The following is a 128,596-nucleotide window of genomic DNA, read 5'->3' as shown; positions in this document are numbered from 1 at the left end:
CTATTCTGAATTTGATCTTGCTACATTTCCCAGCACTGCCAAAGAGGATTTTCCAAGATCGCTGCTACTTTGTATCATAAGCTTCCAGTTGGTGTGAGCACATGATAGTTGAAGCCTAAATCAAGCTCTCTTGACATTTTCCCATTTCCCTGATCAGTTTATTTTAGTCACCTTTTAAAGCTCATCTTTCCTGTCCCACCCCTTAATTCATAACAAAATTAATCATGGTGAGAAAAACCAAAGATGGGATTACCTTTGGATGTGGGACAAGGAATGATGGGAGAGAAGCCTAAAAAATGCTTCCAGGGTGTTTGGGTATTAACAATGTGGGAGGGTTTTTTGTTTGTTTGTTTTTGGGTGTTTGTTTTGTTTCTTTTAGTAATTTTTTTAAGATTATGAATTTATTGGGGCACCTGGGTGGCTCAGTGGGTTAAAGCCTCTGCCTTTGGCTCAGGTCGTGATCCCGGGGTCCTGGGATTGATCCCCGCATCAGGCTCTTTGCTCGGTGGGGAGCCTGCTTCCCTTCCTCTCTCTCTGCCTGCCTCTCTGTCTACTTGTGATTTCTGTCAGATAAATAAATCTTAAAAAAAAAAATTGTTAATGTATTTGACAGAGACACAGAGAGAGAGGGAGCATAAGTGGGGAGAGTGGGAGAGGGAGAAGCAGGCTTCCTGCTGAGAAGGGAGGCCAACAGGGTCCCAGGACCCTGGGATCATGACCTGAGTCAAAGGCAGATGCTTAATGATTGAGCCACCCAGGCACCCATTTTACTAGTGTTCTGTTTCTTGATCTGGATGGTGGTTATTACACTGGTGTGTTCACATTTAAAATTTTCAATGGGGGCGCCTGGGTGGCTCAGTGGGTTAAGCCGCTGCCTTCGGCTCAGGTCATGATCTCAGGGTCCTGGGATCGAGCCCCGCATCGGACTCTCTGCTCAGTGGGGAGCCTGCTTCCTCCTCTCTCTCTGCCTGCCTCTCTGCATGCTTGTGATCTCCGTCTGTCAAATAAATTTAAAAAATAAATAAAATAAAATAAAATAAAATTTTCATTGAACTGTACACTTGTAAGTTGTCCATAACATTCAATGTACATAATACCTTAATTTTCTAAAAGATTGACTTATTGGGGTGCCTGGGTGGCTCAGTGGGTTAAAGCCTCTGCCTTCGGCTCAGGTCATGATCCCAGGGTCCTGGGATCCAGCCCCACATCAGGCTCTCTGCTCATCAGGGAGCCTGCTTCCTCCTCTCTCTCTGCTGCCTCTCTGCCTGCTTATGATCTCTGTCTGCCAAATAAATAAAATCTTTTTTAAAAATTACAAATATTGGGGCACCTGGGTGGCTCAGTGGGTTAAGCCTGTAATTTTTAAAGATTACAAATATTGGGGGATGCGTGGGTGGCTCAGTTGGTTGGACGACTGCCTTCGGCTCAGGTCATGATCCCGGAGTCCCAGGATCGAATCCCACATCCGGCTCCCAGCTCCATGGGGAGTCTGCTTCTCCCTCTGACCTTCTCCTCGCTCATGCTCTCTCTCACTGTCTCTCTCTCTCTCAAATAAATAAATAAAATCTGTAAAAAAAAAATTACAAATATTGGGGCACCTGGGTGGCTCAGTGGGTTAAGCCTATGCCCTCGGCTCCGGTCATGATCCCAGGGTCTGGGGATCGAGCCCCACATAGGGTTCTCTGCTCAGTGGGGAGCCAGCTCCCCCCCCCCCCGCCTGCCTCTCTGCCTACTTGTGATCTCTGTCTGTCAAATAAATAAATAGAATTTTTAATTACAAAATTAATTTTTTAAAAGATTTTATTTATTTGAGAGAGAGGTGCACAGAGCTAGTGAGAGAGAGAGAGCATGAGCAAGGGGGTGGGGCAGAGGTTGAGAAGCAGACTCCTCAGTGAGCAGGGAGCCCAACTGGATCCCAGCCCTCTGGGATCATGACCTGAGTCCAAGGCAGACACTCAACCGATTGAGCCACCCAGGTGTCCCCAAAATTAATTTTTAACTTAAAAAATACTTAACTGAAAATATGTTGCTGTCCTCATGGTGCTCTGTCTTTTGGGCTCTTCTCTCCTTCTACAAACTCTCCTTAGGTGTTTCTGATTTCATAAGTCACTAGCAGTATGACCTGGGGCAAGTTACTTAACTTCTCTAATCCTCGATTATAACTAAAATTGGAACAGTACTTCCCTTTCTTAGTTATGAGAGCTGAATGAGATAATGCAGGTAAAGTACTAAGAAGTCAAATTGGCATGTATTAAGTGCTCCGTAAATGTTAGCTCAGAATGGATGATGATGGTGGTGGTAAGAATACAAAGCACTTAACATAAAGCCTGAAACAAGAGCTCAAAACACTTACACTCTCAAGCTTCACTCATGTGCACCTGATGACACCCATTCTGTACTCCAGCATAATCTTCTCCCCTGTGTTCAGACCCAAACATCCACCCATCTCTGGATCCCTCCCCTGGATTCCTACGAGCACCTAAAACCCACCCACGTGCCCAATAGAGAACGAATGTATTTGCCCCACAAACGAGCTACACCTCTTAGGTTTTGCATCTGAGTACCTGGGGAGGTCATCCACCCGGTCGCCTGAGCCAGAGGCCCATGTGTAACTAGGGACTTCTTGCTGCAGTCCATGACCTCACTCCGTACAGAGTTCCACAAACAAGTGTTCCACAAGTGCCTAGATTTGTTTACATGTCCATCTTCCTCCATTAGAAAAATCTCTCAAAGGTCTCACTTCACTCCTATTGATACTATCATTGAGGAATGTGTTCTGTTACCAGAAGTAGAAAACCCTAGCAACAGCGCCTTAAATAAATACAAGGGTTTTTTCCTCATGTGTAGTAAGAAGTCTGAAGGGAGGTATTTAATGGTATTAGCTCAATGCTCAACAAAGTCACCAAAGAAAAAGGCTACTTTCATCTTTATCTATATTTCACAACCTGGTTTTGGCCCTCAGAGGTGTGCTCCTCATGGTGGTAAGGGGACTGCTGAAGCTCCAGACATCCCATCCTCATTCATGGGGATAAGGAGGAAAGGGACGGTGTCAGCAGCAACTACACCTCCTATCAGACCCAGCAAAAAGTTTCCTGAAATGGGGCACCTGACTGGCTTAGTTGGTGAAGCATCTGATCTCAAGGTCATGAGTTCAAGACCCATGTAGAGTTTATTTTAAGAGGAAAAAAAGTTAACTACATTTATTTAAGATTTATTTAGTTATTTGAGAGAGTGTGTGAGCATGCAGAGGAGAGGGGCAGAGGCAGAGAAATAATGTAAGTGGACTTCATACTGAGCGCCAAGCCCATGCAGGCTCAATCTCATGCAGGGCTAGCTTGGGACCTAAGCCAAGACCAAGAGTTGGATGCTTAACTGACTGTGCCACGCACACGCCCCTAAAATTAAGTACATTTATTGAGCACTTATTATATTCCAGACACTATATTAAGTGCTTTATATATACACAAATTGTTTATACTCTCATTGACATTTTTCTTTTTATAAAAACAAATTTATTGAGGCATAATTTATATAACATAAAATCTGCCCATTTTAAGGGTATAATTGAATGATTTTCAATTAAATTAATTAAGTTGTGCAACCATCAACCAGTCCAGTTTTAGTACATTTCCATCACCTCAATAAGACCCTTGTGCCCAGTTACAATCACTGTCTTTACTACCAGCCCCAGGCAACCATTCATGTACTTCCTGTCTGTATAAATCTGCATTTTTAAAAAAATTTTTCAATTTATTTATTTTCAGAAAAATGCATTCTTTAGACATATAAATAGAATTATACAAATAGAACTATACAATGTTTGAACATACAGTGTTTGTTAGAACTATATTATATAGTTAGAACTATACAGTGTTTGTAACAGACTTTTTTTTTTTTAAGTAATCTCTGCACCCAACCTGTGCCTTGAACTCACAACCCCGAGAACAAGAGCCCCATGCTCTATCTACTATGCCAAACAGGTGCCCTCCTGTTGTACCATTATTGGCTAGGGTGCCATGGGAAGTTACTCGGCAGAAAGGAGGAGGGGAAGGGACAAAAGCAGGGAAGGAATGTGTTTTGTTTTGCAAAACCAACAGTTTCAGCCAAGGAGACACCCAACTCAGTTTTTTACCTGATCACCCCTTACATGCGCCAGTTTGAGATGGATTGGAGCTCCGGACTTACAGAGAATCGCCCCCTCTCCCCGTCCCACCCTTGTTGTCCTGAGGTTACCTTTAGTTCATTATTATTATTGAAGATTTTATGTATTTATTTGTCAAAGAGAGAGAGTGAACGCGCACAAGCAGGGGGAGCTGCAGGCAGAGGGAGAAGCAAGTTCCCGCTCAGCAGGGAGCCCAATGCAGGACTCAATCCAGAACCCTGGGGTCAGGACTCAAGCTAATGGCAGATGCTTAACCCACTGAGCCACTCAGGCGTCCCGCCTTTAGGTCTTCTTAATACTAAGATCTTCTCCTTTGTGTGGAGTTTTCTGCCATTTTTTTGTTTTGTTTTCCTCCATTTTTTTTTTTAAGATTTTATTTATTTGTCAGACAGAGAGAGAGCACAAGCAGAGGGAATGACAGGCAGAGGAAAAAGCAGGCTCCCTGCTGAGCAGGGACCCCCCCCCCCGCCCCCAGTGTGGGACTGGATCCCAGGGCCCTAGGATCATGTCCTGAACTGAAAGTGGACGCTTAACCAACTGAGCCACCCAGGCACCCCTGCTTTCCTCCATTTTTCGAACATAGGATGGATGCAACAGTGTGTTGACGTATTAGGAACGCACAATTGAACGGAATTGAATTGCACAATTGAAAATGCTTGTACAACCTCCCAGACCCCGCCCCCTATTAAACTGAATAAAAAGGTCCTCTGCCAGCCCAATGGGGAGACAGTGCTTTAAGCACTATCTCTCCCTCTCCGTACTTGTAGCAAGTAATAAAAAGTTATTTGCTTTCAACTGTTTCTTGAGTTGTGTTCAATTTGATAAGCTCTCCAAGGGGCGAACCCTCTGAGTTAAGTTTACAGTACTGATTGACAATTGGGCGGTTTCCACATTTTGGCTATTATGAATAGAGCTTCTATAACTATTTATGTGCAAATCTTTGTGTTGACCATGTGTTTTCATTTCTCTTGGGTAGATAATTAAGGGTGGAATTTCTGGTTGCAAAGTAAATCTATGTTTATCTTTTAAGAAACCACCAAACTGTTTTCCAAAATGGTTGTACCACTTCACATTTCCATGAACAATAGACAAGGGTCCCCATTTCTCCACATCCTTGTCAACATTTGTTATTGTCTGTCTTTCTGATTATAGCCATTCTAATGAATGTTAAGTGGTACCCATTAGGGATTTGATTTGCATTTCTCTAATGATTAATGATGTTGAACATCTTTTCATATGCTTATTAGCCATTCATTCATCTTCTCTAGTGAAATGTCCTTTTAAATCTTTTGTCCATTTTTAAATTGAATTGTCTTAACATTGAGTTGTAAGAGTTCTTTATATATTCTGGATACAAGTCCTTTATCAGATATTGGCTTTGTAAATATTTTCTCTCATTCTGTGGTCTGTCTTTTCATTTTAATAGTGTCTTTTTTTTTTTTGGGCGCCTGGGTGGCTCAGTGGATTAAAGCCTTCTTTAATTGAAGCCTCTGCCTTCAGCTCAGGTCATGATCCCAGGGTCCTGGGATCGAGCCCCACATTGGGCTCTCTGTTCAGCAGGGAGCCTCCTTCCTCCTTTCTCTGCCTGCCTCTCTGCCTTCTTGTGATCTCTGTCTGTCAAATAAATAAAATCTTTTAAAAAAATTTTAAAAATAGTGTCTTTTTTTTTAAAGATTTTTTCCGTTCTTTTTTTTTTTTTTAAGATTTTATGTATTTATTTGACAGAGAGAGACAGAGCAAGAGAGGGTGCACAAGCAGGGGAAGTGGGAGAGGGACAAGCAGGCCTCCCACTGAGCAGGGAGCCCAATGCAGGGCAAGATCCCAGAACTCTGCGATCATGACCTGAGCTGAGGGCAGGCAATGACTGAGCCACCCAGGCACCCCAATAGTGTCTTTTTTTTTTTTTAAGATTTTATTTATTTATTTGTTAGGGAGAGAGAGAGAGGGTGAGAGAGAGCACGAGCACAGGCAGACAAAGTGATAGGCAGAGGCAGAGGGAGAAGCAGACTCCCCGTGGAGCAAGGAGCCCGATGTGGGTCTCCATCCCTGGACGCTGAGATCATGACCTGAGCCGAAGCAGCCGTTTAACCAACTGAGCCACCCAGGCGTCCCCCTAATAGTGTCTTGAAGCACAAACGTTTTTAATTTTGATAAAGTCTAATTTATTGGAAAAAATGTTTAATGAATTGTGCATTGACATTAACATGTATATAGTTCTGCTCTGCTTGCAAAATACATCCTGAATCCAACACTTCCTTCCACTTCTGGGCCAAGCTACCATCACCTTTAGCATGATCGGGATTCCTCTCTCTGCTACTGCCTGTGCCCATCACAGTCTCCCCAGCACAGCCAGCTGAGTGATTCTTTAATACCAGAAGCCAGATCATGTTGCTCTTTCTCTTAAAAACATCAAACGATAGCCTGTCTCATTCTGGAGAGAAGCCAAGTCCTCTGATGGCCTATAATTTTCCCCTACCCCCATTCCTGTCTAACTGCCTCAGTTCATTGTCCATTCTCCCAGGTGTTAATGGCTGGCTCCTTCACTTCCTTCAGAGCCTTGCTGACCTGTCACCTCCTCAGTGAAGGCTTCCCTGACCACAACTCTGTGCTTTATTTTTCTATAAACTCTCCCCATTAGAATGTCTGTTTCTGTTCTGTGAGAGCAAGGATCTATGTTTTGTTCATCACTATCCTGAGCACTTAAGACACACCCAGCCTTTTATGCTAAATATTTGTTGAGTGAATGAATGATATTCCCTAATTTCATTGTCCTAATGAGCTTTTGAAGAAGGCATTATGACTGTCCCCATTTTATAGCGGAGGGGATTAGGTGTTGGGAGTTTCCTAACTTGAACATGAACTGGAGGGTATTTGTTGAATAAGTCATTGAGTGATGACCTGAATGAGGAAAGGAGCAGGAAGGGCTGTTTGTATGCTAACGATGCTTTTGGTCTTCACCTCTGGGTCGGTCTTTTTTTTTTTTTTTAGATTTTATTTCTTTATTTGACAGAGAGATCACAAGTAGGCAGAGCAGCAGGCAGAGAGAGAGAGGGGGAAGCAGGCTCCCTGCTGAGCAGAAAGCCTGATGGGATGCGGGGCTCAATCCCAGGACCCTGAGATCATGACCTGAGCAGAAGGCAGAGGCTTAACCCACTGAGCCACCCAGGCGCTCCATGGGTAGGTCTTATTCCAACCTTTGCCAGTGGGCACTATCTACCTTTCTCTCTGGAGCTTTGGAGGCTCTGGGAAAGCACCTGACATCAGCAGCTCCAAAAGGCAGCCGAGCTCCACAAGCAACAGGAACTTGCAGGGACTCCGCCTGACCTGCATGTCCAGTCCGCTGAGGCCGGGGCTTGAGGTCCTGCAGCCAGGTCAGTCCATACAAATAGAAAGAGAATTCGGCCTTGCAGACAAGGTCAAGTTGGAAAGACCAGGGCCTTGTAGCCTATGAAATATAAAAATACAAACATGAAATACACCCTGGATCCCTCCATTAATAAAAACATAATTTTTCTTCCTCGCCCTGACTTATTTTCCAGCTCTGCAGAGGATGGATCAGGGTCAGGAGCAAAAGCACAAAAAGCTTTGGTGAGCGGCAACAACAGGTGCCCTATGGGCTACTTCTCCATCACATTCAGCCCTTTAAGTCTTTGCTTCCACCAGCTGTTCTATTGGGGTTTGGTTTGGTTTGGTTTTGGTATCAGGCACCAACATGTCTTCATCTCAAAGCCAAATCCCATCCATTCTTCAAGATGTAAACTCAAATTCCAACCATTTGGGCCTTCTTTTATTTATAGATTTTTTTTTTTAAGATTTTATTTATTTATTTATTTATTTTAAAGATTTTATTTATTTTATTTGACAGACAGAGATCACAAGTAGGCAGAGAGGCAGGCAGAGAGAGAGAGAGAGAGGAGGAAGCAGGCTCCCCGCTAAGCAGAGAGCCTGATGCGGGACTCGATCCCAGGACCCTGAGATCATGACCTGAGCCGAAGGCAGTGGCTTAACCCACTGAGCCACCCAGGCACCCCTAGATTTTTTTTATTTATTTGACAGAGAGAGATCACAAGTAGGCAGAGAGGCAGGCAGAGAGAGAGGAGGAAGCAGGCTCCCTGCTGAGCAGAGAGCCCGATGCGGGGCTCAATCCCAGGACCCTGAGATCATGACCTGAGCCGAAGGCAGCGGCTTAACCCACTGAGCCACCCAGGTGCCCCTATAGATATTTTAAATAAGCATCAATACTGTGCTGATTTCAGGGACCCAAAAATGAAGACAACTCTAATTGCCCATCGGACTATTCCAGGCATCTCAAACGCAACCAAAGTAAACTCTTGGTTCTCCCCTCAGCCTGCTTCTCCCTCAGTGTTCTCCATCTCAGAAAAGCCACTATATCCATCTAAGTGTCCAGGTGCTCTAGAACCTTCTCTTGAAATACACATTCAATCTGGGGCGCCTGGGTGGCTCAGTGAGTTAAGCCGCTGCCTTCAGCTCGGGTCGTGATCTCGGGGTCCTGGGATCGAGTCCCGCATCGGGCTCTCTGCTCAGCGGGGAGCCTGCTTCCTCCTCTCTCTCTGCCTGCCTCTCTGCCTACTTGTGATCTCTGTCAAATAAATAAATAAAATCTTTAAAAAAAAAAGGAAATACACATTCAATCTTACTGGACTTCCTTTCAAAACCCTATCCCACATACCCCTTCCTCCTCTCCCCTCGCTTGTCACTAACAGCCCACATCAAGCCACATCACCATTTCCCTGGACCGCTGTAACCATTGCCCCTTCCAGTCTGTTCTCCAAACAGCAGCCAGAGTGATCTTTCCAGAAAGCAAGTGTGAATTCACCACTCTATTGAAAACCCTTTCAATCTTTCCAACTCCCTTGCTTTGGCCGACCAGACCCTGAGGGATTTGGCCTTGACCCTCTCTTCCCTAATCCTGCACCACTTTCTGATGCTCTCTGGGATCTAGACGTGCCGGCCTTTGTCCCGTTTTTCTAATGCACTCCTTCAAGGAGCTGTGTTCCCCCCCAGATCTGGGCCTTTACTAAAGACCACTTTGTCATAGAAGCCTTTCTGAACCCCAAGCCAGTCCTGTGCTACTCTCATCGCCTTTGGTGCTTTGCCCACAGAGCATCCAGGAGAGCTTGTAAGTATGTGTGTACATGAGATTTCCGGGACACCAGATTATGCGTCTAAGGGGAGGGACTTTGTTTTCCACCATTGAATCCCATCACTTTGTGCAAGGCCTGGCTCAGGTAACACGCTTGGAATATTACTGGTGGAAGGAAGGGATAAATGAAGCAACACGGATTGCAGTGTGTATAGTAGTTAAGCATTCGGGTTCTGGAGTCACACAGATCTAGGTTTGCATCTAGGTTCTGCTCCCTTCCTGTGTGACTTAGGGTAAGTTGCTCAACCTCTCTGGATCTGAGTCTTCAGCTGCAAAAGGAGATTGTATGCAATCACCTACACAGGGCTGTTGAGGGAATTAAAGTTTAGCAACACATAGGTTGGCTGGCTGGCTCAGTCGGTGGAGCATGGACGACGCTTGATCTTAGGGTTGTGAGCTTAAGCCCCATGTTGGGCATGGAGCCTACTTGAAAAAATAAACAAAAACATAAATGTTAACAGCCCCTTTAGAGTGCTTTTCAATTTAAGTGATTAGCAAAGTAGCAGGTATCACTAAAGCATGTAATAAGGGTGTTCTATGTTTGCTGGATTGAAGACTTCAGGACCACACAGAAGCTCAGATGGGAGTCTCTGCAGAGACTGCCCTGAAATGAGGCTGGGAAAGGCCATCCCTACAAAGGGGTTTGGGCCACAAGGTGATTGAGAGGGACCCCAGTACTGGAACCAAAAGCCTCTCAGCAGGTCAAAGTCCAGTCCAGGTCCTAGGTGACCCTTATTTATTTATTAAAAAAGAAAATACTGGGGGCGCCTGGGTGGCTCAGTTGGTTAAGCACCTGCCTTCGGTTCAGGTCTGGTCTCTGGGTCCCGGGATCGAGCCCCGCCTCAGGCTTCGACTGCAGGGAGCCTGCTTCTCCCCCTGCCTCTGCCTGCTGCTTCCCCTGCTTGTGCAGGCACGCACACTCTTTCTCTCTCTGACAAATAAATATATGAAAAAAAAAATACTGTTGGGGTCCCTGGGTGACTCAGTTGGTTAAGCATCTGACCTGATACTGGTTTAGGTCATGATCTCAGGGTCTTGAGATAGAGCCCGCCGTTGGGCTCCGCACTCAGGGAAAAGTCCGTGTGAGGTTCTCTCCCTCTCCCTCTGCGCATGTGCTCTCTCTCTCTCTTTCTAAAAATAAATAAATTAATCTTAAAAAATACATACTGTTGCTTGGTGACTCTCCATCTGAGCCATTCCTGCCATTGGTGTGGGGGAAGGGAAGAAAAGCAGCTCATGGTGGGGGGTGGGGGGCGAGTCTGGTGTGGGGGGTGCAGGTCTTCTCTCAGCTGAAGTGGTTGGGGGATGAGATGTCCTTCTAAGAGCCCCCTAGGGCATGTGCTCAGGGTGGAAGCAAAGGGAAAGCCTCAGAGGAGGTGGGAGAGGAGGGCTTAGCGAGCTGACAGCCCCCGCCAGAATTCTTCCTGACAAATCAGATTTTGCCTCAGGGCCTGGGCAAAAAACACCTTCTCTTTCATCCACTTTGCAAACATCTATTGAGTCTTTGCTTTGGGTGGGTCGAAGCTGGGAGGCAAGAGAGACCTGGTCCTCTGAAGTTCACAGTCCACTGGAAGAGACAGATGAATCAAACCATAATTATAATGTCAATTTGCATTTCCTTTCTGCACTGCAGCCTGGATAATTTCTTTGGTATTTTTTTTCCTATTTTAGTTTGTGAACAGCTGAAGAAGCAAGAATAATAATTTCGGCCCAGTGCTATGGTTACTGGACCAACAACACAGCTGGATGGGAGGCTGTCTGGTTGAGGGAGGAGGAGGAAGGGGCTAAGACTGGGATTTTGCGGAGGAGATTTCCTGGGTCTTGGCTGAGGTGTGCCAGAAAGGGTTTCCAGGCCAGTTCAGCCACAGCGTGGACTATCCTACGACTGACACATTCTTATGGAAATGATGTAGGTCAGAGGTAGACAAACTAGCAAATGCATTTATTTATTTATTTATTTGACAGAGAGAGAGATCACAAGTAGGCAGAGAGGCAGGCAGACAGAGAGGGAAAAGCAGGCGTCCCGTTGAGCAGAGAGCCCAATGTGGGGCTCAATCCCAGGACCCTGAGACCATGACCCCAGCCAAAGGCAGAGGCTTTAACCCACTGAGCCACCGAGGCACCCCACAAATGCATTTAAAACAAGGAACATCACTACCCAGAAAATCACCACGAACATTGTGGTGTATGTTCTTGCCAGAGCTTCCTCTAATCTTAACACTCATACAGATACCCTAAGAAACTCTCAGAATGAAAACTGTTTCAGTAGGTCTGGGGTGGGACCTGAGATTGTTTCTAAAACATCCCCAGATGATAGGGCTACTAAGTGGTCTCCAAATTCATTTGAGCAAGATTGAAGACCATGTTACGAGTTGGTGTGGGTATGGGTGTGTGTATTGTGGCTTATTTCTAACTTTCTACTGTTACAAATGAAGCTGTAGTAAATCTTTGCCCATAGATTAAAAAAAATGTATATTTTATTTTTTTTTAAAGATTTTATTTATTTATTTGACAGAGAGAAATCACAAGTAGATGGAGAGGCAGGCAGAGAGAGAGAGAGGGAAGCAGGCTCCCTGCTGAGCAGAGAGCCCGATGTGGGGCTCGATCCCAGGACCCCGAGATCATGACCTGAGCCGAAGGCAGCGGCTTAACCCACTGAGCCACCCAGGCGCCCCAAAAAATGTATATTTTAAAGATTTTATTTATTTATTGGTCATAGAGCAAGCAAGCACAAGCAAGGGGGAGTGGCAGGCAGAGAGAGAAGCAGGATCCCCACTGAGCAGGGAGCCCAATGTAGGGCTCACAGGCTGGGACCCTGGGATCACAACCCTGGGATCACCACCTGAGCGGAAGGAAGGTAGATGCTTTATGACTGAGCCCTCCCCAACCCCCAGGCTGCAGCATTCTGGAGCCACATTATAGCACTTGTTCTAGAAACTGGGATGACTGCGGATATCATACAGCGTTCCCTCCCTTTCATTAGTGCTGGAGGCGCATAGCTTGCTTTTGACCCCAAATTCTAGGTTTCATTGAGACTTCAGTTTTTCTTTGTTTTATTTTAACACACACTCTTCAGATGTGTTGCTGTCAATTTCATTCATTGAGGTACAATCAAATCTGCAACCAACACTGAGGGAGGGGAATTTTCCAAAAATAATCTAGAATCCGGTTGGAAGAAAAACAGGAGAATAGCTCTACTTTTGAAAAAAAAAAAAAAGAAAGAAAGAAAAGAAAAGAAAAGATAATCATGGAGGGGACCAGCTGTGTCAGGTAACAAAACAAAGCTACAACAGTTAAATGAGTAATTTTGGCTTTGACTAGATAGATGAAGGAAATAGACTTGAGACTTAGAAGTAGACACTGTATTTATAATGATTTTATGGGTGATAAAAAGGAGGCATTACAAATCAGTGCAGAGAGAAAGATCATCTAACAAATAATTATTTGGGTGAAAACAATTTAGGGGAGGAACCCAACTCTCATTAACCCTACACCAAAGTATCTTTTTTTTTTTTTTTTTTTTTTTAAGTAAACTCTACCCCCCACTGTGGGGCTTGACCTCAGGATCCTGAGATCAAAAAATCACACATTCTACAGGCTGAGCCAGCCAGGTATCTCCAACCAGAGTATTTTTATTTATTTATTTATTTATTTATTTTAAGATTTTATTTATTTATCAGAGAGAGGGGGGGGGAGAGAGCGAGCACAGGCAGACAGAATGGCAGGCAGAGGCAGAGGGAGAAGCAGGCTCCCTGCCGAGCAAGGAGCCTGATGTGGGACTTGATCCCAGGACGCTGGGATCATGACCTGAGCCAAAGGCAGCTGCTTAACCAACTGAGCCACCCAGGCGTCCCCAACCAGAGTATTTTTAAAAGTAAGAATTCTCTCTCTGACAAATAAAATAAAATCTTTTTTTTTTTTTAAGATTTTATTTATTTATTTGACAGACAGAGATTGCAAGGAGGCAGAGAGGCAGGCAGAGAGAGAGAGGAAAGCAGGGTCCCTGCTGAGCAGAGAGCCCAATGTGGTGCTCGATTCCAGGACCCTGGGATCATGACCCGAGCTGAAGGCAGAGGCTTTAACCCACTGAGCCACCCAGGTGCCCCATAAAATAAAATCTTAAAAAAAAGAGAGAGAGGGCGCCTGGGTGGCTCAGTGGGTTAAGCCGCTGCCTTCGGCTCAGGTCATGATCTCAGGGTCCTGGGATCGAGTCCCGCATCGGGCTCTCTGCTCAGCAGGGAGCCTGCTTCCTCCTCTCTCTCTGCCTGCCTCTCTGCCTACTTGTGTTCTGTCAAATAAATAAAAATAAAAATAAATCTTTAAAAAAAAAAAAAAAGAGAGAGAGAGAAAGAATTCCAAACAATAGTCAGCCGATTGATGGAGAAATGGGAGCCTAGAAAACCATGTTTTCTTAAACACATTAAAAAAACCACCACTTCTTCTTTTTTTTTAAAAGATTATTTACTTATTTATTTGACAGACAGATCACAAGTAGGTAGAGCAGCAGGCAGAGAGAGGGGGTGGGAAGCAGGCTCCCCGCTGGGCAGAGAGCCTGATGCCCGGCTCCATCCCAGGACCCTGAGACCATGACTTGAGCCAAAGGCAGAGGCTTAACCGACTGCGCCACCCAGGCACCCCCACCACGTTCTTCTTAAAGCCAAAATACTTGAGTCAAAGGTTGTTTTTCCCATGAGAAGCTTGGATAGCTCTTAAGTTCAGAGTTGACAAATAAAAATCAAAGTTGGGGCGCCTGGGTGGCTCACTGGGTTAAGCTTCTGCCTTCAGCTCAGGTCATGATCTCAGGATCCTGGGATTGAGCCCTGCATTGGCCTCTCTGCTCAGCGGGGAGCCTGCTTCCCTTCCTCTCTCTCTGCCTGCTTCTCTGCCTACCTGTGATCTCTGCCTGTTAAATAAATAAATAAAATATTTAAAAAAAATAAATAAAAAATCAAAGTGGTCTACAGGGCAAATATCAGGGTAATTTGATAAGGAAACCCATTAGCAAACCGTCTACAGTCGCCATACAACACCTCCTCCTTCAACAACTGGTTAATACAGAACTAGGAAAAATATCTTCAGGTTTCTGCAGAAAACAATTTTTTTTTTTTGATAAAGAAGCCCATGCTTCTCTCTATCAAACTCGAAGTTAAAACTTCGAGTGAGTGTAAAAGAAAGATAGTTTCAGACAGACAAGAATCAGAAAGTGTCTAACCCTGTGTACGAACACCTCACAAGGGAATACTCACCAAAGAAAAAGATTAACGTGTTCTACGAGAAACAGTGGCAGCGAAGTGTGACCCACAAGTGGAGGAAAAAAAAAAAGGCAGGAAAAGACTTATTGGAAATTGGTGCTTGAAAGATTTTTTTGTAAACATACAATTTAAATGTTTATTGTTTTCACTTTCTAGAAAGGCTTAATTGTACTAATAGAACAGAAAACACTGTAAATCTTCACAACGTGAAGTAACAAAAAATGGTAGGGGGAAGAGGGAAGAGGGAGTTGTTCAGGGAAGTGAGCCCCTGTCCTCGTTCTTCTTAGAGGGCAATCGATAGGCACTGCTGAAGGCGATAAATCCAGACATAGATGTTTAATAAGGGAGTTCCAGAAAAATGAAAAGTAATAATATAGCTAACCAAATCAGGAGGTATAAGTGGAAGGTCATATAATTCATTAAACTCCCAACCCTGGGGGTGCCGGGGTGGCTCAGTGGGTTAAAGCCTCTGCCTTCAGCTCAGGTCATGATCTCAGGGTCCCGGGATCTAGCCCTGAATCTGGTTCCCTGCTCAGTGGGGAGCCTGCTGCCCCCCCTGCCCCTGCCTGCCTCTCTGCCTACTTGTGATCTCTGTCTGTCAAATAAATAAATAAAATCTTAAAAAAAGAAAAAAACCTTACAGGAAACAAAAAAAAAAAAAAAAACAAAAACCCAATCCTGGAGTCACCAGGTGCTGTCTACTAAAGGTACAACTCATCCTTCAGTGCTTATCCCACCAGAAACTACACCAGGAAGCTTTACAGAATCAGAAGAGCTGAGGAGAGGAGGGAGGAGAGCTGACCGTTTGTTTTACATCCTTCAAGACTTTACCTATAACATGCTCCCTTTTTTCTTTAATTAAAAAAAAACTGTATAAAAAATATAAAATATAGGGGCGCCTGGGTGGCTCAGTGGGTTAATTCTCTGCCTTCGGCTCAGGTCATGATCTCAGGGTCCTGGGATCGAGTCCCACATCGGGCTCTCTGCTTAATGGGGAGCCTACTTCCTCCTCTTTCTCTGCCTGCCTCTCTGCCTACTTGTGATCTCTGTCAAATAAACAAATAAAATCTTTAAAAATATACATATACATAATATAAAATTAAAAAATAACCATTTTACAAACTTCTGTAACATTCGAGCGAGTGGCAGTTTAAAAGATGAAGTACTGGGGCGCCTGGGTGGCTCAGTGGGTTAAGCCTCTGCCTTCGGCTCAGGTCATGATCCCAGAGTCCTGATGGAGCCCTGCATCGGGCTCTCTGCTCGGCAGGGAGCCTGCTTCCTCCTCTCTCTCTGCCTGCCTCTTTGCCTGCTTGTGATCTCTGTCTGTCAAATAAATAAACAAAATCTAAAAAAAAAAAAAAAAAAAAAGATGAAGTACTGACATAGAAAGAGGTCCACAATGTATTGAAATGAAAAAGCACAATCTGCAGTAAGATAGAACTAGTTTTATTAAAAAAGAGTTTAGATACATGTTTGTATATTCATAGAAAATGCCGGAAAGGATGTAGACTAAATCATGACTCCCTCTGGGGATTTCAGGGGCAGGGAAAAGAATGGGGACTTTAACATTTTCTGATTCTATCCAATTTAGAAGACTTTTTTTTTTTTTTAACAAAGAATTCGTTATATAATTTTAAGTTTGTCTTTTTTTTTCTTTTTAAGATTTTATTTATTTACTTGACAGAGATCAGAAGTAGGCAGAGAGATAGGCAGAGAGAGAGAGGAGGAAGCAGGCTCCCCGCTGAGCAGAGAGCCTGATGTGGGGCTCGATCCCAGGACCCCGAGATCATGACCTGAGCTGAAGGCAGAGGCTTAACCCACTGAGCCACCCAGGCGCCCCTTAAGTTTGTCTTTTAAAAAATTAAAGAAAGGGGCTCAAGGGTGGCTCAGTGCGTTAAGCCTCTGCCTTCAGCTCAGGTCATGATCTCAGGGGCCTGGGATGGAGCCCTGCATCGGGCTCTCTGCTCAGCGGGGAGCCTGCTTCTCCCTCTCCCTCTGCCTGCCTCTCTGCCTACTTGTGATCTCTCTATCAAATAAATAAATAAAATCTTTAAAAAAAATTAAAGAGATATTGGGGTGCCTGGATGGCTCAGTTGGTTAAGTGTCTGCCTTCAGCTGGGGTTGTGATCCCAGAGTCCTGGGATCCAGCCCCTCATTGGGCTCCTTGCTCAGCAGGGAGCCTGCTTCTCCCTCTGCCTAAACTGCCCATTCTTCCCTGTGCTCTCTTGCTCTCTATCAAATGAATAACATTTCTTAAAAATTAAAGCAATAGTAATTCTTTGCAGTAAATTTGAAAAATTATGAAGAACATTACCTAACCTCACACCTCTTGGTATCTTTCCAGATATTTCTTTCCCAGTGTGTCTGTGTTCCTAGCTATGGCCGGGTAGCAGTGTGGAAAGAGCCCTGGAGTCGGTGGACCCGGCAGTGCTGTCAACCCCACCATGTCCCAGTTGGGGTCCCTCGGGGTGGTTACTCAACACTTATGTTCAGCCTTCCCCATCTCAATAAACAACAACTTCATCCTTCCAGTGGCTCAAGGCAAGGCTAAGGGGTCATCCTGACTTTTTCGTCTGGTCCGTAAGCAAATTATCTTAATGCCACCTCCAAGATGAACCAGTATCTGGTCCCTTCTCACCACCCCTGGGTTTCTGCCAAGGGCCTAGACCTGGCTCCCATTTCCTCTCTGACCTCATCGTCCACTACTCTCTCACCCCTGGCTCACAGTGTCACAAGCCTCACAGCCACACCAGCCTCAACAATCAGGCATATTCCTGCCCAGGACCTTTGCTCTGGGTGTTCTTTCTGCCTGGATGCCTGTGTTTGGTGGAGGCAAAAACCCCTCACCAGCTTGTCTTCTTGACATGCCATCTTTTCAGTGAGGCTTCGTCTGCCACATTCCCCATGTGCCTGGTCCCTCCTTTTCTAATTCCCTCCCACAGCACTTATCAGTAACAGACTACATAGACATTTGTCATTTTTCATAGGCTCCATGTTTTCTCCTATGGTATAAATACTACAAGGCCAGAAGTCTTTGTTCAGGTCACTGGTGTAACTGGCACATAGCCAATGCTCATTAAGTATGTGTTGAATTAAGTGGATGAAACCTAATTTTCTCATCTACAAAATGGGCGTAATAGGACCCACACTGTACGTATTGTGAGGATCACATGGAAAAAATTTCAAAATTACTTGCAGAGGAGGGCCACTTAAGCCTCATTTAGGATGATTAAGGATAGCTTCTGAAGGAAATATTTCAGTGGAGACATAATGAGCAGAATTTAGCCAGCTAGAGAGGTGGGAGAGAATGTTCCAGAACAGCTTATGGGAAGGTACGGAGCGGAGAGGCAGAATGGTGAGGCAGGTACAAAGCTGACAGAGTGGACCGCGTCATGGCTAGAGGGCAGGGGGTAAGGGGAGAAGGCACAAGGAAGCTGCAGAGGCCGGGTTTTGCCACCTTGAAAACCCATGCAGTTTGGGCCGACTGTGAGGGCTTGGCAGGGTCCGGTCAAGACAGTGACATGGTCACGTCTGTCCTCAGGAAGAATCCTTCTGGCTGCTGTGCTGAGAATGGGTTGGCCAGGATGAGGCTAGGCACAGGCAGACCAGGCAGAAGGCGTGGTAGCCGTCCCCGCAAGAGAGAGTCGTGTGGGGACACCAGCAGGGGAAATGCAGAGAATCCAACAGGTGAGGGAGAAGACCCAATGCTTGGGGTTTGCCGATCAGCTAAATGTGGGGTGAGGGAGGAAGCTGAGTGGATGGGGCGCTGCACAGTGTGCTGGGGGGCCCGGAGTATAGGAGGCAGGGCAGGGGAGGAGGGGAGAGGGGAAGGGCAGTCTGGTGCGGGCATGACCACGTGTGGGTCCCTGCTCTGGTGCTCACCTGCCCTGTGGTCTCGGACAAATGAGTCCATGTAAGCCTCAGTCCCGTCTGTGCAGACGAGAGGGTCTGCTCAGCTGGCTGGTTCGGAGGCCTAGTGATCAGGACCTAAAGGACTCTGTGCAAAGCCTGCCCTGCAGGACCCACACTCTTGTTCAAGTGACAATCTGATATTTACCCCTCACTTGGAGATGTCTGCCCATTCCTTCTTTTATTTAGTAAACAATCACTCAAATTTAACACTATCAAGAGCAATGTGATGATGATGTCCTTTTTCTAAACAGGGAGAATTAGGCCAGGCACTGACCGAGGTGCTGGGGAGCCCAAATCCCAGGTCTTGGTCACTCACGGCCCCCAAGGAGACTGCTGCCCACAGTGGAGGGCGGCGAGGCCTGAGGTGGGGGTGGCAGGATGTGACAGAGGGACCTCGCCTCCCAGGGACTGCATCCCTTCCGTCACCTGGAGCCCCTCAGCCGTGCGTCTGGCGGCTTCTAGCCTGCCTTCCTTGCTGCGTCTCACTTCCTCCCCGAAACTGCCCTCCTCGCATCTGTCCGTCTGTCTCACAATTCCAAGCCTTTGCACAAGCTGTTCTGTTGGAAATGCTTTCCCCACTTTTTAAAAAGTGATCCCTGCTCACCCCCATGAAACACGCAAAATCCTGCTGATGTCCCCTCCTCGGGGAAGCCTGCATCCACTCCACCACGGGGGTCCGGTGCTGCCTCAGTGTACCCACATCTCAGGGGGAGGAATGCGTCAGGGCACTAACAGCCTGGTCACTGCTGACTTATTGCTCTCTACCGCCTGTCCCGTGTCCCGGGGAAGTTCCACGGCTCAACAGGCTGGCAGGACTGCTTGGATCACTGGTGGAGAGGCTGCCAGGCTCCACGAACCCACGCTGCTGTGTGTCTGGGAGTCCAGGAGCCACATCGCAGGGATTTCCACCCCTACAAGCCTCCACCAGCATGTGCCATCTCTGTCCTCACAGTGGGGGGTGGGGGGTGTGTGAAGAGGGAAGGGGAGGGGCGGGTGGTGTGAGGAGAGGGGAAGCGTCCACTCTTTGCCTGGGGAGCCGGGGTCCCTGGTACGTTGCTCTGGACTCATGCTGGCAGCTGGCTTTCAGAGTTCCTGGTGATGCTCCTTTCTGAAAGTCAGCAGCCACGCTGGGAGCCCCACATACCACACTCAAACCATCCTCACTGTCTCCCTTGGAGCAGGAAATCTCCAGAATCTACCCCTATGTACTGAACTGACAGAGCCCCCTCTCTGGTTCCAGAAAGAGCTGAGACAGAGGCCCAGTTTGTAAGAAATCTGATTATTCAAATTTATTACCATCAAGAATTATGCAACGATGCTGTAGTTCTCTTAACAAATAGAAAACAGACTGTGTACAACAGTGGACTCTACAGCACTAGCATCCACAAGGTAAAAATGAATGTTTCATCCAACATTACCAACCCTGGATTGTTGATCTTGACTGAGCCTAGCTAGATCTGGGGACGCCTGCTCCGCGTCCCTCGGCTAAAACAGCTATGCACCCTTCCCCGCCCCCACTTACCTACCTAGATAGTGCTGCCCAGAGGCCCTCTCCCTGCCCCTCAGCGAGCCGAGAGAGTAAGGATTGATTATAGTACCATTGAGAGAAGTCCAGTAGTCTTGCCACATTGGTTTGTGAGGGCATCCTGAAGGAGTGGAAAAGAGCGATTCTCAGGGGCTTTGAAGACAGCTGCAAACCAGGGAGGGAAATCACCCGGCCCCGGCTCTGAGGACAGACATGTGCTCCCAGGCCCACTGACCTGAACCTGAAGGGCCAGCTGTGCCCCTGCTTGGCCCTGAGGTGTGCGGGGTGTGATACACACCCTGACTTGTGTCAGTCACCAAGGCCACACGGCCGGATCCACAGCTTACCAACACCACGCCAAACCGCAATGCCGGGGACAAAAGCGAGGCTCTGTGGGCCCAGAGGTCAGCCTGGCAGCTTCCCCGGGAAGCCCAGGCACAAGGGGCCACCTCCCCTCTTGAGGGCTGGAAGCAGAGGCCAGGGGGATGACTCTGTTTTTTCTTGGTGGTTTTTGTTTTTTTTTGGATTTTTTTTTGTTTTTTGTTTTTTGTCTTTGCGTTTTTTTAACCTTTGCAAACACGATGGTGAAGAGGAACGCCTTGCCAGGCTCCCCGAGACACGTCTGTGGTTCTGGGCTGTGAATGTTCACACACACACACGGGAATAGACAACTGGAGATGAGTGTTTCCTATCTCCTCCCCGCCCACCACTGTCTGTGCGGCCTCAAATAAGGCTCTGAAGGAAAAACAAAACTAAACTAAAAAAAAAAAAAAAACCAAAAGACCTAAAAAACAAAAAACAAACAAACAAAAAAAAGAGTTGAGTTTCCCCGCATTTGGCTGAAACAGGATCTCGTCTGCAGGGCTGGAAGAGCAGCTAGATCAGGGGTGCCTCCCGGGCCCACGGCTGGGCCTCCACTCAGCCTGGTGGCCCCAGCTCCACACAGAGGAAGGCAGGTTCTGTCCTTCAGCAGCAAAAGTCATACAAAAAAAAGGATCAAAGTGAACTCAAAAAAGAAAACAACTGAACCCCAACCCCCACAGAGGCCCATTCTGCAGTTAAGGATTTGCAAAAGGAAAATCAGAAGAAGAGGCTAGAATCCCTCAGTCTACCCCACTTAATGTATAAAAAAGGAGACTTTGTCCCCATCCCCACCCCATGAGAAGAAGCATGAGAAACGCGGCAGCGAAACAGAGAGCTCGAAGCAGGCTCTGGGCGGGCCTGGTGGACAGAGACGGGCCACGGCACTGGCCTGCCAGCCCACCCACTTGCCCAGGGGTGTTCTGGGCTCTCCGTTTGAAGTGGCGATGTTCCTGAAACGCTGTGGGCCCAGTGGGCTGTGCTCTGCCAGCAACAGCATCCGTGCAGGAGGGCTAGACGACGGTCGGTATGGCTCAGAGGAGCTGGGTCCCCTCCGGAGCCCCAGGCAGGGGCAGCGGAGGAGAGGGGAGCGGTAGTTACGTTGCATAGTGGTCAAAGCTGCCAAGGTACTCCAGGGCCGCACGATAGCACAGCTGGTACTGGTCCTGCCAGGACAGGGGGTTGGTCAGCCGCAGGCAGGGGGAGTGGGTTCTCCCACCACACTGGCCAAGGGCACTCCCGCAGCAGCTGGTGGGCCCCGAGCAGGTGCGAGCCACAGAGGTCTGCTGTGGGGGGTGTCCAGGAGCCTGGAGGGGCCTCTGAAGGCTCAGCTGTCCCCCTTTCCCGCTGCCCTGCACCTACTTCTCCCGCCACTTCCATCATGTCTCTCTGCTCCTAGACCTAGCACCCCATGAGGGCTGCTATCCAGCCCTAGCCGGGCATCAGGCACACTGCTGGTGCTCAGTGTAGAGCTGTGGGAGGGGGAGCCCTTTCTACTCACCCTACCCTAGTGTCTCAGGCAGGGCAGGGAACAATAAGCCAGGCGTGCAGGTGAAGGGCTGCCCTGTTGTGTCAGGCAGCGGGCCCGCGTACCTCCGTCTGCACCATGGCTGGGCGCTGCGTGCGCAGGGTCTTCACGGTCTGGAACATGTCGACCACGCCCTCGTAGCGCATCCGCTCCAGGACGATACTCAGGGTGATGAACACGCCGGTGCGGCCCACGCCGGCACTGCTCAGGGACAGCACTGGATCAGGGGTCCTGCCCACCAAGCCCACAGGCCTCCCTAACCCCCGCCCTGCCCCAGCCCTCCATGGGGTCAGCCCTACCTGCAGTGCACCGTGATGGGCCCGTCCTGCCCGAACTGCTCCTTGGTCTTGTGCACCTGCCCGATGAAGTCGATGAAGCCCTCGCCCGTCTTGGGCACACCTTGCTCAGGCCAGTCTGTGAACTGGAACTGCCGGATCGTCCTCGATTGCCCGTCCTGGGAGAGGCGGGTGGGGAACAGGGTCAGCACCCGTGCCTCACCCCACAGCCCTGCTGGGCTGGATAGGCAATACAGTGCCCCCGTCCACACCCATGAGATGCTGACCCCCGAGGCTCCCAGGAGAGGTGCTCACGCCCCCACACCAGCACCCTCACATCAGACTCCTGCAGTCCGAGCCAGGGCCCCATCCCACAGGTACTCAGGCCACTAGAGACACACTTTCACGCAGGCACATGCGCTCCCCTCTCGGCACTCACCCGGGCGTCCGTGACCTTGAACTCACGCAGGATGTACTGGGGCATGTTGTACTCGGCCATCGGGTCAACGACAAAGTACTGGTAGCGAGCAGAGCGCTCTGCTGGCCAGTACTGGTGGCATTTCTCCTGTGGACAAAGGCCCCGCCCCATGAGCAGGTAGGGAAGGATGGGGGAGGGGAGCTCCGGGACTTAGAGGTGTGCTGGGACGCCTCAGCTGCTGAGGAGGGGTCTGAGGCTCTGCTGAGGGGAGTCTGGGTATGAAAGGAGAGAGCAGTGCAGAGGCCCTGGGTGCGCTCCCAGGTATGGGAGGGGCCCGGGGCGGGGTTGTGGGCTCACCCTGCCCATCTCCCGGAGCCTGGTCAGCATGACGATGATGGTAGAGTTGTGCTCCCATAACATGCGCCAGAAGTCCTCGGTGCTCTCTGCCAAAGGCCCCTGTGTGGCTATGTAGGCCTTCTGTTGTCTGGGGTGGACAGAAGACTGGACATGCTGGAGGTGCCACTGGCCCGAGTCTCCCCAAGACTGCCTAGTTCCTTGGAGTCCCGCTCAGATGGCCTACCCCTCCTCCGGGAAAGCCCACTCTGATCTTCTGGGCTGGCCCTACTCTGCCAGGCCCCCAGTTAGCCAGCTGCAGGCCTAGGCCCCCGTAGAGTGTGCTGGGCAGTCACAGGCATGCTGACCTATAGCCGTCCAAGAAGCTGGCATTGATGTAGTCCGAGCCCTCCACGCCACGGATGGGCTGCAGACACACGCGGGTCAGCTCGTAGGGCATGATGTTCACCAGGCGGTTCTTGAACTTGTTGCAGGGCAGGTTGGCGCTAATGAAGCGGGATGTGTGGGCCTTGGAGCTGGCCAGCAACTAGACAGAGGGATGGGCTGGTCAGGCCTGGCTTCTCGGCGGGTGGCAGGGGGGTATCATCCCCGTGACCCAGTCCAAGCCCCCGAGCCCACCTTGAACTCGAGTTCCATGGCGGTCACACTCTCCCCAGGAGGCACTTGGCCCAGCTTCTGGATATGGGCATACAGGCTGCGGGCAGGCACCTCTGTGTGTCCACACGTGGCGGCCTCCAGCAGGGCCTCGTGGATGAACACGTACTGGTCCTCTGTCTGCACCATGTAGTTCCGCTGTGAGCGCATGCACGTCACGTGCCCATAGACGTCGACCGTCTTCTCGTGCTTCATCCGCTCCAGCATGGCCTCGATGACGATGAAACAGCCCGTGCGGCCCACGCCCGCGCTGCATGACATGGGCATGGCTTGGCGCAGAGCTCCAGCCCACCTCCCAACCCCCCTTGCTGGCGCTGCACCCCCTGCTCACCTGCAGTGCACCACCATGGGCCCTGCATCCGGCGGGTTGCAGGCCTTGACCCGCCGCAGGAAGGCCAGGATGGGTGTGGGGTACTCGGGAACCCCATGGTCTGGCCAAGCCATGAACTGGAACTGACGCAGCTCTCGCTTCTCACTGGAGCCGCTCTGGGGAGAAGCGTGAGAAGACATGATGCGACAGGGAAGCGTGTCTGCTAGAGGCTCCGGGAGGGGACGCCTGACCCGACTCAGAAGCCACGGAATGTGGCCTGAAGGAGCTGGAGGCACCGTTTCCAGTCATCCCGCCCATGACACTGGTTGCCAGAAGGTGCTCACACGCCTCTGAGCCCCAGGTTCTGGCACCAAGTTCTCGCTCATCCATCCCCAGTGCACTGTGCTCAGATCGCTTCGGGGTAGGGCCCGGGTGGGGGACAAGCTCTGGGGGTGCTGTACCTTGTGGAGTGCAAAGGTGCGCACGGTGTATGTGGCTAGCTCCACCGTGTCCAGCAGGGTCACCTGAATGAGGCCGTACGTCTCTGTGCCCCGGGCCGGCCAGTACTGATCACACTTCACCTACAGGGCAACAAGGGAGGCAAGTGTAAGGGTGCTCAGAGGTACTCAAATGCTCAGATAGGCGGGGGCACTGGGGCAGAAGAAGGCTGAAGGTCTAGCTTACCTGGCTGCAAGGTTCCCGGCCCTGAACCCTCAGACCGGTAGTGCCACCCCCTCACCAAACCACACAGGTTCTCATGCTACGCTGCCATCCCTGCCCTAGCTGCGAGAACGAGGGCCATAATTGAAAATTATTTATTCATGACCAGATCGCACCAGGCACATTTTCTGCCAAATTTACCCATAACGTTTATGCGCCATTTTTAAGCTCTGTAAATTTTACGTTCCAGTCGATGCTTTGCGGTGCAAAAGCAGATAACGGCAGCTCTTTCCACTAATTAACTTAGGAGATGTGCTAATGCCCCAGGAACACTCCAGCATCTGGGGAACATGTGAACATCCCGGGAACATGCTAGCAACTGGGAAACATATTAACATTCCCGGAAAATGACAGCATCTGGTACAACATATTAATATCCGAAGAATGTGCCGGCATCTAGGGAATGGGCCACATCCCGGGAATACCTAGCGGCCGGGGAGCATGAGAACACCCCAAGAAGACAAGAGCATCCCTTGGAGGAACTTGTGACAGACACAGAAAAGAGGGCCTGGAAGTCACCTGGTGACAGTCTCTCCCACCCCACCTCCCAGGGAAGGCCCCCCGCACAGTCCTACCCGGGACTTCTCCTCCAGCCGTGTCATCATGACCACAGTGGCTGTGCGCTGCTCCCACACCATCCGCCAGAAATCTCCCATGGTCTCGGGCAGAGGGCCCTGCGTGGCAATGTAGGCATTCTGCTTGCGGTAGCCGTCGATGTAGTTGGCGTTGATATAGTCACTCCCTGGGACACCTGTGAGCAGGAAGGAACACAGGAGAGCATTATCCCCAAGCCCCCGCCCAGCCCACCGCACCTCGGAGCACCCCTGGGGTTCCTGGGATGGAATGTCACCCCCGCCAGCAAGGAGGAGAGCAAGGGATGGGAGGGTGCATGGCCCTTGGCTCACCGTCGATGGAGGTAAGAATGACTCGGGAGTGGTCGTAGGCAATGACATTTGCGTAGCGGTTCTTGGGCTTGTTCACTTCCAGGTTGGAATTCTCCCACGTGAACTGCTGTCCAGGATCAATGGACTATAGAAAATGGAGGAGGCAGATAGAGCAGGGTAAGAGCTGGGGTCTCCCTCCTGCCCCCAAGACCCAGCCTGCCAGGCGGTGTCCACATGCTGCCTTTATGCCTGGGCCACCACCAGCTCCAACCCCCAGCTGTGGAGTTGAGGCTGCTGTATCAGCTCCTGCTGGGGAGGTCCCTCCAGCCCTACCCCAACTAATGACATGAGTACAGACCAAGATGGAGCCATGGCAGCCAGCCGTGCCGCACCCAAAACCACTGAAGGCTCTGGGCACCTACTGCATCACTCTGTCCAGCTCTCCTCCTATCTCCCTGGTCATTCCCTCTTCTTCCCCCTGCCCCTCCCACAGGCAGAACACAGCACTCCTCTGGGGTTCATTCTTGGGCCTTCTTTGCACTCTACAACCTTTCTGGGGCCTCATTTCCTTGTAGAATCTTGCACTCACTTGCTGGAGCTGCCCACAACTCCAGCCGCAGCCCGGCCTCCCTGAGCTCCGAAGCTGAATGGCCAGCCACCTCCTGGGCAACCCCACCTGGGGGGCACCTTCACCCATTTACCTCCAAACCCCAGCCAGAACCCTCAAGTCATCCTCAAAAACCCCTCTATGTTCCTGTCCCCTTGGTCACCATGTCCTGGTGCTTCCCCACTCCCTTGGCCAGGCTGCCCCATTTTGGACTTGGCCATCTCCCTGTCTCTCTGCTTTCGCACCACTCTGACCCTCTCTGTCCTGTAGCCAGAGCAATCCTCAGATAAAACAGATCTGATTGTCATTCTCCTGCTCCATTGCCTTCCAGGGGTCCTCAGGGCCCCAGGTCATAATAGCAGAGTCTCCATGCAGACCCACTGTGTGCGTGGCACCGTTCTAAGCACTATGCACTTATTCCCTCACCTCATCCTCCGAAGAAGCAGGCTATGTTACTACCTCCTTTTACAGAAGGACAGAACCCAATGCCCTCCGTACTTTGACACCAGCCTGTTACTCTCCACAGGACGGCAGGCTCTGCTTCTGTGAGATCCTCCAGCACACCCCACCCCTCAGCCTGCCATGGTGCTGCAGCCTGCTCTCTCTGCACGTTCTGTCACATCTAATACGATGGTATACTGTCGGATTCAGTGTTGGTTATCTGCCTGAGCTGGCCTCCCCACCAGCAGAGTGACCTGACGTTGCCAGGTCCCCAGCATTCAGCACGGTGTGTGCTCCATAGTGTGACGACCGACTGACCGTTAAAGGTGACAGAGCTGTGGGATCCTGGTTGAAAGAAAGCCCACAGCAGGCCCTGGCAGGCAGAGAAGGCTTCTTGGAAGAGGAGGGAAAGCTCACTCTGGAGGAGAGGAGTGGGCAGAACGTGGGAGGGGGAGCACCATGAGCCTGGACAGAGGTGCAGGGTCCCGTGGGAAGATGCAGGACGTGGGACTGGGTGGGTGTGGGTAGAGACCATGGAAGGCCCTCCGGGCCTGCGAGAGAACTGAAAGCAGCAAATGTAATTCACAAACTTTGTTAACCTTCACAGCAGGGTCTTAATACAAAGCAGGCCCCCCGTGAGGTTCTATAGGTAGAGGCGGCATGCTTTCCTCATGGCAGACACATTCATCAATTTGCCTGCCAAGCTCAATTTCCTCTGCAGAAACCTGGCCCACAGCCCTCAGAACCTACCTGGCCCACAGCCCTTGGAAGGGGAATCACCAAGTACCAAGTACGGCCAGCAGTGGACATCCAACTAGAGGGAGCAGACTCACAGGTTGGGCTACGCAAGCCCATCAATCACCTATCTATCCATTATTGATTGACGGTGAGTGCTGGGCCAGGCCTGGATGGGAGCAGGGGGCTGCAGGAGAGGAGCCGGGGCAGAACACCACCTCTGGGGGTGCGCCTTACAGAAGCCAGGGTTCTCCTTCATCACCTCCTTCTCCAGCAGAGCCCTCCCCAGCTGGGTGGCCTGGAAACCCTTAGACCCCCGGAGCTGGCATGTGGGAGCCCCCAGCAGGGAGCAGGTAGGAGTCAAGACCAGAGTGCAGACAGCGCATGGAGGGCTGAGAGCAGGAAGGCTTGTGCAGCCTGAGCAGCGGGCCTTGAGTCCCCCGACTCCCTGCTCTGTGGCCCGTGTGGCTCTGAGAACGCACGTGAGGCTGTGTGAGTACAGGCCACACGCTGTCAGGCAGGCCTGGGTTTGACTCTTGGTTCCAATACACACTGGCTGTTTGACTGGGGCAAGTCGCTTCCCCTCTCTGAGCCTGTTTCCTCATCTGTAAGATGGGGTAATAACTGTACCAAGTCGTACCGCGAGGAGGACACAATGAAGGGATGCGTGCAAATGGCCTAGTCTGGTCTTGCCTGCAATAAGTTCTTGATAAAGAAGCCGTTCCTACTGATCCACGTGAGTATAGGGGTGAACTTTTGTCTGCCTCTGTTAGCATGTGGGCAGGCATCCGAGTATCCAGACTTGGGGTGCTTGAAAGGGCCTCGGCCAGGCCTAGTACCTGAGAAGCTGAGTTCCCCAGCTGCCACAGCCTGGAGTCCCTCACCCCTAGCTGGGGCCCGAGGCAGGGCAAGAGCAGGCATGGGGCTAGGCCTGGGCCCTGCCCAAGGCAGGGGGTGAAGACATCTTACCTCATACTCCTGGGAAAACTTGAGGCCATCATTGGCTTTGAGGCGCTCGATGTTGTCAGCCAGGTCGGTGATGGGGATGGGTGGGTGGTCTCGCATACCTGGGGGAGGGGGAGCACATCAAGGCGGAGTCAGCTTGAGGCTGGTGCCAGGCGGTAGAGACAGCCCCGATGCATGTGATGCGCACATGTGAACACGTGTGACCATGGAGCACTTGGCACTGGTGGCATGGGGACAGCAGCACATGCGGCGACAGGGATGGTGGGGCACACAGCGGCTGGAGGGCAGGAGAGGACAGAGGGGAGTGTGTGTGCTGGGGGCACGTGTGAGCGTGGAGTCAGGGGGCACCAGGGCCCCGCCTGGCAGGTTCACAAAAGGGACACCAGGCTTCCTTCCTCCCGGCTGGGGCTGGAAGCCCAGGTTGGGGGCAGCTACACACCCGCCCCACGGGCCCAGCCTGTGGACATCCCTCCTGCCCCTCGCTGGCGCCAGTCACTGTGGAAGACTCGGTCATGTGGTCTCTACACTTAGCGTGTGTGGATGGAGTAGGCGTGACAGAGCGACATGGAAGAACCCAGAGAGAAGAAGTAAGGAGGGAGACGGGGAGACAGGAGACGGGAGGCACTTGGCAGGGTGTCAGACGGGGAATGGAGGGGACAGAGGCAGAGAGACAGGGCCAGGGGACAGTAGGAGGGAAGACAGGACTGGAGGAAGGTGGGGGGAGGGGAGGGTGGAGCTGGGGAGGAGAGAGGGGGGAAGGGAAAGAAGAGTCAAGAGAGGAAGGAGGTGATGGCGTGAGAAAAAGTTGGAGGAAATGGACACAGAAGCCAGGGGAGCCCCCGAACTCGGAAAACTAACTTGAGATATTCGGGCAACTGGGGACACCGGAACCTGCAGAGAAAGAAAACACAAAAAATAGCGGGGCAGGAGGAGAGAGGCTGTCCACTGCCTCCGGCTGCAGGGACACATAGAGGGACCGAGGGGGCGCGGGGAGCCCCACCACAGGCCCCCCTCCCCGAGGAACACAGCCCCATTTCCCACCCAGAGCACAGCGCTCCCAACCCCCTGGGCAGCCTTGGGGACCTCTTTCTACGATGAAATTCTAGATCCGAACCAACCCTCATCCCCTCTGGTATCAAAATTTGACTTTGGCTATACTCAGATGATCAGGCGAAAGGGGAGTGCGCCTTCACATAGAGAAATGGGGCAAGTAAGGCCAGAAACGACAGGGTCAATCTCTACAAAGGTACGCAGATGGCACCTCTATTTTCTGTGGGTCTGAAAATTTTTCGGAATAAAGATTAAATGATAGGACAAAAACAAACAAACAAAAAACAAAAAAACCCACCCCACTTTACTGAACTAAAAAATAGGAAGAAAAGTTGCTATGCCTCTGATCCCTCCTCATGTCCCTTCTGGTCCCTCCCCATGTCCCTTCTGGTCCCTGGTTCCTTCAACAGGCTGGGGACTGCCATGTCCACGGGGTTGTCTCTCCCCATTGGCAGCCCCAGTTCCTTGAGCTCTGCACCTCTGGCCCCATGGCTGGCCCCAGCCCACAGCCCCTTTTGGACACCCCCATTCATCTGTACTCCACCTTTACCACATCTGTGCACCCCTCTTCATTGCTCCTTTGCTCTCAGACCCCTGAGATTTCCCTCTAGCCCCTGCAGCCAACCTTGGGCCCTTGGCGGCTCGGCAACCCTCCCAGACATGCCTGCTTAGTGCCCACAGCCAGGCCACACCTTCCCTGGCGCCTTAACCACTTTCTTTTCCTTTTGGAGAAAATCGGGGCCACCAGCCCAGAGCTCTAGCAGCATGTTCCCTTATACCGGCTTCCCCCAACTCCCATTCTCTTCAGGCCTAGAGCTCAGGGAGGCATCCCCACACTGCTCCCCTGGGCTCTGTCACACCCCCACATGCAGGCCGGGGCCTAGAGCAGGCTTCCGGGTTCTTGTCCCACAGGCGAGCATCGCCACCGCTGCCATCTCAAATGCTCACATGAACGACAACCATCTGTAAACAATTTCCATATTGGTAAAAAGAAAAGTCCTTTCTCAAGTTCACACCCCTGACCTCTCTTGCTATGGTCCTGTCCATCCTATCCGTCACACTGTGGCCTCCAAAAGGGGTTTCTCCACCTGCTCACTCCCCACTCACCACCCCTCAACCCACTGTGATGTTTCTGCCCCCAGGACTCAGCCACCACACTCTCTCCACGGTCACCACTGCCAAAGCCAACAGTCCTCCTGGTGCACAGACATCCCCAGCCTTGGCTTCGGGGACACCCCACTCTTCCCTTACTCTTCCTCCCCGGCCGCTCCTTCTTGGCCTCCCTGGCTACTCTTCATTGCACCTCCTTCTTGGTTGCCCCATTCTGTTCTCTGGCTTGGACGATCACACGGTGCTCGCCACCTCCCACGCCCGTAGTTTCAGACGGGAGGCAGCACAGAGTACAGACCCGCAGACTGGGTGCCACCTGGAACCCCCCTGCCTGTTGCTTAGCCCTAAGCCCAAGCCCTGCTGGCTCCTCACGCTGCCTGAAGCGCCACCCTGCTCGGCCAAGGCCTCAGCACCTTGCACTCACTCCGTGGCTCTCTAGTCTCCCCATTTCTCTCCTCCAATCTGACTTCCACACGGCAGCCAGAGCTAGATCCCCAAAACACAGTTCTGACCCTGCAGGTCCCCTGCTGAAAATGTTTTAGAAGATTTTATTTATTTGAGAGACTGGGGGCAGGAGCAGAGGGAGCAGCAGAGGGGAGAAGGGGAGCAACAGACGCCCCCTCCCCCACGCTGAGGAAGCCCCACATTGGCTTGGACCCTGGAACTCTGGGATCACGACCCGAGCCAAAGGCAGATGCTCAACTGACTGAGCCACCCAGGCACCCCGCCCTGCTGAAAACTTCTAATGGTTCTTTGGTATCCTCATGATAAAGTCCAAACCCCTTAGCCTGGCGCTCAGGTTCCCCTGTGGTGGACCTTTGTCTACCCTCTCGTCTGCGGGCTCTCAGTACCCCAACTCCAATGCTGCAGGATAGCCAGCGTCTGTGGGCACCCTCCGCAGTGCTATTTCCACTGAAGGGAGCCCTCTCCCATCACCCCCCCCCCCCCGTTCGCTTGACTCACGCCCACAGGGCTTGGCATCCCCTCTCACAGGAGGGCTTCTCTGTCCTTGAGGCCCCCAGCAGTCTAGAGAGTGGATGCCTCACAGATATGGTCATGCTGGGTTGCAGCAGCCTGCTAGGTCACCCTCTCACATGCTCTCAGGATGCATGCCTTTGGAACCCAGTCACTACGCTGTGGGGGAGCCCAGGCCACGTGACGAGGCCTCTTGTGGCTGTCACAAGCTGACAATCCCAGGTGGGCTCATAGCTGACTCTAGCGTCAACACCAGGCGTATAAATGAATGAGTCATCAGAATTCAGAGGACAGAAAACTTTTTCATAAAGACCAAATAGTAAATATTCCTGGGTTTGTGGACACATGGTAGATGCTACTTAACTTTGCCTCTGTAGCATAGAAGTAGCCATAGATTATATATCAATGAATGGACATGCCTGCGTTCCAACAAAACTTTATTTGCAAACACAGGTGGTGGACCATGTTTGGCCATGAGCCAAAGTTTGCTGGGTGCTGCTTTAAATGACTCTAGCTCTCAGGGGCACCTAGGTGGCTGAGTCAGTTAAGCATCTGCCTTCAGCTCAGATCATGATCTCAGGCTCCTGGGATCGAGCCCTGTGTCAGGCTCCTGGCTCTTGGGGAGCCTGCTTCTCCCTTTCTCTCTGCCTCTCCCCGCTCATGTTCTATCTCTCTGTCTCAAATGAATAAATAAGATCTTAAAAAATAAATACATAAAAATAAATGATTCTGGATCTTGGGCTTCCAGGTGAAGGCCCAGACATTCGGGAATAGAGACAAGCTATTCCTACTATATTCCTGTCTGAATTTCTAGTCCACAAAAACTGTAAGGGGTAACACGTACCTATTGTTGTTTTAAGCTGTTAAGTTTTGTAGGCAAAACTTAACAAAGTTAAGTTTTGCGGGTAGACAAAGGTCCACCACAGGGGAACCTGAGCGCCAGGCTAAGGGGTTTGCACTAATTTAACTGGCTCACGTATACAATATGCCCTGTGTGTATGTTAGTTCACTCCCTCAACTCAACTGTCTGGGTGTCCATTTCACAGGCATCCCCTTAGAGCCCACCGTGTGCACAGTACAAGGGATGGCGATGAACAAGACACAGTTCTCGGCTCCAAAGAACTTGGATTGTCATCGAGGCCATTCTAGCCCAGGGTGAGAGGGGTCATTTTGGAAGGAGCAGAGAGCTTCTGGAAGCCAGGGGAGACCCTCAGGCCTGTGTCGACACTGATGTGGGCTGGAAGACTTCACCCTGGGAGGGGTCTGAGCTGTGTCTCCTGGGGCACGGGGATGGAGTGACGCTTTGGGAAGAAGGGCCAGCCAGAGAGCCATGGGAGAGTGGGTGGAGAAGGAAGGGCAGGTATAACGTCCCATGTGGGGTCCCTGTGCTCACACAGTGAAGTCTGGGCACCCTCACCTACTACAAGTATCTGATGGGGTACTTCCCACCAACAGAACCCCCCTTTTGTGCTGAGGGGACAAAGTGCAGGTGCAGACGCTGGCCACCCTGTGGCTGGGATGTGGGCTCTGCGAGGTCCTTAGCCTGTACTCAGGGGCCTTGACCCAAGATGAAGCAGGGCCTAAGCAGCCCGACCCCTACTGCCCCAAGAGGCTCTGGGGTGCCAGGGTTCCCACGCAGCTGCTGCGTATCGGCGCTTCTGTCACAGGGTCCAGGGAGTGAGCAGCAGGAAGAAACAGGAGTAGGAAATGGGAGCACGAGGCCAGGGGCTCTTCGGACAAACTCTGGGATCCACAGGCTGGGCTGGGGCAGGTAGGCTGGGGAGCCACCCTACCTGGCGTCTGGTAGTTGAGCCTCCGCATCTCCACGGGGTCAGAGGAATGCGCCAGCAAGGAGTCCTTCAGCCCAACTGACTGCTCATCCTTGGATGATGGGGAGTGGGTCCTCTTCCTAGACAGGCAGAAGGGTGGCTGGTGAGGACTTGAGGTCCAGGCGGCAGACAGAGTAGGGTGGCACGGCTGGCTGTGACAGAGACCCTGTGTCTACAGCTCGGGCCCTCCCCTTTCCCCCCTCATCCTGGGGTCCCTGAGCACGGGGGAACCAGTGGCACAGCAGCTCGGACACATGGAGAACACAGGGTGGGGTTGGGGGCGGTGGAGACAGCAGGACTGGGGAGCGGACACAGGGCCAGTGCAGCGAGGAGCGCAGGGGGGAGCGGTGGCAGAGGCTGGCGGTGCCTTCCAATAGAGGGCAGGTCACTGTGGGGCAGTGGCTGCTGTCCCCAAGGCCGCCAGGAATAAACATGCAAACAACACATAAGATATGCAAACATCACAGAGAGCTGGGCCCCAGCTGTCTGTCTCTTGGTATCAGGGTCCACATCCAGAGCAACAGGGCAGGGCCAGGGAAGGTGTCACCCTAGCTGGGCAGAGTCTTCCCGCATTGGCCTCAGTTCCCCTGTCTAGGAGGACAGGGTCAGAGACAGACTGTGGGGTCTAGCTGCTGACGAGCATCCAGGAGCCGCTCCTGCTATGTGGACACGGGTATGTGCATAAGTGTGCACGAGTGTGTAAAGACACACACCTCCCCTTGCCTTGCAGCCAGTGCTCTTTGCACTTTTATCTCCTGCAGCGCTTAGTGGGTCATCTTAAAGAACTGGAGCCTGGCAGAAGGCTCTGGTGAGCTCGGAGTCGGTCTGTGCGCTCAGGGAGGGTGCTGAAGTCTGCACTATGCTTGCGCCCTGGGGAAGGGGCATCCCCTGTGCAGGGTACAAGTTGAGAGAGTCACAGAGCCCACCCGGGAGCCTGCTGAGCTGACCAGACAAGCACAGGCCAGGAGGCTTCTGGTCAAAGCCCCATCCCTCCCTGCTAGACCCGACATGTGCACAGGGAGAAGAAGTGAAGGGTGAAGCGTGTGAAGAGAGAAGGAATGACTCCTACCTTTCTTGTTTACTAGGTTCCGAAAGACCGGCAAGGACAGAAGAAAGGAATGGTCATTGTTTCCGCCAAGCACTCAGGCCCTCTTACGACCAGGGGGACACTGAGGGACCTATTTATGGCACTTATGTGGCACTCACAGGCAAGGGTTACCTCTCCTGACAGATTCCAGGACCCAGATGGGGTGGGAAGGAGGATGGGCGGGTGTGTGGGACACTCCTCGGGCAGCCCTCCACCGCCCCACCCCGCTCGTCCCCGCGCCCCGGACCAGGAAAGCCTATCCCCTATTCATGCTAGGAGGAAAGGAATGAATTCTTTGAGAAGGGGCCCTCGGTCCAGGTCAGGGGTCAGGGGTAGGGGAGAGATGGGGTACAGGGCAAGGAAAGCCTATGTGTTCAGATATACAGACGAGCATGTGTTCAACTATAAGTGTTCATGAACATAGCCATAGGCTGAGCAGTGAGGTGGGTGCTAGAAACACAGGCCTCATGATGTACCCACTGAGGCAGATGGGGGACAATGTGGGGAAGGAGCAGGGACCCAGGCGAGTCTCATGGGTACCAGAGTCTGGAAGGGAGTCTATTTTCTTTTTCTTTTTTTTTTTAAATTAAGTTCTATGCCCAATGTGGGGCTTGAACTCACAACCCCAAGATCAGGAGTTACATACTGCTGACTGAGCCAGCCAGGCACCCTGGAAGGGAGTCAAGGAGGCTGTGACGGCTACAGGCGGGTGGGCCTGAGCCAGAGGGTCCCAGGACGGCAGGGGTGTAGCGCATTAGCTCAGTGATAACATCGGGAACAGCCGAGGGGCCAGACTAGCCAGACATTTGATCGTCAGCTGACAGAGATCATGTTTTATCTTGGGAGCTCCCCAAAAGTTTAGACGGAGAGTGACAAATCTTTGGGAATTACCTTTGCAACTGCCAGGTGGATGGAGAGAAGGGGTGGCTCCAAGAGTAGGTAGTTACTGTCACCCAGGAGGACCAAGGAGCACTGCAGACTAGGTGCTCAAGTACGGCTGCACATGTGTTGCCTTATGGGGAGCCCACTGGGTGGGGGGTGGGGGAGATGCAGCCATCCTCAGGACAGAACTCACAGGGGACCGGGCGGAACGAGGGGGAAGAGGAGAGGTGAGGCTGGTACCCACGTTTCCAGCTGCTAATAGGTGGAGGGACCAGTCCCTTGTGATAGGGACTGCAAGGGAGGAAGGTTTGAGACACAGTGAGTCGGGGACAGCCGTGGCTGCTGTGGTTACACCAGGAGCTCAGTCACCATGTGTACCAAGTGAACATCGGCAGGCGGGGGGGCCTGTTGGTGGGTCCAGACCGCTCGAGGCCTAAGTTGGGAAGCCAGGCTGGGAAGCCACCTAGGGATGGCGGCAGAGCGAGTGCGAAGGTAGGAGACCAGGGAGGGCAGTGTCCTGAAGCTTAAAGACATACATGCTCACATCCACTGAAACAAAGAGACAGATGGACAGACGTGCCCAGGGAAGCAAGTGAACCAGCCGCTGTGAAGCTTTGGCTCCTTGTTACACCTAGATTAACACACACATGTGTACACACGCTGCTTCTGCTGTTCCAGGCCTCCCACTGAGCTCAGGAGCGGGGCTGCCCTGTACCTGCATGACCCATGCCAGGAAGGCCCTCCGAGTCCAGGGGCAGGTGGCTGTCCCCTGCAGCCCTGAGTGTAGCACTCACCTCTTGAACAGGAGGATGGCGATGACAATGAGGATGATGAGGATGACTGCCAGGACGGGGCCTGTCACCCACAGCATCTCAGGCTCCTCCTGCTGCTGGGCTGGCGTCACCTGGACCACGATCTCATCGGAATAGGGGCTGGAGGCATAGCGCTTCTGTGGCCCAGCAGAGGAAAAGCAGGGGTCATGAGCTCAGTGTGAGTTCCCCCACCCTCTGCCCACCCAACCTGGAGGAAGGGCTCTAGGGCTGGGCTATACTGGGTTGGATCCCGAGTGGCTGACCTAAGCCTGGCCAGCTGACCGAGTCCCCAAGGCTAGGTCAGGTCTGGCCTCCTGGGTCCTCGAGTCTGATGGCTTTTGAGATAACCTAGTGCAGGTCCAGAGTGTTTGGGGCAGCCCTAGGTCTGGGATCTCACAGTGTTTGAGTCTGGCCCACTCTCAGGGTGTAGAGAGCCCAGGTGGCTAAGGCTGACCTGGTCCATGGGTTCTTTCAGGGAGGCGAGCACGAAGCACTGATAGCTCAGGTCGGGAGATAGGGGCCGGTTGTAGAAGCCCTGGTAGCTCTTCTTATCCCCCAGGGTAAAGGTCTCGGGGAGCACATCCACCTGAGCAGCCACGTAGGGCTTCAGCCGCTCTGCCTGACGCCGACGTCGCCGCTCCCCACCGCCCTGCTCGATGGCCTCTAGAAGCTGACAGAGCAGAGCACGGGAGTCATGCCTGACCTCAGACCATGTGCCCCTGAGCCTGTGGCCTCAGAGTCTTTCCCCCAGGACTGAGGTCAAGGTTCACCTTCTGTATAAGGGGCTCAAGCCTGGCCTGGCCCACTATCCTTGCAGAATAACACCACACACCGATGCCACTCCCTGCCCCCCACTCCTCCAGTTACCCCAGCCAGAGGAGGGCCTCCAAGTCACCATACTCCTCACCCTAACCAGACAGGGCTGGCTCCATACCTCTGCCAGAGGAGGACGGGGAGTCCCGGTATGCGGAGAGTTCTACTCCAGCCCCCCAAGACTGCCTCATGTCTATAGACCCGCAGAGCGTTCCCTGCTTCTTCCCATCCTGGGGGATCCTCAGCCAAACCCTCCAGGGAGTCTCTGTCAGCCTCCCAGGAGCTTTCTGAGAACTCCCAGGGGGCCGCTTCAGAGTCGTATAGAGGCCCAAGCTGCCAGCCAGAGCAGCCAAAGAGGGATTCCAATTTGGGGGTGTCACCGGGGCCACAGCCAACCGGCATGATGGGGACCATCACGAGGGGTGCCCTGTCCGCCCAGGCACCTCATCCAGCTCAAGCTCCTCGGGTGTGGTCCATCTTGGGGCCAGCACACTCCCGCCCACGCGGTCGATGGGCACCACCACGATGTAGAACCACCTGGGTGGGCAGAGTGGGAATTGGGGTGGTCATCACGCCTGCATGGGCCCCGGGCCCCTGGGCCCACCCAGCCCCAGCCTTGCCTCCCTTGCGCACCTGATGAGGGAGCTATCCTGCACTTGCGGCATGGAGAGGGTGAAGCGGCCGTCCTCTATGTAGGCGGAGGCGGGAAGCGGCTTGTGTGGCAGCAGGTCCGGGGCGGTGCGGATGGACACGAGGTGCTGCAGACCCCCCGCGCTGTTGCCACGGTTCATAAGCACGAAGGAGTACTCTGTGTTGGGCTGCAGGTCTGCGATCAGTTTCCGCATGGAGTGCCCGTCCACTTCCACGCTCTGCCCGTTGTACAGAATCTGGTGGGGACAGGGACAGGCAGTGCACGGAGATGAGCCTCCCCATCACAGGCCCACAGGCCGAGCAGGTGTGCACGCCCAGCCAGGAAGCTGTGTCACCAACGCCCACACGTGGGACTAGAGGGACGGCCTACGGCAGGCCTGCGTGTGTGCTAGGCTTGGCTGGCAACAGCCTCACCCACCTTGAAGGGGACAGCCGACTTGTAGGAGTCGGGGACCTCCCAGCTGAGCAGCACAGATGTCTTCATTGCAGCGGCCACGCGGAAGTTCTTGGCAAAAACTGTGGAACACAATGGGGGGTGGGGAGGGGAGTCAGCTCCAGCTGTGTAACCAGGCTGGGGCAAAGGATTCCCTGCTAGGAGGAGATGCCGGTCAGGGATGGGGGTCAGGAATGGCTGCAGAGGCCAGGTACCCCACTCCTGGCCAGCTTCCAATCACACCACTCAGCTCTCCGCCCAAACTCCTCTTCACAGTGAATACCGAGCCGGGCAGATGCCACAGGACCCGTGGTCGGGATCTCCAGAGGTGCTGTCAGTGACCAGATGTCACTGGATTTGGTGGCGAGCAGCACGGGACCCCACACCAAAGCACAGTGGAGCGCGTTCGTTACAAGTCAGTGGGCCACGACCCCGAGAGATTAGTGTCCCGCACCCAAGAATGGTGACGCAGTCAAAAGAGATCAGTGGGTCAAGGTCACGAGAGATTGGAGTCACACAGCAGAGGTCAGTAGGTCAAGGAGAGCAGAGGTCAAGGGTGGCACACTGAGAACGTGGCGCCTGTTGGCTAGAGGTTAGTAGTCACGGTCATGAGAGACTGGAGGGTCACACAGCAGAGGCTGGTGGATCACAGTCGCCAGAGGGCAGTGGGTCAAGGAGAGCAGAGTTCCCCAGGCGCGGCCACATGCCCGCAGCACACACCTTGCTCCACGGGCATGGTCCGGGACTGGATGCTGGGGCTGAGTGGGCCGGCGCCTTTGCTGGTCCATGCGCGGACCCTGATGTCGTAAGTGGTGTCCGGCTTGAGGCCGGAGAGTGTGAGGCGGGTGTCGGCGGTAAAGTTCTGCAGCTCCTGCTGGCTGTTGATGTCACGGAACACCACTGAGTAGTTGGTGATGCGCCCATTCCTCTCCGCCAGCACTGGGGGGTCCCAGGTCAGCTCCGTGGTGGAGGTGGTCAGCCCTATCACACGCAGGTTTTGGGGGAAGCCACTAGGCACATCCTCGGGTGTCGTGATCTCCTTCTCGAACTCCTCACCCAGGCCAGCCCGGTTCTTAGCGGCCAGCTGGAAAATGTAGGTGGCTCCCTTGTGCAGGCCAGTGACTGTGAAGTGCTGTTTGTCCTTGCCGAAATCCATGATGTTGGGCTCCGCCTCGTCGGCCCGGCGGTACCGCAGCCGGTAGCCCAGCAGTTCTCCGGGGAGCTCCTTGGGGGGCTGCCACTGCAGCAGCGCCGTGTTCATGGCCGTGGTGCTGACCATCATGGTGGGCCGTCCTGGGACTGAACAACCACGCGCTGGGCTCCGGTGCTGCCTGCCCAGCCGCCCCACCCTTGGCTCCATCCCTGATCCCTTGCTCACCTGCCCCAGTCGTTGTGACGATCTTGGGCTTGCTGCGGGCACCATCCCCCTTGGTGGTGTAGGCGGCGACGGTAATGGAGTAGGTGGTCTCTGGGGTTAGGCCGCTGATGGTGGTTTCCTAAGGAGGAGGAGGGGCCCATTGCCATCACCGAGGAGCGAGGAGCAAGGAGACCAGACGGTGCCAGGCGCCCCGGGACCTCAGCTGGCAGGGAGGCTCTGAGGCACACAGACTCTGTGCCCCACTGGATGCGGGGCAGGCAGGTGGGATGTGGGCCTGGAAGGACCCCACCCATCCCAGGAGCTGCACACCTGGAGCACACAGCTCCCCCTTCCTTTCAGGTAAGAACAGAAGGCTACCCCATTCCTCTACTCCACGGTACCACAAATGCCACATCACGAGGTCTGTGCACAGAGGACACACAGCAAAGAGCTTTGCACGCACATAGCACTTGCACGGCTCTTGGCACACACACACACCCATACCCATCCACACCCACACCCATACCCACAAGCAAGATGGAATGGGCCCAGGTGCTATCCTGCAGGACCAGGCCAGGGCCCCACCCGACTTCATGTGGGAATGGGCTCTGTGAACACCGGAGGCCTCATGATACCTCGTGTGACAGGGAGGAAAGACGAGGATGGGAAACCGTCTCCACCCCATGGGGAACATTACGTCCCCACTGTCCCGGGTGATGCCCACGAAGTCAGCCAAGGCAGCGTCTCCCAGCCTTGGCAGGCCCTGCCTATGCCCATCTCCAGCCGAGGCATCATTTCCAGACATGCGGAGAAACCCCACAGGAGGCCAAGCCACGCCACACAGAGTGGGGAGTGGGAAGAAGGGAGGGGACCACCGTGCAGTGGGAACAGAGCTGTCACCACCAACCCTGGCACACCTCCAGCTCTGAGTCTCAGGGAGGGCCACTGCAGCCACCCCCGTCTCCTTGCAGAGACCCTCCTGCCCCAGCTGGAGAGTGTCCCAGGGCTGGGGCTCCAGAACGCACCAATGCCGAAACCGGCTCCCCGGGTTTCCCTCCCAGCCTGGGCCCCGGAGCCGGTGATTTTTCACTCCCGGGATCAATAAGGCCTAATGATCAGGATCGGATTTAACTCCATCCCCCTCTGGCCAGAGCAGGGGCCAGGCCCTGGTCGATCACAAACACTGGCCTGAAATTGCTGCTCGACAGGCGAGAAGTGAGGATTAGAGGAAACGCCAATCGCTGCTCAGCTCGCCGCCTGAGTCTAAACGCCAATTTTCTCTGGATGTGGCTGGTGCCCTGTGGATCTCGGCGGCTCAGGCTGGGGGGGGAAGGCGGTGGAGGGGAGCATCCCATGAGCCCAGCCTGACCCAGGTCTCGCCCGCGCTCGCACACCTGTTACTTACATAGTCCTCGGACTCCTCTGGCCGCCACTGACCGCGGGAGGGAGAGAAAGGGAGACAGGATGTGAAGGACTCTGCCTGGAGCGGGCCTGGCCCTGGCAGGGCAGAGGGAGGGTGCGGGCATCCAAAGGGCCTGCCCACTGGGGTAGCACCTCAGGCCCACTCCCCATCCGCAGATCCCAGCAGCCCATGCTGTTTGCCAGGACTGAGGAGGGGAGGGAGACCAGGAGGGCACCTAGCCTGATGGGGGAGGGCTCCCAGCTCCAGGACATGCAGGGAGCAGAGAGTGCCACGTACAGGTGCTTTGAGGGAGAGGCTGCCAGACATGGGGCCTGCGAGAGTCTGGCCTGGGCAGTCCTGGCCTATGCCTGTTGTCATGGTATGATTATTCTCTTTTCACTTTCTAAAATCTCGCAGTTGGGAGACAGATTACACAGCTGGCCCCGGCAGGAGCGTATCCCAAGAACGGTGAGAGCTGCACCGGGGCCAGGAGGCTAGGGGCAGGCTGGCCAGCAAGATGTTGAGAGTGTGAATGCCAAGCTTGGAGCCTGGGCCCTTCCCCTGTGGGGACATAGGTACAGGGAAGGCTGCTGTTCGTTCCTGGGGGTGCCTGAGATCTCACTGCAGTGGGAAGGTATACTTCAGGGCTGGCAATGTTGCTGTTTTCTAGTACGCTCTTCCTTAGGCCACAGTGCGTGTAGGTGCACTAGTTGGACAGAGGGAGTGAGGTGTCCTTTCTGTGGTCCTGTGGCACTGGAGGGCTGAAGTTGGCCAGTGTCCAGCACAGCACAAGGAGATGGCCCTCCCAGGCTAGAAGTACCATGAGGTCCTCTGGCCCAACCACCCTCAAAGTGCTGGTCTGGCCTCTGCCTGCGGACCCCAATTCTCCCTGTTCTGGGAAGCTCTGCTGGAAAGGTCTTGCAAGGAACATGGGACAGAATATGGCAGGAGGCCATCCGTGGATCCCTACTGGCTGTGGCCACTTTCAAGGATGTGCTTGGACCCATCTCCACTCTAGGTCCCTTGTCTTGGGGATGAGGGGTAAGACGCTCACTGTCCAAGCCAGGCCTGGGCATGAAGGTCCTCACAGGAGCACCTCTCTTGTGTCAGAGGCAAAGTGAGAGAGAAGGAAAGACATAAAGTGGATGAAGCAAAATGGAGGGAGAGAGGACAGAGTGGAACAGTGGGAAGGAGCGGCGAGAAGAGGCCTCCAGAGAGAGGAAGGAAAAGCACGCTGTAAGCAGCAGCTACACCCGAGAGGGAGACAGACGTAAAAGGTGACAGGTCTGGCTGCACACTCGAGGGGGACATGATGGTGCTTCCAGAACTGACAGGGGTCCCTTAGCTGACCAGATAAGCTGGGTGAAGGAGGACAGGCCGTAGTTTCTTTGACACAGTGGTCAGGGGACAGCTAGGCCCTGTGGCCAGGCTGGGAATGAGGTCCTCCAGGTTCCGTTGGCTTTCCTGGAGCCTGGGCTCACATCTGCCTGCTGTCATGGCACGTCTGAGGCCCCAAGGACAGCGTCCCTTCTCCTGTGGCCCAGCTCCCTTCCAACCACTTGGAACCAGAAGGGGGCACCTGAAAGGGAGGCTCTGAACCCCACTGGCTGCAGCTGTGCCGCTGGCCCCCAAGGATGGGAGGGGCTGGAGGGAGCCCATTCCCGGGATGTTTCTGGGTGGGTGTGTCTGTGGAGACTCCAGGAGGAGCCCCCAACCTGCCCCAGGAATGCAGGCGGGGGCACATGCTGCCTCCTCCACCCCTGTTCTCTTTGGGCAGGCTGAGAGGAGGAGGAGAACACCCTCCGGCCAGAGAGGAATTTTGCCCAAGTGCTTAGCCTACCCTGAGCACAGCATGGAGAACACGGGGTCTTTTCCTGCACCTGTGGGCCCGGCCCAGAGAGGGGGGGAAAGCAGAACAGGGAGGGCACATGGGCTCTGAAAAGAATCTGGGCTCCTTTTCCCAGGACTGGCTCAATGCTGCCCACTGTGGATCCCCTCCCAGGGTCCCAATTCTTGCTGGGAGACCCTGAAAGCACATCACACCCAGTGTCAGGACTCGTCGGCAGAATATCTGGGGTGAAAACTTGCCATAGCTATTACCGCTCTTTCCAGGAGTCCAGAGCCTGGGTTTCTTCTCTGAGCTCAGCCACTGACTATCTGGGAAGTTCTGGGCCATTCACATCACCTCCCAATATCCAGATTCTTTCCCGGAATAGCAAACCAGCACTCGGGATACCCTGAGGGACCTTACCCCAAGCTCACAGGAGAAATCATTATCCCCTGGAGAACAGAAGTGCACGGAGGAAGACATAAGCCTGGCTTCCAGGCCCAGAGCAACACCCCAGCTCAGCCATTCACAAAAATCTGCCACGGCCAAAGGCTGAGTGGGGGCAGATGGTGGCAGGACTGTTGTCCCTGCCCTGGCTGGGAGAGGAACAGTCACCTAGCCCAGCACAGTTGAGGAGGAAGGCAAATCTTAAATCCCAGCCTAACTGATAGTGAACATGCTTCCTGCAAAACACAAAGCAGGGCTTGGGGGTGCTGAAGCCTGGGCAGGAGCAGACAATGGAAGCGGGGGTCTGTGCTCCTGACTGCCAATGCTGGTATCTGAGCCACAGAGGTTGACTGCCACGCTGGGACAGTCACCAGGGCAGATGGGGCTGGCATAGCTCAGGCAAACCCAAGACGGAAGAGGGAGTGTTCCTGGAACCCAGCCCTAACTTCCTGGTCTGAGCACCATCGGAACCTGACACATAGCAGGACATCTCGGTGTCCGAGTCCTCTGAAGGCAGGCAGGGGAGGGGGCAAACCTGGGCTCCACAGACGCAGAGAGGCATGCTGGCCTTGTCCACCTTCCCACCCCGCCACCTCCCAGCGGCGCACCTGGGCCTCCGCCAGCATGACGTCCTGGATGATGGGTGGGCCACGGGGCTCGCCGTTCTCTAGCCGCACATAGGTGACCTGGTAGCCACGGATCTGGCCGTGCTGCTTACTGGGGACAGGCAGCTTCCAGGAGACGTGTACAGCAGTGGAATTCAGTGGCCCCACCTCCACCTTCCGTGGTGGCCCACTGGGCACTGGGGACCGGGAAGAGAAGACAGTCAGGCCTGGGGGTATGGACCTCGGTTCAGGGGGGCACAGCACACTCCAGGGCCTTGCCTTTGCACTCCATGGCCCCGGGAAGGCTCTGATAGAGTTTCTCTAGACTATCCCTGCCGAGAAGGCAGGCCTGCCCACCCCTCAGGCCCTGAGCTACCTCAGTTGGCGGGGGAGTAGGGTAGGGGTTAGGCACCAGACCACCCTAAAGTCAGCACAAGCCATCCCAACTTCTCCTGGGCACCCCCATCACTCCAATGTCTGGCCAAGACGGAGTCTTTTGATTCTACTCAGAGTGTCTCTTGCACCCATCTTCCCAGTCTCTACCTCCTAAATCTGAAGCGGGGCTGCTCCTTCTGTCTTAGCCTTGCCAGGCTCCAGCTGCCTCGGAGCTCACCCTGAAGGCAGGGATCTGGGCCCAGGCTAGCCCATCAGTTAGTTACAGTTCCCCAGTGTGGGCTCTTCAGCCTTTACCGGGAAGGCCTTCCCGGCTTTTGTGAGGCAAAGGCCCTGGGGATGCAAGGTGGGTGGTATCTGGGAGGGCTGTCTCCCCTCCCCCCACCCACCCCCTTGGCGCGGCCGCCTACCGTCCTCATCTGTGCGCACTAGCACCGGGCTGCTCTCCGGGCCGGGGCCCACGTCTGTGTGCGCCCGCACCCACACCCGGTACTCCGTCCACTTCTCCAGGCCCACCAGGTCCCAGCTGGAGTGCTCGCGACTGATGCTGTCCACCACATGCCGCCCTCGGTCCTCGCCGTCCACTGCCTCGTAGGCCACTGAGTACTGGGTGATGACGCCGTTGCGGCTGGCAGCCGGTGGCGGGACCCAACTTACCCGGACTGTGGTGGAGCCCATGCTCACACAGGTCACCTTCTGGGGAGGGGCAGAGGGGGCTGGGGAAGACAAATGGGGGGAAGCAGGCAGATGGAGGGTGGGGGTCGCAGGCACGGTGACTGGTCACAGAGGATGGGACACTCACCCAGGCAGGCTACTCCCTGAATGCAGAATGGCTATCCCAGGGCCCCCCTAGGCAGACTGCCACCACTGCTGCCAGACAGCCCAGCTCGCTCTGGACCACAGGCTACACACACACACACACACACACACACACACAGAGTGTCTCCCACACATACATATGGTGTCTTTCACACATATGGGGCTCTAACAGCACCTCACACACACACAAGGTCTCTCCCACACGTACGCTGTCTCGCATAAAACACACACCCTGCCAAATACACATAGGCGTGGGCCATGACTCCTGCTGCTGTGCCCGTGGCCCCTGGCAGGACTAGCAGCCCCAGTGACTCTTCTGGCACAAGGTCGTCGTGACCTGGGCCTACTTGGACAGCGTGCCTGTGCCTGAGCCACAAGCAGCCACAGAGACTAGAGGCCAGATAGGAAAGAGGCCAATGGCCCAGGCTAATCTGGAGAAAACGCACCCCGTGGAGGTGCTCTCACTCACGGTTAGGAGGCAGGTCTATGCACCCTCCGCCCCCCATTTCCCAGGTCTTATCCACACGGAGGAGCCTGGTGCTATTATGTGGCTTCCTCTGCCCCCACCCTCTGCCCCGGGCACTTCAGCAGTCTCCCTCCCCTCGTCCCCAGGGCTTTCCCTGCTCCTGCACTGCTGTGGCCACACTCTAGGTATTGCCGTAACTCAGAATGGCCCTACTCCCCAAACTGTGGCCTCCAACATTCCCTTGCAGACCCTCACCTTGTCCCAGTGTGGCTGCTCAAGGTCCCAGAACTGTGCTGGCTCTTCACCCCAACCCTGGACCACGGGCCATGGACCTGCCATCCTTACTGCCCTTGGTATTGGGCTTTGACCCTGAGGTCCTGCACCTCAACACTCCACATACCCCCAACTCCCTCACCTACTTCTCCCACCTCCTGTTCAGCCTGTGCCAAACCCTGGACCCAATCCTCGGCCCTCTTGAAGCTGGCCCTGGGGCAGGTAGAAAAATGGTGCCTGCCCTGGAAGGCTGGGATCCTATGAGCACGTCCCCAGTGGCCTCATCTGGGCTTTGCCTGCAGTCTGCGGCCTCTGTTCTCTGCCCAGCTCCCTCCGCCACTGTACACAGAACGCTTTCAACCTCCTCCACGCTCTGCTAACCTCCAGCTCTCAGCACACAACCCTCTCCCACTTTGCAGAGAAATCCGAAGCCTCCCACCGGCAGCTCCCTTCATCTTTACCAAACCCACCAAACAAATGCAGTCTCCCTGAGCCACCCCTGCTTCCCACCCCTGCTTCCCACGAGGAGGGAGGCGTGCCCTGCCTGTCTTAGGCGGCACTCTTCTCTCCACGCTCCTTCCCCTTCCCCCCGAGTCTCCAAAATTCTCTTTCCCAAATTTCTCTTTCTCCCCAAAATTCTCTTTCCCGAATTTTCGACTTCTCAGTATGGAGTCATTCCTAGTAACACTTAATGCTCAAATTTTCCTACTTTAAAAGATAGATGCGAGGCACCTGGGTGGCTCAGTGGGTTAAAGCCTTTGTCTTTGGCTCAGTTCAGGATCCCAGGGTCCTGGGATCAAGCCCCGCATTGGGCTCTCTGCTCAGCAGGGAGGCTACTTCCTCCTCTCTCTCTGCCTGTCTCTCTGCCTCCTTGTGATCTCTGTCTTGTCAAATAAATAAATAAATAAAATCTTTATAAATAAATAAATAAAAGACATATCCCATGCTCGGGCCTACAGCACCCCTCCTCCAGCTGCAGTGGTTCCCTCCCTCCAGCTGTCCTCACAACCCTCGCCCCAGGACCCCTCTCCTCCCGGTACCCAGTGCAGTGGTCAGTCGCTCCTGTGTTCCTCTGGACTTGAGGGCTCAGCAGCAGCACCTGGAATGCTCCTTTGAACCCTCTTCTTCCAATCTGAGACACTTTCCTCTTCGGGATTTCCTACTGTCTCTGGTCATCCCCCTCAGGTCCCCCACCTCTAGCCCAGCATCGCCACTCGCATGGCATAAGGCCTCCCTGGCTGGGGTGCCTGGTTCGGTCCCACTTCCTACCCTCTTCCCAGGTCTATACACCAGAAGCACAGAATTCGCCTGACGTGCCCCTTGCCCTAAGCATCCCAAAGCCAGTCCATCACCTAGTCCTGGGCAGCTGGCACCCCCAGATGGCTCTCTAACCCACCACCACCACCACCACCACTGTGTCCGAGTTGCTATCTTCTGCTTAGATGGCTGTACAGTCTCCTACACAGTATCTGGCACGCTGCTGGGCTGTCCTGGGCATTCTTGGTCAGCAGCTGGCCAGCTGCTTCAGCCATGCTGGCCCCCTGCTCGTCCCTGACCTCAGCTAAGTGCCTTCCCCTTTTAGGGCCTTTGCACCTGCTGACCTCCTGCCTGGGGCCCATGTCACTCGGCCCCCTCAGACCAGATGAAGCTCCCATCCCGTCACCGCTCCACTGTCTGTCTCCTCCACAGCAGTTCACACGAATGTAATTAAAAGCTCATTTGGGTAATTGCAGGTCTAACACCTATATGCCCCACCAGATGAGCATCCCTGCAGGCAGAGGCCATGTCCGGGTCATGCTGTCATGCCGCGCTGTGCAAGGGCCCCCGCAGGTGCTGGTAGGATGAATCCGTCCACACAAGGTCCCACGTGGCCACCCGACATCACTGGCACATTCACACACAGTCCCATGTCACCTGAGCCGCCTCACAGACATTGCTGTGTTGAAGCCTGTCACATGTGCTACCTGTCTCAGTGCCCTGGTCCTATCCAGCCACACATCTGTGGCCCCCACTGTGAAGACATGGAGCCTCATGGCCATTCAGTCACTGGGGCACACCAGACACGTGCTCCTACAGGTATAGCACAGCCACGTGGTCAGACGGGGCCCACACGGCCTCACAGCATTCGTCTCAGGTACAAAAGACCATGGTCAACATGGTCAGAGCTGCAGGCTGTCACGCAAACGGTCTCGCAGACTGTCTCCCGCACGGAAGGCTGTGTGGTCCCAAGGCAGGCACGTAGACATTCTCAGTCATACAGGCTCATTCTCACAGACATGTCCCTACGTGTGGCTGGCTCAGCGTAAGATGACGAGCTCACATGCTCCTCTCATGGTGGTCATGAGGCAGGGAATGCAGGTGATAAGGGAGATGAGATGTGGGGATATGGAGAGGGAGGACAACTGCCAAAGCGGGGACGTGTCCGAGACGTGGCCAGCGTGGCCGTCCTACCACTGCGAATGGCCCAGTCAGCTAGTGTGACCAGCGCAGATGGGGGGGGCGCGGCGGGAGGTGGATGAGTCACAGACACAGAACTTACCTGGCTGGCGGGGATAGGGGCCGGGGGTGGGGAGGGGCAGAAGTCGGGTGGGGAGAAGCGCGGGCAGCAGCTGCCTGGATGCAGACTGGCGGGAACTTACCTGTCCCTCTCTCAGGGTCCAGACCCAGAGCCCAGACCGGAGTCTGGTCCGGGGCCCAGCAGACCAGACCACCCCCCTGGTCAAGGGGGAAGCCTGTGTGTGTCTGTGTCCCAGCCCAGCTGTAGCAGGCAGTGGCCTCTGGAGACACTTACTGGACTGTGCTGTGCGGGCCTCAATGGTGGGGGTGAAGACGCCCACCCCCATCTCGGAACGGGCAGCCAGCTGGAAGTGGTACAGTGTGTCAGGCTTCAGGTCCTCTAGAGTGTAGGAGGAGGTGGGGTCGAAGGTCACCTTGTGCTGGAAGAGCAGGGAGCACTCACTGACTGCTCGGACCCCAAAGGTCCCTCAGATGCTGTTACCCAGCACGGGCTGTAGCTGACCCCTCTGGACCCACTGTGGCTCCAGGTCACAAGGCCACCTGGACCACACAGGGGATTTGGCGCAGCCCATGCCACAGATACCTCACCGACTACACAACCATGAACGCCTGATACAAGGGCCTCTGGTGGGGAATTTGAGGGCCCTGCCATTGCCACGTAAGCCACAGGCCCCAAGAGACCCAAGGACAGACCTGGGGACCCTGCCCCCAGCACAGGCGTGACAAAGACTGTGGATCATATGGGCCACGTGAGCCCCAGGGCCCCAGGGAGGAGGCAGGGGTCCTGTGTCCGTATAACTGGAGAATCCAGAAAGCCGGTGTGCGTGAGCCCCCCATGGACAGAGCAGCCCTCCTCCCTCTCTTGTCCCCACCCAGCACTCACCTGCTGGCCTTCATCGTCTGCTGCCCAGTATACCAGCTCATACTTGACGATCCGCTCCTGCGGGGGCAGCAGCCATGACAGCTGGATCCTGGTGTCCGATTCTGCCTCTGCCTGGAAGTCCGCCGGTTGGGCAGGCACTGCAACACCCCCATGCCACGCGCTGTGAGCCTCACCTGTTCCCCTCAATGGCAGGGGTGCCCAGAGAAAGGAGGCAGGGGAAGACGCCCCTGGACCCCTGTACTGCATCCCCAGCGACCACACACATGTGGAACGCAGGCCCCCAGATCCCTGGCTGGAGGGCAGGGGCCCCTGCCACAGGCTTGACCTCCCCGGCCCCCGCTGCTGATGCCCAGCTGGCGTGCTGCCCACGCCTACCTCCCTGCTGTGTCTTGACCTGGATGGTGGGGCTGGGGGGGCCGTCGCCCACAGCAGTGAAGGCCAGCACGCGCAGGCTGTAGGTGATACCAGGCAGCAGGCTGCCCACGGTGGTGAGGAGCCCCGCATCTGTGTTGTGCTTGTGCCAGGCGCTCAGCGGGCGGCGGGAGTCAGGGGTGTAGTAGACGCGGTAGCCCCGCACCAGGCCGTTGGGCTCCTCGGGTGGCTCCCACTGTACCAGCATGGTGCTGGCGCTCAGCATGCGGGCCTGCACTCGGCGTGGGGGGCTGGAGGGCGCCTGCTCCCCCGTGCGGGCCCGCACTGCCTCGCTGGGCGGTCCCCGGCCAATGCTGTTCACCGCCAGCACGCGGAAGGCGTACTCTGAGAAGGGGCTGAGGCCACCGATGCTGTAGCGGGTGGTGGCCACGCCGTCCACCTCCTGGAAGGGCCCCTCTGTGCCTGCCGCGCGGTACTGGATGCCGTAGTAGGACACAGGCTCCGAGTTCCCAGAGTCCCAGGTCAGGGTGACACTGGTGGCGGTGGTCTCTGTCACCACAAGGTCAATCGGAGGTTTCGGCAGAGCTAGGAACAAAGTGGGAGGCTCAGAGCTGCCTGAGGTCATGACCCCAGAAACCAACCCTGCCTTTGGTATTATCCAGAGTGTGGTCAACCCCTGTAGTCCACCTTGAAGAATGGCCTGGAAACTCAAGGTGACCTCTAGGGGCCCCACCTAGCGGAGAAGGGTGACACTTGCCAGTGCGCCCAGGGGCCTTCAGTCATCTAGTGTCTGCCTGCACTGTTTCCAGAACTCACTGGAATCCCTCCACACCCAACAACAGACCCAGAGGTGGTGTGGCCTGACCACGTCTCGTGCAGGTGGGAGGCACACAGTCTGGAAGGCGCAGGTCTGCCTCTGGGGGTTGCCTATGCTCACCTGTGGCCACTCACCTGTAACTGGGGCTGGTGCCTGTGAGAGAGGTGCCCAAAAGAACAGCCTGGATTTTAGAAAGAGTGATGAGGCTGCTGACCCAACACCCCTATGAGTTGGCTCAGATGGAACATGGAGCAGTCCCAGATCTACAGCCAACCACTCAACAAATAATTACCAAGTGCCTACTGGGTGTTGGGCACTGCACTGGGGCTGAGGACACAGGGTCACACAGCTGGGTCACAGCCCTGCTCTCGTGGAGTTTACGTTCTAGGGCAAGTGGAAAGCGCCGAGTCCATAATCATGACTCTGGGACATGAAAGGCCAGTGGAGAGAGGGTGCTGAGCCAGAGAAAACCCATGAAGGCCTCACAGAGCCGAGACCTGGGCAGGAAGAGGACCAGCATGGAGAGGGTGCACAGAACTAAGCCGAGCCAGGCGGAACTAAGCCGAGCCAGGTGCGTGAGGATTCCGGTTTTAACCCTAAAAGTAATGCGAAGTCACTGGAGGGCCGTTTCTTTCAGAGTGGTGAGATCCTGCTTTATATTTTCAAGAGACCATTCTAGCTGCAGAACAGAGGATGGCTCTGAGGGGGGAGTGGAAGCAGTGAGTCTGGAGGGGTGTGCGTGCCCGTCCCAAGGGCTCAGGCAGAGAGCCCACGTCTCCTTGGCTACTCTTTCACCGCATCCTTGTCAGGGGGCTGGTGAGCCTGAGGGTGTGGCGTGTGGTGGCTAGGGGGCCGTGCTGCAGCATCAGGGTCCAAGTCCCTGCTCTGTCATTCACTCCCACATGACCCTGTGCCTCAGTTTCCTCCTCTGTACAAGGGGAACAAGAATGCCTACCTCCCAGGGTAACACAGAATGAACAGGGTGATCTGTGCTTGCCACCACAGTAACTGCCCCCAGGACCTCAGTACCTGTTGGCTATTATTACGAACACCAAAAATCAGAGAAACCCCTCTCTCTGCCACTGAGGGCCGGTGGGACTCCAGGGGGCACCCAGGAGAGGACAGTGACCCCTCGACCCCAAGCATCCCCACAACGGCCATATGCCCCTGCCGCGGATGCTGGGACCGACCTCCTGTTGCCCTCTGCGATGGGGCAGGCCCCAGGCCCCAGCCGGTTCACATGTGGTACTCACCTTTCACGGTAACCTGGGCCGTGGCCTCGATCATGCCCAGCGAGGAGATGGCCACACAGGTGTAGTTGGCAGAGCGCACGACGTTGCTCAGCTCCAGCACGTTGCGGCCCACCGGCATCTCATCCTCCTTGGTGAGCTCCTCGGCCCCCATCATCCACTTCACGTAGGGCATGGGCGCGCCCACCGCGACACAGGTCAGGTTCACGCTGCCGCCCGGCATCACCTCCTGGCTGCTGGGAGGGATGGAGAAACGAGGAGCCACACGGCGCACTGCGGGAGGAGGGAGAGAGGCACTCACCGGCCGGGCAAGACACTCAAGAGGATGCAAGGGCAGGGGCCCCTCATCCAGGAAGCCCCCCTCGTCAGAGCCAGACCCACCTCAGAGGCAGGTGGGGCAGAGTCCCTGGCCCCGGCTTACACCCTCCCATTCTACTTTTGGGCTAGGAGTAGCCCCCACGCTCAGAGACTGGAACACGAGAGATTCCATAAACAAGCTCCCGTTTTACAGCCTAGGAAACTGAGGTCCAGCAAAGTCCTGCTGTCTGCCCAGGGTCACACAGGGACTCTGTGCAAGGTTCAGGTCTCAGGTCTACATTGAGGGCTCATCAGGGCCACATTCCAGGTCATCTTCCAGTGTTGCCCCCCACCCGCGATGGGTCTCCTGAAGGGCTAACTGGGGCACCAAGTGAGAGAAGTCCAGGCACTGGAGGGTGGAGGACCTCAGAGTGGACCTGGGGCAGGGCAGAGGGGCTGGCCGGGAGGGGCGTGGCCACCTTCTCTGGAGTCATTGCCTCCACGACCAAGCCACAACCAGAGGGAAGAGATGATCTCAGCCATGCTCAGGGCACAGGCTGGGAATCCAAGGGAAAGGGCCGCCTCCTGGAAGGGGCTGGGCAGGGCAAGGGACCAGGGCGGGCCAGGGATGTGGTCCGCGGGCAGGATGGGCATGACGATGGCAGTAACATGATGAGGGCGCCGAACAGATGGCTTTCTGTGCCAATGAACGAAGGTCTCAAGGGGGAGGCTGGCTGTACCTGGCCAGGACCTCTGGCCTTGGACGTCCCAGGCCAGAAGCCGTGCTGAGCTTCCTAGGCCAGCGTGCAGCCTGGAACCCCCCTCAAAGTTGCAAGCTTGACACAAACATTTGGAACATGCAGAGGGAGGGCAGTCAGGTGCAACCTAGCAGTGGGCAGGCATGCTGGGCGTGCTGACGGGTCATGCAGCTGGGGGACCGTGGCCGAGGTGTGTCCTCCACGGGCACCCCTACAGACAGGGCAGTGGGAGGCAGGCAGTGAGGCTACGCAACCGAAAGGCACTGCTGAGAGTGCGTGTAGGTCTCCGAGGACCCACGCTGGGGAGCCTGGCATGCAGAGGACCCGTGCCGTCACAACAGGGGCACTTCCACTGTAGGTTCCAGACTCTGCTGCTCGGACAGCCTCAGCCCACCAAAGTAGAGCTGGAAGTAACTCCAGAAGCCACCCAGTCCAACCTCTGACCTCCCTGCACAGGGTGGTCAGGCTGTGGCCCGGAGACTAGACATCCAGGTCCCGTTAACCCAAGGTATCTTTCAAACCCACTAACTTCTCTTCAGACCCAGAGGCTACTGCTCCCACCAGTGCCTCTTCCACCTCCCTCTTCCGTGGCACTGCTGTATTCACTGCTTTCTTCCAGGACCGGTCCTCCACTAACAGCTAGCTCCAGTCTGTTCACATCAGCTGTCTGTTAAAAACCCTTGCCTGATCCCCTCAGTGAGTCCACAGGCTGCACAACTGGACCCCCCACTTGGCTCCCACCTCAACTGGGTCCCACACTGCCTTAGTCCGAGGCCTCTGGACAGAACCACCAAGCAAGCCATCTGTTCCTGGCATCATGGGCCGAGTTCCCTCTGTGCCCACTGGGGTCCCAGTGTGTCTCATGGACACCTGGTGTTCTACCTTGTAGAACTGGCCTCCTCATTTTCTTTAGGGGAACCTCTCCCCGCCATTCTTGTTATGTGGGGCATGTGACCCAGATCCGGCTAGCAAGATACAGCCTTTGGACTTTGGCAAAAACCACGAGAACAACTTTCTCTCTATACCACAGCAGCCAACCTTAGAGCCTTAGAGGAACTGAGAGCCACCTTTCATAACACAAGGGAGAACACGCTTGAGAACAAAGACGTCAATTGTGGAGAGCAGAGCTAAGAGACAAACCCAAAAGCCTGATCAAACTGTTTAAATATCTGGATCCAGCCCTGCCTGATGCCAAATCTACTTCTACAGATTTTAGTTTGGTAAGACAAGAATCTGCTTGTTTTGCTTAAGCTGATTAAGTCAGTTTCTGTCACTCGGCCCAATGCTGGGAGTCCCGGAACAATGACAGCATGTTATCCGTAGAGACATCTGCATGGCAGACAACAGGTAGATACTGGGTATGGCTGGCAGGAGGGACCCATGACAAAGAGCACCCTTTGAGCATCCCTCAGATGGCACAAGAGTGAGACCAGGAGGCATGGACACTAACATCACCCAGCCTCGTGCTGGGTGCCATCCTCGAGCTCTGGAGCTGGGCGTGAGCTGGCGGGTCATGGGAGGAGAAGCCCAGGCAGGCAAGTCTGTCTACTGACCAGGCCCAGGCCTGCCAATGAAGGGAGGGGTCCAGCATAGCCCTGGCTGGAGCACAAAGGCACAGGGGCACAGCCTTAACCGATCAGGTCTTTAATCTCAGCCAGGGGTGGCCTGTGAGCTCTTCGTTCATGGGCATCAGAACAGGCTCAGCGAAGGGAAACCACTCCTGAGCTCCTACCATGTGAGGAAGGTTTCCTTGCTATAGATCCCATCACCTCCAGACTATAGGCAAGGGAACAGACTTTTAAAGACTGATACTTTTAAGTAACATGCCTGAGTTCATGTATTATCAGGAGGGCGTCAGTGGGATGAAAAGCTCACGCCCTTTTGAGGCCTGGCTGATGGGATGGAAAAAAGACACACATGAGGCTCTATGGAGAAGCTCCTGGGCTTCTGGGTAGCCAAGGCCGGCAGAAGATATTCTCCAGCAGGCAGAAGGATGGGGCTTAGAGAGCCTGTGCCAGGAAAGGTCATGGCTGCAAGTTTGACCCTGGTCAGTGGCAGAATCTTGGGGCCTGATTAGTACCTGGACAGAAAAACAAAGAGCCCCAGGGAAAGGAAGTAGGTTCTTGGCCAATAAACCTCGGGTCCCAAGCTGAGCAGTGTAGAAAGCTGATAGGACCGTACCCCAAGTGGTCCCGGGAGGGTAAAGTTTTCTGTTCCATGGCCTGGAAACGGAGGCCTTTCAGAACAAACGCTGGGAATAGCTTTGTTTTTAGTTTTATGTTTCCTCTCCTACACGCAGGTAGAAGAGAGAACCCTGGGAGCAAAGGATGAGTTTGAGCAGTCAGAAGCCACCTTTAGGGGCCCCCAGTCTGGAGACTGCTGGGGACGGCACCCCAGACGCATTTGCTAGAACACTAGGCTCCAGGCACAGGCGAGGCATTCTGGAGTGAGATCTCCTGCAGCTCAGGCTCACACTCCCTGCAGTATGAGTGAGGTTAGAGTAGGTCTACAGAGGGAGGGTGGGGGCAGGAGATCCTGAGTGCCGGTGGGGCCCTGCATCCCAGACCTGCCTGGACAGTCACCCCCATCCCAACAGCCGGGTGTGGCTGCCACCTCCCCACAGCAGCCCCACCGCCACCCCTCCCACTGTCCCAGACACCAGGCCTCTGAAAGGGGCAGAACTTGCCCTGGACCCGGTCTATTGCCAGAAGCAACAGCAGGGAAGAAAGATCCAGGGCCAGGGAAAAACGCACTTAAGGTCTCATCTTGGGCTTCAGCAATGCTGGTCTACTACCGTTCTCCGTGTATCCTCAGTGCTGACGTTTTATAGACAATTTCTAAAACAGGGCTCTGCCATTTCTGGATTATATTTCAGCTGTAACTTTTAAGTCTAATTATTTGCGCTGACAAGCCCGTATAATAGGGCGTTGTGGCGCCGGGAGGCATCAGCATTCAGTGGAGTGACAGCCTGATCGCAGGGGGAGGGAGGCCCAGCAATCTGCATTCGCTCACAGGAATTTCTCTGATGAAAATAACACAACATTAAGGAGGGGATGAGGGGCAGGATCCACTGTATCAAGATAAAATAACTCTTTAATAAATAACCTTGTGGCTGCCGCAGAGCAGTAATTAAATGCCGGCGCACTCGGCACACAGTTTTAAGTAAAGCTGGAAAAATGTAAGATGTAATTATCAGTGCCAAACAAATTACCAGCCCGGCAAATCCCCCTGGAATATTTAGAAACTCATTTCTGCCTTCCCGTTAAATATTTGTGTACGTGCTTTATTTTTGGTGGGACCAAAGAGGGGGAGAAGAGGAAGGGATCAGGGTGGTGGGGGAAGGGGGGCAGGGGGAGGTGGCTGAGGGCTGGGCTGTCTCTGCTGATGACTGCTTTCTGAGCGCCCCAGCAGATCCGCCTGGTCAGCGAAATGGTATAACCGAAATGCCCCAGAGCACAGGAGTGCGTATGGATGGATGCTCAGGGCTGATACCCGAGCTAAGGCCACAGCCCTCCCCCCGACTGGCTCCCTTCCCCCTTCTGGAGGAAACCCAAGCCACGGAGATATGATGCAGAGAGGAGCAGGTGGCGAAGTCTGCTCCCTGGGGCTCAGCCTAAAGTCCAGTGGACAGGTGCGTCTCTTCTGACCACTTGGACCATGTGATACAGGAATGACCGCTGGCCCCGGCTGCCAGCCCCAAGACTAGGGGTTGCAGTCTGGCTCTGAGGGTGGGGCTGAGAACTGAGCTAGAGCAGGGTCTCTGGGGGCCCTTCCCAGCTGGGACATCCTCTGGGCTCCCATGTTGGGCCCAAGTTGCAATCAACGGTCCAGTCTGGTATGAGCTCCCTGAATGTGACGCTCAGCACCCAGCACAGGCCTGAGGAAACAAGAACTGGCTGGGGGGGGGGGGTTGCGCAGGTGGGCAGATCTTTGCTTGGCTCCGCTTAGGGAGGTAACAGACAAGAATGTAGATTTCCTTCATGCCTAAGGTAATGCCACCCAGTTGCGCCATGGACACCAAGCTTCATGAGGCAGACTGGGGCTGGCCACCCCATTGAGCTTGGTGGGGACCTCAAGGTCAGGGCAGAGCTGTGGGACTCTTGTCCTATGCTGCAGGACCTTGAGGTATGAGCTCAATCTAGATCAGGCTTTTCCCTTCATCTTCCCAGCAGCTGCAGGTGAGCTCAGGCAAAGGCGGAGTTTAGGAGACCAGGATGTGGAGGAAGGCCCCACAGGCACGTGTGATGCACTACCGCTCTCAAGGTTGAGCCCCACCGGGAACAGACAGCTGGCCCAGCCCAGGCGTAACGGCGGAGTACCATGTCATGTCATGCACCATGCCCGCCTGACCGCGCCGGCAGAGGAGCCCAGCTAAGGGGACATGCAGACACGTGGCACATCAGGGACCCAAGCAGCAGAGGCATGCAGGGCAGGGGGCCTGCCCACCCACCCCTAGTCCTGCAGGCCTGCCGGCCCAAACAACGCAGAGCAGAGCCTGACTGGCGGGCAGGCCTGGCTGGAGCGAGCCCGAGGGAGCTGACCGAGCCCGCCGGTCCCTACTGACAGGAGCATCCCATCGATGGGCGGACTGTAGATGGATAAGAAGTGAAAAGGACCAACCTTCTCGCTGATCTGAGAGATGAGAGTTTGGGTTGATGGCAGAGTGCGATGAGGATGAGGAGGGAATAAAAAAAAGACAAGGAGAAACACAGAGAGAGTAAAAACAGGCCAACCTTCATCTGCCCACACAGCACGGACACGAGACAAGACTCTTGTGCCCCACGCACACGCACGTGCACGCGGACCACGCAGCTCACGAAAGACTCAGGACTCATGGAGGACACGGTGGACTGGGCTGGGTCCCACTGGCAGGTGCCAGGATGCCAAGGGCGGGACAGGGAGGGCTGGAAAGGGAGCACAGGTGGGCCCCCATGCCTCACACACACCCCACGGCTTGACAGACCCAGTGAGCTGGGCTGTAGGGTCGGGGCCCCTGCAGCCCGCAAACCCACCAAGGTACACGGGTGGCTAGATTCCCACCACCTTGAGGAAGCCCCACACTGCACGGCACCAGCGTGAAGAGCTGGTCTGGGCACCTATGTGGAGAAAGGCTGTGGAGACACCGCCCCATTTAGAGACAGCTGTGGCCAGCGGCCAGCTCCCTGCAGCGAAGAGGGACGGTTGGGGGCAGGTGGGGCATGGCCACACCCTGGCCCCTGGCAGCTCTGTGTCCTGAGAGCGGGAGGAGAGAGACGCTGTGGAGGGAAGGAGAGGGTGAGTCACGCGGAGAGGGAGATGGATGGTGACACAGAGAAGCTGGTCCGCCCAGCCTGCCTGGGCCTGCTGGACTGCGGGTGGAGCTGTGGGCAACCGAACAAAGGCAGATGTAACTGGATGGCGTATCCCCCAACGGCTGTCCTGCCAGCAGCAGCAGTCACTGGCCCCCACGTGCTTCCCGTGCGCCCGCCACGGTGCTGGGAGCGTCACACGCGCTGTCCTGTTACATGTGGCAGTTGCAGGGGGGACAGAGGAAGGATGTGAGAAACTGAAGACAATCCCAGGAGGAGATGTGGCCTTGAGCCCAGTGAACACAGTGAGAGAAGAGGGAGATGGAGAGAGATGAATGCTGGTGGGAGGCTGTCCATCTAGAGCACTGGTTCCCAATGTGAGGGTGGGGAGAGAGCCTCCCAGGTGACACCAGGCAAGGGATGGCGATGTTGTGGGTTCTCATGTCCAGGGGCGCTGCTGCCATCGGGAGACCAGAGGAGCCGCTACACATCACACGACCCCCAGGAGAGCCCCACATAACTAAGAGTCATCAAGACCCAAGGGTCAATGGTGCTGAGGCTGAGAAACCAGGGCTGGAGGCCACAGGGGCCTGGATATTGAGGCTCCTGACAGCTGGTGCCCACTGGAGGGCAACAGGCACCTGCCTGCTCTGGAAGCTGCTCTGAGGGCAGCAGGTGGGCAGGCACTGGGGGACTTCACCACAGTTGGTCCACTCACAAGCAGCCTTCGGGACAGAGCCGGTGGCCAGCAGGGGAGAGGCGGTCTCAAAAGTTGCTGGGGCTGGGCGCCTGGGTGGCTCAGTGGGTTAAGCCGCTGCCTTCGGCTCAGGTCATGATCTCAGGGTCCTGGGATCGAGTCCCGCATCGGGCTCTCTGCTCAGCAGGGGGCCTGTTCCCCCTCTCTCTCTGCCTGCCTCTCCATCTACTTGTGATTTCTCTCTGTCAAATAAATAAATAAAATCTTTAAAAAAAAAAAAAAAGTTGCTGGGGCTAATGGGCCCTGAGCACCGCTGGGGGTGGAATGCACGGGCTTTGCCAGGACTGCGATGAGGAGCGGTGGGGACACCAGAGGCAAAATTCCTAGCAACTAGCTTTCTAGGTGTCTCCAAGTCTCATTAGTAAGGCCTGTCCTGGGGCTACGGGACAGGGCATGTGAAGCTCCTGGCAAGTCGCTCTGGACAAAACAGGGCAGGGACAGGCACAAGTAGAGCCTGGCTATCAGGCAGGTCTCAGGCACAGAGACTTAGGACTGGCCCCGGGGACGTCAGGGTCCACAGGAACCTGGAACGGTCCAGGGGTAAGGAGGCAGGTCTTTGAGAAGGGCTGTCCCGATGGCTCCTCTCTAGGATAGGACTTGTCAGCCCCGTGTGCCTGTCAGAAGCTCTGCCTGGAGCAGTGGGGGGAAGGCTGTGCACATCACAGTTCCCCTCATCTTGGCCATCTGTGGGGGCGGGGCTCTCAGGCTCCCCTCCCCCGGACTCTGCTCTGACTCTGTTCCTTAAGATAGGCCCTGGGGCCACTTAGGCGAGCCTGGATGGGCAGGATACTTCACAAGAGGGCCAGTGGGAGCCTCCCACCCTACACCCCCAACTCCAATGAAGTGTCACCCCTGGTCTCTGAGACACAATTTGCCCATCACCCAAGGGGCTGGCAGCCTTGGCCTCTTGGGAACCTGTGCCCTGACACGGAGCAGTTCCTCACCAACTACATGGTTGATGCCTAATTCTCTCCACCCTGTCTGACCAGGTGGCCCTAAAGAGCAGAACAGGCAGTGGACACTGCTGGCTGGAGAGGCAGACGGTCCCCTCGAGAAGCTACACTAAGCACTCAGCGTGATGAAGTCATCGCTGCAAAAAAGCTGCGTCCACTTTCCTCTTCAAATCCCCTGAGAGGAGACAGTTTCACTCGTAATGAAGTCCATCTGTGCAGGAGGGCTAAGTGACAGGGATGTGGGGGTAGGAGGGGCTCTGGGCCCCTCCCATGCACTGTGCACACAAGACCCAGCATGTTCTCAGGAAGGGGTGAGTAGCCAGCTTTGGTCTCCCTTGGGCCGTGAGCCTAGCAGACGCTAGACACTCCAAAACAGCCCCCAGGCCCTCTCTGGTGGGTCCCTGGACTTGTGAAGACACAGGATCCTCCAAGTCTCAGGAAGAAACACCTGAAGCATGGTAGGTGCTCACCTGTAGGGGCTCACAGCAGTCTCGGACTGGCCTTCCCTATAAGAATCCTGGCTGGTGACAGAGCACAGCTGCCTCCTCCTCCAGGAAGGCTCTGCACAGACCTGGCCAGAGGGCAGGCTCACTTGGCCTGGAGTACCCCCCTTGCTGGGGTGGGCAGACTTGAGGAATGCCAGGGAGGTCTGCCCATGTTTACATACAAACAAGTGTGTTCGCTTGTGTGTGCGTGCGCGCGCATACACACACACACACACACACAGTGAAAAGTCAGCTTGGAAGGCTCTAGACTCCCATGGGGCTCTGGGCCCACGGGGCAGGACCTATAAGAGATACAAATGCTCCCAAGAGCTGCTGTGTCCCACAGGGCCTGCGGGGAAGGAAGGCAAAGTAGCGGCGGACATCGGGAGTCTGCCCAGTGGGAGCAGTCCTGGCTGTCCTTCCTGCGGCAGAGAGAGGCGGGGAAAGGAGAGCCTGGGCAGAGGGCAGCCCCCACTGCCTCCACTGAGGGCTCCAGACGGCATGCCCAGCAGGGCCAGTTCAGCTCCATGGAGACAGGGCTGGGTGCTGCCCTCATCCTTACCTCGCACATACAGGTTGGCGGGGGCCGAGTAGCGAGTGCCTGCAGAGTTGGTCGCCACACACTCGTACTTGCCTTGGTCCGACTCCTCGCTGCTCTCAATCTGCAAGGCACCTGCGGGGACACAGCAACAGAGATTAGGCCTGGATTGTGGGGAGGGGTCTCGACGGCATTTGGGCTTGTGTTGACCAGAGGCTGAAGATGTTGGGGCCACACCTGGGCACCAGTGTTGCCTCCAGGAAGCTCTCCCTGATGAGCCCCCGGCCTCTTGGCTGGAAGCAGGCGTTGCAATCGGGAACACAAACTGCCTGTCCTAACCCCTGCAGTTTCGTAGAGCTTGTTGGCTGGGCCAGGGTCTCCATCCCATCCCCCTCCAGCTCCATGGAGTGTCCAGTCCTGGACTCCCCATCCTGGAGCCCACTGGCCAGTAAGCATGCCCATACGTGCTCCCAGACCTACCAGCCCTGCCAGGCAACGTGGAGCCAGGCGTGGAGGGGGCGCAGCCTGGATCCCCGCTGGCCTGGGAGCCGCGAGCACACGATGGGGCTCACTGGGAATCGGCTGCCCAGGAAGGAAGGAGCTTGCTCTGGGGGGCTGGTATCTGGCAGCCTCCGCTTACAGCGCCCACCCCTATCCCTCGGGCGCCGCCCATTCCGGCTCCTCTCCTCAGCCTGGTCCTGCTAAAGTGCTTCGACCCACCGCGGCTGCTGCATAATTCAGGAGGCTAATGGAGGCTGCAGCTCCCACTCGGGCCAGTGCCCTGAGGGGCTGCTCTGGCCGCAGACGGACAGACAGGAGCCAGGACTGGGGGGGGGGGGCGGTGGGCAGCTGAAAAGGACCCTCCGGCAGATCCAGGTAGGGGAGCCCAAGGCAGCAGGGGGTCCGGGGGGTGAAACCACTCGACCTGGCCACCCCCAGCCCTGGCAATAAACACCTGAAAACACTGTTCTTGAGAGCACACCAGGCAAGCCATCTAAGACAGTAACACTCCGAGCCACAAGCAATACCCCCTCCCTGGAACAAGCCGACAGACAATCAAACCCACACAGGACAGTCCAACGGACATTGAATCACCCCACAGCACATGGCCTGACAGAAAACCGCCACCTGCACAGAACAGCCAGAGTGACCCTAACAGCCCCTTCCTAGGCCTCAGACTGGCTGACGCTCACCACACCCACAAAGGACAGAGACAGAACCTGTTGGACCCCACTGGACTGGCCTGGATAAAAGCCATAGGAAGAGTTCCAAGTCACACTCTCATGGTCCACGCCCCAGAGGAGGTGCACCATGGGTCCCAGCTGCAGCCCCTTCACTGCCTGACACCCCTCTTCCGCACCCAGACCCAGGGCAGCAGGAGGGGCCCTGAACACACAGGGGGCTGGGGCCTGGGGGTAGAGGAGGGGCCTGCCAAGGCTTAACCTCGATGCAGGACAAAGGGCTGGCTTGCTCTGTGGTCCTGGTTTCAGCCCTCCCCACCGGCCATCCGGGAGCATGAGGGCCCAGGGCGCAGGCCAAATATCCATCTTCTGCAAGAACAGCCCCGATGGGCACCCAACAGGTCACGTGTATGGGATGGATGGACGTTGTTACAGAAAATGTTCCTTCAAGCAAGTGGGGTTGGGCCTCTGGCTGGTGTGTGTGTGGGGGGGTGTTGCACTAGGTCAGCTCAGCTGGGGAGGGAGGGGAGACCTGGTGGCCAACGCCACAGGCAGGGACAAGTGGTGGAGTAGACCCCTCCCGGGGGAGGAGGCTCCCCTGTTGCAGAGAATTGGACCTGGTGGGGGACCCAACACAGCCCCTGAGCCTGGATCCACACAGAAACCCCAACATGTGGAACCAACACCACAACCCAGTGGTGGGGACACAAAGAGCTAGTGCAGGCTGACAGGATGGGTGGGGGGTCTGGAGGGTGAGTCCCTCCTTGAGGGTAACAGACCAGATACCCTGCAGGGAGGCAGCGGCTCCTCTCAGCCCTGAGACCACCCTGGCCCTGAACTGAGGGACTAGATGTGCTCAAGGATGCTGAGAGAGGCATGAAGAAATGAGGTGAATACGATCAGTCCAGAAGCAACTGTCTTCCAGTGGGCCTGCTCCGAGCCAGATGCTGCCCGGACCCTCATCCCCTCCTCTAAACCTCGTGACTAGTGAGGTGGGCCCTGGCCCTTATTTAAAGAGGAGGAAGCAGACTTCTGAGAGAGGGATTGCTTCTCTGAAGGCCACGCCAGCGAGTCAAACTTGCACCCGGATCTTTGAGTGTCCAGAGTGTGCTTTCTGAAGCCTGGGGCCACAGGACTCTGGGGTATGAAATCAGCCAGGGCGGGCAGGGTGTCTGAGCTAGTCACGGTGGACCCTGGTTATTCCCTGTGTCACTGCAACACCTACACTGGAGTCTTCCGAATGCTCCTCCTCGTGTATGCTGGGCCACAGGGATGTATGGGCAGTCCTCACCCTGCTCTAGGGCTAGGATGTTAAGGGAAGTCAAGCAATCATTGAGGGCCCCAAGAAATAGGGGCTTCTTGGGAGGAAAGGCGAGGCCCGGTCACACTGCCCCACCTCCTGGGAAGACTCTCCGTCTGTGTGGCTGGGCTTGGGGCTCAGCACTTGGCTTTCCCATGGGAGCGGACAGGGTCCCTTCTGTGGGGTTGGCCTGAAAGGCTGGGGAAGCAGGGCTTGCCATCCCCAAGGCAGGGCTCAGTGGAGTTTTTCTACAGTCCAGACTTGCAATGGATGAGTCCACAGGAGGGAATGACCGAGAGTGGAGGTGTGTGGTGGCCGGTGGTGCTGAGGGGACTGGAGCTGGAGATGAGGAGGCTGGAGAGGTCAGGATGGGGATGGGGGAGGTGACGGACTGGACGGGATGGAGTGGTGGTGACGGCAGTGGCGTGGCGTGGCGTGGCGAGATGCACGGACAGCATTCTTACCTCTGATTGGTGAACCACCTGGCGAGGTAATTTGAATGCAAATAAGATCAGAGAGAAGCATTAGTACAAAAGGAAGGAAAGCCACAAAAAGCCAAATCAGATCAAATAAAACATGAGAAAGGGCCTTAAATACACGGAGAAATCGAGGCCTGAGTTAGACCGACACAGGTGACAGGTGCGCAAGCGCCAGGCTGAGCCAGGCTGAGTGCAGGTGAAGCGGTGTCCCCTGGGTCACAGGCACTGCTTGGAGGCAGGCAAGGGTGGGGGATGAGGCTGAGATGGTGGGGCCAGCGGTAACCGGGATCAGGAAGATGGAGCCAGGGCTCCTGCAGACCGCGCTGGCTGAGGTCAATGAGGGGAAAGGGAACAAAAAAGGGAGCAACTCCACTCCTCAGGGGCACCCCAGCGTCCCAGGTGGGCACGATTTAAAAACAAAGCACTTACCAAAACAAACCAAGTTAAGCACACAGTAGGGGCTAAAGGAAAGGCTTGTGTAGGCCACCACCAGGCCAGGTCTCCTTCAAGCAGACACACCAGCCCAGCCCCACCGGGGGACTTGGGGAGAACTCACAACCCAGTGACAGATGCCCCGCAGAGCCCATTCAACCCAGATAAAAAAGTGAGTGACTACTAAGCTTCCCCCCAAACTGACTGGTGAGAGCCAGAGGCCAGGGCCTCCCCCTCACCTGGTCAGGGCTACAAGCCCAAAGGGCCAGACACATAGTCTCCAAATGCCCAGTGCAGGGCTGCTATGCGGTCCGAACAGGGGCCTCCTCTGAGGCTGTGCTCAGGCCCCATCTTCTACCATGGCCTCATCCGCAGGAGCGATGAGCCGATGGGGGGCCCTGAGTCCCGTGCTGTCCACCCTGCCCCTCTCCCCTCTCTGCCTGTTGCAGGAGAGGGAAGTATGTCAAGAGACAAACAGTGATCGCTCCCTCATCGACCCTGATGACACCTGCCTAGGAGGCAGTATCCAGGCCCACACAAGAACGATGAAACAAGCTGAGGAACAGTAAGTGGCTTCCCCAAAGCCCAAGGTCACATGGCCTGTGAGTGACGTGGCAGGAACTAACCAGGTCTGGTGCACAGCCTTCCCACTGGATCAGGCTGCCTCATGTAGACACAGAAGTTGGAGAAGGGGCAAAGGCAGGTGCTGGGACCTGGGCTGGGTGTGGAGGGGCTGCAGAGAGACTGGGAAAAACCATTATCACAGTGATCCCCCAGGCATGATCCTCTAGGGACCATGACTGTCCTCAAGACCCTTTCAGAGGGTCCACAAGGTTGAAACTATTTTCATGACACTAAGAAGTCATTTGCCTTTTTTACTCTAGCTCTCTTATGAATATACAGCGGAGTTTTCCAGACACTCCACGAAGTGTGATATTGCAATACACCAAATGTAGAAGCAGACATGAGAATCCAACAATCTTCTATCAAGGCCCCAATTAAAGAGATTTGTGAAAATGTAAAACAATGCCACTCGCCTCACGAGATGTTTCTGTTTTAGAAAACATAATTATTTTTCTTTTAAAAATGCTATTTAATATGTAATAGATTTTTAAATTATTTGAAAATTTCAATATCTAAAACTTTTCTCAACGTCTAATATGGTTAATATTGATGGATAAAACCTACGCCAACAGAAGCTCTTTGAGGTCCTCTAATATTTACAATCAGAGGTCCTCAGACCAAAAAAGTCAACAACCGCTCGCTGATCTGCTTTTACAGTATAGGCCCGGCCTGGGAGGGGGTGGCGGGGTAAACAGTCCAGGACTGGTCCCCTAGCTTCTGTCCTCTGCTCTCCCAAACCCTAACCTGCTGTGCGACCAGTCTCTGGACCTCTCTGAAGAGTCACTTCTCCACCAGACTGAAAGAAGAATTCACCTTACCATGTCACAGGGTGGGTGTGGGAGACTGGAGGGGTCCAGGAGTCAGCAGGAGTCAGCGCTGCTCCTGAGACGGGCCTGTGTGCTCGGGCCAAAGGGAAACTCTGACCACGCACTGCCTGCATGCCCTCCTGCAGACCCAGTAGAGAGATGGGGCGAGTGGGAGGACACGCTCTTCTGGTCAGAGCTGGGCTGTCCAGCCAGCGGGGTCGGGGACAGCAGCCTTTAGGCCCCCCCGGAGTCTGCTCCGCGCTTGGCTCTGTGTCCCATCTGCCAGGGCCAGAGGGCTCCCCCCACTGCAGCCAGATGCAGGCACCTCTGCTCAGGCCCTGTAGTCTCAGCTCAGGTGTCCAGAGGGTGTGCGAGGAGATTGCACTCTGGGGGAGAGTGTGGATGTGGTCAGGCTGTCCTCAACGGCAAAGGGATGGCGGCTTACATGTTTAGGCCATGGGGATGAGCGGAGCACCGGAGGTCTCCGCGGCACCCTGTCTGGGCTTGGCCAAGCGTGTGGGCCACCAGCTCCTTTCAAGACCTGGAAGTGACTCTGAGCCCCACTTGGAGATGAGCCTCCCCTTGCTGCTCTGGTGACACCGCCTGCTGCTGACTTGACTTCCACTCTCCCTGAGTTTGTCTCCAGTCCTCTGCGCCCACCCTGGGCCTCAAGTTCAAATTCCCAAGAGGCTCTGTAACAGTATGTCATGTCACTTTAGTGAGGAAAACACCCATGGAGCAGAGCTCAGGCCTGGGCGGCGCTCACAACAGCGGCCCTTCTTTCCAGCTCCTGTTTCGGGGGCCGTGCCCTGTGTCGTGGGCTGTAGCTCAGCCTGCAGGTGCCTGATAGGTGCTGGGGACAAGTCAGGGAGGGTGTGAGGTCGGGAAAGGACAGGACTGTGGCACTCTGCTGTGCTCACGGGGCCCAACTATCCCCCAGGCCCCAGGCTTGGCATTTGTGATGCCAAAAGGCCTCTGGGTCACTGCACGGGGGAGCTCCCTGGCCCTGGATCTCCACATGTGACCCCTTAATTCAGCTGTGAAGTGGGCATGATAATCACAGCCTGTCCTACTTCTCAGGGTTCCAGGAGAATCAAGTGCAACAAAAGGCAGGGAAATACTTTGTGATCCATCGGTGACGCGTAAACTGCGAAGGTCCCTGTAAACAGCCAAGCACTTGGGGGCCTGATTCCCCTGCATGAGGGGATCTCCCTGTCCGATGGGCGACGGCATCCTTTCACATGGTAACAGGAGAGGGGCAGCAGCTCCTGGAGCTGAGGGCCTGGTGCAGAGCCAGGCAGTAGTGAGGGGAGAGAGTCCTGTGTGTTACTAGAGACAGGATGATGAAGACCCCTCAGGTGCCACCTCAGGAACTGGATCCTGGGTCCATAACCCTCATGTTGCAGCTCCCAGGTAGCAGCAAAGGTGAAACAAGGTCTTCCTTGGGCCTAAGCAGCAGGGGGAGTGAACATCTGTCTGCAGGAGCAGGGCCCAAAGGTCTTATCCCTGAGAGCCACCTGTCCTATAGCTGGCTTGTGCTGGGAGGTGGGGGGAGGGGGACCTTGCACTGGGGAGCCAGACCCATGCCCTTCCTGTAAGGAGGGCCCAGCCTAAGTGAGCAGAGATGGGGCCAGGCAGTAACAGCATCGAGTGGGGTGGGTCCTGAAGGAGGTGGCCTTACTTAGGAACAGAAGGGAGAGGCTTCCTGATTTGGTGAAGCAGAGCAGACAGCAAGGATGGGGTCAGGGTGGCTCCGTGCAAGTGTGGGGTGGCCAGAGCCTTCCCCCTGTGCACCAGGCAGTGAACTAAAGCATCAACTGCTGTTGTCTCCCTTAGTCCTTTTTAAATGTGAGAGAACAGAAGCTCAAAGAAGTTAAAGAACTTCCCGGAGGCCGCAGAGCTGGTAAGTGGTATAGCTGAGACCCGAGGAGGTAAAGTTGCCAACCTGAGCTGGGAAGAACAGGAGACTTCTGTGTGCCTCGTTCAGGAGCAGGAGCCTGGGCTCACCGGCAGGGAGGGGCTACTGAGGCTATCCAAGCACAGAGGGGCACGAGCAGAAACGCGGCAGCTGCGGGGGGCTGGATTCTCAGGGAGAGCCTGGAGGCAGGGAGCACAGTGCTTACGGACCCAGCTCCCGCCAAGGCAGCGGAAGGAGGAAGGGGGTCTGGCATGGGAGCCATGTGGGTGACAAGAGGATGTGATGCTTTCTTATTGGAGCAGGAGTTGAGACGTGTCCCTGCAAGGAGGTGGTCATTGGGAGAAGGCCGCGGCCGTTTGGGAAGGAAGTCACCACTCCTGGAGAGTCAGGGTGACACTCAGAAGGCAGTTAGAGTTTTCTGGTCTCAAACTCGGGCAAGCTGTGTGGTGTTGGGAAACAGAACCAGGCGTGTGGGTGTGGAGAGGGTACCTGAAGCTACAGGAAGGGGTGAGTCGGCCTGGTGGGGGAAGGCCCCACTCACAGAGCAAGCGCTGGAGACGGAGGCTCCCTGGCTGGCGGAAGGAGCAGAGGAAGAGGAGGCCTCAGGGAGACAGATGTGAGAGGAAAGCCAGGCGCGGGGGAGGAGCGGCTGCCAACGGCGTGACAGGCAGCAAATGGGGGGCACGGGGCCTGGCCCACAGTAAGGACCACATAAATAGTTGATGGACGAGCGTGCGAGACGGTGAGCCTTCCCAGAACTGCTGCCACGGACGGCCAAGGCTGTGCTGGGGCGAAGGCCAGGCCTGCGGGGAGGACCATCTGGCTGTTTGGGGAGCCTGCCCAGGGGACTGCAAGCAAACGCAGAGGAGCCGGAGCAGGCCGCTGGGCAGTGCTGGGCAGTGGCTGCAAATGCTGCCGGACCATTTCCTGCCTTGATTATGGCTGTTTTAATTAACTGCGTTACAGCTGCCTCCATCTTGTTGAGTTTTAATTAAATTAAATGAGCTAACACTTTGTAGGCTGTCTCAGGCGGCCCTGGCTTAGGCCTGAATCCGGCCCCCGCTGGGCAGCTCATCTCTCCTTCCTTCCCTTGGCGCTGCTGGGGCGGCTCCCTGGTAGGAGGCAGGGGGGGAGGGGCTGGCACCCCAGGGAGTGGCAGGGGCACCTCTGACGCCTGCACAGCCCTGACAGGCAGAGTTGTGTCCTCCTTTGCAGTGCTGACCTCACAGCCAATGGGCGGCAGGGGCTCTGGCTGGCACTGGCTGTCTTGCCTGAGCCCACCACCCTGCAGCTCGCAGCAGAGTTTCTGGATCAAGGTCTATCGGCTCAGCCTTCGCTGGCGACAAAGGCAGAGTGTAGCTAAACTGATGCTGAGCCTCCTTTCCCGCCTGCACCGTTCCCACAAAAACTGAATCAATTATCCTGGCGGGAGCCTCGGAGGCAGATCGATCAACAGGGTGACACCTCCTGCCTGGTCATGACGGCATCCTTGCTGCCAAGGGCTCCCAGCTGGCTCGACTGAGATATCCAGAGGAGACAAGTGGCCCTGGTGGCCAAGGGATGGCAGTAAGTCCTCCTGGCTCGAAGCTCCTGAGGTCCGGCCTTCTGAAGCCTGACGAATCAGGCATCTCCGGCCTCTTTCCCTGGCTAAGCCCTGCTATCTGGGGAAGTAAAGAGAAGCACCCAGTAGGCCTCCTCCCAGGCCAGACTCCAGGCAGGATGGAGGATGAACAGCCACGGAACGCCTCTGCAGAGCCCAACGCCACGCCGGGTGCTCCACTCATGCTGCGAGGAGCTGGGCTACACCGAAGTCTAGACTCTGGTGATCCCAGGAAGGGAGAAGAATCCCTGACAACGAGCCCTCGCTGTCAAGCTCCCTTCCCTGGGCCAGGAGGGCCTGTACCGAGATGAGACTCCCCCACTGGGTGCCACCCGCTCAGCCACGGTGGGCCAGCCCCAGGCTCCCAGGCCCAAGAGGGAAGGCTATGCTGGGCGCCAGGAGGACATCCTTCCTGAAGTCTGTGTGGCCCCTTGCCCCTCGCCCTCTGCTCACCTGAACGCAGCTGCTTGATGCGGCCATTGCTTGTGGCAGGGTCCACCGGGAGGAAGTCCTTGAACCAAGAGATCTCAGGGTCGGGATTCCCGCCTGCTGCGCACAGCATGGTGGCTGTACGTGCCTTCTCCACCACCTTCAGCTGAGGCCCCATGTCGATGGAGGGGAACCCCGGGGGTAGCTGTTCCTCTGTAGACAAAGAACAGAAGGGCAAGTCAGGGCCGGCACTGCCTGCACCCTAGAACCCTCGGCCGTGGGTAGCTGCTCCCGACTCCCAGGTTGGCCGGGACCCTTGAGACCCGTCTCCCAATTTCTGACTTCTAAGGGTGGAGCCTGCTTCGTGTGAGGACCCAGACTCGAGTCCCACTTCCTAGGCCTGCCCTTTGCAGGGCTGGGGTGGGGGGTACAGTTGACCATGGAGCACACCCGGCCCTAGCAGGGAGTTTCCAGGTCTGAGAAACAATGCCTCAGACTGGAGACGTCAGCACTTCTCTCTCCGGGCCCTGTGAAAAACGAGGACTGATGCTCTGCTGGCCACAGCAGAAAGTGCTACACGGATGCTGGGCTGTTGGGGGTGGGGGCACAGCTCATATGGCAGCACCCAGGGCCACAACACAGCCCAAAGCCCCCCCCCCCCCGGGTGCTGCCTAGCTCCCACTCCCTTTTCTGCACGTCGTGTCCCTTCCACTGCTTGCCTCTGGCCTTGAGCCCCACAGCATGGCAGAACCCTATATCACAGCCTGGATTCTGGACCTGACTCTGGTACCCCTGCCCTACAAGTGACCCCCTGCATCTCCCGGTCCTGACCCTGGCCCATTCTCTACTATAGCCTTGACCTGACCCTCTTCTCTCACTCCTTGGGGGTCGTGGTCAGGCCTGTGGACCATGTTGGAGCATGTGGAGGTTAAGGAGAGAAAAAAGCTCTATGAGGACACCAAATTTGATGAAGGGAAGTGAAATTCCTCCCTGACTGCCTTTCCCACCTCACCAGCGGCTGGCGGCTCACACAAGAGTTGTCCTGCGGAAGCAACAGACATCGGCACACCCCCACACCCCCACACCCACTGCATAGACACTCCGACACACGGCCCCTGAGGCTGGGGGAGCAGGGCTGGCCACTTGCCACCCCTGGAAGCACAAAGGGGCTGGGAGCACAGGCTCTGGACTAGAGCAGGTGGAGTGGGGCTTTGACCTCCATCACCAACTAGCTCTGTGACCGGGGTGCATTACTCATCCTCTCCACGCCTCCGTTTATCTGTAAACCAGGTTCAAGCTCCCAGCTTGTACAGCCATTGCAAGGAGCACATCTAATGACACACAAGGTGCTGGAGAGTGTGACAGAGAATCTGCACCAATGAGGATTAGTGGACATTACCGCTACAAGGAGCACCTGGCTGAGCCACTGGGGCAGTCAGGTACCAAGCCCAGGGCCTGGGGCTAGGGCCTCTGCCTGCGTTCGAGAACCCGGCAGAGCCTATCAGTGTGGACACCAGACATGCCCAGTGGAGGCTGGGGAACACTGTCAGTCTTCCAGTGGGAGAGCAAGGCTCCATGGTGGCAGAGACCAGGAGGCGGCACCGCCTAGACCTTCCTCCCTTGGGCCCAGCACAAGATGGGTATGTGAGAACACTAGCTGAGGTCAGACTCCTGTGCCAGGGAGAAGGCACATGGCATCCTCAGAAGCGATTCTAGAAAGTAAAGACTGGCAGGGCTGATCCTCCCTATAGACTCTCGGAGACCCAGGGGGACCGACTGGGGAGGCAGGCAGGAGAGGAAGCTAGAAGAGCCCCAGGAGGCAGGGGCAAAACATCCCTCTATCTGCTGCCAGATCCTGGGCGGGTGGGACGGGGGGCTCTGCCAAGGCTCTAGCTGCCAGTGGCATCCCAAAAGGACCGTGGCCGCATGAAGAGATGGGGTCTTGCGCTGGAGAGCAGTAGGACTCCGAGCATAGCCTTGCCTCCCCAGCCTCTCCAGCAGCTGGCGCTATGCTTACTTCCCCACCTGCAGCCCTCTAAACTCCAGATGTGAACCCACCATCTCCTTGGCTGTAAATATGATCCCACGGTGTCCTGACTTCCAGCTCTGATTTTTAAAAGGAAAATGTGGCAAGGAAGCAGGACTCGGGGTACACCGAGCAGGAGGCGGCTGCCTTTGAGCCTGCTGAGGTTTGCTTTAACAGGAAGCCCCAGGCAGGGCCTGAGGCCCCGGGCCCCTGTCCACCTTCTTTGCCCTCCTCAGCAGCTGGGGGACACTCAGGACAGTCAGAGCCACCCTAGCATACCAGGGTGACAGTCCTCAATCCTACCTGCACAGCCCTGCTGAGCAAATGGGGGCACAGGGGTGACAGAGTCTGCCAGAGTCCGGGCCCAGGAGTCCGCCAGCCCCATCGCCACCGGCAAGGGAGATCAGGGAGAAGGGAAGAAGTACAGACACCTGCGGCCCCCACGTCCTGGAATCTACTCTGAATTCCTGACACGGGGAAGGTCTTGGGGATTTACGCCAAATTAAGGACAATTAATTTTCCTCCCTCAATTATCGCGCCCTCAATGGCTCCGTCCTTGGCTCAGATCATGCCTCAGGCACTGCCGCCAGAACCTAAAATCGGCATGTGTGAAGAGCTGTCCATAAAACAGTGGGACCCAAAACCCGGTCCCTTGTGCCAACTCGGCTTCTAGGCAGAGCTCGGAAGGCTGCCGTCCTGCACCTCCAGCAGGGTAAGCGTGTCTCGCAGGAGGACACCGGCCCCTCAGGAGTGACCCGCTGCTGTCTCCTCCTTCTCTGCTCCCCAGGAGGCCTCCACCACATTCAAACGCAGCCAAGGTCAGCAGCTGCTTACTGATGCCCGTTGTGTGTCTGGCCAAGTTGGACACTGGGCACACTAGTGGAAACTGACCCATCCACGAGTCTGCACATTTATCCCCTGCACACCCTGCAGGACCCACAGAGACCAGGTCCACTACAGTCTCAACCACAGGGGGCCACAGACCTGGGGAAATCCCTCAGTCTGACATCACATGATGACTGCAAACCCATCGACAGTCAGGAAAACTGAGGCCCAGATAGGAGGCATAGAAGGTTACTGTTAGGGAGCATTTACTGTGTTCCAAGTAGAGAGTTAAAATGCTTTAAAAAATGATTTACTCTTACCAAAACCCTAGGCAGTAGAAGAGTGACCTGGGGCTTAGAGACCTGGCCAAGGTCACCCAGCTAAATGAGAAGGGGGGCTGGGATGATCCCGAGGGGTGGGCCCCACACCTGGCAGGGCTGGGCCTTGGGTTCCTGGGAGGGGTGCCCCTGGGGAATGGTACCACCATCCTGCCATACCTCACCCTCCTCCGGCTTCAGGGCTCAGCTGCTCCGTGGAAAGCCCCTGCACACAAGCAGCAAGACAAACCCGACTGTACCCCACACGTGGCCACCTGCGGGCACGCACCCACATCCCCACACCCCAGTGTACGCTTATTGAGTCCCCTCAAAACCTGTCCCGCAGGCTGCGGGTGGAAGGGAGGAGGGGCTCCTCCCCCTCCAGGCCACCCGGTAACCATGGCAACAGCAGAGAGGCGGGCTCCAGGAGGAAGGCTGCGCGCGCCCGCGTCCTAGCTAGCGTGCACCCGCGATTGGTCAAAGCAGCTGCCGCCCCTCTGGCCCCCACCTGGGCAGAGTGGGCCCCCTCCCCTCCGGAGACCTTGCTCCCCCATTCCAACTCTACAACTCTCTGCTCCCCTCCCCCTTGGGCTTCCTTCCCTCTCAATCGCTCAAAGAGCAGCCGGGGCTTCCCACACCTGCCTCCAAGCCTCGGCCAGGGCGGAGGCCCCTCCATTCTACGACAAGGGGGTCCTTGGGAAGGGAAGAGAAGCCTGTGAGGCCTGTAAGGGACTACAGAGGTATCAGGAAGCACGAGTCTCTACAGCTGTCTGTGGATTCCACCAGCATGCACAGTAGGGTGCACACACGTTCCCAGGGGTCTGCCCCCACGGATCTCTGCACACCGTGCTGGGTGCACACGTGTACTTTAACGGCTCCTGCAGCAAACTGCACTGGGCTTTAGATACTGCAACAGGAGATCTAAATTCCTCCCCTGCTGTCCCCACTGGGCAGAGGAACATGACAGGGTATATGTGTGTGCGAGGGTGGAGGGTGTTGCCAGACGAAGGCTCAGAGAGGGGAAGAAACTTGGCTGAGGCCCCACAGCAGTGGTGAAGCTGCTTCACCTCCATGATTCACTTGCTATCTTGGTGGCTTCCTGGGGAAGGAGAGAGATGCAAGGGTACTAAACCCCTGAACATGGGACACAGGGAGAGCTCTGGAGGGGTGAGGTGGAACTGCCTTGGGTGAAGGCTACGGGAGACTGGGGGGCCAATGGGAAGGCAGGTCTGCTTGGAGCTAAGACAAATGTTGGGGTCCTGGCAGATGAAGCTAGGGTAGGGGCAGATAGGGGATGAGCTGAGGCTGGCTGCAATGGCTGCGGGAGGGAGGCTGGTGAGGCCCCGTACAAAGCACACACAGGTTTCTTTGTCCGGCTCAGCCTGGGATGCCTGGGGCTGAGTCTGGGCCAGAGGGAGGGGGCTGCACCCAGGAAGCCGACAGATGGAGACGCCTTGCAGGGTCCTGGCGCGGGCGGCACCGTCTGTCGGCACGACCTTCTCACCCGTGTTTACCCAGCTTCGTGGCGTCTCCGTGCACGCGCAGGCACACACCGGCACACACATCCGCAGGCTCCCTGGGGCGGCACCATCTGGACGCCTGACCTCCTCCCCTGTGCCTGAGTGTTGAGCCTGACCTCACCCTGTCTCTGAACACAGACTCCTAGAAACATGCACAGCCAGGCAGCCAGAGGTACACGGGAAAGAGAGACAGGTGCAGAAATAGAAATGTCCATGCGTGTGTGGAGGGGCACCTGCAGTGATGGCACCTGTGGAGACAGACTCCTGCAAGTGGATCCAGAGGTCGAGCACATGGGCACTGCACACACACGGGGAGACCTGCAGTCAGAGCTGCACAGATGCTGGGGCACGGGTACCCAGAGACACGGGAGACGCAGAGATGTGCAGAGCTGTGTGAAGGGAGCGCATGGGCAGTGGGGCTGCGGTTTCCCCACCCCCTGTGCGCTCTAAGGAAACCAAGGCCACCTCGAGTCTCCGAGTCTCGTCCCTGAGGCAGCTCCATCCTCAGCAGGGTTGGGGCCAAGACACCAGCTATCAACCCGGAGGCCCCTGCTCTCCCAGAGAGCACCCCCACCCTGCTTCCAGGCAGTAAGGGGGGGCCCAGGGAGCCTTGGGCCCATCTTCTTTCTCAGCTTTCAGTCTCGATTTTCAGCTTTTTCTAAGAGAAAACTCCCACCTCTTCCAGCACTCAGATTTCATCAAACTTGGCATCTTAAAAGCCTGTTTTGTTTTTGAATCTGAGCTGTTTGGGGCCTGTCGGCAGCGAGAGCCCAAGAGCGGCGGTGAGAGTGGAGAGCAGCCATGGCCTCCCCCTCCCCCAGGGCTTCCCTGGCACCTCACACTGCCCTCCGCAACCTGCTTGGGGAGGCCTCCCCACCACACCGCCCCAAGTGAACGCTGGTGCTCTCCCCAGCCATACACCCTACCCACCCTCCGGCTTGCGGGCGCGGGCCCAGGCCCAGACTGGACTTTCCTCCTGGGGTTCCCCCACCCTGGCCCTATGCCAGGAAGAGTCTTTTTATCCATTGATACCCCTAGGTTCAGGCCCAGTTCCTCCAGACCTCCGATGGCCTCCCACTCACTCCTCAGACCCCTGTCACCCAGCTGCCACCTCTACGGCTTCTGGCCAGTTCATCAAAGTCAACCGTGACCCCACAGGGCTAAGTCCAAAGGACACTTCTGAGTGCTCATGTCGCCTGACCTCTTGACAGCACCCCTCCCCACTGACCACTCCCTCCTCCTTCACATACCTTTCTTCTCTCCACTTCCACAGCCTCCCTCTGGGTTTCCCTCCTCCCCTTCAGGCCTCTCCTCACCAGATTCCTATGGAAACCCCCCACCCCCAACATGAAGTACTAGCCAGCTGGGGTTCCATCCAGGCCCTCTTCCTCCTTTCTTGGCTCTGGCTCCCTGAGATGTGCCATTTCTCAGCCTTCAAAACTCCATTTCCAGATGTCCCTTGGAGCGCCAGGCGAATCTGAACAAGGCCTCCTGGATACCTCCCCCTGGATGCCCGCACATGCGTACTACAACAGATTTCTAGCTGGCCTTGTCAATCTGCCCCTTCAGACCGGGTCCTGAGCCTCAGAAAATGGTCCCGCAATCTACCTGGACCCAGAGCCATAACCCTGAGTCTCCCACCTCCCCAGGCCCACTGTGGCCAGGCAGCTCACCACTCTCTCTCCACCGCTGGCCACCCATTCTCCCTTCCTCTCCTGCCTGCTGCCTGGGTTTGGGCCATTGTGACCTACTACTGCCTGGGCTGCAGGGCTGCCCCAGACCCTCACTGGTCTCCTGCTGCCCTACTATGCATCCTCAGGGACCTTTCTGAAGCATATATTTGATCATGTCATTCCTGATTAAAATACTCTCTCCCCTGGCAACCAGAGGGAGCACCTTACCGAGGACAGAGAATGTGCACGAACAGGGGCATTGAGAGCCTCTGACTTGGTGAGCTGTTCCCAGAGCTGCTGGCTCCACTCTGTAGTCATGAGGCTGGGGGAGAAGGGAGTCAGCGAGCGGGCCAAACACACAGCAGGGCCTGGTTAGTACCTGTGACCGTAGGGGTGGCAGGGGCAGGCTGGGCACAGGGGAGGTACCTACCGTCTGGCTAATAGAAGACATAAGCATACTGCCTACACCACAGGAGGGCCATTCAGAAGGAAGTCCAGTTGGGCCCTTGGAGAAGGATCAAGACTAGAGAAAATGCGGGATTTTACGTACCAAGAAACCCAGAGTCTGAACTTGAAGGCCCTCCTGGCACTGCCCGCCTACCTCTCCCAGCCCCATGCCTAGGGCCCAGAACTCTCCAGGAAATGGTTGCAGAGCCTCATGTCTGTGTGGTCCCCAGTGCTATAGTGGTCATGACAGGGGGTGGGGGGAGGTGGAAGGATAGGTCACAGAGACCATAGTCACTGGACCAGAAGTACATAGGTCATGCCTCAGCTGTGAGGGGTGGGGTAGGAGCTGGCCTGGGTTGTAGGCCTTCTGTGACTGCAAATCAGGGAGGTGACAGGTCCAGATTCTGCAAAACCAGGATGTTACCCAGACACATACACAAGCAACAGGAAGAGGGCACAGCCTGCCATTTGGGAAGTCATCCTCTGCCTGTAGTAACCCTTTTCCCAAACACCCCAACCCCAGTCAGACCTGGGCCAGGGGCAGAGAGAAAGGGAGAGTAAGGAGTGCCAACTCCCTGGGAAAACTCCCACCCATCCTGAAAGCAAGCTCCCTTACCAACTCTGCTCCAGATGCAGCCCAGCCCATGATCTCAGGACAGGGTCACAGGCTGCTCATCAGCCCTCCTGTCCCTGGGGCTATTTCCAAAGGGACTGAGTATGGGGGTGAGGAGTGGGGGGTGAGTTCTCGATAGGTCATCACCCCACATGTCCCAAAGCCAGCCAGGGTCAGAGCCACTGCAGAACTCATGGGTCCAGGCCCAGCACTGACTGCCCCGCTGCCCCAGTCTCTGTCCCACACGACTATCAGCTGGCACCCCCCAAAGCCTGCCACAAAGGAGGAAGACCAGGGGCGCCTGGATGGTGGCTCAGTGGGTTAAGCCTCTGCCTTCGGCTCGGGTCATGATCTCGGGGTCCTGGGATTGAGTCCCGCATCGGGCTCTGCTCAGCAGGGAACCTGCTTCCCTCTCTCTCTCTGCCTGCCTCTCCACCTACTTGTGATCTCTCTTTATCAAATAAGTAAATTTAAAAAAAAAAAAGAGGAAGACCAGACACACTCCAGGTGGGCAGCTGGATCCCTGAGCCCATTTGGCATCCAAGGACGGTATGGTCCTAGTCCATCAGCAGGCATTGAGGCCGGGTGGAAACTGGGGAAAGGGAGTCTAGCCTTGGTAGGAGGAGGGGAGGAAAAGGAGGGCTCCCAAAATCTGAGCAGGATCCCTCTGCACCCTCCGTCCTGGCCTGGCTGCAGAGGACTTGCTGGGGAGCCACTGTACTGGAGAACGGGTCAGCCTGACCGCTCTGTCCCACATTCGTCTGTCCAGCTGTCCCGCTGAACTCCAGCTCTGAGCAGGAAACCCATGGGTCCCCAAGACAATGAGGCTAGGGGCGCCTGGGTGGCTCAGTGGGTTAAAGCCTCTGCCTTCGGCTCAGGTCATGATCCCAGGGTCCTGGGATCGAGCCCCACATCGGGCTCTCTGCTCATCGGGAAGCCTGCCTTCTCCTCTCTCTCTCTCTCTCTCTGCCTGCCTCTCTGCCTACTTGTGATCTCTGTCTTTCAAATAAATAAATAAAATCTTAAAAAAAAAAAAAAGACAATGAGGCTAGACAGTCTCTCTGACCATCCCCCCCAGGGTCAGACTGACCCCCACACATTCAGCTCTGGCTGCTTGCCACGCACACCATACCACGCCCCACAAACACCCCGATGTGCACACACCCACAGGCACTACCTGATGTATACTGCTTGCTGGATATACCACCCCTCCCTGTGGGGCTGGATGGGAGTGCGTGCGTGCACATGCACACACCTGCCACACACCCCCTGCTGTACATGCAGCACATGCCACATATCCCACACACTGCCATACCCAGGGCACACGGGGCACCTGCAGCACACACGGGGTGCAGGGCAGCTGCTGTGTCCCTGATTATAAAGGGAGTGCTGCCACCAGCGGCACGTGGAGTCCTCAGAGTCAGGTCCCCCCAGGACAGAGTCAGAAACAGCTCCCTCCTGCTCCTGGGCTCCCCCCTCAGCCCTCCACCTCTCCCCCTCCACCCACTCCGCAGCCCTCCCAGAACCTACCCAAGTCACCAGGGCCCTGCCCACATCTCTGCTGTCTGGCCTCCTCCGGGGCTTTGCTGACCACTGTCCTGCCTGGCTTGGAGCCCACCGGCTCAGGCAGATCCTACTGTCCAGAAGGAGCTCCAAGCCCCTCACCGCCCCCCCACAACCTCCTGGAGGAAAGGCCAAGAATTAAAGCCTGCTTCCCCTCCCCCTTCCTCGAGAGGGAAAATGTCAGATTCTCTGTCTCAGTGGCGGCAGCGGGCGGGTTGGAGGGGGAGTGATTCAGCCGCTGCCTCAAGAGTGCGGAGTGAGAAGAGCTTTTCCTGCCATTACCGGGCGAGGGAGAGGCTGGCGCGCTAATGGCTTCAATTACCACTCAGACAGGAACACTGGGCGGCAGGCCCCGCGCGTCACAGTCCGGACGGGCTCGCCCACGGCCCACTGGTGCCGGGCACTGCTGAGGCAGCCCACAGAGCACCGTGGGGCCACAATGGGCCACCCATGGACATGTGGGGGGTGCCAGTCGTGTCAGTGGAGCCCCAGGGGGCAAAGGCTGGGATGAGGGACCAGGGAGTGGAGGGCCTCCAGCAGCAAGGGGTGTTCCTGTGAGGCTCACCGGAGCCGTGTATCAGGAGGCTGGGCCTGGTGGGGAACGACACAGAACAGGGGGCACAGGACCAAAATCGTCAGCCTGGGCTCCCTTTCGGGGCGTGCTGACTCCTCAGACCCTGAGCCAGGTTGCCGCAGGCAGCCCTCAGCCACTCCCCTGATCAGCCCAGTGCGTAGTAAGCATGTATGCACGTGCGTGTGCTTTTGGGCGTACGTGCAGTGTGTGATACCCCTAAGGGACTCACTCCTATTCCCAGACCTCAAACCGGCCTCCTCCTCTCCCCAGGCCTCCTTAGAACCTGTAGAGGCCTCCCAGGAGCAGGCCTGGCTCACCTCTGGCTCCAGCCCACAGCCCCAGTCAGACCATCCTTCAGTCCTGTTCCGCACACACCTTTTCCGGGGGCCCGGGAGGAGTGGGGGGGATGGTCGCAGTCTGGGCTGCTTCCTCCGGGCCCCACCTCCTGGCACCTTTGAGGCCTCCCACTTCACTGTTTGCTGCCAAGCCAGGAGCCTGGTCAAGGTTACACAGACCAACCTGGTAAGTCAGCGTTTCGTCTTCCGGGTGCTGCATTTCAGGAGGAGGAGGAGAATGAGGGGGAGGAGGAGGAGGAGGAGGAGGAGGAGGAGGAGGAGGAGGAGGAGGAGGAGGAGGAGGGAGCCCACAGTCCCACCCCCACAGGGACGGGGCACTAACAGGGTAGGGACCTGCCCCACACTGAACCCAACCTCATCAGACACCCCCCATAGCCCAGACATCCCCCAGGCCCCTGCTAGAGGAACCTTCATTCAAGAATGCCCCACAGGATGGAGGGGAACCCCCACAAAGTCTGAATCCTCCTCACCTCAGGGCCTGAAAGACCATCCACATCCTCCTGGATCCTTTAAAAGATAAGGCTGCCCAGGGCAGTGTGGGGGGTGGGGAAGGGGGAGAAGTGCCCACAAAGGAACGGGGGAATAGGGACTCCGGAGAGAGGGGGTGCTTTTCTTTCAACACTAGCACGAAGGTCCTCTTCCCTCCGAGAGTCTGATCAGATGCCCTCTGGGGCAGGAGCCACCTCCCAAATGCCAGGGTAGGACAGATGGCTCCATGCTGGGGCAGATGCCAAAGGTTGGTGGGGGCGGTGGGTGGAGGTGGGGGCAGAACTACTCTGTCCCCTGATTGTGGCTACAGAAACTGAGGTCCTGGCCCAGGGCCTGTCCTCTGGGTCCCTGCTCCACAGGTCAGTACTCCTGGATGGACAGAGGGGCTGCACCATCTAGATGATGCCATGGAAGCCAGGTATCGGCAGCTCCCAGCCCAGCAGCCAGCCACTACCGTTCGCGCCGGAATTCCAAGAACTACTTGACGTCATATTCCATCCTTCAAACCAGCTCAGGCAATAGGCATCACCTCCCTGTTTACAGATGGAGCAAATGAGGCTCCGTGGCACCACTACCTGTCCAGGTCACTGGGTAAGAGAGGAAGGGGTCAGGAGACCTGCTCTTAACCACTGCCCCTCTAAAGTGGACCCCGGCCACATAAGCACAGGAGACACACAGGCACCAGGGAGTTACTGAACAGATGCCCGCGAACACGTAAAGCCATAGCGTAAAAATGGCCAATGTGAAAAGATGTTCAACTGCTCTTGTAATCAAAGAAAATGCAAATTAAATTGAGATGACATTTTTTTGCTTATTAACTTGGCAAAATTTTTTTTTTTAATGATAATTCCCACTGCTGGTGAGGATGTACAGAAAAGAGGCCCTCTCGTGCCCTGCTTGGTGGGAGTGTAAACTGACACAATCTTCTGGAAATACTGAAAGGCTTAAAAATTCATGTGTCCTTTGATCCAGCAATTCCACTTCCAGGAATCTAGAATAAGGGAATAATCAGGAAGGTGATCACATCTTATCTGCAAGGAAGGGCATAGCACTTTATTTATAAGAGCAAGAAAATGGGAACAACATATGTGTCCGACAATAAAGGAATGGCTAAATAAATGAAGGCACCTTGTGTGATACCTACAGCCATTAAAAATAATGATATAGAATACTTAATGGTGAGGAAAATGTTCCTGATACGTTATCTTGAAAAGCAGTCTACAAATGAGGGGCGCCCAGCTGGCTCGGTCAGTGGAGCATGCATGTAACTCTTGATCTCGGGGTTGTGAGTTCAAGCCCCCTACTGGGTATAGAGATTACTTAAAAACAAAACCTTAGGGGAAAAAAAAGGCAGTCTATAGATCATTGGGCAGGACGTGATCCCATTTTTCTTATACAACAGACCCTTGAACAATATGGGTTTGAACCGCACGGGTTCATTTATATGTGGACTTTTCCCGATAAATACAGTACAGTACTATACAAATGTATGAACTCTCATCATTTTCTTTTCTTTTCCTTTTTTTTTTTTTTTTTTTAGTAATCTCTACATACAACGTGGAGCTTGAACTCACAACCCCAGGGTCAAGAGTCACATATTCTCCTGACTGAGCCAGCCAGGTGTCCCTCCCAGGATTTTTTTTTTTTTTAAGATTTTATTTATTTATTTGACAGAGAGAGAGATCACAAGTAGGCAGAGAGGCAGGCAGAGAGAGAGGGGGAAGCAGACTCCCCGCTGAGCAGAGAGCCCAATGCAGGGCTCCATCCCAGGAGCCCGGGATCATGACCTAAGCCGAAGGCAGAGGCTTAACCCACTGAGCCACCCCGGTGCCCCTTTCCATGACTTTCTCAGTAAGATCTTCTTTTCTCTAGCTTACTTTAACATAAGAATACAGTATATAATACATACACGAGACATGTCTTAATTGAAGATTTTATATTATTTGAGCGGGGGGAGAGGGAGCATGAGCAACAGCAGAGGCAAAGGGAGAAGCAGACTCCCTGCTGAGTAGGGAGGCCAACATGGGGCTCCTCCCCAGGAACCTGAGATCATGACCTGAGCCAAAGGCAGATGCTTAAATGACTGAGCCATCCAGGCAATCCTGATTGACTTCATGTTATTGGTAAGGCTTCCAGTACATAGCAGGCTCTTGGTAGTTAAGTTCTGGGAGAGTCAAAAGTCATATGCAGATTTTCCAGAGCTTGGCAGTGAGGGGTGTTGGGGGTGGGGGTTCAGCACACCTAACCCCTATGCTGTTCAAGGGTCAACTATATACACAATGCCTGCCCAGAAAATGGACCCTAAGGAAATAACCAAGTGTCACTGGTAGAGGCAGGATACTGGGTGATTTTTACTTTTTCCTATGTGCTCTTTTATACTTCTCAAATCTTCAACAACGAACAGGTATTGTTACTGCAATTTTTTTTTTTTAAAGGCAACAATCAAGGCTATGTTTTGAAAATACACACAGACATACTCAGGCTGATGACTCCATCGTGGCTGGGGGCTGAGTGTGTCACTCCCCATCCCACGGTTTCCTGCGCCCCCAGGAAAGTGTTCATTTCTCAGCCCTGGCCTGTGTGATCTGCCCTCCAGCCTCTCCAGATCTCCCGCCTTCTCTCTGTGCCTTCAAACTCCACCCACTCCCCCCAAGCCGAACCAACAACGGAGCTCCCTGAAAGCTCCCTTCTCTCTGGCTTCTGGGCCTTGGGATGTGCTGCTTAGGCCCCAACCCTGACTCCCATTTACCCTCCGGGCTCAGCTCAGACAACAGTTTCCTCTCCTCTGTACTCCCCTAGCTGCCCCCATAAAACTTACTGGAGACTGTCTCAAGGGCAGGGCCCAGGTCAGATGACCCTCTGGACTTCACAGCAGCATTAGGGAGTATTTGTGAATGAAGGCAGGAGCCAGGAGGTGGGAAGACACTAAAATCCATAGAGTCCTAGTCCCCAGCCTGGGGCCCTTGTTCCTAAGGGCTACAGGGAACACACCTCTCTGAAGCCCCCTGCCAGGCTCCACAGAAAAATCACATCCACGGCCACGAGTCACGTAACTCAAATGTTGGACAACTGCAGACCCACACGTCAAGTCAGACTTCAGACCCTACCAGAGCAATGGCATGGCTCCGTGGGAGGATACAGAGACACCAGGCGCACGCTAGACAATACTGCCGCAGCCGCTGACCATCCCTGTCCACATCTGACCTTTGCCGATGCCAAGATGGCCAGCTCTCCTTTCTGCGAAACACACGCCAGCTCACAGCAGGGTCAGGGCTGGCTGACCGGCTCTTCCTACGTGCCACTCTTCCCACCCACCATGCCATGTGGCTCCCCAGCACATACCTTCGAGAACTGAGAGTTTGGCACTAGTGTTGATCTCCCCCAGACTGTTGGTGGCTGTGCACTCGTAGATGGCTTCGTCCCGCTGTACCCGCAATGGCTGGATCCGCAGCACAGACCCTGCCCCGTCATCAAACTCGATGACCTGCCAGAGGACAGACACAGGGTCACAGCCCGCTCCAGCTCAGACATCCTCCCACATCCAAAAGGCCCCCGAGCAGAGAGATGAAGGAGAGGGAATGTAGGGCCAGGCAGACCATGAGCCCCGCCTGCCCCTTCCCACCCAAGGCTATACCTCAAAGCGCTGGGAGCTGACTTTCTTCCCTTTCTTCATCCATGTGATGCGTGGCTTGGGCTCCCCTGTGGCTTGGCACACGAAGGAGGCCACTCCTCCTGATAGCCCAGTCTGGTCCTCAGGGACCTTAATGAAGACAGGTTTGCCTGGAGAAACGGAGACACCGAGTCACCACGGTACAGTCCTACAGAGATGGCCAACACTCCACAGTCATGGGGGGAGGTGGTGGCAAGAAGATGTATAAAGAAAATATTAAGGGCAGCTGAATGGCTCAGTCGGTCAAGCATCTGACTCTTGGTTTTGGCTCAGGTCATGATCTCAGGGTTGTGAGATCAAGCCCCTCACTGGGCTCTGCACTCAGCGAGGAGTCTGAAATATACTCTCTCTCTCTCTCCTCACCTCTCCCCTCTCTCTCTAAAATAAGTAAGTAAATCTTTAAAAAAGAAGGGAGAGAGAAAGAAAATACTCATAGTGACACCTGACCCTTATAAAGTGTTTACTACATGCCAGGCACTATTCAAAGAGCTGTAGCATATGAAGTGGGGGCTATAATTACATCTGCTTATAAAGAAGAAAATCCAGGCAGAGAGAGGTTAAGGGATTTATCCAACATGACACAGCTGGTTTGTGGCAGAGCTGAGATTTGAACCCAGGAGTTCTGAGTCTAGAGTCCTGGCTTTAATGGCTACACTCTGTCTCCCATCTCCCCAACCAATTCCAAGCTCCAGGACAAAGGCATGCAGAGAGCTGCCTGGAAAGAGCCCCAGCGTCTCTCCCAGACTTGTCCCTCCCCCACTGCTCTCATTCTGGGTGATGGTACCTCCATCTACCCCACAGCTCAAGCCAGAAACTGTGACTCCTCCTCTCTCTCGGCCCCCACATAACCAGCAGTCCCGAAAGGCCTAGACATTCCACCTCTTAAGTGTCTCTGGACGTCTTCCCAGGTGAATGCTTTCCTGTAAATCTGCACCCACACCCGCCCCCACTAGCTTGGCTTTTGCCTTCTGACACAGCTGGCCTGTACATCTCCCCCAAGGTGGCCACTGGGAGGCGGGGGAGGGGAAGGAAGAAGGGTCCCAGCCACTGTACTGTCCTGCCCACATCACCTCTGTATGTCCACCAGGTCTGAATGGGCACACCTGTCCCTGTGAGCCCCACTCCCAGGGTCACAAGACCAGAGAAACCTGCTTTCATTAAGACATAGCAATGCCTCGTTAATCCTGACAGAGGATCTATTTCCTATTAATCAGGCCAATGAACAGCTCGAGGAAGGCTAATACCGTGAGAAATGACCTTTCAGACCACCTGCTCAGTGCCGATGAGCCCTGGCCTGACCTGACCCCATCCCTGGCACAGAAATGGGTGTGTGTGCCATGATGACACTCTCTCCCTAAAGCACGCACGCTGCACCAAGAACTTCATCTCATTTGGTCCTTTGCTATTGTTATTCCCACTTTACAGGCTCAGAGAGGTCAAGTCACTTGCCCAAAGTCACCCAGCCAGTGAGGGGCATATCTGAGACTTGACTTCAAGCCTGTATGACTCCAAGATACCTGGGGCAGAAGAGAGGGGCCTTGTGGCAGGTGTGTGGCATGCTGTGGGGAGCTGGACCAAAGAAGGTGGAGGAGTGAGTGGGAAGTGAGGAAGGGGAGGAAAGAGTGCAGGGACCGTGTACAGGACACTGGCTACAACAGGAAGGTACAGAAAAGATGGTGCCTAGAGGGGATGATGGGTCAAGGGAGGTTTACATCTTGGTTTCTTTTTTGGTTTCCTAAGACATGAGGGACAACCTTTACATGCTGATGGGAAGGAGGCAGTGGAGAGGGAGAGGTGCCGACCCAGGGTCCAGCGGAAAGAGCCAGGCGCAGGCCCCGAGGAGCGGAGGGACCGGGGACCACTGGGTCAACAGTTACAGCTGCAGGTACAGAAAGCAGGAAGGGAGCCACCTTACTGAGCACCCCGGGGCCCAGGGAGGCTTTTATGTAATTTTTAAGCAAGTCACTCGTCATCTCTGAGCCTCCATTTTCTCATCTGCAAAATGGTGCTAGTGACCCAAGGGTCTATGCAGACTCTCATTCATATCGTTAGTCTTGAAACAACAACGTGGGTTGTCTTAGCATCTTTGACTGAGATGGAGAGCCGGTGGCTCAGAAGGCTAAGCAACGGACAAGTCACAGTGACGCTGGGGGGTGCTAGGGTTTGACTGGTGTTCTAAATCCTAAGCTCATCTTCTAGCACTAGCACCCAAGGCTCCATGGAGGATGGAAACTCAGCCCCACCTGACTGCCCTTAGAACTGAGGGCAGGAGGCAGCTGGGCCAGAAAAGCCAGGGGCAGCCTTGGTGGGAGCCAGAGTGGCCTGGGGATAACAGAGCCTCTAGAAACTTCAGTTTGCTTCATATTTCCTCTGCACTCTGAAGGAGGCTCCAGACTTTCCCATTCTATGGTGTTCTGCAGAACCTGTCGCTGTTTACTGGTCCTTTCAGATGGGTCCTCTCGCAGAGGACTCTGCCCACTCAGGCTCCACGGGTGTGCACCACCCCTACACTCGGTGCAGCCCTCCCCCACACTTGAGGACCTGCACACCAGCAGCTTCGTGGATCTCAACCTGCAATGCCATCACCTTAGTCCAGATACCACCTTCCCTTGACTGGACACTCCACCAGCCCAACAAGCTATGTTCCTGTCTCTAGTCTTGTCCCTCCAGTCTAGTCTCCATTCAGCAGCCAGAGTGAACTGCCTCACTCCTGATTAATTAAAACTGCTATCAAGGGGCACTTGGGTAGCTCAGTGGGTTGAGCCTCTGTCTTCCGCTCAGGTCATGATCTCAGGGTCCTAGGATCGAGCCCCGCACCGGGCTCTCTGCTCAGCTGGGAGCCTGCTTTCTCCTCTCTCTCTCTGCTTGCCTCTCTGCTTATTTGTGATCTCTGTCTGTCAAATACATAAATAAAATCTTAAAAAAAAATACTATCAAAACAAAATTTCAAGTCTTTTTGTGGTGGACAGAGCTCTGCCAGTCTGACCCCAGCCACTGTCCATCATGCCATGCCCCCTCCCCCCGCCCCAGCCCTGGCTTCCCGTCCCCTGGATAAACAATGTTCCCTGAGGCCTCAGGGCCTTTGCATAAGCTGTTCCTGCTGTCACAAACCTCTTAGACATCCTCTTTGCCTTCCCGTTCCCAGCTTAAGCATCATTTCCTCAGAAAACCTTCCTTGGTTTCCCTGTCATTGTCTCCTGCTCCATTAGCTCAGTTCCTGGTCTGAAGCTCTCTGGTCACTCCCTCTGCCTCTGTAATAGCACTGCTCCAGCTTATTACATAGTCTGTGTGTGAGGTTATTACTTTTCCTATGTTTGGGGCTAGTATGTGGCTCACAGCTGGTTCCCCACCTAGAACAATATCCCAGGGCAGAACAGACACCATGCCTGCTTTGCTTCCTGCCCTGTCCCCGGTGCCCGACCTAGCTCCTGGCACACAGGGGTGTGGAACAAATGAAGGAGTGACCCGACAAGGGAATGCTTGAGGAGGATGGAGACTGCAGTCCCTTCCACACCAGGGGGATTCCTGTTCCACCAGGGAAAGCAGCACAGGGTAGAAACCAAACCCTCTTGGGCTCTTGCCTGAACGTGCAGAAACCAGAGGCTGGAACCTGCTGAACTGGAATGGCCGGGAGAGTGCGCCTGGGGGAGGGGCCTCCCCGCCAAACAAAGAGCCAGAAGCTGGGGAGGAGAGCCAGGTCCGGGTCATAAGAGAGGAGAGAGCAGGGAGAAGGGAAAAGGCCTGAGCACTGTATGGAGGCTGGACGGGGCCCAAGGCCTAGGGCCACAGAGGAGGCAGAACCCCCTTGGAGGCTGGAGAGGAGCCAGTGACCCGCCCAGCCCACCCACCGGCCAGACTGGCAGCACCTCCCAAGCCTGGTGCCCAGGGGGCAGACTTCCCCTCCCTCCAGTCCCAGCTTCCCACTCCCACTCCCACCCAGGGTCTCCGCACCCACCTTGCAGCCAAAGCCCAGCTTGTCCTTGTCCCAAAGCCCTGCTGAGCCCTTGCCCTCTTGGTTCCATAAGCCAACTTCTGGGGAGCACACATCTGATCAGGTCTCTCCCCAGCTATAATCTCTGTGCTGACTGCAGTCTCCCTGCTGCCGTCCCCCAGACGCATTCCTGCTAACCTCTCCAGGCTCACCTTCCTTGACTCTTTCCAAACCGAACACCTACCATGGGCCGAGTACTGTGCCTGGCACACAGCTCAGCCCTGGGGGACTTGCCCCGACAGGGCAGGCCGATGGACATCTCCTTGCCTTTGTGTGCCCTGCCCCTCTCCTGTACCCCACTCCCTGTGGGAGCCTGCCCTGTGTCCGGCAGCACTTGGGGTTCCCATTCCAGCACTGATCACAGCTACACAGACTGACTACCGCCACCGGCATGCCATCAACGTCAGGCCACTTGACCATTCGGCCTCCTGCCAACTCTCAGCTGGTGTTCAGAGAGGGTCTGAAGAACTTCTGACTATCTGTACCCCTCCTGACCCCTTCCTCACTGCATGGAGGTTGGGCGCCATACATCTCTTTGGGCAGAGCTCCCAGAGTATGTCCGGGGACACTCTGTGCAAGCAGGCCACTGAGCCCAGGCATAGTGGGAATGAGTGGCCTCATAAAGGAAGCCAGTGGGCTAGCTTGGGGAGGGGGTGGGCATGCCTCTGGGTGACGGGTGCTCAGCCACCCAAAGTGGGCCCCCTTGGAGGCTCCTCCACCGGGAGACAGACTGCTATCTCGTGCTTTCCTTGTGGAGTACATACACACACGTGCACATGGGTGTACACGGAAGCAGAAAACAGACACACAGCCACAAGGGAGTGAGGGACAGCGAGGCAGGGGAGGGAGCTCCTGGAGGTGGAGTTCCCAGGCCCTGAACGGTCTAATGAGCTGGGGACTCATTAACTCTGGCTCCTATGACTGCTCCCCGCGCTCTCCAGAGGGGATCCTGCTCAGAGACAGCCCTGAGTTCCCAGGGGACACACAGGGAGCCCCGGGTCATGGCCTTGGATCGAGGGACCACACACCAGGTACCAGGTGCCTTGAACATGGGACCTCAGTTAACCTTTCCAGGTAGGAATGATTACTCTCGTTGTGCAACAGGGAAACAGGCCTAGAGAGAGCAAGCAATCTGCTGGAAGTGCCACAGAGGGCAGAGTCTAGGCAGGCCAGCAGGCCCTACCTACCTGGTGGCCCTGCCTACCACAAGGCTGGCAGGGCAGGGGTAGAACAGGACACACACCCCCATACCCTTGCCCCCATACCCTACCCCCACCCCGCCCGCAGTGGGGCATCCTGCTCCGCACTCTTAGGATTCCAAGTCCCTGGGCTGTAACCAGGGACCCCGCTCAAAGCTGATCATCTGTGCTGCATCCCTGCCTCTGTCCCACACTGTCTGGGGACAAAAGGTTTTCAACCTGTGGCTCTCTCCTGAGCTCCATGGAGAAGCCCAGGGCCGTTCCTTTCCCCAGCCCCGACATCTCACCCCATTAGGCACCACCCCCCGTTAGCAAATGTCCAGTCACCCTTTAGGGGTCCCTTTTTCCAGGAAGCCTCATAGTGCCCCCACCAGGGGCTTAGGTCATGACCTCTGTGCAGTGCTGCCCCCCAACAGAGCACAGGCCAGAGACCTCACACTGCGGGGTCCAAAGGCAGGCCTGTGCAGCCACCTGGCACCTGACTTGCACATTAGGGCAGTAGAGAAACCTCTTCCTGCTCAGGACTGCCTCTAGCCCCACAAGCCGCTTCCCTGAGAAATCACAAAGCCCTGCGCTGGGGGAACTGCCCAAGCCCCGCGTGCCTCGGTCTCCAACTGCGCTGACTCGGCAGCAACGCTGGGGCCTCTGGGCTAACTCCTGGCAGCTGCTTCTCCACCCCCTTCCCTCCGCTCCCTTCAGAGGCCAGGGCTCCCATTCATTTGTCTCGTTAAGAGGCCTATAGAAACACATTTGTCCGCTCCGCGCTTCACTGCTCCGGTCGTCAATTCTCTGGGGGCGCCTGCCCTACCTTTTGCGGCAGCTCCGTCCACGTTTGCCCAGTCACCCCTGCCTAGAAGGCTCCCAAGCCCCTAAGCCTGGCCACGGTGGGAAGGGTATAGCTCCAAAAGCATACACGGCATAGGGTGGTCTGTAAGACAGGGGCCAGGTCCCCACGGCTCCCAGCCCAGGCCGCTCTCCCGTGGCTCTCTGCCTGGGAACAGAGCCCCACTCACCCTACTTCAGCATCTCCAGCTGGTTCCTACCTTCCAGACCCTGGGCTTTGGGTTCTCAGGGGACCAGCATGGAGGTTCTGGGACTCTGCTCCAAATATTGTTCCACTCTGCCCCCCAAGTGGCCCATGACCCAACCTCCAGACTGCTAGAGGAAGGGTACAGGAACTGGTCAGGGAAGAGTATTCCGAGCAGAGGCATCAGGAGGAACAGGGGCCTGGGGAGTGCATGGGCAACAGAGAAGTCAGCACGGCAGGGCGCAGGGTGAAGGATGAGGCTGGAAGAAGCTGGAAAATGCAGAGCCTTGAGAAGCACTGAGACCCCTAAGCTTGATCCTGGAGGCAACAGGGGAGGAGAGTGAGGGATTTTTTTTTTTTTAAGATTTTATCTATTTATTTGATACAGAGAGAGAGATCACAGGTAGGCAGAGGCAGGCAGAGACGGGGGGGGGGGGCGGCAGCAGGCTCCCTGCTGAGCAGAGAGCCCAATGCACAGCTCAATCCCAGGACCCTGAGATCATGACCTGAGCCAAAGGCAGAGGCTTAACCCACTGAGCCACCCAGGTGCCCCGAGTGAGGGATTTTAAACTGAGGGGCAACATAGGCTTTCGTTTTCAACCAGACTCTTACTCTGGAAAGAAGAATGGCTTATGGGGGGAACTGAGGCAGGGAAGCCATGGGGAGGCAACTTTGTGTAAAAACCCAAACAAGAGCTGAGGGTGGCTTGGGTGAAGGCAGTGGAGGGGAAGGGGGATGCATTCCAAAGATATTTAGAAGTGAGAAACAGAAGCTGGTGATGGATTGGACATAGGGGATGAGACAGGGAGGCGGCCCTGGGGTTCTGACTTGGTGGGGGGGTGAGGTGGGGCGGGTGGTGATGCCTTCGCCAGGAGAGTGAACACAGAAAGAGGAACAGGTCTGGGGGGATGAGGGGGCGCGTCAGGGCACGTTCGGTCTGCAGGAAGAAGGGAAAGCAGTTAGTCTCCCAGGGTGTGCTGTCTGCAAGGCCAGCTGGGTGCTCCTCCCTTGGCCCTCGACCTCCTGTCCAAAGGCCACGAGACTGTCCAGGGTGAGGTCGGGGAGCAAGGACAGTACTTCAGTGTCCAAGAGCGACTGTCCACACCTGAGTGTTGACAAGCCTTTGCCACCCTGCCAACGTCAGAGCCACACCCAGTGACTTCCACCCCAGCCTGCCCATGTGGGCGCAAGCTCTCCCCAGCAGCTCCAGCCAGGCCTGGAGATCACCCCCTCCCAGACGTGGGCCTGCACCTCAGACCTCCCACTGACCTTCACTGCCCCCTCCCCCAACCCTCAAGGGGAACAGGCTCCCCTTCCCCGGCCCAACTAGCCCCACCAGGGCCCAGCCTCAGAGGACAAAAGGCGGGGTGCCCTGGTCCCACCCCTGTCCAGGATCTGCTCCTGAATAATTAATGAGCCGTTAGAAGAAAAGACCTCCTGGGTGGGGCAAGGAGAGAGATCTGCGCCCAGATACTTGGCAGTTGGGGGGGTGAGGGAAGCCCTATGGCCCGCTGACCCCCAGGTTGGCCCTTGGCCACCTCTGGGCTCCGGACAGGCTGGGAACAGCCCCTTTCCCCGGGGACCTTGGCTCCGACCTCACCCCTCCCAGTCCGTGTGCAGATTGGCTAAATCTGCCCTGTGCTCCGCCTCCCACCAGTAACCAAGCAGTGGTAACCATGGTGACGGGGCGGGCTGCGGCCAGTCTCATAGTGCCAGGCAGGGGGAAGGGCAGCAGGAAAGGGATGAAAGTTCGGAGTTGGATTTGGGCAGGGGACAATCTCACTTCCACACATACACACACACACACAGCCCAGCTTCCTACTGACCAGGTGCAATCTTCCCCGCATTCCCTAGGCCGAGAGGCTGGGGAAGAGGGCTCCTGCCCCTTGGCCTAGAAGGCAGTGGGAAGGGGAAGGAGGGGCTCAGTGTCCCCACATCTGAACCCCAGGGTCCAGCCCAGGGAAAGGGCTATGGGGCCTCTGGCTTCTGATCACTCCCTGGACCTGTGAACTCCACCAGTGTCCCATTCACACACCTGTGCACATCGCTTGTGTGCCACCCCTCCCATTCCCACTCAACTCTGACACAGCTCACACTGCATCTTCTGGACAGATCTGCAGTGGCAGACACAGTACACGCCTAAGCACGTCACCCGATGACCACATGAATCCTGGACATGTCTCACCCCCGTTCCATAAAATGGGGTCACACTTAGCCATGCCCCACCCTAGAGTGCCTTAAGGTACATGCAGGCATTCCACAGGCCAGTTACTAGGAAGCACAGTGCTGAAGTACTTCTTGGGGGAGGTTCTCTAACAGCAGGGGGCCTAGGGGGGTGTCTAAGGATCCTGCTTCCTATAGTAGCTGCCCTAGCTGCCCCTTATCCCCCACCCTAGGATCCTGCTAGGAGGAACGAACAGCTTGACGGGTCAGACTTACTGTCACCATGGGCACCTGCCACCAAACCAAGCATCACAAGCGCGGGCACAAGGGGCACCATCGTCTTCCCTGGAGCTGGCTCAGGGGCCATCCAGGGCCCCAGCACCAGGGCCGGCCACAGCCCAGAACAATCAACCTGTGATGGAGAGAAGGGCACAGTCAGTTAGCCGGTATCCAGCGAGGCCCCTACCGCCCACCTGTGCCACCTCCTAGCCCCCACTCACCACCCAGACCCCGCTCATCCTCACTGACCATCCAGAGCCCGGTTCCACGACACAGCCCCCTCCTCGACCTCGGATTGTGCGATGACCACCCAGGCTCCTCATGGATCCCCCCACCTCAGTGACCCTAAGGACAACCCAACAGTCACACCATAGGGAGACAGCACAAGAGGCCTTCAGGTCATTCTCTAAACCTGAGTAGGAGGGCAGGGGGCCACTGAGACCAGAGGATGGGCAGGGCTGTTCTGTCCCAGACTGAGTTTCCAACCTGCCTCCATTAGGAGACCCGAATGGCGAAACAGGGTCAGAAGACACAGAGACATACAGACCAAACAAAATAAGACAGAGACAGGGAGCAGTGAGAAGGTAGCAGACCCATCCAGCCAGGGGGACCCATTGTCTCTTCTCGCCCCCGCAGGGAGGGAGGAGTGGGCCAGACCCCGCATGCTGAGGACAGGCCCCAGAGCACAGACTTGTTAGCAGCAGACAGAATCCAGGTATCAGAGGCTTGAAGCCAAAGCCACAGCCCGTCTAGGCTCGCCAGGACATGCTCCTGACAAGTCGTAGCTGCCCTGCCTGGCCACCCTCGTCCTACCCAATTCCCATGGCATCTTCCCACTCCAAGAGGAAACCCCAGGGAGGCCCTGGTGTGGATGGGGATGGGGTGGTGGACCCTCAGATTCCACCCGCACCTCCTCTGCCCCTGCCCTAGTGGCCTAGGGCGGATCCAGCTTCTGGGAGCTGCTTGCTCAGAACCACCTGCCAGCCTGAGCCAGGCACCTGTGCACAGGGAAGGCTGTGTCTGGGACTGGTGGAACGCCTCCCAGGCCTTTGCTCCTAGGGTTCCTCGGGCAGGTGTGCCCTCCCAGTCTGCCAGGCACCTGTGTGAAGCCTCAGCACAGCCACAGCACACTGACTACACTCCACAGCCCTGATGATGCCCCTGCAGGGGGCTTCAGGGAATCCACAACAGCTCCCACCAGCACTGCTCACAGTTCACTCTGAGCAGGCGGCTGGCACACGAGAAGCCCCTTGATAATGCTCTGGAAGCACAGCAGGATGCAGAGGGGCCGGGGTGATGACGAACACCCCCGGGCACCCCACAGTGGTCCCAGGGACTCTGTGGGGAGAGTCTAAGTTAGACTCAGTTCCCAGCTGGCCCACAGTGGTAGGAGGATTCACAAGGAAGTGCCGGGGCCGGGCTCGAAGACGGCTCTGCTCCTGCCCGGAACTCGAACTCTTTTCTCAACGGGGACAGTCAGAGGTCAGAAGACTGGAGGGCGGTAGGTAAGCAGAGGTGCTAAGACAAAACAGGCAGGGCTGGGAAGTGAGGTCGGGGCTGAGCACAGAGGGCAAAGTGCGGGAGATGTCCTTTGTCCCAAGAGCTGGCTACTAGCCTTAGACAGCAACTAAGAAGCAAAGGCAAAAGAGCTGAAGGGGCACAGTGGGCATCCGGTCCCATTTACACCATGCCTAGGGTTCCCCTCAGGGATCGCAAAGTTCTGGTGGTGGAGACCAGGAGAGGGGGTCCCCACCATGATGCCTGGTACAGCTGGTCTGGGACAGAAGTCCCACTGAGCATGGATGCCACAGTGCTGGGGTGAAGCCATGGCACCAAGAATAGAATTCAAGTTCTAAGGCAGACATACAGCAGCGAACTGGCCAGGCTGTGGCCCCCTGACACGTCATCCTATCGTCCCTGGTACAGACACCATGGGTTTACAGCTCAGGGGTGGGTTGTTGCACCAAAGACGGGGCAGAGGGGGCTAGTCCCAGTATCACAGTGTGCAACGATAGCATATTCACAGAGAGGCTTGGAGCCCCCTCCCTGGGGCAGACCCCATGGGGGTGGAAGCCACAGGAACTCACAACATGGGGGCAGATCTCCCTGGTATGAACTAAAGGTGACAAAGGTACAAAGAAGGGAGATCATGGAGGCACAAGTGCACAGCCCGGCAAACAGCGCATGGAACGCCCCAGCACGCGTCTCATGGCGGCAGATCCCTGTCTGGCTATGGGAATCAGATCCCTAAACTCTTGGGTGGGCACATTGTGGAGGTGCGGCTGTCCAATCCAGACATCAGAGGAGAGTAGACAGAAGGTGCAGACATCCTGGGGGTGGAGCTACCTGACAGACATTACAGGGGCGGGAGTCCCCAGGACAGCCATCAAGGGGGCCTAACTCCAGAACAGAGGTCCTGTGGTGCAGTCTAGAATATGATTCTGGCCATGGGTGTCAAAAGAATTGGGGCCCCTGATAAGCCCCTCCCCAGTGTGAGAAAGACAAGTGACACTGACTTGGGGACTCCAAGGGCCCTTGTGTATCTAAGTTGGGGATATTAGCACACTATCCAGATACACAAAGCAGGACAGACGAAGGTAGAGAAGTTGAAAACAAAGACATTCCCTCTCCAAAGAGCTTCTCCCAGAGGTCCGTGGACACAAGGACACAGCTACCCAGAGACTGGAAACACTGGGAACACACGGGCAAAGACACATTCTCAGAGGACTGCTGCAGCAACCATACTGCCATCTAAGCCAGGGGTTCTCGGGTCACCAGTTCCTAGCGAGAGCGAGCTGCTGCCCACCTCCGACTCTGGAAATGCAGCCGGCCTCCTCCAAGTCCTAGATGCCTGGGCCTCACCTTAGTCTAGACCTTGGCCCTGTCCCCACCCCAGAGTGCTCCAGGTCACCTGTGGGGAGAAGGTGGGAAAGGAGCAGGGAGGTGAGGCTGATGCTAACCCTGCTGGGGTCGCCGAGCACCCTCTGAATCCAGTGCGACAGTGTTAAGAGCCAAGTGTCCACTCCCTGCAGCATGGCTGGCTGAATCTGTTTCTCACAACTGAGACGAGAACAAGGCCTGAGCTCTTGACATTAACGAAGGCTCATCTCTGAAATGCACTGTGGCCCACTGGTCCTACCAACTGACATACTGGGGCAGGAAAACAGCCCCCTACCGTCTGACATTATAGGAATATAGTTGGGTATAATTTTTCTACATTCAGAATGGTTTGGATACATCCTTCCTTTGCTACGTCAGTGTAAGGCTGGCAAATGCCCTTTCTTGGGAAGAACTGTCCTTTATTCTCAAATTGTGTTTTGGTGTTAAAATGTCCTTTCTGGTGTGCAATAAGGATGGTAGCAGATAGCAGTATTTTCTATAGCATCCTTACCTGGCCAAATAAAAAACTGCCATTCCCGTGTCTGAGCCCCAAGTACTTCTGGAAAGTGTACTGGTTTGCAAAATCAAAGAGCCTGCGAATCACTGCTCTGAGGAAAAAGGAAGGGGCAGGCACCACACCAAGCCACAAGACTCAAATAAGAATGTCCTGGAAATATATGTAACACAGAGGCCATGTCACCTCCAGGCAGCCCGACCTAAGCACCCCTGTCAGCCTCAATGGGTCCCTCCAGCCCTGAGAGACCATGTTACGCCAGAGACAGCAGTGGTGGGGGGTATCCCTGGCTGGAGAACAGCTGGGATCATTCTGAGTCCTCTTCATGAATATGCAAACACAGATTGATTTGTTTCCCTTGGGCACGTGTTATTATTCACAAATATTAATTAGTCTCCAAATACCACCTGTTTCTATGGCTCCCTACCCCCAGAGCAGGACCCTGGCTCCCTGGAGGCTGGGGCCCCAAAATGGACATCAACAGGAGGAGGGGTCCCCAAGGCCCCCGAAGGGAGAGACCAATGCTTGGGTAAGAGAAGCCCGAGGGCAGGGAGGGCAGGGAGAGCCGGGAGCAGCTCACGTTCAAAGCCGCGGGCAGCTAACCGAGCCCTTTTGTCATGTCCTGGACAGTTCACTGCGTGGCATTGCAGCAGCGGCCGCGGAGGCGGAAACAGGCCTTGTTACACTTGGGAAGGAAAACCAACATGTTTCCAACTCTCACCAAACCGACCGCGGGATTATGACGGGAATAAATCAGCCTCAGCCTCGACCCCAACCCTGGGGAAGGCGGCAGGCAGCAGTAGGCAGCTTCCCTCAGCAGGCCAGGTGGCCAAAGTCTGTAAGCATAGCTTGTAACAGCCGGCCCACTCTCCCACAGTGGGGCCCCCTACCCTCTTAAGCCCTGGGCTCCTTGGGCTCCCTGGGGAATGGAGGGGGAACTTAGGAAGTGCATCCCAGAGCCTTTCCAAGCAGCATGAGGTCCAGCAGAGGCACCTGCCTACAGCTATAGCCCCACCAAGCCACCAGCCCTCTGGCACCCTCCCTCAGGCAGCAGAACCTCCCTGGGGTGAGTGCTCCCCAGCACCTCCAGGCCTCAGCACCTGCTGATCCCCCTACCGGGAGGAACACCCTTCTCCTGCCCCCAGCCATGCGCTTACCCCTCAAAACTCAGCTCGAATGACGCATCCCTATGAGTCCCCCAAGTGACCCTCCCAAGTTTAGTGAAGGCAGCAAGAGGTGGTGTTGACCAGGGATCCTTTTCCTTTTAAAGATTTTATTTATTTATTGACAGAGAGAGAGATCACAAGCAGGGGAGGAGGCAGGGAGAAGGAAAAGCAGGCTCCCTGCTGAGCAAGGAGCCCAATGTGGGGCTTGATCCCAGGACCCTGAGATCATGACCTGAGCTAAACGACTGAACCACCCAGGCACCCCAGAACGGGGGTTCTCAATCCAAAGCGATTCTGTAGCCGCCCCCAACCCCCGTGTGACTAAAGGGCAATGTGTGGAGACATATTTTACTACCAAGACTGGAGGTGAGGGGCAAGTGCTACCAGCAACTAGCAGGCAGAAACAAGGCATGCTGCCAGATACCCTACAGTAATAGGCCAGCCCCCTGCAACAAAGAATTATCTGGTCCAAAATGTTGGTACTATTGAGGTTGAAAAACCCTGGTATAGACAGCAAGATCCTTTGCTGACGTAGGCCAGGGCCTACTCCAGAAGCCAGTGAGCACCTTGGGCCCTCCACTCAAAGACATCCCAGTCTGGCTTAACTCTTCTATCCATTGTCCCCGGGCCTCAGGATCGTAGAGCATGTCCCACTCCCTCTCAAAGTCAGCCTTGCCTCTGGAAGCCAGGACTTACAGGACATCCTCCACACCCCTTCACACAGGCCATCAGCAAGTGGCCTCCCTACAAGACAGAGAACTCTGCTCTCAGGCACCTTTTTTGCTGCGAATGGGGCTCCCAGGTAGGTCAGACCCAACGTCTGAGGATGGACAGGTGAAGGGACACATGCCTCCCCATCCGGCCTTTCCCACCTGTGACACAGCCTTCCTGCTGCACCCTCCACCTTATCCCAATGCCCACTTCGTCATGCATAGGACCTGGCCCCTAGCAGATCCCCAATACATGCTCATTCCCTTTCTCTGCTTAGGCCAGACCCATCTCTCATGACCCCTCTGATCCGCTGACTGTGCAGAACTATTCAGTGGGCCCTGCTGGGCCCTGAACAAGACAGCCAAGGGCTGGGCCTTCCAGGAGCTTAGGGAAAATGGCCCAACCAGAACTCATCCTCCCCAGAACCATCCCCACCCCCTGGTCCCCTTCTAAGTGACAGGCACTACCACATACCTGGTCCCCCAAGCCAGTCAGTCCTCCTCAAATTCTCCTTTCTCCTCTCCCCACACAACCAACTGGGCAGTAAGTCAGAATCTGCACTGCCCGGGGCACCTGGGTGGCTCAGCTGGTTAGGTGCCTGCCTTCAGCTCAGGTCATGATCCCAGGGTCCCGGGATCGCGCCCCACATCGGGCTCCCCACTCAGCGGGAAGCCTGTTTCTCCCTTTCCTACTCCCCCTGCTTGTGCTCCCTCTCTTGCTGTGTCTCCTTCTGTCAAATAAATAAAATCTTTAAAGAAAAAAATACAAAGAATCTGCACTGCTCTACTGCTCTTCTCCAACCACCACATGCCAGTGAGACCCCAGGAGCGTGGCCCTCTTCAGGGGGCTTCCTCCCTCAGCTTGCTCCCGTCCACCCTGCCCACAAACAAGCTCCCTCACCCCAGCTTATAAGAACGTGAAGGCAGTCATGGCCCTCCAGCACATTCTGCTGCTTGATTCCTTAGCAGATGCACGGACAGTGTTTCAGGACTGAATGGGTGGGCAAGCGGAGAGACGGACGCACGGCTGATGCTTCTCCACGCATGGACCTTCAATGTCTCCATACCACCCACAGGAAAAAGTCTAGAGTCTTTATTTAGCTGGACACCCAAGGCTCACCACGCTCTATCTCCAACCCCAACCCACCTGCTCTGTGCTTCCCGCAGAAAGGCAGTGAGAGAAGTGAAAGAGACAGGGAAGGAAGTGCCCGGATCTCGGGAGTGCCTTGCTCTCTCTACCACAGCCTCCAGTTGACGGGAACAAATGGAGAAGCAGACAGATACCAGTGTTAAGTCCCAGAACGTCACCCAGAAGCCTATTTCACACCTACAGCAGCTGACGAGCTGGATATCACTCCCCACCCACCTCCATCAAGCATTCTGGCCAGAAACCCAGGCATCACCCTTCACACCTCCCCTCCCCGCTCATGTGCCACATTCAGCCCTTCGCCATGTCCCATCTCGTCCATGTCCCTATATGGCACTCACGTCCCTTCTCTCCACCTCCATCACCACCTCCCTGGTCCTTCAGCATCCCTCAGCCGTGTGCACCCCGGACCGTGTCATGTACCCAGTGGCAACTCTTCCACGGCTCCCTGCCAGCCTGCATCACAGTCCCAGCCACTCAGCCTGGCCACAGGACCCCTCTGTGACCCCACTCCTGCCACCTTTTGGGGCACACTCACCAGATCTCTGCTTGCTCACGTCAGTCACTCTTGGACAACCAGCACTGAGGGGAGGGTACCAGGGTCTCCGCTCCTTCCTGGAGAGAGAGGAAAGCACGAGAAAACACCAAGAATGTCAGCACAGCAGAGTAGATAGTGACACAGAAAGACATTCAAAATCTGTTGGTGGGGAAAAAAAAATAGGTTTTGAAACTATTCATGCAGGACATTCCCCATTCAGTAAAAATGCCCATCGTCTCTACTCGCTCACTCACTCTTTTCAAGACTCCTGAGCATCTACTATGTGCTGGGCTTTCTTCTAGGTACCCAAATATGCCGCAAGCAACACGCAGACTAAGCCCCCATCAATCCTGCAGCTAGCCCCCCAGCGACCCCCCCCCCAGTTAGACCCCTCTGGGACCCTTCCAGCAGAGCAGAGGCCCCTCCCACCGTTGTGCCCCACCCCCAGCTCTGGCCTGCCAGGCAACCACAAGAACCTCTTCTTCTGATCCTCAAATGTGCCCTATTTTGTGCAGTCTCCAGCCCTGTCAGTGCCCAAAACACGCTGCCCAAATGCCTCTGCCAAGCACCCCGTGGATTGCGGAGCCAATGGCACTTCCTCAGGGAGATCTTCTGTGGTGTCCCAGACTACACGCTTGGACTTTGCCTAGGAGTAGTGGCCACAAAAGTCACCAATATTTTTTTAACTTATAAAAAAGATTTTAAGGGTGCCCAGGTGGCTCAGTGGGTTGGGCCTCTGCCTTTGGCTCAGGTCATGATCTCAGGGTCCTGGGACTTGGTCCCGCATCGGGCTCTCTGCTCAGCAGGGAGCCTGCATCTCCCTCCTCTGCCTGCCTCTCTGCCCACTTGTGATCTCTCTGTCTGTCTGTCAAATAAACAAAATCTAAAAAAAAAAAAAATATTTTGGGGCACCTGGGTGGCTCAGTGGGTTAAAGCCTCTGCCTTCAGCTCAGGTCATGATCCCAGGGTCCTGGGATCGAGCCCTGCATCGGGCTCTCTGCCTGCTTCCTCCTCTCTCTCTGCCTGCCTCTCTGCCTACTTGTGATCTGTCTGTCAAATAAATAAATAAAAATCTTAAAAAAAAAAAAAGATTTTATTTATTTGAGAGAAAGAAAAACAGAGAGCACACAAGCTGGGGCAGCAGCAGAGGGACAGGGAGAAGCAGGCACCCCGCCAAGCAGGGAGCCTGACGTGGCTTTCGATCCCAGGACCTCAGGATCATGACCAGTTAGGCAGATGCTTAACTGACTGAGCTGCCCAGGCACCCCGCGAATTTCTTTTTTTTATATAATTGCTGAGTGGTGGCCGAGTCACGACCACAAGCTGGGCATGTGCCCGGCTCAGTTCCGTGTCCCCAGCCCCCAGCAGAGAACAGGCACGTAGTAGGTGCTCCCCCAGGATATGCCGAATGAGTGGATGAATACATGAATGAGCGCACAGAGAATACCCTAGCTCGGAAGAACCACACCAGCATACGCGCAGCCCTCAAAGAAGCTTCAGCAGCAATATTTATTTTTGACTTTCTGCTTCTCTATAATTTTTTAAAATGAAGGTGTGCCCCTGGATGCCTCCTCCGTTGGCACACACACAGCCACACAGCCTGGCTCTTCCCTCCAGAAGCGTGGGCGCCAGCCCAGGTGGGGGTGGGGGGTCGGACATGCCCACACAGTCTTGTCACCACCTCGCCACCGCTCAGTGACTTGGCGCCACGGAGCCCACTTGGAACACAGCAATTGCCCCATGCCTTCTCCCAAAACAGACACTCAGGGATGGGGGTCAGAGGGTGGCCTCGCCAACAACACCCAGCCAGCCTCCCGCACCTGGAAACTGTCCTCCCTTGAGACTGACCGCCTTTGCCACCACGGAGAATGTCCTCACGGATGGAAAGGCCATCATAAAGGACCACGACGGGCCTCACCAACCCACCACTGTCCCGGGCGGACCCTGTAGCTCACCCCCTCTTGGGCCGCCATTGGCCCCTGCCCCTGCCCGAACCAATAGCCCTGACCCTCAGAAGGGCTGTGCACCTCCCTCCCCAGGTCCACTGAGTTTCTACAGCGTTCCCTGTGGCCGCTGCTCCCAGCACATAGGCTGCTAGGCAGGTCTGGCCAGACAAACCAGCTTCCACGTCCTAGACTCAAAGGCTGGTTTGTCTGGGGACACCCGCCGGGGCCTCATGCTTCCAGATGTGGGCTGTTGGCTCCTCCATTGCTCAGGGACCCAGGGGAAGAGGGATAGAGTCTGAGGCAGGGAATGGGGAGGGTCCCCTAAGCCAGTTGGCACGAGGGGCATGGACCTAAACTGACCAGGAGTCACACCTGGAAGAGGTATATGTTCAAAATGGCCCAGAGGTGGGTGGGTCAGAGAACAGATAAAACTTTGCATTGGGGAAGACCTTAAAGCACATAGAAGGGCAGGATTCTGGAACAGCCAGAACAGTACCTGGTACCACACCAGTCCAGGATCAAACAGGCCCCAAAACAGCCTGGACAGGCAATCAGAATCACCCTTCACATTCACCTGCAGCAGCTCCCAGAACCACGCTACACTTATCCTGGGACAAACCCAGAACAATCAGGACCACCAGACACACCCAGAAGGCCAACTGGAGAGCTCCTCAGAAAGGGCCTAACTGGTACCGAACCCAAGTCTGGAATCCCTCGTTGGCCCCCAGAAAGGCCTCGGAAGTGCGGAGGGGGGTGGCAACGATCAGGATCAGGTAAGAGGCCTTGGCACCCACCCACAGTTGGCCCCCAGGAGGGCTCTCGGGCATGTGCCACACCTGGATGCCTGCCTGGCAGCAGGACCAGAAATGCTGTGGCCCCTCCAGAGCAGCGCCCAGGCAGGTCCTGTGGCTACACCGGAGACGGTCCCCAGAAGCAGCAGCCAAAACACTGCTGAGCAGCAAACGCCCCTGTTCTCAGATCTGGAGGTGAAGGACACGTAGAGACCTGCGCATCCAGACCTCAGACGCACCTCATCAGACACCCAACGCCTGGGCGGGGAGGGGGGAAGTGGGGATGGGGCACACTGAGGCCTCCGGTCTCACTCCAGCCCACCAGAAGGACAAACACATCCTAGCAATACACACGCTCCCACAGACGCTCCCACGGACGACAACGAAGGCAGGCGGCTGGGGGCCAGACACTCTCCTGGTTGAGCTCCCCCAACCCACGAACCTCACTTCAGGACAGCAAATACTTTAGGAGAGCGGGTGCCCTCACCTTAACACGGTATTGATTTAAAGTCACCCCCTTGCCAGCCCTCACCCCATGCGTCTGAGGAACGTGGGTCTGTACCACCTCCGCTGATGGTTACCAGAAGGACTGGCTGCTAATACCATTGAGTTATCGTGTTCGCTAGAGGCCGGGCCCTGTTCTAAGCACCTCTTGCATACCCAACCTTAATCCTCACCACAACCCCACCGGGCTTGGAACTGTCTCATACGCCACCTGACAAAGGAGAAAACGGACTCAGAGACTTACGCAACTTGCTCGGGGTCACACTGCTAGTCAGCGGAGGGGTGCCTCAGCAGTCTGGAACCAGAGCCTGCCCTAGCCACTGACAAGCACAGCCCAGCACTCTCTGAGAGACATCTCTGCCCTTCCTCTGCCCAGGTTTCTCTCACAAACTCCAGAGCCCCCTCCTGGATGTTTCCCCTGCCCACAAAGGAACTCAAATATCCCAAGCATGTCAAAGACATCGTGTCCAACCATGACCTCAAGTTCATTATCTCCCCCCACCCCCCAGTCTACTTCTCCTCCCCATCCCCAGCTCAGTGACGTTGCAGGGCATAAAGGCCCCACCCAGTCACTCTCAGGAACCTGGACCCCTACATCTTCCTTCCTCTCTTCTACCTCTACGTCCAATAAATTGTTCTGTCCTGATAAATGTGCCTTCTTTTTTTTTTTTTTTTAAGATTTTATTTATTTATTTGACAGACAGAGATCACAAGTAGGCCGAGAGGCAGGCAGAGAGAGAGAGAGAGAGAGAGAGAGAGAGAGAGGAGGAAGCAGGCTCCCCGCTGAGCAGAGAGCCCGATGCGGGACTCGATCCCGGGACCCCGAGATCATGACCTGAGCCGAAGGCAGCGGCTTAACCCACTGAGCCACCCAGGCGCCCTAAATGTGCCTTCTTGATGGCTCCATGCTACTGCCCTATCCAAGCCACCATCACTTCTCACTCGCACCCTCCTCACCGGGCATTCTGGGTCCATCCACTTCCCACAGCCACGGAATCCTCTTCTGGAAACGTCAGTAAGATCCTAGCACATTCCACGGCCCCAGCCCAAGCTTTAAGTTTTCGGCGTCTCCCTTCCATGTTCTCAGAATAAAGTTACAGCTACTTACAAGACATTAAAGGCCCTCTGGGATCTGCTATACCTTAGAATTCCTCAAGACCTCTGAGTCTTCACTCACACTATATTCTCTGCCTGGAGAGCTCTTTGTCCAGCTGGAAAACTCCTGTTCGTTCCTCAAAACCCACTTCAGATAGCCCCTTCTCAGTCTCTTCTGGAACTCATCTGACTTTGACCCTTAAACTCCCCAACCTTGTGACTTCAGCTCGGGACCGCAGCTGCTTCAGATGAGCTGATGCTGAGCTCAACCTCGGCAGTTCCTTTGGGGAGGGCTGCCTCTTCCATACAGCAGTCCTAGCAGTCCTAGCTAGTCCCCTAGGAAGCAGGGCAGCCTGGCTGAAAGTGCCTAGCCCAGTGTCTGGCACACAGTCGGCAATCAATAAGAGGTTAGTGAATTGCTCTGCATTCCCATGATGCAATCTGTTTCCCCAGGGACCATGAGCTTCTCAAGGGCAGGGCCCTAGCTGCAAGCTTGACCCAAGCACACAACAGTGTCAGTCACACAAGGCGGGCCAGCCATTGTTGATTATGCATTGCCATACAGTCCCTTGGATTCTCACAATGGCCTGGGGACCCAGTCAGGGTCGGATTAGCTGTCCCATTTCACAGGGGGTGAAACTGAGGTGTAGGGAAGAACGAGCTGGAAAGTGGAGAAGCTAGGACATATGTCACAGTCTCCATCAAAGAGGCCTGGGTCCCCTACACTGAACTCCTACTAGTCAGGGCTGATGGGAGAGAGTGGAGAGATCACAAACTGCCAGGGCCTGCATTTTGCTGCATATCAACCCAATTCCCCAGAAAAGCTTTCCAGCCCATCTACTCTTACTGTAGCCATTCCCCTCCAACTGCTTCAACAGCCCCCAAATCAACGCCCCAGACACCACCCCCATGCTCACAGTGTGAACAAGGGAGAACAGAGGAGGCCAGGAGCTGCAGGAGGAAGGACAAGGAGGAAGGAAGGAATCATATGAAAGCGATTTCCTTGTTAAAGAAAAGAAAGAGGAAAGAGAACAACTGGGGAGAAAAACAAACCTGCAGACACATTTCAGATCATAAGAGGGAAACTGAGCCAGCCAAAATGTACAAGAAAGTGTGTGCAGGGGAGTGTGCTAGACTAGTCTGTGAGCGTGCACACACCCTTCCCCGGGCTGTGCGAAGGGGTGCTGTGAGGGCACAAGTGAGCACATGGAGCGGAGCATGGGCATGTGAGATACCTGCGCTCCAGGGGCTGGGCAGGCCCCAGTGTGCAAGAGTGAGGGCAAGAAGGCAAGGGGTGGGGAGGGAAGCTGAGTGCGGGAATGAAGGGGTGTGTGTGTGTGTGTGTGTGTGTGTGTGTGTGTTTGAGAGAGAGAGAGAGAGAGAGAGTGACTGTGTGGCCTGTGCCTGGGGCTGCGGATGTTGGAGGCTGTGCTTAGGGAGTTACACCTGCTCCTTCTAGAAGCCCTAGGCTCATTCATATAATCAGTGGAAAAACAGGGATTTTCTTGTTCCCTGAAGCAAGAGTTAATAAGGTGCCAAGCATAGAATTTTCTGCGATTTCCTCTCAGAACCCTCCTCTGGATCCCATCAGATCTCTCATGCCTTCCAAAGGATCTCTCAGCAGATCCCTTTCCAGGGGATCCCTCACCATTGAGGATCCCCTGGAAAGATCCTCCTGGATCCTTTCCTAGGCCTTCCACCCCAGTGCACTTTCCTGGATTTTCTGGCCGGATTGCGCACCAGGTCACTCTGGATCCCTGCCCTTGTCTCTTCAGGAACCAAAGCAGAGCCTTCATCACCAACACTCAGCAGTCCAGCCTTGCAGGCTCTGCCTGGCCGCCCTCAGGGGAATCCAGAGACTCCCCTCCCTTCCAGTTCACAGCTCAGGTACCGGGCTCCTACCGCCCAATCTGCTCCACCTTGGGGGGCCCTGCACTGCGCGGTTTGGGGGGGTGTTGTGGAAATGGGGAGAAAGGCTAGCCCCTCCCCCACCCCGGGGTGGAAGAACCAGAGAGGCGGCATTCCAGAGAAATGAGGAGGGGGCCTAGCAGAGCACGCGGGCAGAGATCCTGGTCAGTGGGAGACAGAGACATCGAAAAGCCAGTATAGACGAGAGAGAGAGAGAGAGAGAGAGAGAGAGAGACAGACAGACAGACAGACACACTCAGAGATGGGGAGGGAGAACAGAGAGACGCGGGGAGGGAGCCACACACAGCGGGAGAAACCCTGGGGCTGCGGGGGGTGAGTCTGGGAGGCAGTGACACAGGGAGACAGAGATACAGAGACACTGAAGGGCACCGAGGCCGAGACACCGAGGAAAGCAGAAGCTGAGCCTGAAACGTGGGCACAGCGATGAGGACCGGGGCACACCGGGACGGGACGGGACGGGACGGGACGGGACGCAGGGCGGCGACTGAGTGAACTTTCCGGAGCGGGTCCGAGTGGACACGTCCTCCCGGGACAGGTCGCTCTGGGGCCTTCAGGTCTTCGCGCCGGGGTGGGGGTGGGCACAGCCCGCCCGGGCCCCTCCCCTAACCGCGCGGGCGACCGAGGCGGGTGGGGGGCTCCAAACTCGCGCCCGGCGCACCCCGGGCCCGCACGTGCGCCGGGGCCGCGAGCGAGACGGGGGCGCGTCGGCTGCGGCTCCCCCGCCGGCTGGGAGGGGGCGCCTGTGCGGCGGGGGCGGGGGCGCGGTCTGGACCCGCCCGGGGCTGGGGTGGCGGTGGGAGGTGGAGGGCCGCCCCCGGAGCGCGGCCGCGCCGCAGGGGGGAGACGAGGCGGGCCCGAGGACGCCGAGCACAAATGCAAAGGGAAACTTTGCACTGGGGGGCGCGGGCTGCGGTTCAGGTGCGGCGCGGAGGGCGGGGAGAAGGGGGGCGGCGAGGGGCGGCGAGGAGCTAGCCAGCCGGCGGCGGTGGCGGGGTGGGGGGGCGTCTGCCGCGGGGTAAGCGCGGGGAGGAGCCGCCAGGCTCGGCGTGGGGGGGGGCCCAGCCGAGGCTGCGGGCGCGGCAGGTGGGGGCGCGGCCCGGCCTAAGCGGCGCCTCTAGCCCGGCTCGGAAGACGCGGGGAGGGGGCGGCCAGAGCCGGGAAGGAACCGACGCGGAGGGGACTGGAGGGGGGCCCGGGGGTCACTCACCGCCTATCCAGGGGCCGTCGGTCCGCATGTCCCCCCCCCAAGCCGCTGGGGCCGCTGCTCCCGCTGCTCTTCTGCCGCCGCCGCCGCCGCCGCCGCCGGGTCCCACTCCCGCCACCGCCACCCAAGCCGGAGCCGGAGCCCGAGCCGGAGCCGGAGCCGGAGCCGCCGCCTCTGCCGCCGCCGCCACCGCTCCCGCCGCTCCCGCGCCAGCTCCAGCCGCGCGCCCCCGCTCGCGCCCGCGCCCGCGCCCCTGCCCCTGCCGTGCGCGTCCCCGGCGCCGCCCCTCCCCTCGTGCACTCTCACTCGCCGAGCGGAGGAGCCGCGTAGGCCCAGCGAGGCCACAACCCAGCCCTGAGTCTAAACCGACTGGAGCTCCAATATTGGACCAGAACCCCAGTAACGAGCATGGACAGATCCAAACCCCCACAAGAAGTCCAGATCCTATTAGTGGTTCCCACTCATAATACGAACCTCATAACTACTCTAGGACCACATTTCCTCCGTCTACAAATTTGCACCTGATAGTGAGCCCAGATGGATCTCCAAACACAATATGGAGTCCAAACTCCTAAATCTGCCCCCGCAGTGGCACAAGTAGTCATTTTAATTTGCACCCCATATTGACCCCAAATACCAGTTCTGAGTCTTAAACCCCTTTATCATCTCTACCCGCCTAAACTTGATTGTGACACCAGCACCAACTCTGGCCTTTAAATGGACCCCAGCACTAATGTTGATCCCCAGATCCCTACATGGACCTTAAAGTACAACAGCTACCTTGCTATGGACCCCAGTACTCTCTTCTGCACCCAAGACTTACATAAAACCCCAGTAGTCTCTTCTAAACCCCAAAACTAACACAAAACTTACATACCTACATAAAACTCTGAGTCCCAGGTCAACACCAATACTTTCTGCCTTGGGATTCCCGATTCCACAACTGAATTGGGTCATCAGAAAAGGACCTTACCACAGATACTGACCTTAAACCACACAAATCCTTGGGGCAATTTAAGACCCTAACTTACCCCAACTTTAATAATAATCTTAGAACGCGAGATTACTGAGACTGGCTTTGCGGAAACTCCACACAAATCACCCCGTGCTCACCCTGTACTTATCTGACCTGATATCAACCCCAACCAGAGGCTGGCCGATACCCTAATACTTATAGCAGTTCCAACGGTGAATCTGAATCAAGTCTTTCACTGGTCCCCCAAACCTGATTTCAAAATACACACACACACACACACACACACACACACACAAAACACCCTTGGTACGGAGTTTATGACTTCTCCTAACAAACTCAAAAGCTGACCTTATAAATTTCTGGGCTAAACCTACAGCTTATGTGAAGATTTATTCCAAGTCCCAACTCAGAGGGGTACTTGGTGAGCTCCAAACCAAAAGCCACACCCTTTGGCACGAAAACAACCCCCTCCCCATCTGCTCCAGACTCACTCTCCCAGTCCATATCACCACCATTTAAGAATCAGCCACAGAACCATCTCCTTCCTGGGAAAGATGGGAACCTGCCCCTACTGCCCTCAGTCAGTAGACCCCTTCAGGGTCTCTGATCGGGTATGGGTCTCCCTAATACCTTTGTGAGTTTGGAGGTCAGGTGAGAAATAAATAAAGCTTGGGATTGTTGAGGCTCCTGGATCCAGGGGGTAATGTGCAGGGTAGGGCTGGAGGTAGGTGGTGGTTAGGGATCTGGGCTGAGGGGTCAAGTTCTGGTTCTCATCTAATTCACTGCCTGCTTTTGCCCCCACTTGGATTCAGAAGCAGTGCATGTGCGCCCCCTGGTGTGTGAGAAGGGGATGGACTGGCTCCGGTGGTTCTGGGCAAACAATTAGATCCTCATGACAAATAGATCAAAAATGAGTATTCCCAGTCAGTGGTTTTTTACCCATTGGTAATTTTGGTGTACTGCGGGGGAGGCATTGTAAATTTTATGTATCTTTAGACATTTTTCCTGGTTTTCTGAGTTTGGAGCCCGTTTAGTTTCTTGGTTTTGATTTCCAAATTTAAAAACATATACTTTTTAGCCAATTATGCCTGCTCTTTGCTGACTTCCCCTGGGCTTCATTGGCCTATACTTTCCACACTGGCTACCCTTTCTCAATCTCTTTTACCATCTCCTGCTCCTCCCAGGGTCTATCCTAGGACGTGGCTTTTCCCCTTCCGCTCCTACCCCTGGATCATCCTGGCCACCGTCAACCGTGTGCTGTTGGCTTCCAATCTGTCTCCAGTCTGGGCCTCTCATCTGGCCCAGTTCTTCTTATTTTCTTCTTTTTCAGTTCTCATCTAACCGAGAACCTTTTCCATACCACTTCCTAGACGTTTATTGGGTAAACTGAATTCACTCTCTCTCCTACCCCCGATCTGCAGGCCTTCAGGAGTCCCCATCTCAGGCCATGGCATCCTCATTCATCTTGTCACAGGGCCAGAAACACAGACTCTTTTTCTCCTGCACCCCCATCCCATCAGTCATCAGTCCTGCAAATCTTGAAAAATCAAAAGGGACTAGAGACCACGTGGCTCTGTGAGGGACATAAAGGGGGGGGAGGTAGGGGGAAAGACAAGGAAAGGGGTGAGGGGGTGGAGAGAGAGAGTTTCTGATTTGGGGGTTTCAGTCCATACAAAACCAGTTGGTCATAAAATCCCTTGCACATAGTCATTAAGGAACCCCCCTTTAGATCTGTTCTTCCTGGGATGCCTGGATGGCTCTGTCAGTTGGGCATCTGCCTTTGGCTCAGTCATGATCCTGGGGTCCTGGGATAGAGTCCCATATCGGGCTCCCTGCCTGGTTGGGAGCCTACTTCTCCCTCTGCCTGCTTGTGCTTTCTCTTTCTCTGTGACAAGGAAATAAATAAATAAAATGTTTAAAAAAAAAATTTGCTCTTCCTTAAAGGGTACCTTGGATTTTATTTATTTATTTATTTATTTGTGACAGAATGAGAGAGAGAGAGAGCACAAGCCTGGTGGGGGAGGTTGCGGGGCAACAGCAGCCAGAGGGAGAAGCAGATTCCCCGCTGAGCAAGGAGCCCAATTGCCAGGCTGGGGCTCCATCCCAGGACCCTGGGATCATGACTTCAGCTGAAGGCAGATGCTTAACCGACTGAGCCACCCAGGTGCCCCTAAGTAGGTAACTTGGAACCTGTTTATAGCCATTGCTTCCTCCAGGAAGCCTTTTTTTTTTTTTTTTTTTAAGATTTTATTTATTTATTTGACGGAGAGAGAGATCACAAGTAGGCAGTGAGGCAGGCACAGAGAGAGGAGGAAGCAGGCTCCCTGCTGAGCAGAGAGCCCGATGTGGGGCTCAATCCCAGGACCCCGAATCATGACCTGAGCCAAAGGCAGAGGCTTAACCCACTGAACCACCCAGGCACCCCTGGAGGCCATTCTTAATCCCTGGCTCGGTTGAGGGCTTCCCCTGCCTAAAAGCTAAGTGCTAGATACCAACACCCCACAAAGTGTGGGTTCCTTTAGGGCAGGAGGGATGAGACTGTGCTGTCCACTGCCATATCCTTGTGGCCAACATGAGGGCCTAACTCACAGTAGGTTCCATAGGTATTTGTTTAAGGAGTGGAAAGGTCAATTTTCCTCTTCTGTGCTCAGGGATCCATCAGACATAATGACTAGGGAGGGAAAAAGCTCCCTGACCAAGCCTCAGATCTCATCCCTACCTGGGCCCAGCATAGGTTCAAGAGGGGCTTGTGATGTCTGCTGACCCACATGCCAGCTAGCCTGGACCTCACGAGGTCTGAAGTTCCGGCTGTTGAGTTCCCTCCCGCCCACCCCAGCCTGGTCTATGAATACACCACTTGGAGGAGGGGTGGGCAAGGGCCTTTATGGGGCGGGCAAGGGCCTTTACAGGCCTGTGGTGGAAGCCAGCAGACCCCACTCTCCGCTGTGCTAACCAGGCTCTTCTTCAGCCTCCACAAGGACACAGTGGTCTTGGAAACAGCCCTCTGGGCTCTGGTCCCCTGCTCACCCATCTTTCAGTACCTCCTGCGGTCAAGTGTGGACTGAGCCAGGGCACGAGGATAGCCGTGTGCAGCCAGCCTGGGGCCTCACATGCAACCGGACGCTAGGCCAAGGTGGAGAAACGGGAGTCGCAGGCCCCAGGGCCACACAGGCAAGGACCTCAGGTGTCTGGGCCTGTGAGTGCGTGATAGCTACAGAAGGAGAGGAGCCAAGGCTCTGTCCAGATTGCCAGACTCTGAGCACCGGGTCCGTGTGGGACTGACCTGCCTCCCTGCTCCCGGGCCTGGCGGGGGGGACGTCCTTGTGCTCATCTGTGAAGGCCGAGCGGTGCCACGTGGTAGTTCTGTGTCTGCTGTGTTTCAGCCCCAGGGTGCAGGGTGAGGGGAGAGCCAGATGTCAGCTCCCACTCACTGCTCACCCTTTGTCCAGCGCCCGGGCCCACCGGATGCACTCCTCAAACTCATGTTGTAAATACATCTCTTAGTCCATCTAAATCAGATTAACCTCAGCTTGAGTCCCTACCCAGCAGATCTGTAAGAATTCCGTATCACTCACAACACTCCTCCACCTCCCTCCAATTGTGTAAAAACTCCAGGGGCTGCCTAACCCCCAAATGGTCAGTCTGCGCTCCACAGCTTTTTTATTTGGCAGAGGGATAGGGAGCACAAGTAGGCAGAGTAGCAGGCAGAGGGAGAGGGAGAAACAGGTTCTCCATTGAGCAGGGAACCTGATGCAGGACTCGATCCCAGGACCCCACGATCATGACCTGAGCTGAAGGCAGATGCTTATCTGACTGAGCCACCCAGGTGCCCCGTGGGCTCCACAGCTTTGCCGGGAAGGGCTGAAGTCTTTCTCAGGCCACTGCACTGTTGCAGCCATCAGCTGTCCCTGCTGTGGGGCCTCCACTGCATGCTCTCATCTGCAGGGCCTCCCTTGTCCAGCATGGGCTTTGGTAAGGGGCCCCTCCTCTCCCTCCCTCCAGGCCCTTTCAAGGGGGCCTTTCCCCCTAGACGCTCAAAGTGGCAGGCTTGAGATCTTGGCATTTTTGGTGTTACACAGCTACTTTCCTAGAGGCCACATCCCGGGGGGATGGCAAATGCCTGACCCCTGGCCCCCTCTTCTTCCATTTTGGCCAATGAACTCCCTGAGATACTTGGTGTTCTCCCTCTTAGCCTATCAGAAAGAGCTGGGAATCCAAAACTGCAAAGCAGTGTGTTTACCCTCTCAGGTGTGGGGCTTCAGGCCTCAAACACAAAAGCCCAGTTAATGCCTCTCATTCCTTCCTGATGAGTCACTGTAAGGGGGAAAATGAGCCAGGGGTTAATTTCTCAACAGAACACTGGGTGTGGGGGGGGATGACTTGGCCTTAAGCCTCTCCGAGGAAACAGAAGCCACCAGAGGACTCCATCATCCCTCCCCCCCACTACCAAATCCACAGTCCTCCCTCTGTTCCCCTCCCCCCCCCCCCGCCCCCCACTCCCTCCTGGTTCCCACCACAGCAGGGGCTGATCCCCACCTGGGTGCAGGAAGCTCCAGCTCCCCCTCCCCCAGGATTTTGCTTCTCCCCCTCCCCCACCACCCACCACCCACCCCCATCTTTTTTACTGTATCATTCCCACCAGCTTGCATGTTTAGATCTCTCCCATCCTAGGGGAAATTCCTTGCCTTGACCGCACACTCCCCTCAGAGTGGGAAACATTGAGCATTTTTCTGCTCTCCTTCGCAGCAAACCCAAGAGCCCATGAACTCTCCCCTCTCCCATCTCATGCTCACAGTCAGCTTCCCTGGGTGTGAGACCCTGGCTCTTGTGCCAACACTCCACGACAACTGCTCTTGACATAATGACCATTCACCTCCATTTTGCAAAACCAATGGCCAAACTCTGTTTTCAGCTTAGTGGACTTCCCAGAGGCCTTTGCTGCTTCCTGCCAGCTGCCTGGGTCACTTCCATCCAAGCGCAGACAGGCCAGTTCCTTGACGTCATATCAATGTCCATCTTCCACAGACCATTTAGGCCACCCATGCTTTTTTTTAAGTTTTTTTTTTTTAAAGTAATCTCTACACCCATTGTGGGGTTCAAACCTGCAACCCCAAGATCAGGAGCCTCATGCTCCACAGACTGAACCAGCTAGGCGCCCCAGGCCACCCATCCTTCCTGGGCCCTGGCCTCATCTCTGACCACAACCTTCACTGCTCCCACCTTGCCCATGTGACCTCAAGATAGCTATTAGTTCTCCTCAGAACCCCGCCCTGTTCATCTCTTGGGGTTCTCCTAACATATCAGCTTTCTCCTTGTTTCCCTTTTCTTCTGGGCCAACTTAGATGCCAACACCCCACTTTTTTTTTTTTTTTAAGATTTTCTTTATTTATGTGAGAGAGAAAATGAGAGAGAGAGAGAGAGAGAGAGCATGAGAGAGGAGAAGGTCAGAGGGAAAAGCAGACTCCCTGCTGAGCAGGGAGCCCAATATAGGACTGGATCCTGGGACTCCAGGATCATGACCTGAGCTGAAGGCAGTCGCTTAATCAACTGAGCCACCCAGGTGCCCACCAACGCCCTGCATTTTTGACAACACTTGCCAATACCCCAAACCCTTTGCCTCTCTGCCTTTTGATCATATCTGTGTCGCACAACCCCAGCCCCAATGAGCCCTCCTAACTGCCTTTTCTTTAAGATTTTATTTATTTATTTATTTATTTTAAAATATTTTATTTATTTGTCAGAGTGAGAGAGAGTGTAAGCACAAGCAGGGGGAGTGGCAGGCAGAGGGAGAAGCAGGCTCCCCGCTGAGCAGAGAGCTCCACGAGATGGCGGGGTAGGGGTAGGGGTGGGGTGGGGTGGGGGGGTGTTCCATCCCAGGAACCCTGGGATCATGACCTGAGCTGAAGGCAGAAGCTCAACTGACTGAGCCACCCAGGGGGTCCCTTAAGATTTTATTTTTAAGTAATCTCTACTCAAACTTTCAGGAGTCGCATGTTCTACCAACTGAGCCAGCCAGGCGCCCCTCCTATCTCCCATCTTGTGTGCTCAAGCAGCCAAGTGACTCCACAGGTCAGCTTGACGTTCCCATAAATCAGAGCCCCTGACGGCATATGGGCCCTCGACATGTGTCTCCACCCGATCCCTGCAATGGCTATTTCCAACCTTCCCCTTTCTCTTTAAGTCTCCCACCAGCCCATTTCCTCCTCAATGGCAGAGGTGACCTTGCTGCTCCTTTACAGAGAGGATTAAAGCCACCAGACTGGAACGCCCCCGTCTCCCACCTGCACAGCCCACATCTCCCTACATCTGCCCTCTCCCCAGATGCATTAGAGAAAGCCCCCCTCCTCCTATCTCAGGCCGGTGCACCTGCCCATCCTCCATTCCCCAGGCCGCTCACTCATTGTTATCCCCTCTTGCTCTCCACCTGCCCCCTGCAACCTCCACCTGGCTCCCTTCCTCACTGCTGGCCCCTATGGGCTCTTGTTCATTCTAATAGTCAGATTTGGCTTTCACCTCCCACAGCTCTCCTAGAACATGATGCTTGAGATATGACCTCCATATCTCAAACTGAATGCCCCCCCCCCGTATTCATCTTACTAGATCTCTTGATTACTACATTCTTCAAACACTGGCTTCTTTGACTCCCTGGACACTGTACTCTCCTGGTTTGTCTCTTGGTCTCCTCCTCAGGCTTCTTTGTGGGGTCGCCCTCCTCCACCAAATGCTCCTATTCCTCAAGGCCGATTCCCAGGCTTTTCCCCCCTCTCACCGTGGACTCTCCCCGGAGATCTCATTCATGCCCATAGCTTCGATTACCGTGCCTCTGCTGATGATTCACACCTGTGCGTCTCCAGCCCCAGGGAACCTCCTGTCTAAGCTCCTGACCAGCAGGTGCCAGGCCAACTGCCTCATCAGCATGTCTCAAAGGCACCTAACCCCAGCGTGTCCAAGACCTACCTCGCTCTCCAACGTTGTCCGTCTCAGTGAATGGCACCACAGTCCACCTAAGAGGCAAGCCAGTGTCCTAGGAGCCACCATCAAATCCTGCTAATTTTACTTCTAAAACATCTCTCTGAGATGTCCTTCTTTTCTTCATCTCTGCCGGTACCGCACGGGTCCCAGCCACTACTGCGGCTTATCTGGATTCCTACAGTGTCTTCTAACTGATCTCACTGCACCTGTCCTGCCCTTCTCCTGTCTTATCCTTTTTAAGGATAAGACACTCCCCTTTAAGACCTTCTGGTGGCATTTCATTGCTCCTGGGATAAAAAGCCCGCTCTTTACCCTGTGCCGAATGCCCTCCCCTGGCCTATGACCACCTTATCCAGCATCACCCTCCCCCCTGCGTGGTTCCCTTCTGCTGTGCCAGCTTCCTTCAATTCCTCAAACACACATGAACACCTCATTCCCAACCCTCTCCCCCCTCCCCCAGTCTTTCTAGATGATTGCCCCACACCCACCTGTTTTACTTTTACCTCATCTTCCCTTTTGGTTCAACCGTCACTTCCTTGGGGCAGCCTTCCTTGACCCTTGGTCTAGATCAGGGTTGTTTGTTAGACATTCTTACAGAGCCCTGTCTCTTCCACCAGGAATGACGTGTACGTCTCTCTCTGGGACCCCAGGTCTGTGCAGGAAGGTGGGTGGAGTCTGTGGGCATCTCAGGCAATGTGGAGAATGGGATTCAAAGGTGCATTGAGAGCTTCTGGCTGGGGGCTTGGAGCTGCAGAGCTGCATATCATGGCCACCTCCAGGTTTCCAGGGACTCCCCACATGCTGCCAATGCCACCAGCGCCACAGACTGGACTGGCCCCCGTCAGGACAGACCAGATGCTGGGGGAAGCCTGGCATCCGGAGGGATACATCCCTGATCTGAATTACAGCCACGGCACTTACGAGCTGTGTGGTCTTGGCAAATTATTTCTCTGAGCCTCAGTTTCCCCTTTATATAAAGGGGACGCCACTTACTCTGCAGCATTGTAAGAATGACATGAAACTGTGTTTATAAAGAGCTCACCAGAGCTTCAAATCACAGCTTCTTGAAAATAGAAGCTATTTGATGATTATTAGAATTAGCATAATCAAGGCCTCTAATAGCACCGGTTTGGAGGACTGTTTAAAAGCTAATCCCACTGGGCCGCATAGCCTGGTAATCCTCAGCCACGATCTGAATGAGAGCTGACTTCACCCTCCATCAACCTTCTGCATTTCCTCTCCCCTGATCCAGCCTCCCACTGCTCCCTCCTCAACCTTCCCTGTAGCCCTCCAGAAGCCCTCAGCCCCTTCAGAGGTCCTCTAATTCCTGCCTAACTGAGGACCCAGCCGCTGTCTCCAGGGCAGCTGCCATCCTCCAGGACCACAGAGTGATGAGGCAGGGGCAGAGCCTCCCCGCTCTCAAAAGCCACTCCCAGATCATTATTCCTTCAGCCTCATGGAAAAATCCCTGCTCATTTAAGACTCATGCCATCTGGTTCCTGCAATTCATTCATTCAACCAAGATTTATTGAGTGTTTTTCCTCTTTCTCTTCCTTATCTTCTTTCACAAAGGATTTTGGTGACTTAGAAAAGAACATGCACTATAAGATGCCTAGTACCTAGTAGGACTCTCTATCTTTGTGGATAAATGAACGCATTTAAAAATACCGCACTGACGGGGCACCTGGGTGGCTCAGTGGGTTAAAGCCTCTGCCTTCGGCTCAGGTCATGATACCAAGGTCCTGGGATTGGGCCCCACATTGGGCTCTCTGCTCAGCGGGGAGCCTGCTTCCCCAAATCTCTCTCTGCTTGCCTCTCTGCCTACTTGTGATCTCTGTCAAATAAATAAATAAAATCTTAAAAAAAAAATAAAAATACCGCATCGATGTTCACCTTTCCCCGATATCGCCTTCAAAGGTGGGTTTCATCTCACATAAGCAGAGAAGTGGAAGGCTGTCTTAGACCTCCCTTGAGTTGTTCAACAGGGAGCTGGCCTGCCATTTTCAATGTTCTTCTAAGTTCTAAAGGGGATCACATCTCATAATGTTTGTCACCACTTGGAGCTTGGGATGTAGATACCTTAAGAAAACTTTGCTCCCAGGGCACCTGGGTGGCTCAGTGGGTTAAAGCCTCTGCTTTCAGCTCAGGTCATGATCCCAGAGTCCTGGGATCGAGTCCCACATCGGGCTCTTTCCTTGGTGGGGAGCCTGCTTCACTTCCTCTCTCTCTGCCTGCCTCTGCCTACTTGTGATCTCTCTCTGTCAAATAAATAAAATCTTTGGAAAAAAAAAAAAAAAACTTTGCTCCCTGCCCACGAACCCCAGCAATGAGGTAAGGGTAGAGCAGGACCCCTGCTCCATTCATCACAGCACATTTTTAATTCTCCCCAAGACCATCACATGAGGCTGGGCTGTCGTATGTGTCTTACTTTAGTGAAGGGCAAGACAGCTTCAAAGAGTAATTATAATGCAGGAAGAGAAAATTATACCCGGACAATAAGTAGGACGTTCCTAGAGACCAAAGAGAAAAGTATCTCAAAATTCTTTTTTTTTTTTTTTGAAGGTTTTATTTGTTTATTTGAGAGGAGGGGGGAGCGGAGGAGGGAGAGAGGGAGGAGCAGATCCCCCGCCTCCCTCCACATGGAGCTCTATCCCAGGACCCTGGGATCATGACCTGAGTGGAAGGCAGAGGCTTAACTGACTGAGCCACCCAGGTGCCCCTAGTATCTCAATAATTAAATGTTAACTTTACTCTCCTGTCCTCCATTGTACAGCTTCTCTCTGGACTTCATCCTGCCTTAACTTCCCCTTGTAACCCACTTACAGAAAATTCCCTTGGTGTTCACTGGTATGGGGCAGGGCACATCTATCTCCCCAGCTCCCTTCAGTTCCTCAAGTCAAGATAAGTGGGGAGTCACGTCTGCTGCTTCATTAAGTGGGTCGGTAATGTGAGGGAAGTTGGCATCCTACATCCCATCTTTCTAGGTGTGTTTCTTTTCTTCGAGGGCTTTCTTCTTGATATGGTATATCCATATGGGTTTCCTTAAATGTTGAACTTGCTAAACAAATGCATTCATACCCGTAGCTCAAAGACAGACGTTACTTCTTAGGTCTAACACATTCTAAAGCCATATTGAGAAAGGAAATAATTCCTTAACTGCCTCATAATTAGCAGTATGTCTTCCCTCTCTCTGGGAATCAGTAAATCCGATTATTGTGGCAAGGGTAGAATGTCTGCTCCTTTCTTGATCCCCTTTGGGATTTGTATGAATAAGAATATGGTCATAGTCCCTTTAATGACTTCTCAATGATTTTCACACGAGAGGTTTTGATGGCTTGATTTTAGGAAGCCCCAATTACATTCTTGCCAAGAGCTAATATCAATTTGGGGAAAGAGAAAGGGGATGACCTATTCTTCCAGTTAAATAAAATTAAGAGTAAGTGTATGAAGAAAGTGAGAAAAAAAAAACAAAAATAGTAATCAAGACAGTGTGATACTGGCATACAGATAGGTATACCAATAAATGGAACAGAATTGGGAGTCCCGAAAGAAACCCTCATAATTATGGTCAGTTGATTTTTGCTGGAGGTGCCAAAGCAATTTGATGGGAAACGATAGTCTTCACAACAAATGATTCTGGGACAATTGTATATTCACATGCAAAAATATTAATTTATACTCTTAGCTCATGCCGTACTCAAAAATTAACTCGAAATGGGCCATAGAGCTAAAACTATAAGTCTCAGAAGAAACACAGGAGTAAATAAATCTTCGTGAACTTGGGTTAAGGAGAGTTCTCAGGCATGACACCAAAAGCATAAGTAAGAGAAGAAAAAAATGATACATTGGACTTTACAGAAATTAAAAACTTTTCAATTCAAAAAACACTAAGTGAAAACCAGGTTCAGGCTAGGAGAGAAAATATTTGTAAATCTTACGTCTGCCAAAAAGGATTTGTATCCAGAATAGACCGCTCAATGATAAGACAAATAACTAAATTTAAAAAATGGGTGAGAAGGGGCACCTGGGTGGCTCAGTGGGTTAAAGCCTCTGCCTTCGGCTCAGGTCATGGTCCTAGGGTCCTGGGATCGAGCCCCGCATCGGGCTCTCTGCTCAGCAGGGAGCCTGCTTCCTCCTCTCTCTCTGCCTGCCTCTCTGCCTGCTTGTGATCTCTGTCTGTCAAATAAATAAATAAAATCTTTAAAAAAAAAATAAAATAAAAAAAAAATAAAAAATGGGTGAGGGATGCCTGGGTAGCTCAGTGGGTTTGCTTTTGGCCTTTGGCTCAGGTCATGATCCCAGAGTCCCGTGTGGGGCTCCCTGATCAGAGGGGAGCCCGCTTCTCCCTCTGCCTGCTGCTCCCCCTGCTCTCCTTCTCGAGACAAATAATAAAATCTTAAAAATCTTAAAAAATAAAAATGGGTGAAAGACATTGACATTGAATAGACATTTTGCCAAAGAAAACATATGGATGGCCAATAAGCCCGTGAAAAGATGCTCACCATTAGTTGTTAGGGAAATGGAGATTAAAGCCGCAGTGAGATCCCACCACTCACCCCCTAGAATGGCTATAATAAAAAAGACAGGCAATAACAAGTGTCAATGAGGATGTGGAGAAATGGGAACCTTCGCCTGTTGCTTGTGGGAATGAAAGTACAGTACTTGGCACAGGTTTGGCTGATTCTTTTTTTTTTTTAAGATTTTATTTATTTATTTGTCAGAGAGAGTGAGCACAAGCAGGCAGAGTGGCAGGCAGAGAGAGAAACAGGCTCCCCACTGAGCAGAGAGCCCAATGTAGGGCTCAATCCCAGGACCCTGAGATCATGACTTGAGCCGAAGGCAGAGGCTTAACCAACTGAGCCACCCAGGTGCCCCAGCTTGGCCGATTCTTAACATTCATTTACCAGGTGACCCAGAAATCCTACTTGTAGCTTTGAGCCTGGGAGAAACACAAACATATGTCTGAAGAAGGACTTCCCAAGTGGAAGTCCATAGTAGCAGTGTTCTCAATAGCCCCCAAAGCCGACACACCTCAAATGTTTTATCAGTTGGAGAAAGGATAAACCAAATGTAGTGTATGTGTATAGTAGAATACTATTTGGCAATAAAAAGGAAGGGAGTACTGATGGATTCTACAGATGAACTTCAGAAACATTATGTTCAGTGAAAGAAGCCAAACACAAAAACTCACATACGATAGGATTCCATTTATATAAAATGCCCAGAAAAAGCACATCTACAGAAACAGAAAGTAGATTAGTGGTTGCCTGTGGGAATATGGAGTGACTAGAAATGAGCACAAGGATTCTTTTTGGGGTGATGGAAACGTGTGTGGGATAGTCTCTCCACTCTGTAAATGTACTAACAATCGTTGAAGGAGACGCTAAAGACAAAACAGACAAGTGAGAAAGACAACTGGGTGGGAAAGGGACTGCTGGAACTCAGGGCGATTTTGGTATCCACCGCAGGGTCTCAAGTTGGCTGAGCTTCCTGACAGCCGAAGGAAAAAGGAAACATGACTGAGTATGTAATTCATAGAAAACAAAACAAAACTTTTTTTTTTTAAAGATTTTATTTATTTATTTGACAGAGAGAGATCACAAGTAGACGGAGAGGCAGGCAGAGAGAGAGAGAGGAGGAAGCAGGCCCCCTTCTGAGCAGAGAGCCCGATGCGGGACTCGATCCCAGGACCCTGAGATCATGACCTGAACCCAAGGCAGCGGCTTAATCCACTGAGCCACCAAGGCGCCCCAAAATGTTTTTAAAACAACATTTTTAAACGTTGTTTCTTAGTTGTTAAAGAGCACCTTTGCCTCTTCAGGGCCTTAGGTCCGAGGAAAAAATATCTCCTAGAGAGAGGACGGCATATGAGCTAGGGAACACCCCAACCTCTATCCTATAATCACTGTAATTTTGAGTTGCCTTTGACAGTTTCTTATTTTTTTTTTAAGATTTTATTTTATTTATGACAGAAAGAGATAGCAAGAGAGGGAGCACAAGCACAAGGGAGCTGGAGAGGGAAAAGCAGGGAGCCCAAGGTGGGTCTCGATCCCAGGACCCTGGGATCATGACTTGAGCCGAAGGCAGGTGCTTAATGACTAAGCCACCCCCCAGGTACCCCTCCCTGACAGTTTCTTATGATGGCCTTCATTGTCATTGGTGGAATTAGGCTAGAGTCGTGTTGCCCAACATGGTAGCAACCAGTTGCTTGTGGCTACTTTAATTAAAATTAATTAAAATTAAATAAAATCAGAAATTTATTTTCCTCAGTAACTCTAGCTACGTTCCAACTGCTCAGTAGCCGCATGGGCTCATGGCTACCATATTGGAGGGTGCCTCTATAGAATGTTTCTGTCACTGCAGAAAGTTCTACTGGGTAGTGTGAGGCCAGAGGGTCGTTTCATAAAAACAGGTAAGCTCAGAGCTTGGAATGCTGGGGAAAGAGTGATCCTGTTCCAACCTTGGCAAGGGCAGAACTTTTTAATTTTTAATTTTTATAAAACTTGATTAAAGTTGTGAGCTTAAAATTTAATGTAAATATTCAGGAAACTATGTTTCTTGTGTAGAGAAGGTGAAACTGTGGGGCATTGGGGTGGCTCAGTCGGTTACGAGTTTCCCTTCTGCTCAGGCCATGATCTCAGGGTCCTGGGATCTAGTCCCACACTGGGCTCCTTACTCAGCAGGGATCCTCCCTCTTCCAGCAGTGGTCCCCTGCTTGTGCTCTCTTTCTCTTTGACAAATAAGTAAAGAAAACCTTAAAAAAAAAAAAAGTAAAACTGTGAGGCAGCAAAATTATTTGGCGGGGGCACCTGGGTGGTTTAGTTAGTTGGATGGCTGACTTTGGCTCAGGTCATGGTCCCGGGGTTCTGGGATCGGGCCCCACATCGGGCTCCTTATTCAGTGGGGAACCTGGTTCTCTCTCTGCCTGCCACTCTCCCTGCTTGGCTCTCTCTCTCTAATAAATAAATAAAATCTCTTTTTTTAAAAAAAGGTGTTTCATTTGGTTTCAATTTAATGGCAACAAGTGGAACCCTTTTAAGATTTATTTGAAGGAGGAAGGGGCAGAGGGAGAGAGGATCCTGAAGCAGACTCCCTGCCTAAAGAGGACCCTGATGTGGGGCTCCATCCCAGGCCAGAGATCCTGACCTGACCCCAAATCAAGGGTCAGCAGCTTAACCCACTGAGCCACCCAGGTGCCCCCACGCAGAACCCTTGATCTGGGGGTGGTCCTGGTCTCTTCCTGTATATTTTCCACCTTCCTCTCCTCTCAGCCCAATCAGTCAAGGGTCAATTCTCTGATGTAATTTTACCCAGTTTATTCACACAATGAAACATCTTATTATTGAGCACCAGATAATCACCGTTCACCCCATCAGTATTTACGAGCGACACACACATTACACGAGGGATGGAACTTCTCAATCTATTTTCGTAACTGCACGCATTGAGAAGGGGATGGGCAGAAAGATGGGTTGAGGGTAGGAGTGGAAATGTCATCTCAAACCACAGGACAAATTTGGATGCTGGTACGTGTCCTGGAGTGGTGGGGGACACAGAGGCCCACCGGGGACACATTTGAGGAACAACATTTGATTAGTTCAGCTTAGCTAATGACTGGGCTTTTGTTTTGCAAAGCGCCCTTTGGCTGGCTTCTAGTTTGGTTTGCAGAGTGGAATATTCAGGCTGGCAGGATTTTGATACACAGAGCAGGGAGGGCCTGAGCCAGCCTGGCTGGCAGGGGCCGACCGCCAAGCCATGGGGTTGAAGAGAGAGAGAGAGAGAGAGTGTAGTTCTGACTCGGGGAGAGGGGTATTCCAGAAGCACATGTCTGAGGGGTTTCTGCTCTGCAGAGACTCATGTAGCCCCCTCTCCCAACTCTGCCCAAAACTTCTGGTCCCACTGCAGTTAGGTTTGTATCTGGGGGGATTTCATGGTATATGACTTCAAGCAATGGTTCAAGGAAATCCACTGGTGGGAGGTGGGGGTGCCTAGTCGGAGACTTTTTTTTTTAACTTAACAGGTGATGGTTCTAGGCTACATCTTGGATTAAACCTTTCTTCTCAAGCTCCAGAGGAGAAGAAGCGCGCTCTGACTGCCAAGCTTGCAGATTTAAAAGCACAAAGAAATGATGATTGATCAAGCCTGAGCTGTAATGAAATTTGGAATCCCATCTCAAAGTCAGGGGGAAATTGTGGAAACCACTCTGAGATAGAGATAACAATGGCAGCGGTAGGAGGTCCCCTTTGGGCCCCTAGCTGCCTTCCCGAAGCATGGGACATTCAAAGGCCAGAGTGACAAAAGGACCCTGTGGTCACGTGACTCCAAATGGACCATCAACAGCTCTTTCTGCATAAATGGCACGTGGGCCGGATGCCAAGAGGATGTGGATGCTGGTAGTAGGGAGGTCGGTCTTTCTTTCCTGTAGATACTTGAACCAGTGGCCCCAGCCCCAGCCCCGCCTCCCCTCACCAGGTGTGAACCCAGCAGGGACCAAACAATGGACAGCTTTGACCGAGTCCCAGGAGGCAGGCTCCAGCGGGGCCAGAGGGAAGGTTTGTGCATACACAAACAGGTGGAGCGGAAGCAGAGAGCAGGAGAGTTTGAAAGAAAACTCTTCCTCCTGGTGTGGAGCTGGTGGGCCTTTTAGGTGCAGGGAGAGCCTGCATGAAAAGCACCCCCCCCCCCATGCCTGGGTGGCTCAGTTCTCTGGATGCCTGTGGAACTTGGAAGAAAAGCTCGAGTCAGAAGTCAACCATGATTTTGTATATTTTTCTGCACTTTGGGTATGTGTGTTTCTGGCCAGTAGTACGGTTATTTACGATAAACAGTGCTTCTCCCTCCCTGTTGTGTTTAGAGCATAGTATTAGAGGGAAAACCGCCCAGAAGTGTTGACCAAAGCAGGTGTCAGCTGTGACCAGACCCAAACATCCTACTGAGCTGAGCGAGCTCCGGGCTCCCTTGCGGCGTCCGAGGAGCGGTGGACACTGGGCATGAGAGGGCTGGGGCGGAGAGACCAGGTGGAGGCCACAGTCACGCCTAGCTCCAGAACGGCTGGAGGGTGTAATTCTAGAACCACACAGCCATGGACGTCGTGGATGGGAGGCAGCCCTTGCAGGGAGCTGTGAGAACACGTTCGATCCCACCAAACCGTGAACAGTCGCTGCAAAGTCATCACAGAAGAAACATGTAGTGACCCCCTACCATTCCCCAAGATCCATCCTTCTCTGGCTGTGTCAAAAAAGGTTGGAGAATTAGTTGTCAGCTGATGGGAATCACTAGCTTTGTATATCTCAAGGGGTGAGTGATTTGACTGGCATCTGTAATGGTCAGGCGTGGAGTAGGCCTTTTATTCTGTTTAGCTGGGAAGGAGAATCCAGGAACTCACATGAGGTCCTTTCTATGAAAAAGCTCTTAATCTGTACAGGTCAGGGATCTAGGCAGTGGGCAGAGATGGGGAGCTACTCGGGCTGGGCATTCCAGCTGCATTCTCGGGAAGTAGATGAATGATGACAGGCTAGGGTTGGAGCCTTCCTGTAAGGTGGACTCAGGTCTGGACTCAGGTCCAGATTTCCATTTGTGCCAACCCCATCCACTCCCTCTCTAACCTGTGAGCCTCGGGGGCATCCTAGAGCCCTAGGAATCAATGCTAGGTCAAGTGTCAGTGCCCAAGAATCCCTGGTGTAGCCCAGGGCCCTGAAAGAAGGCAGTGTATGCAGAATCCCAGGGATCAGCTCGTCTGTGCTCCTCTGAGTCTGCTGACCCCTCTAGCCTAGGCCTCCCTCACCACTCCTTCTCAGAAGGTGTATTAGTTAGGATCCTTCCCCCTGCACGTGGCAAAGAAAGGACAGTTGGTGTGGCCTTGGGAAAGTTGAGTCAATATATCTGTGCCTTGAGACACCTGGCTGGTTCAGTCAGTTGGAAAAGAAACTCTTGATCTCGGGGTCATGAATGCCAGCCCCACATTGGGTGGAGAGAGGATTACTTAAAGTAAATAAATACATACATTTAAAAAGAAAAAGGAAAAAAACCCATTGGTTTGCAGAAGTGAAAAGCCCTTTGAGAAATTACTGACCTCCGTCAGTTTAAGGTGTGTATCGTGATGGTTTGGTTTACATATATTTCAAAAGGATTACCCCAATAGATTTGGTTAACAACCATCTTCTTGTATAGACAAAATTTTAAAAAAGAAAAAAAGGGGCGTTGCACCTGGGTGGCTCAGTGGGTTAAGCCTCTGCCTTTAGCTCAGGTCATGATCTCAGTGTTCTGGGATCAAGCCCCTCATTGGGCTCTCTGCTCAGCGGGGAGCCTGTTTCCCTCTCTCTCTCTGCCTGCCTCTCTACTTGTGATCTCTGTCTGTCAAATAAATAAATAAAATTTTTATTAAAAATTATTAATAAAAATAAAAAGGAAGACAGTGTTCTCCTTGCGGCGAGAACTCCCAGCTCTCCTACATCGAACGGGGCTCGCCGTTGTATTGTGCTTTTAACGTGACTGTGCTCTGATCAGTACCTGTTTGTCTTGCACAACTTGGGTGCAGGGGAAAGAACCTACAAGTACTTCTCCTAAATGCCAAGAAAATCTACCGGTTCTGTATTGCTGGTTAAATAAAACAAGACCGCTGAAGTCATCCTCAGCAGGTTAAATATTACAAGGTTGATGGAAAGTTCAATATCCTCTAACAAACGTACAATGAGTAAATACAATTTTCTACAATAAACAAGCATCACAGTCTCAAGGTTAAGGGTTATAAAACAATAAACCATTGTAGTTAGGGCAGAATATTATAGGAGAGCTTCTTGCATACAAACTACTCAATATCATCACAACGAGATACAAAATAAGAATAAATGTAATTTGAAATAAGATCTTAACTCCATATGGTTAATATTCTCCTTCTCCCTCCTCTCTCTTTCTGTGCCTTGTACCTTTCTTTCTTTTTTTTTTTTAAAGATTTTATTTATTTATTTGACAGAGAGAGATCACAAGTAGATGGAGAGGCAGGCAGAGAGAGAGAGAGGCTCCCTACTGAGCAGAGAGCCTGATATGGGACTCGATCCTAGGACCCTGAGATCGTGACCTGAGCTGAAGGTAGCGGCTTAACCTGCTGAGCCACCCAGGCACCCTGCCTTGTACTTTTCAACTTACTCCTAATCTTTGCCACACAAAAAATTATATCCAGCCAATGCTTTGTATTCTCAAAAGCCCTCTTGCCAGTAACTTCTCATTCTCTTATGATTCCTTATTTATTGTTACTAAAACCTCTGGTTTCAAAGACAATTCTAAACAAAGACAGCATAAGAGACTGCGGTACTGGGAAGTATTTTATTTCCTCAAAGGATAGATGCTCTAAAATGGTTGGGGCCAGAGGCTCAAATCATGGTCACCAGAGTTCTCTCTTTTTCTGCCTGTTCATCCCTCAGCTCTATTTAATCTCTGGTTGGATTGGCCTGTTGGCCTCATTCTCTTCTGTTGTAAATTTTTTTCTTCCCTGGGGACAATGAAATGGCCACAGGGAGCTCCAGCTGGTGCTCTCTGGGAATGGAGAGCCTTCTCTCTTCATGGGTCTGACAGAAAACTCCCAGGGAAGAACCAGGTTGGCCCAGCTCTGCGTGCTCCCTCCCATCCCTGAACTGATCACTTAGGCTGGAGAAAAGGCATGGTCTGTAGGCCTGTGTCGCATATCCACCTTTGGGCTCCAGAGGTGGGGACTGAGTGGGGATCTGTGCCATCTAAACCACAGGAAATGAAGGAGGGAGGTTCTCTGAAGGAAAGGAGGCAATGCAAACCACCTTGGTCTAGGACGAAAGGATGAAAGTTGTTAGAGTAGGTCAGTGGGGAGAATAAAATGATGATATTTGCTCATCAGAGCTCATCTGGCGGTGAGGCCCAGACTACAGAGTTAACAGACGATCGAGTTTTTAATGCTGGAGTGGATTCTCGAGAATATACTTAAGGAATGTGAATATGGAGTCCCGCACCAAAGTGGGTTGCTACCCGCCTCACTTTCTAGGGTTGAACCAGATATTAGAGGGAAGGCCGGATTAAGTCCAGTGTTGTTATCATAGCTCTAAAGGTGCAGCTGCTGCGTTACAAAGGTCACCTCCTCGGGTCGCAAGAACCATCTTTAATGAGGGAGTCCAGGCCAACTGGAATGGCAGAAGGGTCTGGAAAAGAGCCTCGGCTGACAGCCTGGGGCAACCCTCTGCAGCTTTCCTTGCAACCTTGAATTACGTGACCTACGTCTGCCTCCCAGCCCCAGATGGAGGTGGGGGACAAGCCAGGAACTTTACAAGGAAGTGCTCAGCTGTTGACAGTGAAGGGGAAAAGTGGGTCCTTTGGCAGGAGGGATACAGAACTCTTCTAATGGCCTGAACGTCCTACTCCAGGGAGGACAGAGACCGCCCCAATTAGTGGGTAGCATCCAGGATTCCGTGGGCTTCATAAATGAAGTGTGGAAGCAGTTGGTACTGGTTCAAAACGGCTGCCCCGTAGCACTGAGGTCCACGCAGGATGATTTTGGGGCCTTGGGGAGGGAGCAGATGCTGGGGCTAATTAGAGCATGGTTCCTCCAGCCCAGGATGGCAGAAGATGTCCAAATAAAATGGGACACCTGCGCCCAGGGCTCTATGTGGACAGCACCACTCAGCCAGCAGCCTATCTGGAGGTGACTCGGAGTGGCGCACTCTGAGAAATGGTGTGCCTTGATTATTGTCTTCTGAAGCCAGACGGTCAAAATCAGAACCACACAGTTCCTCCTGTGCCTGGGTCTCCCACCAGGGGTCAAGAAGCTTCCTTTGCAGCAGGGGTGTGGCAGGAGAGGTTCACCGTTTACCGGTTTCCCATTTTTAGGCATCCTGGCCAAGAAGTTGTGAGGTTTTGAGGATGGTCTTGCCGGCAGAGTTGTGATGGTAAGGCGAGGATTGATCCCCCAAAGGGACCCCAAGCCAAGCGATTTCACAGAACTTTATGAAACGTGCGTGGGATGTTCCATCCAGATCAAAAGCAGCCGCGGTGCTGGTCTAGGGCCACTCCAATCCCCATGGTTCCTTGGGGACGGCACCACGGACTATGTTCTTTTCAATCACGACCGTTGTCTCCAAGCCACAGCCACTATCGATATCACTCTGGGTTTGACAACAAGGGGACACATAGGGACAGTCTCACTTTGTATGCCATTGGGCTGAAGGGTCCCCTCCAGATGGCTGAGGGTTCGTCACCGTGGCAGCTTGGTAGAACACCGTTCAGAAGACAAGATCAGAGCCTGGAGAGTGGACGTCTGTTGTTCCGGCCTGCTCGGAAGCCATCTCTCCTCTTGCGGACCACACTCCGACCAGCACTTGGGGAACCACACCTCAGCTCCTCTGTCTCCACAGCTTGGGGGCCAGGACTGAGGGGAAATGACAGCACGGTCAGGAAGAAGAGAGGTAGATTCCTGACGATCTTGTTTAAGCTAGGGCTTGGCAGAGTTTTCTATATAGGGTCAGGAGCCAATATTTTCAGCTTTGCGGGCTATATGGGCTCTGTTGCAGCTCCTCCGCTCTGCGGTTGCTCAGAGAGCAGCCACAGGCAACATGTACCAGATCAACATGGCTGCGTCCCAATAAAAAGTTATTTATAAGGCAAGCGATAGGTTAGACGTGACTTATGGTCTGTAGTTGACCAGCCTTTTGTTCAAGATCCTGGATCCGGCTGATCCTGAAATGACTGCCTTTGTGAGTTTTCAGTTCACAAACCAGGACGTTCCCCTTCTACTCAAAGCAATTTGAGCTGATGTTCTCATCAACACAATGAAGAGGTTTCTTGCTAATTCACCATGTAGAGAACCAGGGCTGCAGACTGGAGATTGGATTTCATGATGGATCTGGTGGCCCCAGGTAGCCAAGGGACAGTTCAGCAGTAAAGGAACCCCCCTATCAGAGGGGGCACTGCTTAGGATCCCTGAAAGGTTATAACATGCAGCCAGAGGCCAGAGCTCTTAAGATTGTCAGTCCACCCAAGTTTCTACCCTAGAGGGACACAGACCCTAAACCCCAAAGCCTGCTCAAGAGGAAATGCTCCAGTGAAACCAAGGAAAAGCCAGCCTCCCCTTGACAGGACAAGGTGAGGAGACAGATGGTGAGGGGGGTGCCTGGTGACCCTTTGGAATGGGAGTCCGGTGATGCCTTGATCCCAGGCCAGGGTGAAACATTCATGACTGTCCATGGGGCCGTGGCCAGCCCTCTCTACAGCACTCCATCTGGAGACAGCAGAGGATAAGGAGGAAGAAAAGAGGACCACGGAGGGAAGGTGGCAGGAGGAACAGAGGGGGC

General features: G+C 54.7%; 1 protein-coding gene and 1 non-coding gene across 8 annotated transcripts; one reads left to right on the top strand and one right to left on the bottom strand.

Moving 5' to 3' along the window:
* Nucleotides 1–10,092: 10,092 nt before the first annotated feature.
* TRNAR-UCG lies at nucleotides 10,093–10,175 on the top strand. Its single transcript has one exon. It is a non-coding gene; the product is annotated as a tRNA-Arg (tRNA).
* Nucleotides 10,176–19,753: 9,578 nt separating this feature from the next.
* PTPRF (protein tyrosine phosphatase receptor type F) lies at nucleotides 19,754–106,501 on the bottom strand. 7 transcript variants are annotated; one of them, XM_045064357.1, is made up of 35 exons: nucleotides 106,343–106,501; nucleotides 98,871–98,947; nucleotides 91,913–92,048; nucleotides 83,221–83,366; nucleotides 82,929–83,070; nucleotides 69,208–69,396; nucleotides 60,439–60,549; nucleotides 51,342–51,611; nucleotides 49,275–49,856; nucleotides 48,900–49,036; nucleotides 48,291–48,435; nucleotides 44,352–44,657; nucleotides 43,552–43,745; nucleotides 40,672–40,698; nucleotides 39,288–39,405; nucleotides 38,630–39,208; nucleotides 37,895–37,992; nucleotides 37,459–37,712; nucleotides 37,269–37,362; nucleotides 36,467–36,682; nucleotides 35,995–36,149; nucleotides 33,196–33,311; nucleotides 29,126–29,158; nucleotides 28,271–28,368; nucleotides 25,540–25,663; nucleotides 25,210–25,385; nucleotides 24,376–24,495; nucleotides 23,936–24,090; nucleotides 23,569–23,854; nucleotides 23,298–23,476; nucleotides 22,954–23,080; nucleotides 22,618–22,743; nucleotides 22,203–22,357; nucleotides 21,969–22,104; nucleotides 19,754–21,541 (listed from the first exon to the last, which is right to left on the bottom strand). In XM_045064357.1, exons 3-35 carry the CDS (start codon nucleotides 92,001–92,003, stop codon nucleotides 21,473–21,475), a joined length of 5,754 nt encoding a protein of 1,917 aa, XP_044920292.1. In that variant the 5' UTR covers nucleotides 92,004–92,048; nucleotides 98,871–98,947; nucleotides 106,343–106,501; the 3' UTR covers nucleotides 19,754–21,472. The 7 variants fall into 7 exon arrangements, with proteins under 7 accessions (XP_044920292.1, XP_044920294.1, XP_044920293.1 ...); XM_045064359.1 differs by lacking the exon at nucleotides 29,126–29,158; XM_045064358.1 differs by lacking the exon at nucleotides 40,672–40,698.
* Between the last annotated feature and the right edge of the window lie 22,095 nt (nucleotides 106,502–128,596).

Source organism: Mustela putorius, unplaced genomic scaffold (genome assembly GCF_011764305.1).
Source record: "Mustela putorius furo isolate JIRA1106 unplaced genomic scaffold, ASM1176430v1.1 tig00003853_pilon_pilon_pilon, whole genome shotgun sequence".
NCBI classification, from domain to species: domain Eukaryota; kingdom Metazoa; phylum Chordata; class Mammalia; order Carnivora; family Mustelidae; genus Mustela; species Mustela putorius.
Note: the sequence above shows the minus strand (reverse complement) of the source record. Positions and strands in the feature narration are given on the sequence as shown.

Bases quoted from the DNA above. Each gene is read 5' to 3' on its own strand.
- PTPRF (XM_045064357.1), bottom strand. From the start codon at position 92,003: ATGGCCCCTGAGCCAGCTCCAGGGAAGACGATGGTGCCCCTTGTGCCC. The intron at 69,397-82,928 runs GTATGTGCTGGG...CTTTGTCTACAG, and splicing joins CAAACTCTCAGTTCTCGAAG to AGGAACAGCTACCCCCGGGG. The intron at 24,496-25,209 runs GTAGGACTGTGC...GTTGCCCTGTAG, and splicing joins GGCTGGAGGAGAAGTCCCGG to GTGAAGTGTGATCAGTACTG.